This window comes from Phragmites australis, chromosome 9 (genome assembly GCF_958298935.1).
Source record: "Phragmites australis chromosome 9, lpPhrAust1.1, whole genome shotgun sequence".
NCBI lineage: Eukaryota > Viridiplantae > Streptophyta > Magnoliopsida > Poales > Poaceae > Phragmites > Phragmites australis.
Window position 1 is genome coordinate 3,728,324 of NC_084929.1, and position 139,232 is coordinate 3,867,555.

Consider the following 139,232-nt stretch of genomic DNA (forward strand, 5'->3'; position numbering starts at 1 on the left):
TCTGAAAATTAAAACTAAAACAGCGGATTAAATCTGCCGGATACTCCGGTGAAGGTCGGATACTCCGGTCTGGTCCGGAGTCTCTAGTCTATACAGGAAATCTAGAACAACTACAAATTAAAGCAAGTAGCTAGAATCTAAGGTTGAAGCTAGGTCTACTGGATATCACAGAGCTAAAATAACACTTAACACTAGCAAGATGATCACTAGAGCAATTTGTATGAAGAATCACAAATTCACACGATAAAGCAAATTGCACGAATACGAACGCAAGAGATTATCCTGGAGTTCGGCCACCTCACAAAGAAGTGTCTACGTCTCCGTTGAGGAGCTCACAAAGAGCCGGGTCTTTTCCAACCCTACCTTCTTCTAGCGACCACCAAGATCAAGCTAGAATTTCTTACTCAATTCGAAGATGTTTACAAACTTCCCGTGGCACTCCACAAGTTTGGGTGCTCTACGGGCGACGTCTTGCCGTCTAGAAGCACGAAGCTTCAAGAGAAATGATCGCAGCGAATGCTCGAGGAAGAACTCAATACGGTAGGCGTATGCATTTGATCCATAACCAAGCATTTAGCCTCTCATTCTCCTTTTGTAACGCTTGCAAGGATTCAATATTAGTTGTACAAGCATTTATATCAAAGTTGGAACAACGAGAGCATCCATTGCTAGTAGATGTACTAGATAGTAAATTTGTTTCACTAGAGTTGGATGAGCCTCTCTTAAGGATATCAATTTGTGTTTCAAGAGTTTTATAATTTTCATCTAAACAAGATAATTTCTCTTGAAGCAAGAAATTGTTACTCTTAAGGTCGGCAATTGAGGAATTGGCTAAATCATAATCATTAGACAATTTTTCAACTTTTTCCTTCTCTTTAGCAAAGAGCTCCTCGAGTTCAAAGTTTCTCTCATTTTCAAGGATGAACAAGTCCTCTTGTCTCTCGAGGGTCTCTTCATGACTATCTATTGTATCCATTAGCTCCTTTATTTTAGCCATAACATTTTTATTCAAACCTTTGAATAAGTTATCACAATCACTATCATATTCACTATCACTATCTAAAAGCTTGGATTGAGATTTTACCTTGCGGCTTTTAGCCATGAAGTACTTTGGGGAGTCGTCATCATCATCACTCATTAAGAGTGATTTTCTTGATGTAGGCTCATGAATGGCAATGGTGGCGACTCCTTTATCATCGGAGTTGGAGTCGGAGTTTGAATCTCACTCTTCTCCAATGTGTGCTTGGCCCGAATACTTTTTCTTGTACATCTTGTTCTTGTCCTTCTTGTATGGCTTGATTTTGTTGTCTTCTTTGTCCTTTCCTTTCTTCTTGTTCGGACAATCGGCTATGAAGTGACCAACTTCGTCACATTCATAGCATGCCCTCCTTGATGTTCTCTTCTTGGGCATGTCTCTCTTGTATTTTGAATAGCCTGCTTTTCTCATGAATTTTTTGAACCTTTTCACAAAGAAGGCCATTTCTTTATTTTCGGAGCTTTCATCTTCACTTGTACTTGATTCTTGGACTTGCTTGCTTTTGCTTGTCTTGAATGCAACCTCCTTTTTCTTTGAGGTTGAGCTTTGTTTTGCATGAATCTTCACTTCATTTGCTTCTTCTTACATGAGCTCATGAGCAAGGATCCTTCCAAGCACATCGCTTAGTGTAAGCCTCTTGTAGTCCCTTCTCTTTCGGAGGAGCGTCACCAAAGTGGGATTTCTAGGAGCAAATGCTCTAAGCAATCTCTTCACCACTTTGTGATCATCAATGTCCTCGCTTCCGAGCCCTCTTAGCTTGTTCACAAGCACCATCATCCGATCATACATGGCTTGAGGAGTTTCATGATCTTCCATCACAAATCTTCCTAGCTTTCCCTCGAGCAGCTCTATTTTGGATTCTCTCACACTTGTAGTCCCTTCATGAGCAACTTGAAGTATATCCCAAATTTTCTTGGTTTCTTCAAGTCCATCCACTTTATTGAATTCTTCCGGACTCAAAGCACTAAGCAACACACTTGTGGCCTGAGCATTGCGATGCATATTTTGTTCTTCACTTGAGGTGAGTTCTTGATCTTCCTCCGGCAACTCTAATCCTGTGCAAACAATCTTTCAAATACTTGGATGAAGAGAGATTAAATGCATTTTCATTTTATGCCTCCAAGCGGCATAATGTGTACCATCGAAGAATGGTGCACACTCGGAAGGCACGAAAATATAGTTGCTTGAAGAATTTAAACGATCATAATTGAAAGGAATTTCACTTCCCTTTCCTTTACCATTACCGTCGTCACTCCTTGATGGATCATCTTAAAAACCCCTCGGACTTCCGAATGTCGACATTATAATTTCCTCCAAGCGGTGAAGCCTTGTAGGAGGTTAGGCTCTGATACCAATTTTAAGTGCCTAGAGGGGGGGGGGGTGAATAGGCTTTTCTGAAAATTAAAACTAAAACAGCGGATTAAATCTGCCGGATACTCCGGTGAAGGTCGGATACTCCGGTCTGGTCCGGAGTATCCGGTCTAGTCCGGAGTCTCCGGTCTATACAAGAAATCTAGAACAACTACGAATTAAAGCAAGTAGCTAGAATCTAAGGTTGAAGCTAGGTCTACTGGATATCACAGAGCTAAAATAACACTTAATACTAGCAAGATGATCACTAGAGCAATTTGTATGAAGAATCACAAATTCACACGATAAAGCAAATTGCACGAATACGAACGCAAGAGATTATCTTGGAGTTCGGCCACCTTACAAAGAAGTGCCTACGTCTCCGTTGAGGAGCTCATAAAGAGCCGGGTCTTTTCCAACCCTATCCTCTTTTAGCGACCACCAAGATCAAGCTAGAATTTCTTACTCAATTCGAAGATGTTTACAAACTTCCCGTGGCACTCCACAAGTTTGGGTGCTCTACAGGCGACGTCTTGCCGTCTAGAAGCACGAAGCTTCAAGATAAATGATCGCAGCGAATGCTCGAGGAAGAACTCAATGCTCAAGTGGATCAAACCCTCTCCAAATACAAACTCTCTAAATTTTTGCAAACTTTGCACTAGAGGTGGTTGGAGGGTCTTTGAATGCTCTTAAAGTGCTCAAGAGGTCTAAAGTTCACCAGCAACAGCAAGCCTTAAATGCCATGGGGTGTGGAAGTATTTATAGCCATTTCTCAAAAACTAGCCGTTACTGTTCTGTCAGAACTGACCGGAGTATCCGGCTCTAAATCCAAAAACGGCGTCAGAACGGTCACAGAATGTGTCAGAACTAGCCGTTACAATTCTGTTAAGTTACCGGAGTCTCCGGTGAACACCGGAGTCTCCGGTCCTGACAGGGCTTTCAAAAAGACTAAGTCCGGAGACTAGTCGGACCCTCCGGCCTCTCTAGGTACCGGAGTATCCGGTGAACACCGGAGACTCCGGTCTTTTTATCAAAAAGATTAAAAGCTAACCGAGACACCCCTGCCGGAGTCTCTCTCGGAGACTCCGGTTAAAACTTGACCTCTTACCGGAGTATCCTGTGAATATCGGAAACTCCGGTCTTTTTCAATTAAAATAAAGACTTAACCGAGACTCTCTGGCGGAGTCTCCCTCGGAGACTCTGGTCTAATAACCCATAAATTACCGGAGTATCCGGTGAACACCGGAGACTCCGGTCTTTTTCCAATAAAAAATAAACTGGAACCGAGACTCTCTGCAGGAGTCTACCTCGGAGACTAAACACTGAGTACCGGAGTATCCGGTGAGAGATATTTTAAGCATTGAGACACTAACCAAGCAATCAAAAGTAACCCTCTTAATAGAGCGGCTATCCTAGACTCAATTTCAAAAATAAAAGAATTTAAATCCTATTGAGTACTCTTCGTTGATTCTCTATTTGTTTTGACGGGCGTCAAACGTCACTTGTCTTTTCAACTAATACTTAAACCTGTTCATAACTTATATAAACATATTAGTTCGTTAATCGTTTTGTCATCAATAAGCCAAAACCTACTTAGGGGGTCTAGATGCACTTTCACCGATCTTTAGTGTTAATAAACGAAGGTAACACTCAAAACTGATTGCGACTAGGTGCAGTGGATGTTTGCCTAGAGAATAGCACGTAACGATAAAAATACTAGCAGGAGTACTAACTAGTCTACTTGTAGGTCCAACTGATCACCAGCTGATACTACTAATGAATAGAGTATATCTAATTGCTGCACAATAAATGAGTGCATGCACTTACCTTGTGCGTGGAGGTTCGCATGAGTTTTACCTTTTCTTTTGCTCTCATATGGGTTAGCCTTCGCTCGAGGCTGGAGGGGCATGGGAAGCCATACTCGTACATGCTTTTCCTCTGGACAGTCTCGGGAGCGGCTCGCAGCACACCACAATCATCGTTCATGCTCGCCCGGGCCGATGCAAGTGCGGGCTCTTCACTCGTGAGATGCCAATGGGGTCATGCTTACGGAGTGGCACTCGCAGCCACACCCCCTTTATCCCAGATGTGTTTAGAGGGGCCCAAGAGGCCCTCACATTCTTCCCGGAGGGTGGACGAGGGCGTACTTCGGCTCATAGTTGTAGGTGTAGCCAAGTACGGGCTGGCGTGCACGTACGCACGCAGTTTTGGCCATAGCTCGCTCGCACAGAGGGTGTGGTCGCTACGCATGCATCAAACCGCGCTTGCTCACGCAGCGACGACACACCCAGGCCGAAGGTAGCCTGCACGCCGATGTCTTGCTCACGACGCTTGGTGCTTTCTCTCGCTTTCTCCTTCCGACAAGACTCTTTGTTCGCATCCCCACGGACGACATACTGTTAGGGCACGGGAGGCGAGCCCCAACAAATACGGCGAGAGCCCCACTCATAAGAAGAGGCTCAAGCTTGGAGATGGAGCCTGTGCATGAAAAGGAGAGAGCGAGAGAAATATCATTTGTATAATGAAAAAAGACCACTGGGGTCCTCTGGTCTAGTGGCCAAAGGTCTGTATTTATAGTTTCATTCGGGTATAAACGTACAAGTTTGCCCCTACAGAAATAACAGTACAAGTTACCGCCATACCGCAGGACCCAGGACCGGTCGAACTTACACTGTTTGAGCCTTGGTAAAAATACTTTTACCCCTACCTACAAGATATTATCTATTATAGCGAATACAGTGGTGCAAGAACCCATAAGGGTGCGATGCTGAGCCGATCGTCAATTGCGGTAAAGTGTCGCACTGTCTTAGGTGCCAGGATAGCCTCCACTTGTACTGGCATTAAATGACGATCATATTGTGTCAATGATTATAGGGGGTATCCTTTCTTTGCTGATATTTCATTCGGAGGCTAGCTGTCTCCCCTGCTTGGAGAAAGAGTGGCCTGATGAGTCCTTACAGCCTCCAGAGGTTGTAATCTTGGCGGGGAGCCCGGAGCCTTTAGGGCTCTGAAGTGGCACCCGCTGGTGACTTTCTGGTAATACTTGTGGGCCGAAGCATTTTCCAAAACACTTGTCGCTCAAACTATTTCAATTTACGCAATCAAACCCCTAAAAGAAACCCAATATTTGCCATCTGGTGACGAGGTGAAGAACTATCATACCCCTCATCGTTTCTTCATTTTTTCTTAAATATCATTGCTTCCTTAACTCGATTGTAGCATTGAGTTTCTTAATTCTATCAAGATGGCAATTAAATTCTCTGAACCTGGTTGGGTTTTAATCCCCAGTACCCAATTGCTGTCTATTTTTGGAACCCTTCTAACGCACGCTACTGCATTTGTAAAAGACAAAACATGACTTCTTGACTAAATATAATATAAGCGATAACACTTAAAAATAGAATAAACTGAAATATGCATACTTATGTATACTTTACAATTAAACTTCTCATTACATTCCCCTGATTAAAATTGTGTAAACATCTAGCAAAATTAAATCGTAAATTCATAGTTCATATTTATACTGCACCTTGCATTTCGTTCGGATTAAATGCAATCCATACCCATCCCTCAAAATTACATAATGACACCATATTTTCGCATACATGACTTATACTTCATATAAATTGCATCTACCATGTAATTTACCAAATAAGCTCTCGAGAAATTCATAGATTGTGCAGAATTAACATAAGTTCAAAAATAATTCAAATGTAATACATGCCCAATCTACATAGAGCCGCATGGCGGAGACAATTGTCAAGACCAACAACAATGAACCATGGTCATCACAGATTATAAGATCTAGCAAACAAAAGATTCATTCCATATATTTTATTTTTTATTTCAGTATGTACAGTGCTAAAGAGATTGCATCTTACTGTATAACCATAATGTTAATGTGCTTCACAACACATTTTCCCCACAATTTTTAGTTCTGCTTTTACCGTTGTCATCGAAATTAAAACTTACGTCAACATTTGTTTATACTATTTGTTAACAATAAAATAATCAAACAGGAACATTAAAAAAACTAGCAAAAACATGAGAAACGCGGCAAGGCCACACATTGTTTCTAGTTCTATCTAAAGAAAAAGCAAACAAAACAACTGCGGACCTATTTGTTTTTATTCTTATTACGGATTCTAGTCCTAAAAGCAAAAACAAAAGCAAACGGTCTCAATCTAAAAGTTAATTCTCACAGTCTACAAATAAGTTGTTGTACGAAATCTTACAATCCATAATTTGATAGAAAGAGATTTCTTCATAAAATTTAACTTGCAAAAATTCATAGAAAAAATAAATAGGACCTATATCTACTCATGGAGACTTGAGAGAGATACCTCTTTCATATCATGCCGTCACCTATGACTTTTTTTTTTCACGTAGTATTTTCTTGCCCACAGGTATATGCATGTTAACAACAATGGAAAAAAAATAGAAACATACCCATCTTCTGCGGGCACCCATCGCCAATTCCATCTAAAGAAAAACCAAACAAAACAACCGCAACCCCATTTGTTTTTATTTTGATTACGGATTCTAGTCCCAAAAGCAAAATCAAAAGTAAAAATAAATGGTCTCAAGCTGATTCTCATAATCCATAAATCAAGTTATACTACGAAATTACATAATCCAAAATTTAATAGAAAAAGACTTTACTATAAAATTTAAATTATGATAATTCATCGTAAAAATAAATAGGACCTACATCTCACGCCGTCACGCACCCCGCACGTGCCTCTCCCTAACTGAAGAGATACCTCTCATCTCACGCCGTCACGCGCCCCGCACGTGCCTCTCCCCAACTGAAGAGAAGAGAGGATAAGGAGCTCGCCTCTCCTTCGGAGGGGGAGGGAAACGCCCTGATCAAAACCGCGCGGAGGTCGCAAGCATCATCAACAGCATCAATGGCGTGCGTCGCCGCGCTCCTGGCCTCCCCCCCGGCGCTCCTCCCCTTCCCATCCGCCACCTCGTCCGCGGCATTGGCCTCCTGCTCGTGCCGCCTCCGCTCCGCCGTCGTCGCCCGCGCGCTCCGGCGCTTCGACGAGGTGCGCCGCGTCGCGTGTCAGTCGGTTCCCGCTTTTCTCGCGGGATGGGGATGCTTGGGGGAGGCGCGGCGCTGACTTGAATGTTTGCTTTGTTGGGTGCGGGGTGCGCGCAGGTGGAGGGGGTGTCGAAGAAGCGGCGAGGCATTGGAGGCGGCGCAGGAGGGTCGCAGGCGTCGTCGTCGCGCAAGGACAGGGGGCTCGCCGTTGACTTCAAGGAGCCGCAGGTGCGAGGAATGCCGACTTTATTGTGTTTGGTTGTACCCTGGTGCAGAGTATATGCTTGAGTGTGAAGTGTAGTTGCAATTCCATTAGAATGAGGAGTCCAGTTAGCCTCGAAGAGGCATATTTATTTGGTGTTGGGTTAGGCTCCACTTCATTGCTGGTTCAATATCGATCAATATGCATAGTGGTGTTTGGCTGTGTGCCTTGGATTACCATTTCGTAGGGTATGTCTGTTCAAAGTTCAAACTATTAATCTGAATTGCTCTGTTCTAGATTTGAGTCAGTCTGTACATTTTTTTAAAGTTCGCCATCTCAGAAATAGGTCATGCTCTTACTTTAGCACGAATAGCTCATGATGGTGCCTCCATACTGTTTCATCATCTAATTCTTGTGCATATGAGCTGTGATCACTAATCAGCACACCGATGTCTTCCTATCCATGTATATTTATGTTTTTTTATTTTTTCTGAGTAATGACTTCAATCCAGGAGGACATTCGATTCAGTGTTGTTCACCAAATCTTACAGATTCTGTCTTCTGCTAACTATGCTATTATGTCAGGTTGCTGATTTTGATGATCTCGAGGAGGACAAATTCCTTAATGCTGTTGTCAAGGTAGGCTTCAAGAATACACGTCCCTGGCTATTGATGATGCTTCTTTTGCTTACTCTTTTGTATTATAGTTAAAACTATATTTTATCAAGACAAATTTATGTGTGTGCTAAGTACTACTTCTAATATTCATGTTACAAATGCCTTCTTGGTGTAGTATGTCAAACATAGTGCTCTAATTTACTCAAAGATCTTGTTATATTGAGTGTGACACTGTGACTTTGCTTTATTTAATAATTATTCATGTCCTTTTCACCTGAATTATTTTCTCTCTTGTTAGGTCTATTGCACTCATATTGCACCCGATTATGGTCTTCCTTGGCAGAAGCAAAGGCAACATGCAAGCAGTGGGAGGTAAGTATTGATCTAGTAACATATCTGATTGAATTGTTGCTTGTACTTCTTCCAGATCCAATTTCATCTGTCTGTGCGTTTCTAGGCAGGTGGGGAAAAGTGTGCGGGCATAGAATATAAACTATCATGCTGCAATTAGTCATTTCATGATGTTGAAGAGATTAAGTTACAATTTCTCCTTCCTTGTAATGATTAGACATCTTAAAAACTATTGTTGTAAAAAATGGTGTTTGTTTTATTCTGATTGTCATCCTGCTTAAGTCACCAACAAGCTAGTGCTTATATGATCACATTCCTTGAATTTAATACCTCTATGCTTGTCTTGCGAGACACAGTCCATATCTTACATGTTTTGAACTTTATGCATATCTTTTGGATGAGGTCACTCATTTTAAATGGTTATGAATCACATATCTTGAATTTGGAACCTCTTTGCATATTTTACAAGACATGTCCTTTTACAGTGCTTTTATGATCGGTGATGGGAAACTCTTGACAAATGCACATTGCGTTGAGCATGACACCCAGGTGATTATTGATTAGATAGTTTTATATCTTTGCATTTTTATTTGACATTGGTTTCTCACTATTTTTCTGTTGGACTGTTTTGGTTTAGACTTTTGAATTAGTAGTAGTCGTTATCAGATGAATTATTTCAAATTTCTGCTGATATTGATGCACCATTGGTTTTTTATGCATAAGAGTTTACGTATGTCAGTTATGTTGTTAAGGCAAGGCTGCTTTTCAACACAGGTCAAAGTAAAGAGAAGAGGAGATGACAAAAAGTATATTGCCAAGGTTAATCCCCTGTAACAATGCTGCTTTCAAGAGATTTTAATCAAAATATTTATTTAATGACTATTGTAGCTTTCCTTGAAGTAAGATCGGTAACTATTTGGTTTAATCTGACATGATCTGAATTATCTTAACACAGATATATGCTTATGAGTTCTACACTCCCTGACTCCTGACTGAACCTTTTGCTCATTTTCTGACTATTAATATCGATTGCAAACCAACTTAGCTTTTCAACTTTTGCTTATTGACTACATTCCATTGTACCGGTGGGATTGGAGGCTCTACCTTTGGGACTTGGGAATGCTTTAAAATCAAATAAAGGGGAAATTCGATTTATGTTCATGTACCAGTCACTTATCATAATTATGATTATTTTCCTAAATTCTAACATTAAAAGAGTTTTTTTTGCAGACTAAAGTTAAAAAGTTTGTAATACATAAAGTTGCCCCCAACTGTAACAGTTGTATCTTGGAAACTTTCGAAACAGACAAATCATTATAACCATATTGTAGGTACCACATATAGTGCTTAATATCTTTTAAGTGAGGCAATTGACCCTTTGAAATAAGACTTGTTATAGTTAGTTACTACTTTATTTAAATGTTATAAAACTTTACTTGGTAAGATGTCAGCTGATAAAGTGATTTACAGGTTTTAGCTAGGGGCATCGAATGTGACCTTGCATTGCTCTCTGTTGAGAATGAAGAGTTCTGGAAAGGAACAGAGCCACTTCACTTTGATCGTTTGCCATGCCTGCAGGTAATTATCTTCATGATGTGTTTATTGGATCTTTTATCGTCATACTAATATGGATCAGGAATTGTTTTTTCTCACTAGTCATTACAGTTATAGCTTGCAAAAAATTTGGCCAACTTTTTTGCAACTTGCAACTCTAATAATGGTGCATGTAACATGTACTTGTTAAGAGCACATCAATGCCCTAAAAATTTCTGGCAGAGATGTTGTTCTTCACTCCTGCAAATGAGATAGACATTTATCATACTGTTTCTAGTTATATATGAAAAAGTCCTTCACACTTGATGCTGTATGGCATTGTTCTTATGGTTGAAACTTATCACAGGATTCAGTAACTGTTGTGGGATATCCTCTTGGTGGAGACACAATATCTGTAACAAAAGGCGTTGTATCACGCATTGAGGTGCTATCTCTTGGATCCTTCAGTTCTCTGCATCTGGCTTTTTCAATGCATTTTTTCCCACTCCTTCGGCCCCAACAAGGAGAAAAGCGAGGATATGCTATGCATAAAATAACTGTCCCATTTCTCAAAATGTTATAAACCCTCCGAAGATTCTATGTTGCTATTCCCTGATCCCATGCTCTTTCTTTTGTCCAGTGCATGTTGGTAGGATTAGGAACAAATTAGAATGTGCTTCATTGCTTCCTGACTCTCTGTAATCAGTTTGTTATGTGTGGGATCACATACCATAGGAAGAAAGGAAAGGGTGCACACGAAGAGGAGGCAGAGGCGGCAGATTGAGGAGATATTCGGTTTAGATGAGTTTGGAAAGAAATAAAATAGAGTTAGAAGTCAGGTCCAGATTAAGATAAGTAGGCAATTCGGATTAGGTCAGATTGGAAAGAGTTAGAGTCAGTTTAGGTAAGATTGGAAAGAGTTATATTTGGTTTTGGGAAGAGAGATAGAGTTGGATTCGGTTCAGATTAGCTGAGATTGTTAGGGCCAGGCTCTATATATAAAGAGCAGTCGACATCCTTTTTGAATTAAGAAATACATCAATCTATTCCTAATCTCCTATTCTCTGTCTCTCACCTCCCTGCTGTTGCCGACACCATAGCCGCCGCCATCCCGGTGTCACCACCACCACGGCCAGGAAACCGGCCAAGGAACATCCGGTGACCTTCCACTCCTATCCAATCCGGTCACTTCCCCACGGACGTGACACAGTTCTGAACACATTTGTATGGAATACTGGTGCAACGTTTTTCTCCCCTAGCTATAAGCTGCCCTCATCTTCTAGTGCTGTTTAGGTGCAGCCATAGTTATCATTACCTTGGTATTCAGTATTCATGTAGTTACTAGTTATCAAATGACTTCATTTTTTTTTTTCTGCATTGAGCTTCTATACAGAAACATGCACCAAATACAACATTGCTTGGCCTGTTTGGATGTCAAAGTATTTGAAAACCACAGTATTTGAAGTACCATGTACGAAATACTACAGTATATCAATACCACAGTTTATTGCAGTATTAAGAAAACCATGGTGTGTTTGACAATTGCAGTATTTCATGGAGTACTTTTTGTCTTTGAAAAATGGTTGCTAGGCTAATTACCCATCATTGAGGAGACAATACACATGTTAGGTGCATAAATGGAATTCTTGACCTATATATTTACCTGACACATTGTCATGTATGGTCACGATTAAATGTTATCTAGGCAAGCCCATGCACGCCAGATATATGTGTGCCTGCATACCTGTCATGCACGGATAAGAACACAACAACACAGACTCGAATTCACAACACCACTGACTCGAATTCTGTTGTAGCACTGCTATGCGAGAGTGGCCAGCATTCTCGGTTTTTAAAAAAGAGGCGGGGAGCAGATTTTCTAAAACTCCAAAAATACCGTGGTATTTGTAATACTACGGTCTGTAATACATTGATTTTTGTTTCATCCAAACATGTCAAAGTTTTTTATACTACAATTTTTTGAGAAACCATGGTATTCGTCAGAAACTCCAAAAATACTTTGCATCCGAACAGGGCCTAAGACAGTGAAGCATGGTTTTGAAAATGTTTCTATAATAATGATCTTATTTGATACATATTTAATTGAATAGTTGAACTTACACTGTTTCCTTTGGAATAGCCCAGGTCACTCCATATGCACATGGGACATCAGATCTTCTTGGCATTCAAATTGATGCAGCCATAAATCCTGGTCTGTCTTTTGTATCCGCCTTTGAATAAAAGACTTCCCTCACTATTCTGTTATTTGCTATATGATGATATTCAGAGCATTTACCTATCTTTGCTATATGATGATATTCAGAGCATTTACCTATCTTGCTTAGGCCTTAATTATCGAGTATTTCTGAAAATGATGAGCTGACTTTTATTGTCTTGGTCTTTTGTCCAGGAAACAGTGGTGGACCAGCCTTTAATGACCAAGGGGGGTGCATTGGAGTGGCATTTCAGGTACTTTTACTTGGTGACATCATTGGTACCTAGAAAGCTTATGTGTGGATTTAATTGATGTACAACCTAGTGTACTAGAAAAGATTGAAGACAGATTTAGGTAGTTGTCAGTTTCAAACCAAATCGCAATTCAGCTTTTTAAAACAGGCTTAGTTTTGCAATTTTTGTGAACATCAAATAGGTAGAGTTAAATGAAAGAGGATAGTATCGATTTTTTTTTTTTTTTTTTTTTTTGTAAACTATGCTAACCCATATGTATCCCCTGCAATTACTCTACAAATTGTAGAAAATGTATAAGGAGTAGGAAGCTGAGTTGGGTACATTTTGTGAGAGGAATAGTTGTGCTTGCACAATAAATGAACGCATATATTCTACATTATATTTTGAAACATTTGATGTAAGTCAGCAGAATCTATGAATTTATTGCACTGTTGATAATGTCCAAGTAAAACACGGGAGTAATTTTATCTCTATTTTTTTCCTATTCCCTTTTTCATTATGTATTTTGTTTAGGTGTACAGGTCAGATGAAGCTGAAAATATTGGATATGTTATTCCAACTACAGTTGTATCCCATTTCTTGAATGACTATCAGAAAAATGGCAAGTACACAGGTAAAATACTTTTTTGTTTTGAAAAATAAGCAAACTTGCTTGGGACTGAAAGGCTTTGTTGTTGTTGAAAAATAAGCAAACTAAAACCATGTCTATGTACTTAGGTAGATATAGACTTATTACCAAGTATTCATATATGTGCTTGCATAAATTGGTTTCTAGGTTCAACTAGACATTTCAACTAGATGCTATCTTTGCACTATATAGAGTCAGAAGTAGTAGGTTTCCTTAAAGATTTTTTAATCCTTTAAATATGTTTATATTATTTCCTAATTGTGTGCATATAGAGTATTTGTTACTTAGTAAAACTGTATTATAACACTCTGGTTTTGTGAGTCGTGTAACTGTAGTCTGTTGAAATTGTGCTCAATGTTTTCAAACATCATGTAGGATTTCCTTGCTTGGGTGTCTTACTTCAGAAATTGGAAAATCCGGCGTTGCGTGAAAGCTTAAAAGTACCTTCAAGTGAGGTATGCTATCTATATTTGATTAACTTCACCTTGTGAAGATTGAAGTATATATATTTGCAAGTGGACTATGATGCATACATGAGCACACAATTCTAGATGGTTTAGCCAGCCTTTCCCTTCTGAGATCTATATAATTAGTGGTTGCACTGAGCATCTTACTTACTGTGTAAGTGCTCCTGTGCATCTATATTTGATTAGCAAGTTTTTGTTGAGAATGGTTTCAGTTATCACACACTATGAGATATCTTAATTGGCAAAATAAAATCCAAAACAAAAACATGATCAAGAGATAAAATTTGCTAGAATGCTGGTCCATATTCAGAATGTTGACTGACTGACTGTAGATAACTCCTGGTTTTTGTGTATAGTACACCCTTTATCTCTTGCACTGCACAATACTTCTGTGGTTTTGTCTTTATTATTTGGAGCTGAGCTGGCCTTAGATTAGTCTAATAATATTTGAGGAAGATTTGCTATCATCTTTGAATCGTTCATCCCGGTGGCAGATCCCTTGATGGACTAAATCAAGGCTGCCTCAGTCAACACTTAAATGTGCCTTTTTGTTGTAGCAATTTAGTTGCATAAGGTGGGGTTGTTACTTGTTAGTGTCGTTTCTGGTGGAGAGTACCTTGCATATCCTTACAATATTATTAAAGTAGTCAGTTAAGATTGTTTTAAAATAATTTAGAAAAATGTCTTCTGAATACTGCTCTTTGGTCCTTGGCCTTGAGCACAGCTAAAACAATATTATCATTCGTTCTTCTCTGACATGCCATTTTACTTTGCTCTTGAAGGGTGTTCTAGTTCGTCGGGTTGAGCCTACTGCTCCAGCAAGCAGTGTTCTGCAAAAGGTAACATGCCCCAATTAGATCCACTTCACATATTTGAATGCCTTTTGTTTTTTTTATGTTATGAATCTTTCTGGATTAATGATTGTCCAAACTGTTTCCTTCAAAAAATGGTTGCCCAAACTGTATTTGCTAGATTTGCTTCATCTGTTTGAGTTGATCAGGTTGTTGTTTGTCCAGGGAGATGTAATAGTAAGCTTTGATGGTATCGCAGTAGGATGTGAAGCAACAGTACCATTTAGGTCCACGGAGCGAATTGCCTTCCGCTACCTCACAAGCCAAAAGTAAGTTACGTAGCTTATTCCTGATAAATTTTATTCTTTTCCTAACTTTGCTAATTTCTTTATGTTCTCTTCTGAAAAAAAAAAACAATGTTTTTCTATATTTCTTTAAAACTTGTAATTTGCAGCAGAACTTTCCAATAGTACCAAATTTTTGTTGTCCAAAATTGTGTATTTCACTATAATTCATCTTTCATTAACAATAATGAGTGGATCTTGTGTCAACATGTGAGTAGATGTTACATATGTTAGAGATATATTGCATCTGTGTAATATCCCCTTGTTATAAGGAGTTCTTTGTATATTGCTCACCTATACATGTATATATACTGGCCTATGGCCTCTAGAGAATACAAGTTGCTATTCCTAACATGGTATTAGAGTTAGGTTTTCTTTTGGTGACGCAACAACTCGTTCCGATCTAGTCTACCCGCCGCCAGTTTCTCTCTTCCCACCGGCTTCTCTCTCTCTCTCTACTATCACCGGTCTGCTTTCTCTCTGCCAGACGTCGTGCACCGGTCCCGACGCGCATTGCCTGTTCGCTGTCCATCTACCGAGCACATTGCCACCGGTCTATCCGTGATCTGCACCACTCGAATTAGACCGAACCGCTGCCGTCGGCCTCCGGATCCACCTCCAGATCTGTTGGCCTATTGTCTCCTGCCCCCCCTGTCTGGACCGTCGCCGTTCGCACCTGTAACCCATATGACCACAGTTCACACTCTTTTGGTTGTGGTCTCTGTGCGTCAATAGTCTATCTCTCAGCTTGATGTCAAGAATGTATTTTTTAATGGTGAGCTACGCAATGAGGTATACATGCATCCACCGCCATGGTATTCCATTCCTGAGGGCATGGTTTGTCGTCTATGTCGCTCTCTTTATGCCTTAAGCAAGTTCCTCGTACTTGGTTTGAGCGTTTTTCTTTTGTGATCATACTACTAGTTTTTCTTCTAGTGCTCATGATCATGTGCTCTTTGTCCACACTTCGTCTTGTGGTCGGACGTTCTTCTCTTGTATGTTGATGATATGATCATTACATGAGATGATTATGAGTATATTTCCTTTGTGAAGGCTTGCCTCAATGGGCAATTTCTTATGTCCGAGCTTGTCAGTGTATCAGGAACCAGGGGTCCCCGAATCCCGAGGCCAGGCCAGCCATCCGCCACATGGCGCCATCCCGCGGAGTCTCTCCCACAAGGTGAGAAAGATCGAGTCCCGGGAGAGGGCGCTCGGAGCCGCAGTCGGTGGCCCCCGAGTACCCCAGTTTCCCGATGATCCACGAAATCTAAGTACCGGGAAGAAAGTGTTTGGGAAGGTGTACGGTGGCCCCCGAGCACCCTAGTCCCCCGACGACCAGGAGAGCTAAGTACTGGGAGAAACGTGCCCGGGGCCGCCGGCGGTGGCCCCTGGGCACCCAAGTATCCCGAGGACCCACCGAAGGAAGTTCCGGGAGAGAGTGCTCGGGGCTGCGTGCAGCAGCCCCCGAGCACTCGGTTCCCCGAGGATCCGTACAAGTGTGCCCGGGAGAGAGTGCTCGGAGAGGTGAATAGTACCCCGAGCACTCGGTTCCCCGAGGACAAGAAGGGGCATTCTCGGGAGAGAGTGCTCGGGGAGGTGAACAGTACCCCGAGCACTCGGTACCCCGACGACCCAGAAAGCCCCCTGGTGGAGGCCCCCGAGGGGCCCACCGATGAGGTGTCAGCCGGTCAAAGGCCCGAGGCCGCATTTAAAGCGCGTGCGTGGCCGGTCACCTCCAACTGCTCCCGTCGCGCTCAGCGTCAGTTCCTGCCACGTTCTGGCAGAGAGGCGTGGGGTTATTAATTGCACAGGTCCTGTCCCGTGCCATCCGGCCCGTCTCAGGATAACGTCGTAAGGACCGAGGCGTTCCGTCTGCCGCGCTGCTGTGGCAGGGGAACAAGACAGGGCGGGCACGCCGGGCCGCTCTACGGTTGCCCGGTGGGCCCTCTCCACGGCGCCGTTTGCTAGGCCATTTATGGTGACGGATGACCGGGCGTGTGCCGCATTTTCCACCCCCGGTCACTTCGCCCAGAGGAAATGATGACTCCCTTTCCATTTATGGTGTCTCGGAACTCGTGCCCCCTCCCTCCCGTTCGGGGCACGTTGCTGCCGGCGGGTATTTAGAGCAGCCGGCGGCACAGAAGAAAGAAGCGGAATGCATCCTGGAAAGGTATGGTAAAAAGAGAGGACACACAAGCATAGACAAGAACACAGCACAAGAGAAACACGGCTGAGAAGTGAGCAGTACGAGACAGGCCGAAGAACAAAGAGCCCAAGGCTCTAAGATAGACCAACATTCTTGTAACCAGCAACATCCTTGAGGGACTTCCTCAGGGCATTTATAGTATCCATATAGGAGTAGGGTGTTACGCCCCTATGCGGTCCGAACCTGTCTAAATTCCGGTGCATTTACTTCTTTTTGCACTAGGTCATTCCACCACCACCGGCAGTTGCATTCATTCCTATTTATTTCTCCGACGAACATACTCAGGATCATCCCCCGGCCGAATCTCTAAAAAGGGGTCTTTCGGGATCCTTGCGACTGGAGTTAATCCTCCGACAGAGCTGGATCCTCTTCATTACTTTTTGTGGATTGAGATTTCTTCTACATCATAGGGTTTCTTTGGGTCCCAAAAGAAGTATATTTAAGATTTTCTTGATCGTGTTTCTCTCATCTCCGGTCCATTGATGGTGAGCCTCTTGCAGATCTCACATGCTACTGTCATCTTGTTGGGAGTCTTCTTTACCTCGGTGTCACTCGTCCAGACATTTCTCATGCAGTGCACATTCTCAGTCAGTTCGTCTCTGCTCCCACTAAGCTCCACTATAATCATCTTCTTCGTGTTTTGCGCTATCTTCGTGGAATTATCTCTCATCGTCTTTTCTTTCCATGTTCTAGCTCCTTACAGTTTCGTACAATGCTACTTGGGCTAGTAATCCCTCTGATCGTCATTCTCTTTCTGCCTACTGTGTGTTCCTTGATAGTTCCCTCATTTCTTAGAAGACTAAAAAGCAGATCACAATTTCTCGTTCCATCGCAGAGTCTGAGTTGCGAGCCATGGCTTTGTTGACAGTGGAGCTCTGTTGGTTACGGTGTTTACTTGAGGATTTTGGTGTTTCATCTTCTGCACCTACTCCTCTTTTCTTCAACGGTATATGTGCTATATGTATTGCTCAAGATCCGGTGAAACATGAGCTCACCAAGCATATTAGTGTTGATGCTTCTTATACACGGACATAGGTACATGATGAGGTTATTGATCTTCAGTATGTTCTTTCAGAACTTCAATTAGTTGATTTCTTCACGAAGGCACAAAGTACAGCTCAACACATGTTATATCTCTCCAAACTCAATGTGATTGATCCCCCATGAGTTTGGAGGGGGGGAGGGGGGTGGAGTTAGAAATATATTGCATCTGTGTAATATCCTTGTGTTATAAAAGGTTCTTTGCATATTCCTCACCTGTACATATATATATACTGGCCTATGGCCTCCAAGGAATACAAGTTGCTATTCCTAACAATATGCATATCATGTGCTTTGTCGTTTGGGTATGGATGGGTAAAAGTTTTCGTTCAATCACTTACTGTGTATCTATTAAATGTTGCCCCGCTAAACCTCTGTTAGTGGGTTCTGTAGTGCAGAATCACAGAGCTCGATAGTCTTTGATTATCTAAGTAACTGTCTTTATCTTTCTGATTCCCTTCTGTGTAACCCCTTTTTACATTAAAAGCCTCTTCTGGATATGAATACAAAGTTACAAATTGGACCCATCTACTGCATCCTCTTTTTGTTTCTAAACGTAATGTGTATGTCTGATATATCTTATAAACTTGATATTCTGGTGCATCCTTATTTTACTTCTATGGAACTAAAATTTTCCTACACGAGAGCGCAAGTTGCAGTAAAATTTCATGTCTTCATTATTCAGGTATGCAGGTGATATTGCTCAGCTAGGAATCATTCGGAATGGCAATTCCATGAAAGTCCAAACTGTTTTGCAGCCAAGAAGACATTTAGTGAGATACTAAAGACCTTCATCCTTTCTTGAACCAAAAACTAGAGATGTAAATTTCACCAATATGCACTATTGACAAGATTCTTCATTCTTAAATAAGGTGCCGTTTCATGTCGAAGGGGGCCAACCTTCTTATCTCATAGTTGCTGGCCTTGTCTTCACACCTTTAACAGAACCATTTATAGTGTAAGTAACCAGTGGACCTCCCCTTTTAAGCCCTTGTTGGTAGCATAAAGCTTGTAGTTACTTAATTCATAAATTTCTGTTCATGTGCAGGGAGGAGTGCGAAGATACACTAGGGGTAATTTTACCATCAACATGATCATCTTACTTGCAGCTTACTTTTTTCCTTGAAGATTTGTAACTCTTATTGTTAGCATTGTCATCTTTTCTTCTTGTACAGTTGAAATTGTTGGCAAAAGCACGTTACTCTCTAGCGACCTTTGAGGGGGAGCAAATTGTTATAGTATCACAGGTATTTTTCATTCCGTGGTTAGTTTGATTGACTAGTTCTTTTGGTTCACTATGTCATTATGTCCTTGATTCATTGCCTCCGTCTAGGTTTTGGCACACGAGGTCAACATTGGTTATGAGCACATGGGCAATCAACAAGTAAACGTCTCCAACTTCTTGTTGTCTTATGCTTATGAATTGTGTCTCACGAGTTTCACCTAACCAATATTGTTATCAGGTCATGAAACTAAATGGAACTGTGATAAAGAATATCCATCACCTTGTTCATCTTGTGGACAGTAAGTACTGATTGCCTCATGTTGAGTAACTTTATAACATCTTGGCCTTTCGTTCCTGCTCATCGTATCATGTTGTTACGTTAATATATAGCCTGTAAAGACAAGTTCTTGACGTTCGAGTTCGAAGACGACTTCCTGGTTGTTTTGCACCGGGAAGAAGCGGCTGCTGCATCTTCAGATATTCTCAAGGAACATGCGATTCCTTTTGTACGGTCATCTGATCTATCAGAGCCGTATGTCGATACAAAGGACGAAATCCAAAAAACAAGCGAAGATTTTGGTGAAAGCCCTGTCACAAACTTCGAAATGGGAATTGACTGTCTCTTGTGGGCATAAATCCAAAAAACAAGCGAAGATTTTGGTGAAAGCCCTGTCACAAACTTCGAAATGGGAATTGACTGTCTCTTGTGGGCATGAACAACTTGTTTTTTTAATGGACGAGCAACTGAGAATGAAGTTTCAGTTGAAGCAGCAATAAGGCTGGTGAAATGCAAGCATCTGCCGGCATTCAACGGCAGCAAGAGCATACCCCCATTGTGAGGGCATACCGCATACACACTCCGTTGCGGCAAAGCCGAGCCATGTTGTATGTTAGTATAGACAGAATTCAGATTTATGTTGTGCACTAGGAACCATAGAATGATTTATTCACCTTCATTTTTTAAGGGGCCGGGAGTCGAGAAAGGATTGTACAATTTGGCCGTGAGCAATCCTGTAAATCTTCGGGCATGCAACAAATCGTCCAGAAATTTTGTTGGTTTACTCTTTGGTTTGTACTACTCCCTGATTGATCTTGCAGAACAAAGCATAGCTGCAGGATGCCATGTTTCGTTTCGTTTCGTTTCTGTAATGATGCTGGAGGCGCAATAGCCTGATGTGAGGAGTCGGTGGATCCATCGTTCCGAGGGTAAAATGACTATGCATTGCAGTTACCTTTTACATATTTTCCTCTGAAGCAATTGTAAGACATGACTATGCATTGCAGTAAAATGTTTGCCTTCAGAACTGCAATTTGAAATATGAATCCACTCATCCTCCCTTGACATGATTTTGGAGCCAAGATTGATCTCTCATCCCACATCAGTCATGCTTTGAAGTGTTCTCTTTTTTAAGTTGTGTGATTCGTGTTGGTTGTGTTTTTTTTCACTTGGGACAATTGCAAAGAAACCACTATTTCTGTGTTATTGTAAGCTTGCAATTAAAAAATTCTAAAAATATCATTAAAACTATCATTCGAGTGGTATTCTTGTAAAAAATAAAAAATCAGAGAGGTATTTGCAAATGCCCCTTTCCTTTTTAGGATGTGTGCATTTTAGTTATATAGAGACAGAGAACACTCTTGTGTTGTTGTATTACTTTAATGTGCCGATAAAAGATATTCTCTCTATTTCAAAATATATGATGTATAAGGACTCAGAAAAGTTAAACTTGTAAATTTTGACTAATAATTAGTCAAATTATATGCATATTTAGTGTAAAAAAATATCAATATATTTGTATTTTACATACCTTTTAATAAGATATTGGTTTATAGTAATTAATAATATATTATAAGATAAATTAATGATCAAAGTATATTTTGAAAGACTGTCTCAAATCCTAATACGCATATAAAAAGAAATGGAGGGAGTAATAAAACTTCTTTTATCGAAAAATCAGTCCTTATATAAAGGATGAAGAAATTGTAATTGTTCACCAGCAGCTGCTCGGTTCACCAGCAGCTTCGCCTGCTCGCTGGTCCCCGCTCCTCAACTACACCCACCTCAGCGGCCTCCTCGCCTGCTGCGGCCGCGCCGCGGACCTCCGCCTCGGCGCCGCGCTCCACGCCTTCGTCGCTAAGAATCCCGCCCACTTCCGCTCTGCCCGCGCCGCTCCTGCCTCCGCCACGCGCTCGTCGCCGTGTAAGCCCGCTTCGGCCGCCGCGGCGCCGCCCGGTGTTCGACGAAATGCCGTCCGGGACTCCATGTCCTGGAACTCGCTCCTCGCCTCCTCCTCCTCCTCGGCCTCGGACGCGCTCGCGCTGCTCAGGCGGATGCTGCGCTCGGCTCCGGGCGCGGGCGCGTGCGACCACGCCACGCTCACGACGGTCCTGTCATCGTGCGCGCGTGACGGCGCCGCGTCGCTGCCCGCGTGCACCGCGGTGCACGGGCTCGGCGCGGGGGTGTCCGTCGGGAACGCGCTGGTGACCGCCTACTTCGAGTACGGCTCCCCGGGCTCGGCGGAACGGGTGTTCGACGCGACGGCGGAGAGGAATGTCATCACGTGGACGGCCATGGTCTCCGGGATGGCTCGGGCGGAGCGGTGCAAGGAGAGACCTTGCTCTGTTCCGCCAGATGAGGCGAGCGGTGGACGCCAACAGTGCGACGTACTCGAGCTCCCTGTTGGCTTGCGCCGGATCACTTGCAACCATGGAAGGCCAGCAGATTCATGGGCTTGTCGTGAAGGCTGGATTGGATACCGACCTCCATGTCGAGAGTGGGCTCATGGATGTGTATTCCAAATGTGGATTGATGGAGGATGCCCTGAGGGTGTTCCGCTCTTGTCGGAATCCTGATGAAGTTTTCTTGACAATAATTCTTGTTGGGTTTGCTCAAAACGGACTGGAGGAGAAGGCGTTCGAATTGTTCAGTGAGATGGTTGGCACAGGAATTGACATTGACGCAAGCATGGTTTCTGCAGTTCTTGGGGCTTTCGGTGCTTCTACTCCATTTGCTCTCGGGAAGCAAATCCACGCACTGGTCGTCAGGAAATGCTTTGGAGGGAACACATATGTCTGCAACAGCCTGATCAACATGTATTCGAAATGCGGTGAACTACGCGAGTCTGTTCAAGTGTTTGATGGAATGCCAACTAGGAACTCGATTTCCTGGAACTCCATCATTGCAGCCTTCGCTCGACATGGTCACGGTTCGGAGATTTTTCGACTGTTTGAGTCCATGAAAGCCGATGGTGCAAAGCCCACTGATGTCACATTCTTATCGCTGCTCCATGAATGCAGCCATGCTGGATCAGCCAAGAAGGGACTGGAGATCTTGAATTCCATGTCATCACAATATGGAGTCCTTCCAAGGGTGGAGCATTATGCATGTGTGGTTGACATGCTTGGCCGGGCTGGTCTGTTAGCGTGCGTTGGGTTCACTGGACGGAGCGTCTTGGAGATGGCGGTCCATTTTTCCTAGCGTTTGGTTGCTCGGACGGGGTGGACGGGGCGGCCAGGACGAGCGCATGTTCGCTGAGATGCTGGACGGCTCCGTTCGGGTGAAATCGGCCAGACCGGGCCATCCCAGTTCGCCTCGTCGGTGATGGTGCGTGCTCCTCCCGTCGTTAGTGATCTTTTTATTTAACTCTCGATTTTATTTGAAGTATAAAAATGATCAAATTTTTTAAATGTTTTTACGTGTAAATTAGAACTCATTAGTAATCTGTTTTAATTGGTTTGATCCAAAAAGCATGAGCCAGTGTTTAATTAAAATTCTCTAAAGAAGCAACTTCTAGCAATTTTTAGTACTCAAATAAATTTCCAAAAAACTGAAAAAATTTACTAATATTCTTCTCATGTGATATACTAATTTAAAAAATAAGTTTATTTGTAATGCTTTATTTATATACATTTTTATAATTTCATTTGATATTCTATTTTTAATTTAATTTATATTTAAATAAATTCAAATATGTATAAATTCATCAAAACGCTTATGAAATACATATAAATACGAATAGATAATCCTATCCACTGTAATCCCACCAACCAAACAAAAAAACTGATTCATCTCATTCACTTTAATCCCGTCAACCAAACAAAAAACTGATTTATCCTATCCATTCTAACCAAACATAAAAATGAATCATCTTATAAAAAAAACACGAATGATCATATCCCATCCAACCTCGCCCTCCAACCAAACACACCTCATAAAAGAACTCAAAAGTGGGGAAATCTGCAGCAGAGAAGTTGCACCTCCTGGAACCTGACTGCACTGATGCTTATGTCTTGCTATCAAACATCTGCTCACCCGAGGGCAGATGGGATGACAGATCGAGGGTCATGAGGAGGATGAGGGAGATGGGGTTGGCGAAGGATACTGGCAAGAGCTGGATTGAGCTCGAAAAGGAGGTCCGTGTTTTCGTCGTTGGGCCGACGTCTCACCTGAGTCTGCTGCTGGTGATGACGTAACTCCCTATATCTTTATTTGACTATCTACTTATAAAATTCTCTTTTCATATTTCTACTCATTTCAACAGACTAACTAAATCTTACTCTTTTTATATCTTATGTAGCTCTATTTTATTCGTATCCAATTTATTTGTAACAACTATTTTTTTTGGCAATAGTTATAATTTCAACTGTTATAGTGCAAATAGTAGCAGTACACGTTAAATATTAAAATTTTCTATGTAACTTAGGGTTATCAATAATTTTAGAAATTAGTACATTAGTTTAGATGAATATTCATAATTTTTTTTCTGATTTTTGGGAATTAAATTTATGCCCTAAAAATTTGAGGAATTTTTATTTAAAATTTGTAAGAGATTTTTAGTTGGAACCAGTTAAAATAGGTTACAAGTTATTTATTCCACGAGCATAAAAATCAGTGTGATTTTAGAAGCTTCAGAAATTTACTTTTTGAATTTATAAAAGAGGGGAAAAGGAATAAATTTTTGAAGCATTTGGCAACTTGCTGATTCTCTCCTCCCACCGACGTGCCCAGGAGCGGATAGCTTATCGTTAGATAGTGACTCCACAGTGATGGCGATCCGTTTGGATACTCTATTGAAGCCATGTTTTATAGGACAGCAGGCAAAAGTAGCGGTGGCGAGCAGAATACCGTCTCCGCTGGAGATGCTCTAATGCAGTTGTCTGCAGTTTTCAGTGATCAAGAAGATCTGGTGGAGAGCAATGGTTTGTGAGATGTCATCAGAAATTCACATTCATCATTTTAGTGTCCTGCGGATGATGGATACATGAGAAACACAAGGGCAGAAGCACAGTTTCTTTACCAACAAAACCTCCAACCTGGAAAACTGCAGACCAGCACATAAGCTGAGGCTAATAACTTCCCCCATGGTTCCATCTCAAAATTTCTTCAGAGAAAGTGAAACAGCACTAAGGCCACTAATACCAACTGATAGATCATTTCTCAAACTTTGATCAGAATATGTATAAAAAGTTAAAAACAACAGGAGTACCAAAAGGAGGGACCAAACGAAGTGATACATAAATCGTCACATTAAAAAAAGAAAAGAAAAAACAAACTGGGCAGGAGCTCTGATGATCTTATCAGTAGGACGAAAATAAGTTTTTACCAGAGATCTGACGATCTCAAAATTTCATCCTTATGCCTGCCTGGCACTAGAGGTGGCCAGCCAAGACGATGAACAAATATAATTATATGAGCACAATAATTAGATGAGCAGTATGAAGTGATACAAAAATCGGCACAATATAATTATACAAGCAGTATGAAGCTTCTGCCAAGCTTCAGTTATACACACTAAACACAACATTTCAGGGGGACATTATACTCTCGGGAGTACTAGAGCAACAACAGAGACAATTTTAGAAAACATTTTACCAACCCAGAAAGTGAATATAGGATGCGATGCCAAAACTTGTAAGCACAACTAGAGCAGTTGAGCAGCCCACAAGAATTCATCTGGACAACCAAGTTTCTTCCTTTTCCATCATGGCCGCTGCCAAAACATCTTACTCATCATCGTGCGCTGGAGCTTAGCGTCACATTCCTATATCAAATTCACAAAAATCAGTTATACCAGAAGATGTTGCCTAAGAGACTAACAATGGAGGTTTTTAAGCGTACAAAGCTAGCAACATTTTCTTTATAAAATCTAAAGTTTTAATCCTTTTTAAGTAACTAAAAAGTAATAGAAAGTTTGAGTGAAACACTTGGTTGACATTGTGATGTTTAAGCAGATCATTAATCAGAGTTACATGAGGCACCCACCACTAGCTAGTTCCCGTTTCATCAAGCACCTTGTCCAGCAGGATTCAAGAAAAAAGGCGGCCACGCGATCGTGTAAGGATAGATCAGCGCCTCTGAGCAATCATTATTGGATAATATCCTGAGCTTCATAGTTTCCAAATCAATGGAGAGAATAGATGATCCCACTGCCGCAAGAACACGACGCCGGCAGCCACCCAGGCGACATCCAACTCATGCTGGTACGACTCCACCGAGGGCTTGAACATCTCCATCACGAGCTTGTGAAACCTCACCGACTTCTCCACCCGCCTCCACGCCATCCCACCGTCACCGTCCCCCGTGCCGGCCCACACCTCGATGCAGAAGCCTCTCATGGTAAGCAGGTGGAGCACATTGCCTTCTTCCTCCCCCTTCTCCACAACGTCGAAGCTGAGCCGCCGCAAAGATGGTGGGAGCTGCAGCAGTGAGAATTCCATGGTCGCTGTGCTGAGCACCACCATGCGCTCCCTGCCCTCGAGCCTCCAGAACAGCGATCGGTTTGCTTGCATCGGCCGGGAACCAACGAGATTGGGGTGGCACGCGGGGTCGCCGACGTCGAACCAGGAGAGCTCGCCGGAGGATAGGACCAGTGCGTGCAGGTCGCGCGAGGCGGCGTCTCGCGAAACGTAGACCACCTAGAACGCCAACGAGTCACCGCCGTCGGCGACGAGGCCGTACCCGACTGCACGCTCGGCGGGACAGGGAGACGTAGCGGTGGGCCACCGGGTCCGCGACAGCGAGTTGTTGGGATCCCATGTTCTTGAGGAGGATGCGGCCGTTGCGGTAGTCCAGGAGCTGCCACGTGGCGTCGCCCAGACAACCACGAGGCGGATGAAGACCTCGCGGAGGAGGCCCTCGCCAAGCACGACGGTGATGGCAGCCGCCGGAGCCATGTGGAGGGAGAAATTAACTTTTTGTCATCCTTAAAAACGGACACTCTTTAAATATCATCAACTTAGTTATCTTTACGTCTTTGTCATCGGAGAGAAAATTTCTTAGAGCAACTTCCAAAAATTAACTATCCCATCCTCTATCAGTCGAGCCGAGGTGGCTCCTGATGACTGTCCTCAGGTGGGAGACCTAGGTTTGATCCCTAGCTCTCACCCCCGGAGCGCCTCTCAGTACTTTTGTGACTGAGGTGTGTGGGCTCCCTTTGTGAAAAAAAAAAATCTTAGTCGTTAGCTAAAATGATAAAAAATCTTACTCTATCAGAGCATCATCGTCCACACCATTTTAGCTCAAACGTCATCTCCTCCTCCTGCACGCCACATACGTTTCCGCCACTAGCGTCTCTCTCCCATTCGGCATCCTTCAACCGCCCGCTCGCCCCCATACGTTCCCACCACTATTCGGCCTCCGCGGCTCCTCTGCTCCTCGTGCTCCTCCAACGACGCCCATCCCCACTGCCTCAGCCACCAGTAGACCTCCACGGCTCTGCCCGAGACACTGACGCTTCTCCAGCGAGGATGAAGAGTCCATCCCCGTCCCTAGAGCCACCGCCAAAGAGCTCGCCTTGGCCTGCCACGCCCCGTCCTCTTCGCTCGACATCAAGCCGCGCCTACTCGCCAGTGCTGATGTGAAGCCGTTGTTGCTCCTCTCGCCGCTCCACCACCCCCCAGGTTGCTCCTCCCATTGCTCCCCGTTGATCTGGTCCCTGCGGATCCCACCGCCACTGCTCCTCCTTCGCCGGGCGCCATCCGCTCGAACCCTAGTGGATTCGGCCACCCTGCGGATCCCGTCGATGGGATCCGGTCTTTCTGCGCCGTTGTTGCTCCACTTGTGCCACCGGCCGGCCAGCCGCTCAGCCGGAGAAACCACCGTCGTCGAGCTCTGTCTTCCCTGACCAGCTCTCACTCCCCTCCGGTCTCCCTCTCTCTCAGCCTACAAACAAATATAATATTAGTTATAGAATATTATTAAAAAATAAGAGAGAATATGGAGGATGAAATATAGATGTGCTATTGAAGTGATGAAGTAATATGAAGAAAGAATCTTTAATGAAGATATGAATAGTGAATTATAAAGGGTATGTTAGAGTTGCTCCTACTCGTGTGCTATTTTGAGCTCTTTTCACCGCCACATGGCCGTTCGGACGTGGCACGTGACGGGAATTGACCCCTTGCCCCTGGTCGCCAGCTTGCTCAAGTGCTGACCTCTCACCATTGTTCTTCCTCCTTCGTGCTGACCTCTCACCATTGTTCTTCCTCCTTCGTGCTGACCTCGACGCTGTTAGACTTAATCTTGTTGTACGTGTTGCTTTATGTTCAGTGCATCGTTGAGTTCAAGTTAGTAGTGTTCGTGTCTGTCGTGCAGCATGGCGTAGTGGCCAGGACCTGCAAGTGCAAGCAGATCGGCAGCCATGACGTGAGTGTGAGTATGTGTTGTGGTGTGCGGCCAGGTGCCTGGTCAAGACATGGCGAGTGCTTAGGAGAAAATCAGCTCATGCATGTAGTCGTTAGTGGTGATCTGCATGTAGAGAGATGTGCCTTGCATGTAGGAAGGTGATTAGTGGCCACGGGAGAGTTTGGCCGGGTCGTGCGGCCAGACATGGCTCAACCAGTGTGTGCGTGCGTGTTTATTTAAGTCGTTGTAATCACCGCGTTCATGATGCTGTGGTGAAGAGAATAGAAGTGCTGTGGGCGCTGGTGTGCAGTGCCGTGAAAAAGAGACTTCTCGTGCGTGCCTCTGCTTGTGAAAGTGTACGTGTTTACCATACACCTGAGCGATCATAGAGTTTCGTGAGTTCGTGAGGAGACTGATCGATTTGGTCATTTCCAACAAGTGGTATTCAGAGCCTTGTTCGAGAGATGGCGAAGATCGGTGACGGCAGCAAGGCTGTTGCCGCCGGCGGCGACGACGACAACGAGAAGCTGGTGGTGCAGCAAGTGAAGGAGGCGGGGGTGACACTACGTTACCCCATGCTGTTGGAGAACAACTACGGCGTGTGGGCAGTGAAGATGAAGATCTTCATGCGCGCACAAGGTGTGTGGGCGGCTGTGGAGAGCAAAGGTCCGGTTGATGAGAAGATGAACCAAATGGCTCTCGCCGCCATTGTCCAAGCTGTGCTGGAGGCCGTGGTGATGGCCATTTCTGAGGAGGAGACGGCGAAGAAGGCGTGGCAAGCTCTCGAGGAGATGCACGTCGGTGAAGAGCGCGTCAAGAAGGCCCGAGTACAAACCCTCAAGAGGGAGCTTGCTGGTATGTACATGGGCGATTCTGAGAAAATTAATGATTTTGCTTTGAAGGTCACCACAATCGTGAACGAGATTCGCTCTCTCGGCACGAAAGTGGAGGAGATCACAGTCGTCGAGAAGCTCCTGCATTCTATCCCCGACAAGTTTCGACCCCTCATTAGCACCATTGAGCAATGGGGGGATGTGGAGGAGATGTCGGTGACGGAGACGATTGGGCGCTTGAGGGCGTTCGAGGAGTCCTCAAAGGGGCGGCATCGTGATAAGGAGGTGGAGCAGCAGCTGTTGGCCGCGTGTGCTGAGCCACGGCTGACGCGTGCGGAGTGGGAGGCCAAGGTCGCTCAAGAGAAAATGAGCAACGATTGCTCCAGCAACAACGGCAACAAGACCGGTGAGAAGAAGTACCGCGGCAAGTTCGACAAGTCCAAGATCGACTGCCGCAACTGTGGTGAGTTCGGACACTTCGCCGATGAGTGTCCTGTGGAGAAGAAAGTGCTGAAGGGTGTGGCGTAACTCGCTATGGCAGATGCTGACGATGAGCCCACGCTGCTGTGAAGGCTAGAGGACGTCAGCCAACAAGATTAGGGGGTGATTGTTAGACTTAATCTTGTTGTACGTGTTGCTTTATGTTCAGTGCATCGTTGAGTTCAAGTTAGTAGTGTTCGTGTCTGTCGTACAGCATGGCGTAGTGGCCAGGACCTGCAAGTGCAAGCAGATCGGCAGCCATGACGTGAGTGTGAGTATGTGTTGTGGTGTGCGGCCAGGTGCCTGGTCAAGACATGGCGAGTGCTTAGGAGAAAATCAGCTCATGCATGTAGTCGTTAGTGGTGATCTGCATGTAGAGAGATGTGCCTTGCATGTAGGAAGGTGATTAGTGGCCACGGGAGAGTTTGGCCGGGTCGTGCGGCCAGACATGGCTCAACCAGTGTGTGCGTGCGTGTTTATTTAAGTCGTTGTAATCACCGCGTTCATGATGCTGTGGTGAAGAGAATAGAAGTGTTGTGGGCGCTGGTGTGCAGTGCCGTGAAAAAGAGACTTCTCATGCGTGCCTCTGTTTGTGAAAGTGTACGTGTTTACCATACACCTGAGCGATCATAGAGTTTCGTGAGTTCGTGAGGAGACTGATCGATTTGGTCATTTCCAACAGACGCTATCTCCGCGCTCCTTCTGCGTCTCCTCTCTATGGCCACATCCCCACTGCCGTCCACCTCCTCTCCATTGCGCTCATCCTACAAGGCGGCGGCGAAGCCCTCCCCTTTCTATGGAGCAGAGCGGTGGAGAGATCGCCGCCAAGCGCGCGAAGCCCTCCGAAGATGACGCCGGTGTGGACCGCCTCAGCGAGTTCCCCGAGGACGTCCTGGTCCTCATCCTCCTCCGCATCGACACCGCCGCCGCCGGTCGAACCAGCGTCCTCTCCTGCCGCTAGCTCCGCCTTTGGGCGTTTGTCCTGGAGCTCCGCTTCCCCCTCTCCCCACCTCATTGCCTCCACACTCGCCGCCCATGAAGCAGCCCTCCACTATGCTATCTCTTCGTGTGGACCCTGGACGTCGCCCCCAAGTCCGTGGCGGCCTGGCTCCGCATCGCCGTGCGGCGCCTCTCCGACCGCCTGATCTTTGAGAACCGGGCGCCATGAAGAAATGCCAATGACAACGGCGAAGAGGAGGTCGGGGAAATAGGCACCTTTGAGCTGCCCTGCCTCGAGCGCGCTGCCGTCGTCTCGCTCGACCTAGGTTTTCTTGGCCTCGCCGTGCAGCCCGCCGGCGTGTTCGCTCGGCTCACCGAGCTCTTCCTAAGCCGCGTCTGGTTCCACGGACAATGCGAACTCGTCGACGTCGTCTCCTCGCCGCGGTGCCCAAGCTTGCAGAAGCTCAGCGTCCGTGACGCCCATGGGCTGGTCAATCTTGCCATCCACTCGGAGTCTCGCGCTGCGAAAGCCGTGTGGGGGCACGCGAAGGAGGCTGGGGCGCGCACGTGAGGCTGAGCATAGAGAGCACGGAGGACACCGGTAGAGGAGCTCCAGGAGTGCTTCGACCATGGAGTGAAGTGCGGTGCACACGAGCGGGGAGGTGGCAAAACCAAGGAAGAAGAAGACTAAGGCTCGTTTGGCAGGGCTCCAGATTCTCCCAGAAACGTTTCGGTTTCAGATTCTCCCTGGAAACGTTTCTCTGGTGAATCACCTTCAATTTTCTGAAAACGTTTGGCAGGGATTCTGGATTCAGATTCTTGAAGAAAAATGACCTGAGTGATTCTCGAAACGGGTGAAACACCATTTTGGGTGATTCTCCTCGTAGTGTTAAAAATGAGAAACGTTTCAGGTGATTCAAGGTGAAACGTTTCACGTTTTGGTGCGTTTGGCAGGGATTCTAGAGAATCACCAGAGAATCTGAAACGTTTCTTGCAACCAAACGGGACCTAAGGAGGAAGAAAGAGAAATCGGCTTTAGCTAGGGGCAAACAGGTCATTTCGCATCTCCCTTAACGTCGGCATGGCTAGGTGGCACCACAGGGTGAGCAAAATGGCACGCGAGTAAAAACTTTCTCCGATGGTAAAAACTACAACGAGGTCGATGGCATTTGAAAAGTGGGCGTTCTTATGAATGATAAAAAGTTAATTTTCTCAATGTGGTGGCACATTTGGAACGGGATTAGAATGGCTAGATCCTAGTCTCTTGCTCAAATTTGACCCAGAATAGGGGAAATGTTTCTTTTTTTTTTTCTCCCGCTCAATCTATGATATGACAAGAAGAAATAATCTTTGTCAAAATTTGAAAAAAAATTAGCAGCTAAATGAACCTCTAAATCTTTGTAAAAGTTAGTTTTTGCACAAGACAAATACTTGCATAGCATACAGATATCCTGATAATATATATGTAGAGGAGATGTGACAAAACAAACATATATTTTTTCGAGGATGCTGATCAAAAACACATGAATTACGATCACAGTTATAAAAAATTGTAGTTTATTTTTTATGCACTTAGTCTTATGCTTTCCATTCCTAAGGACACGTACAATGCTGAACCTCAGCCGTTTTATAGGTCATCATGTGCATCGCTATGTAGAATTTTAGATGTCGTGAAGAAGATAGAAAGATATCGTTGTCTCGTGAAATAACTGTGAGATTTAGCTATAAGACAACTCATGTGCTATTATACCGTATGTTGTTTACGATAGACATGTTCTCTTACCTTCCATCCACTATAAATTAACAGGGTGTGAAGCTACTATGAGACGCCTAAAAAGATGATTTGTATAAGAAATTATGTGTTAAATCATCTAAAATTATATAGAAACTATAAAGTAGCCTATAAGACGATACCATTATACATTGTTCTTGCCCTGAAGCTTTTGATGAATAGCGAAAACCGATTCGTCCTATCCTTGCAGCATAATATGGTGAGTAGCTCTTTTTCGTTATTGTTCCTCTCCGTTCGATGACTCTCATGGCTTCATCATGCTCTGATATGGCGGTATAAAGTTTGTGATAAAATGCCACTAGATAAAAGGGAAAAAAACAGGGGCAATTGAAACTAACTAGTTACATGCCCGTACGTTGTAACGGGAGTAAAAAAATTCACGAGATAAAATAGTTGACAGGTAAAACACATACATTACAATAAAACAACAATCTATTTGACAATGAGCGTGGTAAAGGTCTCCATCTCGCGCTGCCATACAAATAGCAAAAGGATATACTTTTTTCGAAACGAAATAGCAAAATGATATATTACTTGACTCGAAGTTGTATATATGGTGAATGGTGTTTGCGAATCTGCTATCGAAACGAAATAGCAAAAGGATATATTTTTTACCTTTTGAGGTATAGTGTCATCTTCATTGACAAAATATTGCCCGGTAATAATAAGAAAAAATGTTCCAGCTCTACATATTGCGAAGCAACTCATGCATAGAGATAACCCAAAAGAATTGAAAGCATTTAAACAATATATAAGCAAGACAAGCCGTGCTTGACAGTTGAATAGGCCGGATGATCTTGTAACAGGTTAGGATAAGTCTGCCAACAAGAATAAAATAGCAAACAATTAGCTCAATCATCAAAATTTCACTCTATGAAGTGAACTCGGTTCAGCAAACTTCAGTCAAAACAGACAAATATTTTCCATATAGTAGCTCGCCCTTATTTTTATCAAAATATAGTATCCCACCTTTTACCACATGCTTCCATGATTCGGCTGACAAGTAGTAACTGGTTTTTGGAAGGGAGCAGAAACAAGCCAATAGAAATACCTTGCTTCCTCTAGTGATCTCCATTCTACCCGCTGAATTCTCCCATCTAACGAATATGACAATGAATCCATTTAATACCCACAACTTTAACTTGTTTCTGCTCCCTTCCAAATACCACCTCATACTTGCGGGAAAAAGAATTCATAGAGGCCTGGTACAACATAGCAAGTTAATATTGACAAACCCGCTGCACATCTCTCCAACTGTGAGATTAAAAATAGCTGGCCCGCTTTCCTTAAGTGTACACTGGAGATCACCATCAGTGAAGGTCCCAATCAAATGATGCCCGCCATCAACCACAAGTAGACACCCACAACCTTTACTGGTGAGCTCAGTGAGTTGATCCATTATCATATCTCCCTCCTTGCACAGAGGAAGCTCGTTCTGTTTCTTCATAACATCCTTAACCTGCAGGGTGTTTTTGTAAGAACAAATAGTCTAAAAGACACCTCACCCATAGAAAAAGAAAATGTTAGCATGTCAAATAAACAATAACACCCATAGAAATCCAGATGGTTGAAGAAACAAGATCTAGGCTTGTTTTCACATTCTTTAACTTCCATTTTCCCCCAGTTTTGCACATGAACAAGGCATTCATTGAAATGTATCATGCCATGCATACCCGGGCTCACTCGTCAATGGGAGCTACGGAATTGTAGCTAACTGGACAATTAAAACATCAAACAATTGACATAATAATAAGTGTCCACATAATAATAAGTGTCCACATGCTTCCATAATAATACGGATAACTTCAGAAAAACAGCAAGCTCTATAAGGGGACTGATCTTTACAACAAAGAAAAAAAAAACTAATTGAGTAGTTTGGAGTTATCAGTGTCCACATAATAATTTAGAAGAACTCCCAAGAGCACCACCAGGTAATTCAAAATGAACTTGTTTCTGTCATTGTTTCATACAGGTACGCAATCGCTAAAAAATAATTCCTTTAATATTTAGGTACATTATTTTGAAGTTTTGACTCTTTAGGCATTGAGAAAGCTACAGGTGAAAAAAGTTTGCAGTTATGAGCTTAATAAATGCACATAAATGTTTTACAACACACCCACTGCATTGTCTAAACCTCAGTGCACAGGACAAACATGCAAACGAACTGGGCATTTGAAAAATGGAAAAGATGCGATACAATCACTATCATACCTCTAACAGGAGCACCATCCATCAACTCAAACTTTGCAAGAGTCTCAGTTTCAACATATGTGTTAGAGCCTGATCCTGTTGATTCCCGACGACGAATCTCCAGATCCATGTTTTGTATCTTTATTCTGACAAGAAGAAAATATATCTTCCCAATAATCACATCATTGAGATGGTACTGAACAATATGGGAAAATATGAACAATACTGCAGGTTTCCAAAGTGAGAAACTTATCAGAACAGACAAACAGACAGGCATACGATCTTACATGCTTTTGCTGTATTCAAACTCAATATGTAAGCAATCTTCAATTCCTACTTCCATCTGAAAAGGAACATTGAGTAGCATGAATTGCATAATGAAATACACAATCATCTTTTTTTTTTTGTCAGATCATTCTTACTTTAATGGTTTAACCACATCAAATAGCAAAAGTCATGCAATTAAAGATATCGCTGAATAGAGCGATAGGGAAACACATTATTTAATTTCTCTCTTTGGGATATTTTAAAAAAAGTGTCAAGTAACTATAATCAATTCCATCATACCAGAGCTGTTTAATCTGTATATTTTGGTGCAATCAGCATATTAAATTAAAACCATCAACACAACATTCTTTTCGCAAGAACCTTATTGCTCATTTGAATTATAACAACCCTCAGAATGGACAGCCGTATTTGGAATATTAGGATCTCAGAATGGCAGGGAGGGTCCGGACCGATAATAGCATATCAGATAACTTCATTTCTGAGGAGATCAGGTGCATTGTTCACTTTCCAAAAAACCATAAGGTCAGCACTCAGCAGTGAACCAGTGTTCTGACTCAGAGTTCAAGAGCTGTGTTTTCCACACACACAAAAAGGACATGTGTGGTTAATGACAAGCAGCTAATTTATCTCTTTTCTTGTTTTCAAACTTTCAAAACTGATATCTTCGAGATTTGATACCTGGATCATGTCCAAGTAAAAATGTATTCATTCTTTAAAAGATGGGGATAAAATGGTGTCTATAAGGCCATGAACCAACCCATTTTATGGAAACCAGACTGTCCAGTTTTTTTTCGGTTTTCAGCAAAAAAAAAAAATTATCAGGCTTCACAGGTTTCTAGAACCTGGTGTGACCACACGGGTAAGCTAACATGAACTGCGGGAGAGAAATTTAGTAAACATTGTGAAGGCCTCAAACACACAAATGTTAATTTGAGAGACTGTACCAGTTTATTACAACACTGTCAAGTTCTATGCTAGGTTGCTAACATATCTTACAAGCATCAAATGAAAAGCTTCCGTTAATAAGAACTCACCTTAATGCTGTTGTTGATTGTAGGGACAAGAGTGTAGTTTCTTACCTGCCAAAAGACAGGAAGATAAGTCATTAAATATTCTGAAAAAACTCTGCAATTCGCTAGAACACATTAAAATTAAGAAATGTTTTGTCTTGAATGTGCTAGTTCATATCAATGAAGGCAAAATAGAATGGAGCATTTATGTTGCAGAGTCATAAACATACCCAAAATCTGGTGTGATTGTTCCAAAATAACAGAAATAAACTCTATGGTTGTATGACTTTCAAGTAGGCAGTATAAATTAAATGTATTGGTGGTTATCAACTTACACAGAAATCCCGGTATTCCACAATATTCCCAACATAGTTTCTGCCAATTGTCACCTTCAAAATGTACCTGTGAGCACATCAAGCGTACTTTGGTCTTTAGAGGTGTTTCAGTGCTTCACTAAATCCTTCTCTCCAGCACTTGAACAATTCTGGGGGCACAAAATGACAGCAAGCTATACTCACCAGATGCTGTTGCACCGTGACCCAGCTCGCTCCGGTTCCTCGTCTCCTAGCTCGGCACCGACTCCTCTGTAACCGCTCCTCGCCCGGGCCCCCTTCCCGACCAGTACTGCATGTAGGAGAAAAAAACTGAGGAGCAAAGAGAGCTCGCACCTTGATACATCAATCAGTCATCTGGAACACGTGAAATATGCATTCTAAGACAGCTCGCACCTTGATCTCAGCGCATGCTGTCAACACACTCACCATAGTGAATCCATCCGGCTTGAAGTCGACATCCAACATCTCCCGGAAGACGGTGAGCACCTCGTTTGGGCGGCCATTGGCCGCGAACCCGTTGAGCATCGAGTTCCAGGAGACGAGATTGCGCTCGCGCACGGGTATTTCGTCGAACACCCTGTGCGCGCTCTCGAACAGGCCGCACACGCCGTCGAGGTGGACGAGCGAATTCTTGACGTAGACGAGCGCAGCGAGCCCGTTCTTGGCGGCTTCGGCGTGGAGGCGCTCCCCGTCGCGGAGCGCGAGGAGGCGCGCACACGTGGAGCAGCGGCGGGTAGGTGTGCGTGTCGGGCGGCGCGAGGCCGCGGCGGTGGAGCGCGAGCGCAAGGCGCGAGCGGGGCGAGGACGCGGCGATGCGGAGGATGGTGTTGAGGGAGAAGGGGTCCGGGTTGGGGAGGATGCGGGATAGGACGGCGACGGCGTAGCGGAGCGGCGGGGCGCGGAGGGAGTCGAGGTGGAAGAGGAGGTGCTTGCCAAGCAGCGGGTGGGCGGGCGGCACCCCGGCGCCGAGCGCGCGCCGTGGATCTGCTTGGCCGCGGGGAGGGAGGGCGACGCGAGGTGGAGGCGGAGGAGGGCCGGAAGCGCCGGAAACCAGTGGTGCGGCTAGTGGTGGTTCTTGGAGGAGGAGGCGGCGGCGGCGAAGTGGAGGAGGAGGTCGGGTATCGGCGGCGTCCACTCGCGATGGAGGGGAGACGGGGCTGGCTAGCGGCGGAGGGAAGACGCGGGGATGGGGGAGGGGGGTGGCTGGGCCGGATCTGAGAGGGGGGCGGCGGCTCGTGGCTGGGTCTGAGAGGGGAGCTGCGGGAATGGGATTGCACGGACGGGGACGGTGGGAGCGGAACGGGAATCGGGAGCGAAACGGGAATGCGAGCGGAACAGGACGCTGAGCGTATTTTTTAAGTAGTACAGATTCACAGCACATGTGTTTTTTAAATGGAGCACATGTGGTTTTTTGAAACCAATTCTTGTGTGAAATACAGCAAAAAGAAAAAAAAAAGAGCCGATCAGATTTAGCTCAAGTATCTCTTCGGGCGATCTGGGCCGTCGGTCCGTCAGATCGCGAGCCATCCCACCGAGAGCGAGAGAGAGAGAGAGAGAGATGAGCGCGGCGGCGGGCGGGCTGCGGCGGCTGCTGGCGGCGGCGGGCGCGGCGGGCGCGGCGGAGGGGCGGGCGGCCATCTTCGGCCACGCGGTGAACCCGACGGGGAAGCGCGCGGCGACGAAGCTGCTGCGGAGGAAGCTGGTCGGGGAGCAGGTCGCGCAGTGGTACCCCTACGACATCAAGCGCGACGACCCGCTCGTCATGGCCCGGGAGGAGAAGGAGTAAGTGGCCGCCGCCGCCTCCCCCCCCCCCCCCCCCCCCGAGTCAGAAAGGCATCTCGGTGACGCCCGGGAACGTGTTCGTTGATACGCCTCACTGATGCCAAGTTGATGGGTTCACAGGCGTTTGTAGTAGTTCTTGATTGTTGCAATCAGGGGTTCAGGTTGCCCAGTGCCATTTGGAGCGTGGTGTTCCTTGGCACGGAAATGCGTATGTTTTTCTTGTTGGTTATGTGTGGTCATGCACTTAGGGAACTATGGCATGGCACTACTTTAGCTTGTCTAGATAGACTGGTTCTGTGATATGCAGATTTGGTCATTTGGTGTCACATAGGATACCTTGATTGGTGTCATCCCAAGAATGTGTTTATTAATGCACCAGGTTTTACACACCTTACTAGCTGTGTACACATTTTACTAGATATGACAACTAACACGTACCTGTATTCATCCAAACCTTTTGCTTGGATGATTTATAGTAAATCAGGACATGGATCATTCAACATTTGGTCATGTTGAAGTTAGTTCTCCTAATCAATTAATTGGGTGGATCATGCAATTGAGCTTTTTTTTTCACTCACCAGTATTGAAATACCAGTTTCCACTGTCTTTTTTTTTTTTTTTTTTTTTGCATTGTCGTGTGATGTAACCATGACTACAAAAATATTTGGAAACATATTTGGAAAAATACGCAAGAACTGGATCCTTTATTCTGGGTTTCAGTTGAAACCAGAAAAAACTGGCCAATTCCCAGTTGAGTTTTGTTAGATACTTGGGTTTGCATCTCAGGTCTATTCAGTACTGATTACCAGGAAACTAGGCTGGGAGTGGTTACAACACTTGTTTAGTGGTATCCTTCGACAAGAATAAATATTAACAAATGCAAAAGCTACATGTGTAACCTGACTTGTTTTACGTCTTCTGAAAGCCAAAGCCTTCAATTTTACAGTATCTTATTTGTGATTCTGGGTGTAAAAAAAAAGCTTGTGGTGCTGTTCATCTAAATTACATGTCTATGCTTCTAGTATTGTGCAGGGTCAACCAGACAAAGAACTGCAGATTTCACAATGAACATGTGGAGTCTGCTCAAATTAAAATGCTTATAGAAGTAACAGGCTGGTGTCTGAGGTTTGAGGTTTCTGCCTGGAGACAGAAACCTCCTGGGGGCTGAACTGCAAGCTAAAGCATAGGCACGATTGTCATGAATCAAGCATGATAGTTATATTAGTGTTCCATTCTGAAGTGCAGATCTAAATACATCATATTGTTTCATGTTTTGGCTAACTAGATTATCGTGAGTCAAGCATATTGTGAGATGGAACTTCTCTCTGCAAGATCATACTATGAGCGGTTATCTTATCTACATCTCTCCTTTCTACAGGCGCCTGTCCAAGCTGGAAATGTTGAAGCGTCGTGGCAAGGGTCCGCCAAAGAAGGGCCAGGGAAGGCGTGCGGTCAAGAGAAGCAAATAATTGCCTTACTATTGCCTACTTCTGTTTATGGCATTTGCGTTGTTCGAATGCTGTATCTTATTTGATGATATATGAATAAACACTCCGTGCTTGTTTGACGAAGTTTCGTTTCCGACTTATTTGCAATGGATTTGCCTTCCTCATTTGAAGAATTGCATATGCAGAAATTTATAAATAATACTTCCAGTTGAGTGCTTGATGCAAAGGCCTAATTAGCGACTGCGTCAGTGATGGAATCTTGTTTTGGCCAAGTATGTGAGCCTTGATGATGCAGAGTTACTGGCTCACTGCAGTCTTCTAGATGAAAATCTGAAAAAAAAAAAGCATTTGTCACTAAGAATGCAAGAGTTACAACATGTACTATCTCCAAGTGTGTGTTTTTTTTTGAGACGATACTATCTGCAAATGTTTGATTGTGTTTAGTTCCAATTCCAGGTACAACACGGAGACGCTTGGGAACTTATGCACGCGCCACGTGTATATGGTTCTGTGAGATCAGGTCTTCTCGGGCTCTCACTCTTGTCCAGAAAGTTGTTCAAATGCCACATGAACACTTATGAACGGAAGCTGGTGCAATGTGTCGTAGAATATTGTGTAGAGTATGAACTCGAGAATTGATTCAAAATCAGATTGTATTACTGCACTGTTGATCCTATATATATACATGTTGAATGTGTGTCTCTAATGGACATGATAAACGTTAATTGAAAATGACAGTTACTAATGCTAATCACATTTTGTGTCAAACACTTCCCCTTGATCAGCTTTGTCATTTATATATAGCGCAATGAAAACTTCTCTAAAAATTATGTGAAAAAAATATAAGGAGAAATATAATCGTAATATGTCATAAAAAACTCTTTAAAATCCCAGTAGAAAAAATATTATGAAAAAATAAAATAAACTGAATATACTCCTTTATCACTATGAGTATACTTATATACTCATTCTAAGATACTCTGATGTGAACTACATGAAAAAATTGAAAAAAAAAGTCCATCAATTTTAATAGATTTTGATAATACCTTTATATTTGTATATAAAATATAATATACTAAAAAAATGTGCAAACCACCTAAAAAGATATACATACTACTGAGATGATCTTATAAATACATGTTGAATGGGTGTCTCTAATGAACACGATAACCGCTAATTGAAAATGACGGTTACTAATGTTGATCACATTTTGAGTCAAACACAATGCATGATCGATCCCACGCGTGCACGTCACGTGAAATGAATCCAGGGCCCGCTGTTAGCTTCTAAGCTCAGGATCGATCAAGAAAGCTAACACACGTTTGGGGAAAACTTTTTTCTGGTTGTATACTCTGCTTCTTTATTTACAATACAGAGGAGAAGACTCTAATATGCATATATAATGCTAATAAAATAACTAGCTTAGCCAGCTCGAGAAACATACGTGCTACATCTACAGGCTTCTTCCTATTACACATGTCTTACACAACACAAGGTCACGTGGACCAATATGCTTAGTACACAAAACATACCTATCAGGATTAATATCTACATTCTCCCCTCTAATCCTGACATTGTCTAGTTGTATTTTTCACTCCCAACAGATCACGCATCTTGCAGAACTTAATTCTTGGAAGTGCTTTTGTGAGGATGTCAGCTCTCTGGTCTTCAGTACAAACATGCTTGACAATAATCAGTCCTTTCTCAACACATTCACGGATGAAATGGAAATGAGTATCAATATGTTTGCTTCTTCCATGAAATACTGGATTTTTCATCAATTCAATAGCTGACTTGTTATCGACGTATAGTGTGATTGGCTTTGATGTTTCTCCAGTCAACTCAACTAACAACCTTCTGAGCCAAATGCCTTAACATGCTGCTCCAGTAGCTGCCATGAATTCTGCTTCACATGATGACAAAGCGACACTTCTTTGCTTCTGTGAAGCCCATGCTACAATATTTCCAAGGAAGTAAAACACTTTCCCGCTAGTGCTCTTCCTGTCAACTATATCACCAGCAAGATTGCTATCACTATACCCGGTTAACACCTCTTTTGCTGCTACTTTTGCATACATCAAACCAAAGTCGATTCTGCCTTTCACATACCTAAGGATTTGCTTTATAGCTTGTAGATGTAAACTTGTTGGTCTTTGCATAAATCTGCTTACCACTGCAACCGAATAAGCGAGATCTAGTCGTGTATTTGTCAAGTATCTTAGGCTTCCAACTATGCGCCTATATTCTATGGCATTCACTGGTTTGCCTTCTTCATCCTTGCCGAGTTTCAGATTTGCATCCATGGGGTAACTAGTGGGATTGCACTCCTCCATGTCTATTTGTTGCAAAATCTTTCTAGCATATGACGACTGCTTGAGTTTGATCCCATATTCTGATTGCTCCACCTCAATGCCAACATAGTAAGAGAGCAGACCTAAGTCACTCATTTCGAACTCTTTCATCATCTGCAGCTTAAATTCTATGATTTCTTTGCTGCTTGTTCCGCTGACTAGCAGATCATCTACATAAACACCAACAATCAGAGTTTCTACACCATGGCTTCTCTTATACACGGCTTGCTCTTGAGGACACTTCACAAAACCCATATTTTTCAAACTCTTGTCAAGGCAAACATTCCATGCTCTAGGTGCCTGACGCAATCCATAGAGTGCCTTCGACAGTTTGTATACCTTGTCCTCGTGTCCCTTTTTCACAAACCCTTCTGGTTGTTGGACATATACTTCTTCTTGCAGGTCGCCATTCAAGAAAGGCGATTTGACATCAAGATGATGCACTTTTCATCCGCGTTGTGCCGAGAGAGCAAGTAAGAGTCTCGCTGTTTCAATCTTTGTTACTGGAGCGAAGACCTCCTCATAATCAATCCCTTTTTGCTGCACATAACCCTTTGCCACGAGCCTTGCTTTATGTTTAATTGCTTTACCATCAGGATCCTTCTTCAATCTGTAGACCCACTTTACATCAACGGGTTTATGTCCAGGTGGTAATTCAATCAACTTCCAGGTCTTGTTCTTTTCTATAGCGTCAAATTCTTGTTTCATGGCATCTTGCCACTTTTCTTCACGTGCAGCTTCTTGATATGATATTGGTTCCTCAGTTGCCAATAGAGATAATTCATCATAGTTTCTACTTCTTGAGTTCTTGCATAAATTTTAGTAAGGGAGCCAAATTTTGTTGGTTATTCATCTTCAGGATAACTTGATGAGGGAGTAGATACTGTTGTCGATGTAGTCGCTGAACTTGTTGGAGATACTGAGCTCACCACACCTTGTGATTTTGGTGAGGCCTCAGTGAAAGTCATATGTTCAGGTTCTAGAACCCCAGCACCATCTGAGTTGTTTTCCACATTTATATCACCTGCATCTTCAATAATAGAAAATTCTACATAATAGTCAATGTTAGCTACATTCAGTTTATTCCAATCCTATTGTCTTCCTTCTTCAAATACCACATCCATGCTAATATGGATTTTATGATTTTGAGGATCATAAAGACGATACGCCTTGCTCCCTGGTTCTACTCCAAGATATATCATAGCAATGCTCCGGTCATCAAGTTTCTTGGTGTATACGCTAGGAATTTTAACATGCGCTACACAGCCGAATACCCTCAAATGCCCCACATGTGGCTTCCTTCCTGCCCATGCTTCAAAAGGTGTCATACCAGTGAGAGCTTTAGTTGACACACGGTTAAGGATATACACAACATGTCTTACTACCTCGCCCCACATTTTTCCTGGAATCTTCATAGTTTTGAGCAAGGTTCTTTCCATCTCCAATACAGACCGATTTCTTCTTCCACAACACCATTTTGTTGTGGTGTGTATGGAGCTGTGAGGTGTCGCTGAATTCCCTCTTTCTCACAAATTTTTGTGAACTGATATGATAAGAACTCCCCTCCACGATCAGTTCTCAGCACCTTGATCTTGTGGTCACATTCATTTTCAGCTAGAACTTTAAATTTCTTGAAGGCCTCAAATGCATCACTTTTTGCCTTGATAACATACACCCACATCATACGAGTAAAGTCATCAACTAGAAGTAAGAAATACTTGTTACCAGCTAATGTGCTCGGAGTGATCGGACCACAAATATCAGCATGTACCAATTCAAGCTTCCTCTGAGATCTGAAACTTGCAAATGAAGGGAATGGAGTTCTAGCATGCTTTGCGACCAATGGGATGATCTATTCTTGGTAGGCTAGAGATCAATCCTTTCTCAGACATGAACTTAAGTGCATGAAAATTCACATGTCCGAGCCGCGCATGCCATAGCCACGCCAGATCATTCAAGCTTGCCATTAAACAGATAGGATCACAAGTATGCAGCAGTAATTTATACAGCCGGTTGGCAGACCGTCTGACTTTCATCAAGAGGTTTTCGTTTTTATCATATACTCTAAAAAACAATCCTTCTAACACTATCCTACTGCCTTGTTCAGTCAACTGTCCAAGACTAATAATATTGTTGCACAAGCTTGGTATATAATACACATCATGAAGTAAGCGATGCTCACCATTCTTACATTCGAACAGGATGGAGCCCTTTCCTTTGATCTGCACTACTGAACCATCACCAAAACGCACTTGGTCGCAAATTCCATCATCAAACTCCTTGAACTTGGTTCGTTATCCTGTCATATGATTGCTTGCGCCATTGTTGAGGTACCATACCTCAGGCTAAATCTGAACATCTTCTTCTTCAGTGTGGAGCTTTGGAACCAACTTTTCCTCATTTAACATTACCATCTTTGGTGCTTGCACCTCGTACACAAACAACAGCAATGCTGGTTCATCCTCTTGGGCATGCATGAGATTAGACTCCTCGTAGCGACGCTTACTGCGGCAATCTTTAGCATGGTGCCCCAATTTTCCGCAGTTATAACAATGATCCTTGCTTCTATCTCTGTTAACACCAAATCCATGCGAGGTGTTACTTTCTTGGTTTAGTGTAATGCTGGTTCCATGACCTCCTTGGCCACGCCCGCGACCTCTGCCACGATAGTTGCTGCGACCACGGCTACTAAAGCCTTCACGCGACTTTGAACCAAAAGAAGAATCACCACCACCTTTCTTCATCCGAGACTGCCACTCAGCCTTGGTGAGCAAAAGGTGTTCATCATCCCCATCATCGCCATTCCACAAGCGCTCCTCATACGTGCGGACACGACCAATTAATTCTTCCACCGACATGACCTTCAGATCAGCGAATTGCTCGATTGTAGTCACGATGGGGAGAAATTTATTTGGTAGTGAACGTAGCATCCTTGTCACCACATAATCATCCTTCATTGCTTCACCCAACTCTCTGATTCTTGTTGCCAGAGTACACATCTTCCCAGCAAATTCATCCACGTTATCTGAACTCTTCATACACAGCGCTTCTAGTTCATCTTTCAGCGTCTGAATTCGAGCTTGCTTGATGTGGTCAGCTCCAAGGAACATGGTTTTAAGGGCCTCCCAAACTTCTTTTGCAGTCTTCTTCTCTGCAACAAGAAAAAGGGTGTCTTCAGGGATAGCTTGAAAGATGACAGCCCTAGCCATCTTGTCCTTCCGTTGATCAACAGCTCCTTTCAAATCAACGGGCTCTGTAGCATCCCAAAGGCCCTGTGCATCCATGAATGCCTCCATCTTGATGCTCCATGCTGAGAAGTTGCTCTTCGTCAGCATCGGGTACTGAAGCATGACGGAGCTCTCCTTCCCTGCCGAACCGTCAAACATATTGCCTGCCGCTGGTTGATACTTGGACATGCAACGCTAGTCGCCGCCTCTTTACCAAGCTCTGAATACCACTTGTTAGCTTCTAAGCTCAGGATCGATCAAGCAAGCTACTAACACACGCTTGGGGAAAATCTTTTTCTGGTTGTATACTCTGCTTCTTCAGTTACAGTACAGAGGAGAAGACTCTAGTATACATATATAATGCTAATAAAATAACTAGCTTAGCCAGCTCGGTAAACATACATGCCCCTTCTACAGACTTCTTCCTAGGCCTGGCAACGGGTCGGGTCGGGTCGGGGCCGGGTGCAACCAGAACGAACCCGACCCGAAACCCGAATTAAAAAACCCGACCCGAACCCGAACCACTTTGCGGGTGCAAAATTGAACCCGACCCCGAACCCCGCGGGGACCCGAAACCCGACGGGGACCCGTGGGGACCCGAACCCCGACGGGGACCCGTGGGCACCCGCGGGGACCCGAACATGCAATAGTAGCAGATGCACCGAATAATGAAATCAACCATGAACCATGCATTCACACATGTACAAAAGTATAGAACTTAGAAACAACTAAACAACAAACATACAGAAGTACAAAACATAGTTTTATCAGCATCCTTACATAATAGCAAACCATCTCATGGTTTTATCCTCACATATCCACACATTGAACTATTGAAGACAATTCATAAATACCACTTTCACACTTGACACTTGACAGTAAGCAAGTAGCCAAAGCAACAAGCTACACAAGCCAACAACAAAATAAATAGTACATTACTAGTTATTACAACACGTCTTGCTCAGTGATCAAATAAAAGTTAACAATAATAGATGAAGATAAGTATGGAGTCACAACAAATTGTAGAGCTTCAATTCTTCCTCTAATTCTTCGTTCAATCAATAATAGCTGAATCAAGTTCCTCCTAAATATAGAGAGCATCATTAGCACAATCATATGTTAAATGATAGATAAGGATAACAATTTAAAAAAAATGATAGAATGATATTACCATTTCTTCCTCTTCATCCTCAAGACAAGTCCTCAATGCGCCTGAAAAAGTGGATTGATACCCTAATAACATAATGTTCACAAGTTAGTGCATGCACATGTTAGTTACACATAAGTATTGAAATATAGAAATGCATAAGTATTGTTACCTAACATATCAGCTCGAGACCAAGCTTGCATACACATAAGTGCTTCTACCATTTGTGGAGCAAGACTACTTCGAGATGGACTAATTATCCTCCCACCGGTACTAAATAGTGACTCGGATGCTACTGTTGTCACGGGAATTGCCATAACATCTCGAGCAATCTTTCGCAAAGTAGGATATTTGAGCCCTGCATATTGCCACCAGTGTATGATATCCAAATCTTGTGTTCTAGGTAGCAGTGGCTCCTCCAAGTACAAATCCAGCTCTGTACGCACATAAGAAGACGTCGCAGCTGGTTGCTTTGCTATGTATTCATCGAATGTGTCAATCCAGTCATCATCATCTTTGGTCTGAGCAACAACACTAGCTCTAGTATCGGAACCATCTGTTGTTGCAATACCCTCCATGGTATCTTGGTATTGCAACACCAAGCTGTACAACAAGTCTCTAACCTTTTCAACGTGTTCCCTAGCTGCACTTTCTGTCCCATTAATTTTGAGAAAAAGAGCATTCAACAATTGCAGTTTGTACCTAGGATCTAGGACAGCAGCAACAGCCATCAAACCATGAACATCTGACCAATATTTATTAAATTTCTCTTTCATCAACTTTGCCATTTCTTCTACCTTAGAGTTGCTGCTAGCTTGCCATTTCCTAATAGCCAAATAAATATTGCATATTTTGGGAAAGAAAAGATTTGCCGTTACATATCTGGTGCCTGACAATAACTCAGTAACATCATAGAACATCTTCAATCTATCACAAAGTTCTTTAGCAAAATTCTAATCATCTTTAGTTGGAGAACAAGGAGTAAACAATTTATCACGTTGAGCAAGGCGTTCAAAGACCTCTTGGTACCCTATTGCAGTGCTAAGCATTAGATAAGTTGAATTCCATCTAGTTTTACAATCAAGAGCAATTCTTTTTTCATATGAAATGTTCATTTGGGAAGTCATTTTTTGAAACCTCTCATGCCTTTTAGGTGTGGCTGTCCAAAATCCAACACTATCTCGAACCCTTTCAATCCCCTTCTCCAAGACAGACATTCCATCTTTCACAATTAGATTTAATATGTGTGCAGCACAACGCATATGTATCAATTTACCCTGCAACATACAAGTGGAAAGTGGCAACTTATCTGTCATTCTCTCTATGAGATTATCGTTGGTGCTGCAATTATCAAGGGTTATAGTGGACAGTTTCCTCTCAATGTTCCAATCCATAATAACTTCATGAAGAACATCAGTTATTACTTCGGCAGTATGAGGGGCTGGAACATAAATGAACCTACACATTACAACATAGGAAACTTTAGTAGTGAATGAGGGACTGTAACATAAAATTGAACCAATATAGAGAAGAAAGAACAAAATCAATATTACCTCACAATGAAACTTTTCAACCTCCACTCATCATCAAGGTGATGTGCTGTCACTGCCATGTAGCCTTTCCTTTGATGATTTGCTGTCCACATGTCCGTGGTGATGGCAACACGAGATTGACATTGATGAAAGTACTTGACCATAGAATGCTTTTGCACTTCATACATATCCAGTATGTCCTTCCTAATTGTGTTTCTAGACATCACTTTGAATGCAGGTTGCAATGCACCACAAAACTTTCTAAAGCCAACATGGTCCACAATAGATAGAGGGTACTCATGGATACATATCATAAGTGCAAGTTCTTTCCTAGCCACATCTTGATCAAACACATGTTTCTCTAAGGTAATTGTCCCGTCTTGTGGGTTTGTTGTTAACTTAAGACTAGACTGTTTTAAGCCCTTTCTAACTGCTCGATCTGGACAAATCTCAAGGTGCCCATGCAAGTGTTTGGTACCATTTCTTGTCTCTCCTCCTAGAAGTTTCTTACACCATGTGCATTTAGCTTTCCATGCATTATTTATTTTAATTCTATCAAACTCTTGCCAGACAGAAGATTTTAGTTTCCTCTTACTACCAACAGTAACATCATCCTCTACCTCAAACACATCATCAGTACGAGTACCTTGAGATTCCAATTGTGCTGCTGAGCTAGATGGTTGTGCAACAGCATGACCACCAGTTGCCCCACCAGCACAAGATCCACTAGTACTAGGATTTGACATGTTCTGCATACCTGGAAAAAATATATAAGCTGATCAAAGACCATGACAACTAACAGGTCACTGAGAACCAACGTACGCAATATGAATAGTAATGAATTATCATATTTACTCTTTCCATCATCAATCAAATATTATCTTTCAAGCACAAGTGTAACCTAGAGATAAGATATCAGAATGTACTGGTACATGCTACAGAACTAAGATGACATCCATTCATCCCCAATTTTGCAAATACCTGAACAATAAATTACAGCATAACAGCACTATGACAATTTGTACAACTTCTATCAATGCACAAGGAGGTAACAGATCACTGGATTATACAATTTATGACTTTATGTGCAAGAAATTTCAGGATATCAATTGTTGTATAGTCATCTATAACATCTAGTCATCTACATCGCTACACAACATGTAACCATATACAAAATAATATCGCTACACAACATGTAACCATATACAAAATAATATCTTTCTCAGATCAGACCGTCGGTTTCTATTTGAAATTCTCGCTTTGTACTTTTGTAGCCTTAGTCCTCTCTCTCACTGGCACTGCAAGAAGATAAAAAGGCAACTGGAACTGGTATGGCAAACTTGAGAGAAGTCGAACCTCACTACCTCAGTCAGGCGAAGGCACTCGGGAACTTGAGAGAATGCAGAGGCAAGCAGGCCGCAGGCACTCGGGCGGTGAGGGCAGAGGAGGCGACGAATGGACGAAGAGGCCAGGACGCGGTCACGCGGGAGGGAGAGGAAAAGGACGCTGCACGGGCGGCCGCCGTCTCCCAGCTATTGGATCCGAACCAGCCCGAGGCAGGCAGCACACCACCACCGCTGGCCCGCTGCAGGTCGACTGGTCGAGCTCCGGCGGCCGGCGGGATCCTGGTGGCTGGCGGCAGCTAGCGCGGACGGGCGGACGGCTCGGCGGGACGGGCGGACGGCTCGGCGGGACGGGCGGACGGCTCGGCGGGACGGGCGGACGGCTCGGCGGGACGGGCTACGGGCAGGGGCAGGCGCAGCCGGGCAGGAGTCAGGACGGCATGGAGGTGCGGGCGCCTGGGGGCTGCGACGCCGGCGGGCGGCGGTCTGGACTCTGGCGGTGGCGGCTGGGGATTGCGGATTGGGGAATTGCTGGCTTGCTGCTGTGCTGCAACTGCAATGCGGACGGAACGGATGGCCGGATGGGGTCACGGGCGGACGGGCCGGCTAGGGTTACGAGTGGTGCCTTCGTGGGCTACTGAGCTGAGCGTCTGAGCGCTACGGGAGTGCGGGCTGCGGCTTGCGGGCTGCCTGGCGGCTGCGGGGTGCGGGCCCCCGTGGATACCCCACGGGTGAACTTGTCTCCCCGAACCCGACCCGACCCGCTGCGGGGACCCGACCCGCGACCCCCGCGGGTACACTTTCGCACCCACCCCCGCACCCACCGGGTCTAAAACCCGCGGGGCCCCGACCCGACCCGACCCGTTGCCAGGCCTACTTCTTCCTATTACACATGTCTTACACAATACAAGATCACGTGGACCAATATACTTAGTACACAAAACATAGCTGTCAAGATTAATATCTACACACGCAGCCCAACTGAACAAGCAATCCCATTCTCAACGCATATATGCTCTACTAGCTGCAGCCACCGACCAGCGGCGACGTCTAGATCTCGCCGCGGATGGCGTCGACGCAACTGCCGCCGTCGAACACCTCGGCCGTGCCGGTAACAGCGCCTCCGTCGATCTTGGACGGCGCGGGAGGCTCAGCACGCACGCGAAGTCGCTCTCCGCGCCGTCCTGCGCGGCGCGCACGGCTACCTTGACGCTGATCCACCCCTCGGCCCGCTCCCGCGCGAGCGCCACGACCACCGCGCGCGCGCGACGGCCGGGTGGCACGCGCTGCACGCCGGCCCACGCCACCGGCAGCGCCGCGGCGGTGCCGAGCTCTTGACAGGCGTAGAACGGCGCGGCCCTGATCCCTGTGTACCGGCGCTCGTACAGGCCCGGCGGGCCGTCGAACCTGAGGACGGCGGAGAGGTTGTACTTGACGGCGGAGGGCGCGGCTTCGAAGGACAGGACGCGGAGCTCGGCTGAGGCGACGTAGGGAACGACGTGGTGAGGCCGGAGGAGCAACCGCGGGAGGAGGGTCGGCGCGAGGACGAGCACCGCCAGGAACACGGCCAGCGGTGCGAGGCACGCTGCTGTGGAAGCCGCCACCGCGGCCGCACACTGACGTCGCCGCTGCGCGCTGCGAGGGCTCGCCGGCGACGGCGGAGGAGGCTCCGTGGACATGGCACGCAAGGTGTGGGGAGTGCAAGTGCAGGGTGGTGTCAGTTTGACCAGACTCGAGGTGCTGGGGTGGTCGGAAGGAAATCCTATCGGAATATATTTCATAAAAAGATTTTTTTTATGCCACGTGTTTCCTCTTTTTTTATTTTCTCTGTTTTTTAATACGGATCAATTTTGATTATTTTATTTGTTTTCAAATACTTGTCACTTCACGTTTTTAAGATGTAGTTTTCAATTTTATTCTTATAAAATATCTATTTACAGTAGGTTCTAGAATATTTGGACTAATTTTTAAGAGTATTTTTGTCATTTTTCATTTAAAATTAGTATTATCCTTAGTACGTATTACTATGCGTGTTTGATCAAAAGTGATAAGTATTGAAAAATGAAGAGAGTAATTACATATGCTAACCTTTGAATTAAAGAAGAACGGTATAGATCAGAATTTTATAGAGCTTTCTATAAAGAGTACTGTAGAGTTTCCTTTTTCTATTAGAATTTCCTTCTAGTGGTCACCTTCACCCAGGAAGCCTGCTTCGCTACGTGATGCTCCTTGAAAGAATAAACCACCATTGCCAAAAGAGAAAGGAGATCAAACAATTTATAATTCTTGTCGCAGTAGAGTAACCTGATGGAAAGCATAGCATCTCGATGACTCCATGATTGACCCATTTTGCTTTCACAGATAAATAAACATTAACATATAGCAGTAAATATAAAAGGAAGGTTTAGTGGATAATTTGACCAAAATTTTTACATGAAGATACCAAAGTACCGTAAACAGGAAAGGAATATCAGGTGGGCCTCTGACGGCACAAAATCGGCACTAGGCCTCGCTCCATCTCATGCATTGCTAAATTTGTTTGCTAGACTTCTGATCCAGTTGGGCTCCCGTGATTGCTGAAATCATCGTCGATAGCTCTCCTCGTCGCGTCCCACAGCTGAGACTCGATTCCCAGCTTCTTCAGTTCGTGGAGCCCTCTCTCAACTTTTTACATGATTGCAGGGGGAAAAAACAATCAAGAATTATTTCATTGTGACTTTAAAATTTAAATTCAGCAAAGCATCAGATAGAGAGAACGTGCATTTAACTAAAATGATTGATCTAGTTACGAGTCGAAGATAGCAAGAGCATGGTTTTAGTTAACGTTTCACCAGTGCAAAGGATGACCACTGATGAATTCAGATAACATGATCTACCTTCTATGACATCGCTCGTAGTAATCGGGTGATTGCTTTGTTCTATCCAAAACTGTAGCCGCTCGTCAGCAATATCTTCTTCTGTGTCGTGAGTTTTGGCCCGCCTCCAGAAATAGGTCAACCACGCCTGTCGTGCATTTGTATTATCAGTTCTTCGATGCAACACTTACTAGAAGTCGAAAGAAAGGACACTAAACATGAAGTTTACCAGATAATAAAAAGCAAAATTATGAGGTGTTTACACATGATATTTATTTTACACTTCTCTTTATTAACTTAGTCGAGTTTGTTGAGCACATAATGCAACACTTATCTGGAATTAGGAGGTTGAATTAGTGATTAGAGATGAACTTCTAATGATGCTGTGTTTTTAACATTTAAGAAGCATGGAACGTAAAAAAAAAAAGGATTAATGCTAGACATACAGAAAATGGTCAGCTCAAAATAAACTTTGAGCAGCATCACATAGGTGGCATGTTGCCTTTTACCTGCTTGAACCGTACGTCTTCTCGCTCTTCTTCACTTAATTCTAGGACCAGAAACATGTCAGGCACACGATTAGGAAAGGGAATTGATAGTGTTCCACACATGTCATGGATGTAAAATAGAAGTAGCGAGAGTGGATAACTAACTAACCTAATGACTCGGAAGGGCTCTGACCCTCGGCAGCAAAAGCTGGACCTGTTATTGGAAGCTCCATTTTCATAAAAAAGGTAAAAGATACCCATCGAATGACATTAAGTCATATAGTAACACTATCTATTTTCTGAAGTACAGGTGAACTATGCAGGATGATTCTAGAAAATAGCTCTAAAAACAACAAAGAAAGTTAAATGATTCCTGCAATTCTTCAGGACTTGAACCGAAATGCTTGAAATATACATCTTCAGTACTGTTTAATTTTGATCCGATATTTTCTTCTGAAGTAATACTTTTAACTTTGCCAGCCTCTCCATTACCACATCTAAAAAATGGGCTGACAAAAAGACTATAAATGCCTAAAAAATTCCCTACAAAACCCTCCTAATTAAACAAAGCACTCCATTTTCTTTTCTAACAAACTAATGCCACCTCAACTACTTATTAACCTAACAACAAAATCTTCTATAATCTATCTCTTAGTTTTCCAACGCCTCCTCATCTCTAATTTTAAGGATATACATAAGTTTCCAAACTATGCGGGCACAAATCGATTCTTCATGCTGTTGGGAATCGGAATGGCTCTATATGTGTATGCCACAACAACATCTCGAGCACTCAGTTGGTTCTTCTGAAGTGATATTCATGTGTTAAACTTATATTAAGTGAGTTCTCTCCGAGCGACTATGTTGTTCCTAGTGTTTTATGCATTGTCAACTTGGCAGTTCACATCAGGAATCTGGTTAGAGCAAAAGGCAGCACTCAAACTGCACAAGTTATGCGGTGTGTCACACATGAAAACATTTTTTTTTTTTGAAAGAGGGGACACATGAAAACGTTGGCATCCTCTTATGGTGTCCAAGATCTATTCCTTATGTACTTTTTATGGAGAAAAATGAGAAATCAAGATTGTTACTTTCACGAGATGATCTTCATAGACTCTAAGAATTTGTAACGTTTATCTATCGGCACTAGTGGGAAATATGATACATAAAGTATTGTTAAGACAAAAGAATAAGAAATGAGTACATTTTCGAGAAGCCACCTGAGAGAGGTCTGATATGTCGATGTTCTGCCAAAGCAAGCATGATTGCATCCTCTACCTTCAAAGGGAATATTAAATTATTGATACTGCACAGAAGCAGAAATATAATAATTTCCTTTTTCTGAGAATATGAAATGCAAATTCAATCACACTTATATTGCATTTACTATATATTTTACAAAGATGCACTAATCACTCTAATAGTACAATAGGATTCTGAAGTTGCATAATCCACTTTCTACTTCACTACATAGATACCAGTGTAACACATTGCATGGGAACTTTCCCATATCACCCGATGAAATTCAAACAAAACTGAAATATTCTGAACAATGAACTAGAATAGAACATGTTGGCAGACGATTATTTTCACACTCTACGGACATATGTACATCAATCAATACACCCGAAGGGAATGAAAGATGAACAGGAACAAAATTTGTATTCTGTGCACTATGGATCTCAGTAAAACTGATAATGTTGATAGGCCATTGAAAGTATAATGTTGAGACACACACATCATACTACTAAGTATTGCGAAAAACCTTGAGTGAAGCTAATTCACGCAGTCCTTTCTCAACTGAAAGCATACTCTCAATATTTCCATCACCAGCCATGTCATTTACATCAGACATTTTGCTTTTGGTGTCGGCGTTGTCAGCATTATCTGCCACCACATGAAATGGTAAGCAAAAGAGTGTGTTATGTGACTAAGGTCGTATATATGAGCTCTGTACACTTGAAAATAATCCTTCATCCATCGACACCATTCTAAAAAGCAGAACTAAGAGGAAAAAAAAGCCCTTCAGGTGAGATCTTTACTACATACAGCCAAAATAGACTCAACTTTGAGCAACTCAAGCACATTATGTAGATTAATCGAAGTCGTTTCCAGATTTATGGCATGTAGAAATTGACCATGTTGCTTCATTTTGTTCCAATGAAGTCACTATATACTATAAAAAGAGAATCCTACAGAATTTTTTTGAATTGTTATAGGTCATATCGTGTCATGGCCTGTAGGGATCTGGGTCTCACCTCCATGTTTCACAGTGTAGCTAACAGAAATAATGATGTACTTGTATACTAAGTTGAACATGGTATTGTTGTATCAACGACTTCATAGATGTAAAAGATCAACAGCTTCATAGAAGTAAAAGTTCACGTCAAAAAAAAGAAAAGATAGCTTTTGAAAGGGAATATCACCTGATAAAGTTCCATCTCTTGCTTTTTGCCCAATTGATAGGGCAGCTTCAAGTGAAAGTGGTGCAAACGAGGACCAGTATTCTTGTTTTTCTTCAGCAATATCAGAATATATCCCTAAGGAAGAAAGACAAAAAAAATAACCATTAGCCAAAAACCAGCCATTCTAAAAATTTGAATATTACATTTTGTTAAGACAATTGTCTGCTGGCTTATGGATGATGCACATTTTTTTGTCACGAAACATATCAAATTTGAGACTTTCAAGTCTTTGATGAAATGTGATACACCAGAAAGAGTTATTAAGCTTCTCATAAATATATAATAGCCAAGTAATGACGAATGACTGCATGAATAACTCAACAAAGTATTTACGAAACACCAGATAGACCTAGTGATTAAATGACAAATTAAGTGAAGCATTAGCGGCAATCTTTGGATTGTGAATTCAAAAGGCACAGAAAGGGGCAGACAGTTATGCATCCTAGACCCTTAGCTAAGGCTATGCCAGCAGTTTAGAATGATGCCAAGTGCTGTTTACAGATTTGTTAATTTACTTGCTTCCTTTTGCCTTTGCAATTGTAATTGTAGAACATCAAGAGACATTTGAGAAATTGATTAGAATTTGGCGCACAGGGAATACTCCCTCATCGTAAAGCAGTATAAACAGTGTGAAGATGATCTTAGTACCAAGTTTAAAACATAACGTCCAGTAGCGAGCTAGCCAACATCTCTTTAGTATCACCTCCTCCTGATTAAGGATTTTCATGAACAATTGTAATGACAAAAAAGTGCCAATATATGAATACATAACCAAATGAACACACCATTTCTTCTTGTGACAGGATCATTCTGTTGGCTGTTGCCTGAAGAGATCTCAGTTCTGATCCTGCACTTTTTACTCTCCGCGATACAGATGTGACCATGTCACTAGCAACCTAGACAACAGTGTAAATAAAAGTTTTTTATTCCAAAAACATGACTCCGAAGTCTGTAAAGTTCATTCAGTAATAGATAGCCAAATTTGAGGAAAGATCCACCTTTGCTTCTGACCGAAGGGCCGCAATCTCATCATAGCTTGCACTGTTAGACCTTCTTGAAGCAATTCTCAGAGCAATCTAAGAGCAAAACAGATCTCAAGTTTGGACAGAATTAGTAGAAAAATTGATCAGAAATAACTTTAGAGCATCTAGCACCTAAAGCTCCACATTAGAGTGCATACAATATTAATCAAAATGTAACTCGAATCAAAGCAAACTTCTATTAATAGTGTTCTCTCAAAATGTAAGCTTGGTATGGAAACATACCTTTCTTTGTTCTAATGCAGCATCCTTTCTGAGAGTCAAGTTGGAAATATGGTTTAAATATGAAGCAGTATGTAGATAATTAGTACATTTTAGTAAATAACATACCTGTTAATCAAATTCGCCTCTGTTTCTACGGCATCACCAATAACAGAAGCCTACAATTGGAAACACATATTGGTAAATACAAAGCATGAACATAACGCAATGGTTGTATTCTTAAAGAAAATAAACAAGGGTGACAAAGATAAGCCAGTGAAAAAAAAAAACCCATCCAAAAAAATAATCTGTATTTAGTTACAAATGTGCATATTAAGAGGAGATCCAAACACAAATTGTCCCATAGAATCCAAACAGATCATACTAGCATAGATCAAACCTTTGAGGTAAAAACTAAAAAGAAAAGTACAGTATAATTCAATCAAGTAGTATCAGAAGACAATATTTAAAATTTCAGCATTTCTTATCACAAAATAGACCTGTCTCTCCATGTGCATGGATTTGTCATCTCCTTCGGACCTTTCCTCTGCAAGGTTAAGCTGGGAAGATGAAAGTCAGATAAAAACGAGGTTGGTTGCTTCCAACATGTTAAAGTACAAAAATAAAATAGAACCGTAATATCTCACTTTGTCATACATGCTCTCATTTTCCAGTTGAAGAGTGTTAATCTGCAAAGGAGGGACATAAGAATCACAGTGGCGGCTTGGTGCCCCAGGTTAAAAAAAAAAGGATCATTAGGTGAATGAATGACAGCTGTTTTGATAGTGTCCATAACATTGGTCAGACAAGGACTGTAGCATGGAGAGTGAACTCATACTACAGGCTAACCTTACAAATAGCAAACATAATGTTCTGCAAATCCTAGCATTAAGATTAAATACACAAATTACATTCATGAAAGGAATTACCTCATCACGAAGAGAAGATGTGCGCCGGGCTCTCAATGAACTTCCAAGATCAACTGATCTCCTAAGAATGATGTATCCTATATTACTTACCAAGTGATCATAGAGAAATAAGATTTGAAAGGCAACAGATATTAAATGGTTCTTCTCAAGAAAAAAACTAATACTTAATGAGTTACTTGTGTTAACTAACACTGTTAGAAGACTTCTGAAAGGAATGCCACAAAAGTAAGAGCATGCTTGCTATGTAGCTGGAGATTAGATCTGAATTAGGCTTGACTGAATTTTCTAAAAAAAAATGTCTAAAGTTAAGTGTAATTCAATCAATTAGTTTATCCAATAATGTGCCATGTCCATTGCAAAGGTTTGCTAGCTAATCGTTCTAGACAGTCTGTCTCAGAGAACCCCAGGTTTGAATTTTCCGCTTATCTTTTTTTAGCATTGCTCCAATCAGTTTAGTTCAAAACAAATCATGTTGGTGCATTTCATCCACCGTCTCCATATAAAGAAATGTGTCTGCTTAGGTTCATATTCTAGGAGGTTGCCCTTAAGGACCTTCCGGTAAGTTCCAAAAGCAATACATGTTAAGCCGAAATGGTGAATTGTGATATCTATTACAAAGCCCATGGTAATATGGCACTACCATCTGAAAATTAGCAACAAAACTACTCCATTCATGAAATTGATGTGTCCCTAATTAACTAAATTAAATGAACACACTAACTCTATCACTTTGACATTTAGCACAATTTATGCGTTGAGGAAGCTATGACATGCTACATAAATCGTATTAGGAAGATAAGCTGTAGCCTAAAGCAAACTAATAACTAAAAAGCATGGGAAAACTAATCAATTGCATCAGACAGTAAGTTAGACTATGACATCCTACTGAACCCAGACATGCTGAATTGAATTAGCATAAATCCTGCACAGGTGGGAAACTCCATACAGGCCTACACTGCAGAGGTTCCACCAAAATCTATTCACAAATTGCACCATGAAATCTGTCATGCATGCACGATGCACAATACTTCAGAGCAGGACAATCCTTACCTCTCCTCCCTTCGGTTCACCACGGTGGACTCTGACCCGGTACCACTCGTCGCCGGCCGCTTGATCGACGGTATCATTGGGACCGACTTCCCGGACATGTAACGGTTCGTCAGCGACGGCGGCCGGCTCACCGGTGCCTGATCCGCAAGGTAACGGCCTATCTAAAATGCACACGATTGCACGGCAGCTCTTAGCACATCACACAGATAATCAGAACAGATAAGCATTGTAGATTACTGCAAAATCACATGCAAAATCAAATGCCACCGGATTGACATGCAAGGTAGCATCGAAATGACATGTCCCCACATGTCAGAGACAGAGAGGGGGTGAGAGTGGGAATGGTTACCGAGGGGGAAGGGGAGCGTGTGGAGGTGCGACGCGGGGTGGAGGAGAGCTCGATGGGGGCCCCAGAGAGCTCGTAGTCGTCGTCGTCGCTCCCGCTCCCTCCGTCCCCGCCCGCGCCACCTCCAACATCGGAGGACGACGCCATGACCCGCGCGAGGCGCTGCGCGGCGGCGCGCGCGGCGGTGTTGTGCGCGCGGGAGCCGGCGACCCCGCGGCGGCCGGCGGCGGACGCGGCCCCCGCACCGCCGAGCGACCCGGACCGCGCGTGGCGGTGGACCGGGGACGACGCCGTGGGGGACCCCCCCGGCGACGTCTGCGCGCTGCCGGCGTAGTGGTGCTGCGCTGCCTGCGCGTAGAGGCCCCGCCGCGACGCGTACCCCAGCCCGCCGCCGCCCGGGCTCGCCGGCCGCGACAGGCGATCCATCGGATCCGATTCGTGGGGTTCGGCGTAGGGAGGGAGAGATGAATGGGTGGTTCGCTGGCTCGTCTTCCGTCCGAAGGCAGGGGAGGGGGGGGGGGCGTAACGGTCTCGGCGCTCGAATTGGTTGTGGCGAGGGGGACGGGGGATCCCATGCGCGTGGGGCGCCTGTGGCTACTGTGTGTGAGGATTTTTTTTTTCCCTGAATCTTTTCTCTCTCTCTACCCTAAACTGCCTATATTTGTCTTCACATTCTAATGCAAGGTTTGACATCTTCATCTTTATCTTTTTAAGATTATGAGACCGTTGATGGTATCATGGTTTAGCTGGGGCAAATGGATGCTTGTCTCTTTTCTTTTATATTGGAAATTAGATTTGACATTCGATGATGATACGAGGCCACACATTGGCAAATGGTGATGTTGGATAGGTAGATGGAGTTCGCTCTTCTAGATATTACATGCAGCTACTAATTGCTATTGCATTTGGTTGATACTTCTGCATGTAGTATCTAGAGAACGAACTCCTTTCATTTCTAATATGTTGCTAACCAAATTCTGATGCTAATTCCTTGGTGAATTTAAGCTAGTGTTTTGAAGTTTGATTTGGCAATAAAGATTAATTATATTGCATTTGTATCTAACTAGGATGAAGTATTTTTGCTCTCTTGAACAGATAATATAAAAAAGCACCTTTAGTTACATTTCTTAGTTGGAAATTGCTAGGGGTAGCACCTCCAACTACACGTCATATGCGGACTCCACAACATCCAAAAGACGCCTTCAACCAGAGCCAGTGTTGTATGGAGATATAACCTCCGACCAGAGAGGTAGCCCGAGCGGCTAGCTCAACATAAACCAACCTGGCGACATTGACATCGGTGGGGAATTCATTAATAGATGAACGCATTTGTTGATGTATGATTGACAAATATTCTAATTTTCAATAATTTTATGTTTCCCTTGTGTGAAGATTGTTGATCCTTCAGAGGGTCTGACGATCAATGAACTGAGGTGGCCTAAGGGTCAAGATCCAAACAAGAAGTCTAAGGGTCGATATGTCAGCATGGAGCTCTCACCAACTGAGATGCTTATTGCATCACTAGGAGCAGTGGTGTTGTACAAGACATGTTGTGGGTACATCGCTAAGGATCGAGAGCCCATTGCCTATTAGAGTTGGGTTGGCAATCGAGCAGACTCGACCATGGTCCTCGAGGACCTCAAGAACGACATGTGGGATGAGCTAAAAGTGGTAGTCCAGTTTCCTGAAGGGTTCGGACTACTTGCGAAGAAAGATGCGATATCCATCATAGGCATCTCGTTTAAGAATTGGAAGACCAAACTGAATGCCGAGTTCGTGAAGAAGGGTCTAAAGCCAAACTTTGACACGTACCCAAAATTGCGACCGTATTTTATAGAGTACAAGATGTCGGAGGAAGCTAGGAAGTCAAGTCAGGTAAACAAGGCCGAATGGGTACTTGAAGAAGATACTGCTATGGGAGAGGCAAGAAGAAGAACTAACTAATAGTAGTGTTATACCCATTACAGTCGAGTGGGCCCCGTGATCGAAGCATTGGTTGTTTTGGAGGAGGGCTACTCTCTCGATTGATGGCAACTTATGCTTCAAAAGCCCTCGAGAAGAAGTGGCCTAAAAGCTTGCAGATGGCCATATCCAGTCTTCTCAAGGTTCTTTTAAGTCATATAGGGAGAATAATGAATGAACATTAGCCATGGGAACCTATGAGCATTCTAGTTGTACACAAGGCATTGGTATGGTTCCTTGGCTCCACTCATTCCCAAAGCATGTAAGGACTTATAAGAGTCGAAAAAGAAGAAAAGTCGAACAAGAAGAAATGATGAGCTATTTGGATGTCCACGTAGACCAAATGGTACAAGAAATACAACAAGTGGTACAGCTAGCCCTAAGCCAAGCACAAACCAACAATAGTTCATCAGGACTAGTAGCATGCGATGGTAAAGGGGTTGGCTTCTCTTGAGCTCACTAGCACATGTGATCTTGGTCCTCTTCCCCCCACGTGTTCTTCCCATCACATGCAAGTGTGTCTATAAGTTAAGACCCGTTCTAATGGTTCTCTTGAGTGCTATAAGATCCATCTTGTCACCTTTGGTTTTAGCAGGATCATGGTCGTGACTATGATGAGACTTTTGACCTGTAGCTTACATGACCACAATTCATACTTTTCTTGTTGTGGCATCTGTGTTTCAATGGTCTATTTATCAGCTTGATGTCAAGAATACCTTTTTAATAGTGAGTTGTATGAGGAGGTATACATGCACCCACCACTAGGGTATTTTATTTCTGAGGGCACAATTTGTCATCTCTATCACTCTCTTTATGGCCTTAAGCTAGCTCCCCTTGCCTGGTTTGAGCATTTTTTCTTTGTGATCATTATTATTGGTTTTTCTACTAGTGCTCATGATCTTGCGCTCTTTGTCCACACTTTGTCTCGTGGTCGAACTCTTCTTCTCTTGTTTGTTGATTATATGATCATTACGGGAGATGATTCTAAGTATATTGCTTTTGTGAAGACTCGTCTCAATGAGTAGTTTCTTATGTTCGATCTAGGTCATCTTCGTTACTTTCTTTGTATTAAGATTCCTTCTACATATGAGGGTTTCTTTCTATCCCACGAGAAGTACATTTAAGATCTTCTTGATCGTGCTTCTCTCACTGATGAGCACACTGTTAAGACTCCTATAGAGCTTAACCTTCATCTTCAGTCCACTGATGGTGAGCCGCTTGCGGATCCCACCCGCTACTGTCATCTTGTTGGGAGTCTTGTTTATTTTGGTGTCACTCGTCCTAATATTTTTCATGCAGTGCACATCCTCAGTCAATTTGTTACTACTCCAACTCAACTCCACTATAGTCATTTTTCTGCGTGTTTTGTGCTATCTTCGTGAGACTATCTCTCGTTGTCTATTCTTTCTATGTTCCAGCTCTTTACAACTCCATGCATATTCTGTTACTATTTGGGCTAGTATTATTTCTTATTGTCGATCTCTTTCTATATACTGTGTTTTCTTTGGTGGTTCTCTCATTGCTTTGAAGACTAAAAAATAGGCCGCATTTTCTCGTTCCAGTGCAGAGGCTGAATTGCGAGCCATGGCGTTGCTGACAGCGAAGCTCAATTGGTTACGGTGGTTACTTAAGGATTTTGGTGTTTCATCTCCTGCACCTACTCCTCGTTACTCGTATTGCTCGAGATTCGATGAAGCATGAGCTCACCAAGCATATTGATGTTGATGCTTTTTACACACGGACACAGATACATGATGAGGTTATTGATCTTCAGTATGTTCTTTCAGAGCTTCAGTTGGCTAATTTCTTCACGAAGGCACAAAGTATAGCTCAACATAGGTTTTATCTCTCCAAACTCAATGTGATTGATCCCTCATGAGTTTGATGATGTGTTAGAGATATTTATTGTTATATATTATGCCTATGTAGTATTCTCGTGCTATAAAGGGATTTCTGCATATTGCTCATCCGTACATGGCATACAGCCTTCATAGAATACAAGTTGTTATTTCTAACAATATTTTTCCCATGTATGCTAAATTTGGAAAGACCAAATCTTAAGTAATTCAAGTGAATTTGACAATGTAGCGCATTGCTTAGATGGAAGTACACCAAACATTCTCACTGAGGAGTCAAGCTCCAAGAACAACTTTCATTCAGAAAAAAAAAAGAGAGAAACTTTCTACAAATCCAATACAAAACATGCCGATATCCCAGCATGTAATTATTCTCTTTGAACAACATTATATTTTACAGATGAATGAATTGCGGTATTGTACAGTTGTAGTGGCACCAGAAGACTATACCAGCTTAAGTAGCTCTATCAGAAACTATCTGTGTAAGATACAGGAACAATAGATGTCCAAAAGGAGTGGTATCTGTCTGAACATTTACAAAAAAATTCTACATCTTCTATGCCTCAACTCAACTACGTTCTGCCTCAGTTGCCTCAGTCACAGTGCCCAGGTGAGATTCAGGGACGCTCCGCTCCACCGGCGAACCAGGCACAAAGGGAACGAAGCCTCGCCCACCGAACACTGGGCGCATGAAACGATCATCAAACTTGCGCCACAGGCGATGGACAGAGCGAGTTGGCGCGGTGAGAATATACTGGAGGTTGTACTGCGGCGGGATCTGACCCACGTCGAAGTCAGACCCCATCAAGCTTCCAAGAAGTGGGTCTAGAATTGACTGGCTTGAGAGCTCGGATATGTTCAGGCCAGTCCTTGGTGGGATGAGGAGACTAAGCAGTGGCTTAGTCAGCAAACCGAAAACCTGAATGAAAAGATGTCATTTAAATTAGCATAATGGTACTCCTTTCATTTCCCTGATGAAAGCAAAGTTGTATGATCGATGTAGCTGTATTGTCTATGAACCTTTCATCTGATCTGCAGATTATGGTACCGTATAAAGAAACAAACATAAAAAGTACCGCACAAGGTGTTCGTTATGCTCATTGTTGAGCATATAATCTATTATCTCCAAATAAAGCACATAACATATATCAAGAATAGCTGAAAAGTATGTAGGCTGATGGGAAAATAGCATTTTGAGACAATGATGATCACAAGACATAGTGGTATTACCATTGTGCTGAACAGAACAACAATGACTGTGCTGGTGATCATGATAGCATTAACTCGCACCTCAGTATGACCAGACGCTGTAAACTGCAAAGGTTTACAAGGACTGTTATAAATCAAAAACTTACATGCTCAAATATAGCTCGGAGAACATCTGGTAGTGGGTCCAAAGCACTTCCTTATATATAAGTATTCAGTTAAAACATCACCTTGTTATAGGCAAGTGCAATTGATACTGCTCCTCTCATGAGACCAGCCCACCATATGATTACCTAAAAGAAAATACCACAAAAGATTAGCTCCCCCCAGTTTCTGAAGGAAAATATAATGGCAGAAGCATTGGGGAAAAAAACTCAAGTACTAACCTGTTGCCTGAAGGAGATCTTTGGACGTGACTCTTTTTTACTTAGGTTGGATAGGAAAGACAAAGGGAATACAAATGCTGCTCGTCCAACCATAACCAGGCCCACTATAATTGCACTTAAAGCAATTGGTTTTTTAGGACTGCATCATAGGAGAAACGAACAAAAATTAATAAGAGAAAATGTCATGTTTAGAAAACCAATGACAAGGCATCCAAGGTAGCTGCTGCTATGGGCCCTAGTCAAAGGTGTCCCCTTGATAAACAACAACTAAAATCTGAAGGATCTGTTTCTCCAATAGTTTTCAAGAAAAAAAAAATCTAAAAAAATGATTACAGGTTTCTCTCATCAACAACCGATCCAAGTTAACAAGAATATTTTAGTTCAAGACTGACACCATCATCAGCCTAAATGGAAGCAAAACCAAGTGCAGATACATGTAGTTCGTTGAAAATAACTGGTAACACCGTGAAGCTCTGTAGAAACTTTCTTACTAGTATGTTATGTATGTCGATATATCTAGTCCTTAAAATCTCATCATTATTTATTGACAGCAAAAGGTACCTGCTACTAGCTAATTTCCATTTTTCAATGTCCAATGCATCCATCCCAACATAGAGAAAGAGAAAAATTTCTGCAATGAATGATAAAGTTGCAAATGTATGCCTGCAGCATGGAAAAAAGAAAATCAGCAAGGTAGTATACATAATATTCTTCATAGAAAAGGAACCATAATGGTTGTCAGTAAAGCTGGTTACCAGACAATACATACTTGGTAGTAATCCTAGAGCTTTCTGTCACATTATGCCAAGTGTAATGTGACATTACTATTCCACAGAAAAAGACAGTGAGAATGCCACTCAGATCCAGCAGCTGAAATAGAAAAGCAATGATCAGGAAAACTCTTGATATCATGTAGTTTGGAAATTGGAAGAGGCTAACATGAAACTGAGATCATCGCATGCTGCTGAAAAATCAGAACAAAGGTGGCAAATCGACAGAAATAGGTAATTAAAGTTTAACTATAATTTTGTATCAATATCATAAGATATTTGACTAGCAAGAGTTGCTTATTTTTAAAACTCGTAACTTTATATTCAGAAACTCACCATCGATAGCATGTACGAAAGGTATGCCATGAGCATCATGATAGCAACTTCTCTATCAGTTGAATGTCTGCACATCACCGCAAGCATGCAACAATAAGTTTCAAATCTCTGTTAATTATCAGTGCAAAGTAATCTGAAAAAAACTACTTTGTGGAACCGGATAGCTCTGTTCAGACCTTGCAAAACAAAGCTTCTTAATAATGTAGGCACTAAGCAACCCAGCCTGCCAAAAGAGAGTACTGCATGTCAGTCCAAAGAGGCGTGCTCAAATCATCAGGGTAGATGCTAGTGCACGGAAAGTTTCTGCTGCATGAGGGCCAATTCTACAAGACATCAGGACAGTGGCAGTAGGAGATTACTTACAGCTACTCCAAGAACGGTGCTGGTAAAGAATAGGTAGAGGAATTTCCCAATGAAGTTTAATAGAACAAGAGCATCAAAATGACCAATATCAATGTTTTCAATCGCATTGAAGAGCACAACAGATGTAGCGTCATTAACAACACCTTCACCAAAAACTAGACTATAGAGTAGGGGAGTTTCATCCTGATTAAGCACCTGCAAGTAACAAATTTACAAATTAAATGGCTTGCTTTATCATTTTATAAGACAATAATGGAACATTGTTCAACAAGAAACCTGTAAGGTGCAAACAGAATCTGTTGCAGAGAAAATAGCACCAATTGCTGCGCATATGGGTTAAACAAAAGGATAATTAGCCAACTGAAAGTTAATATTGACAATGGTATCCAAAGTCTAATCAGCCAGTAAATGTCAAAGAATAAAGTATCCAACCAAGATAATCCCCAAGCTCGAGTGGGCCAACATCAAGTTTCCTGAACAATCCCATAGCACCTGATATGTCCATGACAAAAAAATCTTAGCAGCCTGAGCAAGACAAATGCAAGATTTGAGCAAATCATGCTTGTAGATTGTTTCCTGTATGAAGATGGCCTTCATAAATTCGTGAACATAAAATTATAGTTTTTCAATAGGTTTCAAGAACAATTACCAATCATTAATCATATGATTGCCAATTATCAAGAAGCATAGTGTATTTTAGCATGTAACTTAACTTTCTCATTTACTTCACAAAAATATTTAATATGCATAGGCAAGGCCATATCCCAGTCCTTTTTAATTTACAACTGGCTTCTGATCACTGTCCATTACTCTGTCAGCATGTCCTAGGCTACAAATACTAGTTACACTTTTGATAATGGTCATTTATACTAAGAGTCACTCTCATACAGGTCTCAGAATACTTCTGTTAGTTTGAAAGGAGAGCCAATCCCTGTAGGACATCTATACATTTGACTCTCCATGTCGATTCAAATTTTAAAAGCTCTTTTGGTTTAGCCCTATATTGTGGCGCTTTTTGAGCAATTATTACTACTGTACTATCACACATGCTGCACCACAGAACTAACAAGCTGGAAAATCTTTTACTCTACTATTATGAGTGGAAAAAGGAAATCGGGCTGGCTTCTTAGTAATGTACTGTGAATGTTTTATGCACAACCTAACCTTGCCATCATTGCTGCATGTAGGAGTAATGGGCAGCCATTACCAATATATGAGTTCATTTGTTCTATTAACCTATGATTTTCTTATCCAATTCTACAAGGTATCAGTAAATAATCAATTCAAGGAAAATTTGCCATCTATTGCACGCAGAAATGGCGTTCCCGAAAAAAAATCACTTGTTGTGGCACTACAAGTCAGATATAGGTCCAGAACTGAAGTCTGTGCAATAGAGATATTTTTTCAAAGCTAAGACCTAGTGCTTTGAATGAGATTTCCTTTAATAAAGGGAACATTGCAAAATCTCACTTGCACCTTTGAGGGTTTGTCAAAAAAAAAAAAACTACAACTTCCTTTTCTCCGGTCTCCCAAAGTCCCACCGCAACTATTCTATGATGTCAAATACCCCCCTATGACCATTGGCCGCACAATGGGGTGCCTATGTGACTTCCTATGGTGGCGTAGTGATATCTAGCGTCGCTTCCAACATCTCAGGGACCATTTAAACCGAACTAGCAATTCATTATTTGAGCTCCCTATTTACATACTTTTGAATACTCATCCTATTTAAGTGTGCAAAATCAGAGTGATGGATTTAATTTAACGGTTCAGGAGACTAAAACCCATTCTAGAAGCAATAGTGCCATTCTGGAAGTCACATAAGCATCATATCTGTGGTCAAACAGTGCTAGGTGGTATTTCGGTATTTGGCATCAAATAGGAGTTACAGAGGTTTGACCGACAAAAAACAAGTTGTATGGGGTTTCTTTAACAAACCCCCAAAGTTGTAGGTAGGTTTTTGCAATTTTCCCTATAATAAATACCGTGATCATGCTTCTGCATGCCAATTACTGATTCAACTATTCTTTGCGGGAAAAAATGTTATGTACAGAGATATTATAACCATGTATGTGAAATAAAAGTAAGACCATGTAAACTGCACAATTGGTTTAGCAACTTACCGAGAGAGATTATTACAAAGGATATCAATGTCCCAACAGCACCAAATAAAGTAATTGTCATAAAGTTGCGGAAGAATTGCTTTTTCTTTACTTGAAACCTGATAATGTGGAGAAATATTTACAATGGTATACTTCGTTCAAAGGTTCACTTGTGTTAAATGTAACTTTTGGGTTTGGACTAACAGTGCAACTTTAGAATTAAATGTGCTAGCAAGTTCAACACGTAGTCTTGCGCAGTTGCCTAAATGACTGAAACAGATTACCCAGCTTCGGCAAAAATGACTAAACAATTGTTCTTCACTCATGATTTGAATCATTTAAGGGTTGGAAGTTGACTATATTAGTATATTGTTTATGCACTCCAAAGAATTTACTGTTTTGCCTCTCACATTACATGTCTTTGAGACATTCAGAAGAAAAAAAGTACATTCTATAAAGAAAGCCATGATTCTGTCAACACGAATTCGTTGAGAGGGTCATGTTACATTGCAAATCATTTGCATGATAAAGTGATCAGAATCTAAACCACGACACAGCATTCGGCTCCAAAATGAAACCATCATGACACTCAGCATGCTCACCCAGCATTGAAAATGATCGGAGGAAGCAAGTAGATGAAAAACAGGTCCTCGCTGAACACAAGAATCCTTGAATTCGTCCCATTAGTGACGAGCATAATCACGCCTCCAGTGATGAGCCCCTACAGGCAACAAAGGCACAAAGCAAACTCAAACCAGTGCCCACAGAAGCAAAACCACAAACACCTGGACTGCAAGAGCAGAGAACCCACCATGACAAGCGCAGTGCTGGACTCGTTCACCCATCTGTTCCCTTCCAGCAGATGCCCGAGCACAATGCAGCTGCAGAGCAGCGCAATGAAGATGTTGATCGAAACGACCGAGTCGTAGTCCGAGACCGAGAGGCCGCCGGATTTGAGAAGAGCTCCCAAATCCAGCTCCATGTCGCCACCTCAGCAGATCCACAGCCCCCAGCAACCTGCCAACAACGACAGCATCGGCGGCAATGAATTGGCAATGTTGGATTGGATCCTGTGATTCTCGGCGAGAAGCAGCTCATTGGAAGAAGCAAGCTGCTCGAACCTGCTCATGTGGCTTTCTTGCAAGCAGATATCTCAATTATTGTTTGGACAGTGTAGCTTCTACAAGTCTAAACTAGGAACAGTTCGAGCTTAGTGACCAAGAAACCAGGTGAAAAAATTCGGAACTACGGAAGCAGCAGATTCAAGCTAAGTGGCACCTCAATTGGCAAAAAGGAAAGCATCTCCAAGCCAATTCAGCGACTCTTTTTTTGCAGAAAGCAACTAAAAACCCAACCATGGAATGAACCAGTACCAGCTCAGGAACGAGAAAAAGAAAGACGAAATCTTTCCGCACGCACCTCGGCGCCGCTGTGCAGGTTCTGCGAGTTGGCGAGTCGATCCGGTGATCTGAATCGCGGGGGGAAAGATCTGGGCGCCGGTTTCCCGTGGGTTCGGTGGAAGATCCTGAGAGAGACGTGGTGAGGGAGGGGAGGAGGAGGTGGTGGTGGTGGTGGTGGAGGTGGAGTCCCGCACTCCCGCCTGGCCATGAGGCTCGACTGAAAGCGAGGTGGAGTCGCCCCGGCGGTCAAACGCCCAGCCCCGCGCCGGGACGTGCCCGAGTAGAGACGCGTTACCATGACAGGTGGGTCGCGAGAGTAGAGGCCCACCTGTCAGCTTCAATGGCTGGGACAAGCCGAGGAGGCCGACGTTGGATGGACGACGATGGACCACACTGCTAGCGCCACCTCAGCAAGAAATGGATGAGGGCTGATTGTTTGTGCTGCTGGCTGAAGAACGATGGTGATTGGAGAGGGGGTGTCTAATTCACCGTGCGATATCAGGCCTTTTGTGCTCCTCTTTTTTCTCTAACATGCTCGCCCCCTCCCCGCCCTCCTCTATCGTCTCCAGTGGCTCTCTACTATTGGATCTGCCATCACCGTCTGCTGTCACGCTAACCTGTCATTGCCGGGCAGTTATTTTACCGCCCCTATTGTCGACATCGCCCATCAGTGGTCCTCCACCGTCCAACCAGCGACGCCCTCGCCACCCGGCATCAGCCACCCCCTGGCCCGCCTCCTGCGTCTCACCAGCCACTGCCCCGGACCATGGATTCCTTGCAAGCGTCGCGGCCATGGAAGACGAGTTCAATGGTGGAGAGGAGTTGTCACCTGCAAGTAGTTGCCAGCTGGGGTACGGTCGCCGGATCAGGCACCGGTAGCGCCGGAGTAATCCTCCTCCGCATCCTGGCTCCTCCCGTTCCACCACTGTCGGAGGGTTAAATCATGTCGCAGGGATCCTGAGGGACCCCTTTTTAGAGATTCGGCCGGGGGATGATCCTGAATATGTTCGACGGAGAAATAAATGGGTATAAATGCGATGGCCGGTGGGGTGGAACGATCTAGTATGGAATAAAGTAAATGCGCTGGTGTTTAGACAGGTTCGGGCCGCACGGAGGCGTAACACCTTACTCCTGTATGGATACTATAAATGCTCTGAGAATGTCCCTTAAGGATGTTGCTGGTTACAAGAATGTTTGTCTATCCTAGAGCCTGAGGCTCCTTGTTCTTCGGTCTGCGTGTATCTGTTGGCTTTGGGTGCTCTCGATCTTCTCTTCTCTTCGCTACTTACTTCCTCTGGGATTTTCCAACCTCTGAGAGATTGTCTCACTTGTTGAGCTTGCTTAGAGATTTCAAAGCTTGTCTTTGTCCGTGCTGCCGGCTGCTTTAAATACCCGCCGGTAGCAGCGTGCCCCGAACGGGAGGGCACGAGTTCCAAGGTACCATAAATGGAAAGGGCATCATCATAGCCTCTGTGCGAAGTGACTGGGGGTGAAAAATGCGCCCCGCGCCCGGTCATCCGTCACCATAAATACACTGGCAATAGGCGTCGTGGAGAGGGCCCACCGGGCAGCCGCAGAGCGGCCCGGCGTGCCCGTCCTGTCTTGTTCTCCTGCCACAGCAGTGCGGCAGACGGAACGCCTCGGTCCTTACGACGTTATCGCGAGACGGGCCGGATGGCACGGGATGGGACCCGTGCATTTAATGACCCCATGCCCTTTTGCCGGAATGTGACAGGAACTGACACCGAGCGTGACGGGAGCAGTTGGAGGTGACAGGCCACACGCGCTCTTTAAATGCGGCCTTGGGCCTTTGACAGGCTGACACCTCATCAGTGGGCCCCTGCGGGGGCCACTGTCAAGGGGCTTTCTGAGTCGTCGGGGAACCGAGTGCTCGGGGGTCACTGTTCACCTTCCCCGAGCACTCTCTCCCGAGAATGCCCTTCCTTGGCCCTCAGGGAACCAAGTGCTCGGGGGCTACTGTTCACCTCCCCGAGCACTCTCTCCCGGGCACGCTTGTACGGACCTTCGGGGGACCAAGTGCTCGGGGGCCGCTGCACGCAGCCCCGAGCACTCTCTCCCGGAACTTCCTTCAGTGGATCCTCGGGGTACTTGGGTGCCCAGGGGGGCACCGCTCGCGGCCCCGGGCACACTTCTCCCGGTACTTAGCTTTCCTGATCGTCGAGGGACTCGGGTGCTCGGGGGTCACCGTATACCTCCCAGAGCACTTTCTTCCTGGCACTTAGACTTCGCAGATCATCGGGGAACTTGGGTACTTGGGGACCACTGACTGTGGCCCCGAACGCCCTCTCCCGGGACTTAATCTTTTTTACCTTGCGGAGGAGACTCCGCAGGATGGCGCCACGTGGCAGATTGCTGGCCTGGCCTCGGGGTTCGGGGACCCCCGGTTCCTGATTCACCGACAACCGCCTGTTCGTCGAGAGGGGCGACGTCCCGCCGCTTGTTGTTCATGAGGGGCGAGGGCGAGGCACAAGCTGCGGGAGGGGCGTCGCTCGAGAAAATCCAAGAACAAAATAATCGCTTCCCACCACAAGTTTCTTCCCTCCCCCGACACCGAGTTGCAGCTCGGATGGCTAGCGGTGGCAGTGGATAGGCAGCCCACGCAGGCTCGATCTTAGGTTATCATTCTTCTAGGTAAAATTATGGTTATATCTCATCACATATTAGGTACCGGTGTTCGAGATCATCTCTACAAAGCAGACGCGTAAGTGTGAGTATAGGCTGTAGGTCTTAGCTTGCGCATAGAGAATATGTGGGTGAATATGTGCATGTGGTGTGAGTATATGCGTAAGTTTAGATACTGCAACTTGTATTTCGAAGACGAAGCCTTCTAAAAAAGGTTTCCTCCCTCCCCCGATAGCCCTTCCCAGCTCAATAATAGGATCTATTTTGAGCCCAACCAAACATCTTTCTTAGGCTATAGCTTTTTCTCTTCCTAGGAATTGAAAATCCTATTAGATGGCCGGGATCCTAGGCTTCCAAACAAGCCCTTAGGGGGTTGTGATTCCAAAAAAATTAATCTACTTTGATTCTACTATACCTTCATCCAATTGGCATATCTAGAGTAAGTCAATAGCGATGCATGCTCATCTTAAGACAACATATTTTGTTAAGACTTAGGAACAACCACTACAGAGTTCCAGATGTCTTTAGTCTGATCCTCCTGTTGAATATTAGCCTGAGACAAAAAAATAGAAACAAAAATAAAAAAAAACTAGGAAATGCATTGTGAAATCATCGTATTCATGAGGAACATTTCCAAAGCAGGGCTGCATTATTATTTTGATCAATTTACTCCCTTGATACTAAAATTTAGACAAATCTCTCGGAGATAATTGAGCCCCAATCCCTCCAACATAGTGGTCCCCTCCTTTACTCAGGGTCGCTCCATTGGAGAAAATGGGGTTCAATCTTCCAAGAGATTTGTCCAGTTTTTGGTATCAAGGGGGAACAAATCAAAAGAATATTGTGTCGTTGCTGTTGAAAGTTTCCTATTGAGGACATGCATGTAAATTACACAAAGTCTGTCTAGTTTCGATTTCCATTTCCAAAAATGTTCCCTCAGTGATACGTCTGAACAAGAAGTTTATGATGAGGAACCATGTAGTGGTTGTTCTTAGGTCTTGGCAAAAATATTTCCAAAGCATGGACGTGTTATTATTTTGATCTATTTACTTCATTCACACTAAGGTTTTGATAAATCTCTCGGATACTATTGAGCTCCAATCCCTCTAATAGAGTGGCCCCTTTCTTTACTATTTCTATATATTGAAGGGATTGGGGACCACTCCATTGGAGAAATTGGGGTTCAATTGTCCGAGATATTTGTCCGCATTTTGGTATCAAGGCGGAACAAATCAAAAGAATATTGTGATGTCGCTTTCGAAAGTTTCTTGTTGATGACATGTAAATTTCACAATGTCATTTTGATTTTCATTTCTAAAAATATTCTCTTTGTGATAATTCTCAATAGGAGATTAATGCCGACAAATCGTGTAGCGGCTGTCCTTAGGTCATGGCAAAAACTAGGAAATATACTGTGAAATCGTCCTCACGAGGAACATTTCCAGAGTGTCGACACATTATTTTTTTGATCAGTTTACTCTCTTGATACTAAAATCTTAGACAAATCTCTCGAAGACAATTAATCCCCAATCCCTCCAACATAGTGGTCCCCTCCTTACTCTTTTTACAGGTTGGAGGGATTGGGGACCACTCCATTGGAGAAATTGGGGTTCAATCGTCCGAGAGATTTTTCCACATTTTGGTATCTAAGGGAGAAACAAATCAAAAGAATAGTATGTTATTGCTTTTGAATGGTTCCTGTTGAGGACATGTAAATTTCACAATGTCGTTCTAGTTTTGATTTTCATTTATAAAAACATTCTCTCAGTGATAATTCTCAATGAGATGTTCATGCTCAGGGACCATGTAGTGGTTGTTCTTAGGTCTTGGTGAAAACATTTCCAAAGCGTCGTCGTATTATTATTTTGATATTTTTACTCCCTTGATAGTAATACTAAAATTTTGACAAATCTCTTGGATACCATTTAGCCCCAATCCCCACAACAGAGTGGCCCCCTCCTTTACTCTTTCTATAGATTGGAGGGAATGGGGGCACTTCATTGGAGAAATTGGGTTCAATTGTCCGAGAGATTTATCCACATTTTAGTATCAAGAGGGAAACAAATCAAAAGAATGATGCATTGTCGCTTTGGAAAGGTTCCTGTTAAGGACATGTAAATTTCACATTGTCTTTCTAGTTTTGATTTCCATTTATAAAATGTTCTCTCAGTGGTAATTCTCAATGGGAGTTTCATCTCAGGAACATGTAGTGTTTGTTCTTAGGTCTTAGCAAAAACTAGGAAATACACTATGAAATCATCTTCATTAAGAACATTTCCAAACCGTCAACACATTATTATTTTGATCAGTTGATTCCTTTGGTACTTAAATTTTAGACAAATCTCTTGGAGACGAATGAGCCCCGATCCCTCTAATAGAGTGGTCCCCACTTTACTCTTTCTACAGGTTGAAGGGATTGGGAACAACTCCATTGGAGAAATTGGGGTTCATTATAAGCAACCAGATTCATGCTTTTCCCTCGGTAGCATAGCACATATTCAGATATCTCTAAAAATCTTAACCCCCCCCCCCCGTTTGGATCTCAGAGTTGGGGCCGGAATTATGGAATTGGAATTGAGCTTGTTTCAATTCGGATGTGTAGTTGCTTACAAGCTGTGGAATCGAATTAACCTACCAATTCCATAGAATCCAGGACAACTAAAACGCCTCCTCCTCGATTCCGCTCGTGACCCCTCTGAAATCAATGGAATTTGCACTGTAACACTTGTGAGCTCTTGCGACTACCCACCCCTGTGCTCGACCCCCGCAGATCTGGTGTCACGTCCCAAATTCTTAATCACGTAATTAAGCATAATAATGCTTTTTAAGTATTATGTTTAATTTTGCGTAATTGTAATTCGGAATACTAATACACTTCGTTAAAAATCAACTGGATGAGATAAACTAATCCGAGAGAGAAAAGAATAGAAATCGCATTGAAAATACCTCTTTTCTCTAGCACGTGGGGCCCACATATGGGCCAACCACCCATCACTAACTCCACTTGGGTAACAGCCCCACCTGCTCCCTCACTCCCACTCCTGTGCCTCTCTCCTTTCCCAACCGACCTAAGCAAGGAGAGCAAGAGCTCTCACTCCCCTCTTAAGCTCTCTCCCCCTTTCTTCCAAAATCCAATCTCAAGAGGAGGAATTAAGGTATGTATGTGGTACTCACATGATCCTTAGCTCATAAGCTTCTTATCCCTTCAATTTCTTTGCTCTTTCCCGAAATATTCGAATCAGATTTGATGTCTTTTAGTGTTTTTGGTTGAAGCACAAGGAACACCGGAGTTCTTCGATTTCCCTCCGTTTCCTCCATTCCCCGATGTTCACCCAACTCCATAAGCATCTTGGGTAAGTCCTTTAGGTTTCTCATGGCATTAATTTGTGATTTGGGTGGTCGATTTTGAATTGGAGCAAAGTTCATGAGTTTTGAAGTTTTTGGATAAAAATGAGGATTTAGATGAGTTTTGAGTTAGAAATCGAGTTGCTAGGTTGATGAGTGAATTCTAGACTTCATAAACCACCTCAATCATTTTCCCCTTTGGATCGGAGAGGATTGCAAATTGATTTGGCAAAGTTTTTCCACAAAATAGAGCTTTTCTGAAAGTTCGGAAGTTCCGCACAATTTTCTGGAATTCGCAGATCTTCCGCAAAAATGCGGAACTTCCACAAAAATTTGCGAATCTTCCGCAAAAATCTGCGGAACTTCCGCAGTTACTATTCATCATGATGTCCGAAAGTTGTAAAATTCATAATAAATTCTCCGTAGCTCCAAAAATTATGAAACCAATTTTTCTGGTTTAGTAATAACGTAATCTACCTATTAAAAATGTCCCTAGACATGAAAGAGTTAATTAACTTTCTGAGATAAATTAATTATGTTAAGGCTTCATTAATTCACCGTTGGTTCTTTACGAGTCCAAAATTGATGAATCCAATTTTGCTAGTTTTCTTATGACCTGTTCTATTTAGGAAAAATGTTTTCAGCCATTTTATACTATTGTGATATATATTTGCACTTTATTCATACTCATAGCATTGCACGTGTTGATCCTTTTTAGAGAACGCCGATCCGTCTATCCCGGAGGCCGAGGGCGATCTCGACGCGCCCCACCTATTTGAGTCAGTGCATTAAGATAAGAAACTAAGCATATTGATCAATCTTGTGTAATTGGATAAGTCTAAAATTAATGAAATATGCTTATGTATTTATGCATGTTTAGTGAGTCAGTGTTGAGTACCAATGGGTAGAACCTATGGCACTTGCATTCTTCTGCCTTGAATACTTGTATATTTATATTCCTTGTAGCCTTGAGATGTTTTCAATGTCTAGGTATGAGTTTGACTTATATATTTAGCCATGCTTAGGTCATTCGGTAGAAGTCGAACGACGGCTCATTCCGTTGTTTGCGAGTATAGGACCTTCTTATGATTACATACACTTGTTGAGGTTGAGATAGTTGTATGAGTGGTAAATATGAGACGAGGTGTGGGCGGCGCTAGGAGGTGTTTTGTCTTGCCCGGATGTGGAGTTCCCCTGGGTAGGTCAGTAGAGGAAACCGGACACCGTAGATCGCTTGCGCCGGTTAAGCACTGATCGTCGGTGTTATTGGTTTTAGCACTTACCTTACTCACCACATGCAGATCTAATGGTAAGGTGAGCCGAATACCTTCGCAACTGTGGCTTTTTGGGCTTAGACATCGACGGTGTGAGCGGACAGGCTTGTAGCGGTACTAGTTTGCTCCTGGAGTAGTTCTAGTACCGCCACGTCGAGCGATGCATGATCTAAACAGTTGGGTGGGTTGGAAAAGGTTGTCACGAGTACCCACTTGTGTGCACTTTGATCGGTGGCACAAGCCGTATGGTCCTCGTGTCGTGTGGGTCTAGGAGTATCCCCTGCAGGGTGTATAAACAGTTCGAGCTACCGCACTCTCGGTCATGAGCATGCTTCTGTCCATCTGCATCGGTCGTAGAGTTCCGAGTATGGTTTGTGGTTCAGTATGTGGGAGTTGGTGATGCTGGTACTTGTTACTTATTGATATACATGTTGCTTACAGTTACTGTTGTTCAGTTATTAGTTGCAGGGTAGTTTTCGTATGTTTTGGTTAAGTTTCAGTCGCTCACACATATGTCTAGGATGCTTAGTGCTTATGTTTTACTTTACCGGTGGTTCATCCTTGCTAATGATCAATGCATAATCCTTGGAGTCGAGCTATGTATATGTGCTCTATATGGTTTAAGTCTTGCGAGTACCTTCGTACTCATGTCTGCGCTTTCAGGTACTCCTGTTGCTGGAGAAGAGGTTGTTTTTTGCTACTTCTTGCTTGCCGATCAGGGTGGCGGACAAGAGTAGTGCATTCTACTTTGAAGGTGGCGTTTTTGAGACGATGCCTAAGGGCATGCGGCGCCGTTCTTTTTTGTTGTTTATAAGTTTAACTTTTCGCTGCGTAGTTCTTTTATGGTTAGGAGTTGAGGGGTTTTGTCTCCTCCTAGCTCGTTTTTGTTGTAAATTGTTAAAATCAGTTGCATGCTTAATACTTGTAATATAAATGTTTATTACTCGCTCTTTATTAAGCTATGTTATGATGTACATGTTGGAAGGCATGTGTTTCGATCCTTAGGCACAAAACACATGCCACGACTACCGGGATGATATTCTGATTAATCATCAGGGTTGTGATTATGAATAATAATCCTCCTGATGATTAATTAGAATATTATTTAGACGGTTCCTCACATCTGGCACCGCTGCCGCTCCAACCTCTCCACCGCCGCCACCACCTCGCTCGTCGTCCCCCTCCACCGTCTCCCGTCCTCCACCCTGCCCCCACCGTAGATCCGGCGGCGCTGCCGCCCGTCCTCCACCACTGCCACTGCAGGTAATTCATTTCTGCCCATGCTTCATTGACGTGGTTGCAGATCTTCTAGGAGTGCGTATGTTTGTCAGTGTACAGCAGCAGCAGCAACGCACAGGGGCCGGCTTGCTTGTCTTGTGCAGTTTTTACCAGCTACTCTAGTTACTGCATGCTGATGGTTTTCTTCGTGTTGTTGATGATTATTACTCGGAATTCATTGAAGTGTCAGAAGTTTTCAAGAGAAATATATCGATGTGATTAAGGTTTCAGAGGCCTTTGCCTGTAAAATTCTGAAGATGAGCATATAATAGATTATACCATGCTCCCAGGACACATTTAGACTTGTCCTTGACTTCGGTGGATATGTGCTTCTTAGATATGCAGTTCAGACTCCTGTTCTACAAGAAGGAAATATCCATCTGCTCTTGCCAATCAGATACTTAGAGTTCGATAGCTGCCACAACTACAGAAATGCTTAGTTGCAGGGCGCCATTGAAGTGAAATCTTCGGTTTGCTGCGTAATTTACACAGGCTTATTCCATCTTTTGCTTGAACTTCAGCTGCATTATATGGTCTGGAGTTATTTATCTCTAACTGCAGCAAAATGCTCATTTGAAGTGGCTATCTGCATTTAGTATGGTCATTTTGTAGAGCTGCAGATTAAGAATTACATGTTTGTATAGTTGAACTAAACATTGAGGTATTAAAAAATGAGAAACTAAGTTAAGATGTATCTTGGTTTACTTATGATGAGTGATTGATATTGGTATTTATTTGGTTTAATAATCTTCGGTTTTGCGTGAGCTTTGATGTGAGATTTTATTGAGCATATTGATTATGATCTAACTGGAATTAGAGTTGGAGATATGTGTTTGCTTATCTCATGGTGTGTAGGTGATAGATGCAACTTGGCGGTCGACGGCGGGATGATCAGGGCCAAGCGCAATGTTTGGTGCCGGACGATCAAGGAGGCCGGGTGGAGTCAATGTTGATTCTAGCTAAACATGTGGAGGTTAAGCAAAGCATGGAAGGTAGATAGAGACGGCGTGTTAAAAAAGTCAAGCGAAGTGGATGCCGGTGTAAGTGACAAGGCGGCCCGAGTGATCGGGAGCGGGAGAGATTTGCCGGCGGTCAGGATTGCATGACGGAGTACACACGTTGACTTCGAAGCGCTTTCTTAAGGTGTAAGCAAGGCGGCAAGTCACGTTTTGAGAAGCGTGCAGGTGGTTTTGTGGTTTGGCCTCAAAATCGTGGGAGGACTTGAGGAGTATGTGGCATCATCGCAAAGCTTGCGTCGAGGTGAAGCTATGTTGTGAAGGCGTCGCAGCCGACTGATGAATATAGAAAAAAATGGACCAAAATATCTTCGGTGGTAGGTAGGAGTGTACTACAATAGAGGAGTATTTTGGGAAAAAACTATGAAACTTAAGAGTCAGATTTTCTAGCCCTATAAATAGAGGGGTAGGGCTATGAGAGAGTTGAAACCAGCCACTTGACCCCCTTATACCACCCATTTAAGAGCTTAGAGTTAGAGTTTTAGAGGAGAGAAGGATGAATGCTTAGCCTATGTAATATGTGAGAGTTTTGAGAGATAAATCTTTGTAATCCGTCTAAAATAAGGCTGATCTCTTTGAGTAATGAAGTTTATGTTTTTGCATATACTTGAATTTCCCTCCTTCTAGTTTCTTTCTATTGGTTACATTGCGAGTTTACAAGTTTTTTGGTTTCTAGTTTTAATTTTCGTTTTGGTTTTTTGGCTGAAATTTCAGCACCTTGTGAGGTCATTCTTCTTATTGCTAAAGGCATAAAATTCGCATATGCTTATGTGATGAGGTCTTGAATTCCTTTGCCTCTAGACGATCAACTTGGAGAGTTTCGTTTCTCAGTGTTTATCTTTTCGTGTTTCTTTGCAAGTTGTTATCTTTCGAGTGCTAAGACACATGAATTGATCTTAAATGGAACCTATAGTTCATATAACATCCGTGGAGTCGTATTGCCTCAATTTTCTCTTGTTAAAATTTCTCTCTATTTTTGCTTCCGTTTGATTTTTGAGATGCGTTGGATGATCCAAATAGGAAAAGGTTATCGATTTCGCAAGAAAATTGTTAAAGCACCTATTCACCCCTCTCTAATTGTCAATCTTGTTCCTACGAAAACAATATCTAACATTGCATTATGGATACATTCTTAAGAATGTGTATTTTTCTTACTTGTACACCATATGTTTTTGTATATCGATTTTGATGGATTTCTCATGGGAAATGCTGGAACAGGTACTCCCCTTTGGCGAAATGGACCACCAGATAAGCCAGTGCTCTGTAATACATGTGGCTCGAGATGGAGAACGAAGGGTTTATTGACAAACTATATTCCAATGCATGTCGGGATGATATTGATGATGAGGAACCTAGAGTTAGCAAGCTGAAGCCACGTACATCAAAGTCAAAGGCACAGAAGGACCTCACGTGATGTTTTCGAACAATTTATATGTCATGCATGTTGTTGTTGTTCTAAAAAGGTGCTTGTGTCTATATGTTGATGTGCATGTGTCTGGTTGAGTCATGCAAATCATAATAGAGGCCTGTCGAGAGTTTGTATTTATTTTGAATTATTGTCAGTTTACATGTTAAGTGATGTCTGTTGATGCTAGAGAATTCAATAGAGGAAAAAGACAATTCCAAAAAAGGCAGATCTAAACATGTTTAAGGAATTGAATTGCATTTAGATTCCATCATGAGAATTTAGGTTGTAACCAAACAACAGAATTAAAATTATACTACGATTCCAATTTCACAGGAAATAAAATTGGTTCTCCGATTCTAGGAAACCAATTCAATTTTAGAACCAAAGAGAGCAAACGAAATTGCTCAGTACTATCAGAAAGATTACAGGAGTTGGATAATACCATCGGCATGTCATTAACAATTGGGCCTAGGCCCACTTATCATCTTCACATGGATAGTATTTTTTAACTCATATATCTTTATTTTTCTTTTTTTCTCTTTATTTTTCTCTTCCATACAAAAAATTGTAGGAGAGGTTCCCCGGTGATCCGCCCATGGTCAACGGTAGAGGCAACTCAGGAACTGGTGATGAATCTTGTGCATAGTTCGGTTTATGATCGGTGCATTTGCTACGTACGCAAGCAATGACATCACGAAGAGAAGCTTATTAGTCTTCGCGACGAAGCATCCATCCATGTCTCCATGTCTCCATGTCTACTGCATAAATAGCAGCAGCAAGCAGGGCTCTTCACACATCGATTCACACGCTACTAGCTAGCTAGCACTCGCGAGAGCAGCCATGGCTAAGCCGGTGAAGGTGTACGGGTGGGCGATCTCGCCATTCGTGTCGCGCGCGCTGCTGTGCCTGGAGGAGGCCGGCGTCGACTACGAGCTCGTCCCCATGAGCCGCGACGCCGGCGACCACCGCCGCCCAGACCACCTCGCCAGGAACGTACGTACCTCTCATCAGATCCCCTCATCTTCTCTCTCCACCGTGAATATATAATTGACACTTGATAAAAAAAAAAGTGTGCGACTAAATAATTAACGAGCTATCCTGCGCCTGCTGCAGCCGTTTGGGCAGGTGCCGGTTCTTGAGGACGGAGACCTGACGCTCTTCGGTGAGTTCATCACTCCATTTCGCTTCGCTTTGATCACTTGGAGGCGTCATTTTGTCTGTCTTTTCTAAGCTACCCGATTTAATTTCTCTCAAGTCCCTTTAATGAATTGAGACTAGCTCAGTTTGTTGACATCTGGCACCTAGGCCTTTGACCTCTGGGTTTCGGGTTGTTTGGTTCGTCGCCTCGGCGAGCCAAAGCTAAAATTTGACTATGGTCATAATCAAGATAGTGTCAAAATCAGAATTTTATAAGTGGCGTTTGATTTGAAATCAAATTAAAATTTTGGCCGGTTAAAATTGAGATGACTGTTTTGGACATTCGAATTTTACTAAAAACGTTATAGAAAAATTTTAACCGACTAAATTTTTTTTAACAGCCTTTTTGGGCCTGTTTGCTTTGCTACCCAAAGGTGAATAGGTTTTTATTTTTTGCGAGGACAAAGGTGAATAAGTTGATTAAAAAATAGTAGCCTTGACCAAGTATGGCTGCGCCGTCTATACCAACGCCAAAATTATATCTTGTTTGGCAGCTCTCTTGTTTGACTACTTTATATTTTTATGCTACAGTTGACTAAACCCTTGCTAGGTAGTCGAATTGACGGTCCTAATTTTTATGACTAAAATGCGTAGTTTGTTTATTGCTGACAAATTAAATTAGTACTAAGATTATTGTTGTACGTTTGATAGGACATCAATGGAATGGCTAAAAAAACAATAAATTTATGTTTCAGAGAATTCAGAAAAACAATTGACCACCATAAGATTCTCAATATACAGTACAATCTTATATTGTTACCAGAATCCCGCGCAATTGCAAGGCATGTTCTTCGCAAGCACAAGCCGGAGCTCCTGGGGGAGGCAACCTGGAGGAGGCCGCCATGGTGGACGTGTGGCTGGAGGTGGAGGCCCACCAGCTCCACCCGGTGGCCGGCGCCATCACGGTCGAGTGCACCTTTGCGCCGCTTTTGGGCCGCGCGCGCGACCAGACCATCGTCGACGAGAACGTCGAGAAGCTCTCGAAGATGCTCGAGGTGTACGAGGCACGGCTGAGCCAGTGCAAGTACCTAGCCGGGGACTTCGTCAGTCTCGCGGACTTGAGCCACTTCACGCTGATGCACCACTTCATGGCCACGGAGTACACCGCGCTGGTGGAGGCGATGCCGCGCGTGAAGGCCTGGTGGGAGGAGCTCGCCGCGCGGCCGGCGGCGAGGAAAGTAGCGGAGCTTATGAACGCTGGGTTTCGGGCTTTCCAAGAAAGAGCGAAGCAGCAGTGACTGACAGACTCGCGCTCCGAACTTGTTATCATCAGTGTAATAATGCTTTGAGTTTTGAGTGGCTTCTGTGGCATTTTCAACCAGAATAACAAGATGTTCACGAACAAAAAAGAAAAAAAAATGCCGCTCTTGTTTCGGTACATTTGGCGTCTGTTTGGTAAAGGTTTCGTTAATCCATATTCTTTGAGTAAGTGATTTTTTTAAAAAAGTAATTTTGTAGCTGAAAGTGATTCTGGAGTGATTCTCTGATAAAAATAATTGCTCCCAAAGCTTAATAGAAGATATTAGACGTCAATACACAACCAACGCGAAAAGAATTAGGTCAATCAGATGTGTAGATCTAAAGATATAAAATTCGCAAGCAAACTGTTCTACACAATGACGTAAAAACATGAATTCATTAAACCCTAATCTATTATTAATCAAGAATTACAAATTTTCAACCAATCAAAACTTTCAAGGACTTACCAAGATACTCTAGGATGACTTTAGATGGATTCTTACCATGTTGGAGTAGAAGATCTACGAAATCTAAAAGTGGTGGCGAAACACTAACGAAGAGTGGCGATCAAAATCAAAATTTCAACTCATCACCTTACCGAATATTATCTTCATTATGTAACTGAGTTTACAAGGCGCATACACAACATCTTTACAAGAATTTTCACGATATCACAAATCTCTCCTTTTGACAAAAAGACACAATGTCACAATCCCTCCATGTTTGACAATGGGTTCATAAAGAATTCAAAAACTTTTTTTAAAACTCTATTTTGTTTTTTTTGTTTTTTATAATAAACATCATAAATCATCCATATATGAAACAAATATTCGATCAAGCCATACTATCAAGAATAATTGTGCCAACCCGTTTACACATGTAAAAATATAGTGTAAGCATAACTCATCAAGTATGATTAACAATTTATTAAAGAAAAAAAGTGAACCAGTTAGCTTGTTACTCTTGGTGGTTAGCAACACCTAGCCAGTTGTAGAGATTGGAGGTGTTTTCGGTGAGCTTTTGGAGGTCTTGTAGAAGCCCCAAGAAACTCGTGTACTTGGTTTAATATCCGTCAATCTGAAGATGGAGAAGTAGCAATTACTAGTGAGAACTTAAGTTTTTTGACTTGAAGGAGGTGCGACATCCTTGTATGGATGCTCCAACGAGAATTAGTGAAGAGTGACAGCTCATTGATACCTCGAGAAAAACTCGGTATCCCCTTTCTCTACTCTGGTTACATTCCGTATTTTGTTTTTAGTATTTTCTTCATGCAAGTTTCAATTTCATATTTTACTCATGTTCTATATACTTATATATTTTTACTTATCATTCTAGCTTGTCTGTTCATCTAGTTGCTTTTATTTATTCTAGTCTAAGGTTACTTTTTTTAAAAAAATCGATAGTTAATTTAGTGTTTTGATTAGTGTACTATTCATCACTCTAAAATCATTAGATCCTTTCAGCCGCGGACCAACCCCACAGTGGCCGCTGGGCACCCATGACGGCAGCCACCGACAGAGGGCGAAGTGGCGGTGGCTATGGCGCCAGGATGCAGACGCCCCTGAGTCATGCCACGCAAGCGACGTGAGGGCCCCGTCCCTTCGTGACCTGTTTTCAGTACTCTGATTGTTGACTGTCCCACTTGTTTTTACACAAACAATATTAGACTATTTCAATCCGGTGTGACGTCGTTGCTTGCGTACCTAGCAAATGCACCGAGCATAACTTCGTTGAAATAGTCTAATATTGTTTGTGTAAAAACAAGTGGGACAATCATGGCTAAGCCGGTGAAGGTGTACGGGTGGGCGATCTCGCCGTTCGTGTCACGTGCGCTGCTGTGCCTGGAAGAGGCCGGTGTCGACTACGAGCTCGTCCCCATGAGCAGCAACTCCGGCGACCCCCGCCGCAGCCCGGACTCATCATCGGATTCCCGCATCTTCTCTCTCCACCGTGAATATATAATTGGCACTTGATAAAAAAAGTGTGTGACTAAATAATTAACGAGCTGTCCTCCGGATTTTATTTACCGGCGGTAGGAATTTATCGGGACACTGATAAATGAAATTCTATCGCCGATCGGTAAATTTTTCGATCAAAATTTAAAAAAGAATAACTTAATTTTTCTGAAAAATAACACCTTATATCTCTAAACCATTTAACGTAAAAAAAAGAAATAAGAGAGTATCATAGATTAAAGATACAATAATAGTAATATACTGATGTACCATTAGTTAGAAATTTTAAAAAATAAAAACTACAGATGATAAAAAAAATTTATTGGACCCAACCCATAAAACAGAAATATCATAATTCTATCAACTATGGCCGATAATTTTTTCACTGGCTGTCCTGCGCCTGCTGCAGCCGTTTGGGCAGTGCCGGCTCTGGAGGACGGAGACCTGGCGCTCTTCGGTGAGTTCAGTTCATCATTCGATTTCGCTTCGCTTTCATCACTTCGAGGCGTGATTTCGGTGAGTAACAATCTTATATTGTTATCAGAATCCCGCGCAATTGCAAGGCATGTTCTTCGCAAGCACAAGAACCTGGAGGAGGCTGCCATGGTGGACGTGTGGCTGGAGATGGAGGCCCGCCAGCTCAGCCCGGTGGCCACCGCCATCACGGATTCACGGTGGAGTGCGTCTTCGCGCCGCTTAATTAACCTTAGAAGTAACAAATATAGTTATAATCCAAACATACTCTAAAATCTTGAGAACGTAATCGACATTATGTTGTTCCTTAACAATTCACGGCCTTATGGTGACCTTTGTACTTCCACCGTTGGCGCTACAAGCTAGCACTCCCCGAGTGGGCAAGACCCAAAACATTGCTTCATGATAGGTCCCAATCTTGATCTGTTATGCTGGTGAGACTATCGCCACAACGGCTTGCCTTATAGCGTGCCTACAAGAAACGAAAGTAAGCGACGTACAGCCGGCCACTGCTTTCGCGTACCAACCAGCTGCCACGGTGACGAGCCGGATGGGGAATTTTGCTCTTCGAAAAGAAGGAAATTTTATAAGACATAATCTTTTAAAAGATCTATTTTTTTTTGACACGTGTTTTCTGTTCTCTCTTGCATATACGTCAACTATTGAATCAGAGGAGAGACGGTGTAGGTTAGGATCTCGCGGGAGGGAATCTTTCACGTGAGGGTCTTATAAAATTTTCTTCTTTTTTAAAATACCATCGCGGTACGGCTGAATAATATTTTGTCTTCCACATCTCCGCAGATGTGACAATCGGAGAATGTTCAACCTCTTTTCGCCCCGCCTCGGATTATGGTCCAACTAGAGACAACAGACACCTGGCATTCGTCAATGAGATAAAAAGTATAAAGCTTTCACCCGGACAAAAATGGTTTATTCTTGAGTATTTCAACCAAATCTACAAAGCTAGTGACAGAAATAACAGGAATTTAAACTACAATTTAATGGGGTAATTTTGTGAGGTGCTAAACGATCTAACATTGGTTCCCTAGATAAAGTGTTCTGTAATTTCGACTGGAATATTGCCTTCGACAAACATGTGCTACACGGACTCGCATTCTCTGATATCATTAAGCAATGTCACCGAAATAAACAGTGAGTAATTTTAATTTGAATTCTACACAGTATTTTTAGATTAATTCAGTTAAAATGGATTGATTATGAATTATAGAGTGTGCACAAAAATCGACATATTTTTTTTGACTTTTTTAGCTCTCGTGTATAGTTAATAATGAGCTGAACGAGTCCAGCAAAGGGCAGTCTCGGAATTCTTTAAAAATCAGTCGAGCCGATGACAGATAAGGAACCGAATCATTTATTCGATAGTATAGAAGTAAACAGAATTTATTTAATGACAAATCGTAGAATCGGTGGATATTTGATAGTGAATGGTAGAATTTCTCTTAATCAAATGTTAGATGTACCTAGAAGTTAACAATAACCTTGACACGCGCCGAGGCCTCATCACCGAAGGAATTTTTTTTAGCCTTTTTAAAATTAATATTTTAATAATAGCCCGTCGGGACATATTTTCAGAAACTGACTCATTTTGTCACACCACAGGCTTTGGCGTGACTCACCACTTGGTCACGCCAAAGAGCCTGGCGTGACTCCGGTGCCACGTCGGCGGGCGGTCCTCCCCGTGCCACGTGGGCGTGCCGACATGGCAGCCTGAGTCGCGCCAGAACGCGTGGCGCGACTGGAGTCGCGCCAGGCTCCATGTTGCGACAGAGGCTCCATGTCCCTCTGTCACGCCAAGGATGCTGGCGCGACTCCAGTCATGCCAACCCCTTTGGCGTGACAGAGGAGTATACAGGCCGGGCGCCGGCTCTCTCTCTCGCACGCAGCAGAGGTAGAAGCACGCAGCAAGAACCCCAAAACCCCGCTGGTGCATCCTCTCTACATTCCCACCGATTTGGTGCCCGAATAGAAAGGGATTTGAGCGGGAAGAGTCAAAGAAAGATATCTCATCCAATCCCTCTATTTTTTTCAGTTAAATCGGTTTGCATTGCAAGTTTTTGGGTTGTTAGGGTTTAAAACTTGATTCGGTTGATCTACGAAATTTGAACATTTCGGTCTAGATAGGTGGTCATATATCGTGCTATGTACGTATACCAACGCATATCTATCGTGTGAAATTTGTTGCATGCAATCAGTTGAGCGTAGGAAATTGAAATTCGTATATATATACTAAATGTATATGAGCAACGCAAGTTTTTGCATTTGTGAGATGATTTTTAGTCGAATTAAAATGTATAATGAGTAGCTTCGGTATTCATGCAGTTTATCGGTATGACGTCGAATTTATGGCGCAAGCAAAAGTGGGCACATATCGGTAAGAAGTATCCCGATGTCAGTTGCAAAGATGCTCCCGTTCCCCCCGCCCTCCCCGTCCCGACTTGTGACTGTGGTAAGCGAGCCGTGGTTCTTCAGTCGCTACACGAAAATACTGCTGGTCGGGCTTACTACCTGTGCTCGGATTATCGTGTGAGTGTATTTTTGTTAAAGATTATGGTACAAGCAAATGGCAATACTTTTGCAGACGTGATATTTTAATAATTTGTAGGAGTGAGAGATGTGCTATTTCTTCCAATGGATTGATGGGCCCGAAATGCATGATCAGAGGATTCTGAAGGTGAAACGGTTTAGTCAGTATCTGAAGCCATTTGACAAGTTTGTTCGTTGGGTCCCCCCACCACCAAATCCGCCAAAATTGACGGATAAAGAGAAGTGTCAATTGAAGAGTATACGTGTTGCGGATCCTCCGTTGTGCAATTGCAGAAAGCGAAGCGTACTCTGTGAACCTTCCGGGGAGTCACCTTACTTCCGTTGCGAAGGGATGACAAGGGTAAGAAATGTGCAGGAGTCGTTGTTTACGATATGAGTACGGAAGAGTATTGTATTATGTAACATGTATATCAAACTGTAATGCAGCGACATGGTGTAACATGTGGCTTCCGGGACCCATTGTATGGTCCTGATGGTCAATGGAAAGATGAGGAAAAAGATGAAGTGAAGGGGAAAAGAGTTATAGAACCATGTGCCCCAAGAAAGTGCCCTTGTGGTGTGAATGCGAATCACGGGATAGTGCCATCGGAACTTGGAGTGAGGTACTACTGCGGACATGTGGTCGGCAATGATATGGTTGGTTAATGCGTAATATTTATATTCAATGTTGCGCTATCGTATTGTTAATTGTTGTGCATATCTATTTTCTTAAATAGAGAACGCGAAAATGTTCATGGAAGGAGTACCTCGATAAAGGAGCGGTTGATCATGAGATTGCATGGCGGAGTAAGCGTCCTCCAAACGTGCTGTCAAGCTATTTGGAGAACAGGAAGAAAAAACTCGTGATTACTACCGTGCTTTGTATCCCCCCATGAGAAGTACTACCATGGAGGGTAAAGATGTTTCGGCTACGGAGGTGGAAATAGAGACAATGAAGGCGCTTGTTGGTAATTTACCCGTGGTTATCCCGGACAACGATGACAACAAGGTGTTATATGATGGGCTAGACAATTAGACCTAGCGGCATAAATTGTCTTATGTTAGCTACTTATGAACGTGATATGTAATCATCGTCAACGAGCAATGAATATTTGTAAGTCGGACTTAAATTTAATATGGCAACAACGTTGCTCATTTTCAGGTCACATGTGGTAATGGATTTTGTAGTATTAGTTTCCATGCTACTGTCCTGATGTTGCGATAAAATGTAGATTAATTCACAAAGTTTGTTTCATAGGAGGGGCATCTGCAGATGCCCTGCGCTCTCTGTCTCGCATAACTTCATGTTTGGATGCCACGTCCTTCTAGTTTTTTCTTGTAAACTTTGGTTGTTGGCAGTCCATATCTTCTCTGACTTTGGTTCACATGTGGTAATGGATTCGCAAAGTTTTTTTTGTTAGGAGTGGCATGTGTACTATACTGACACGGACTCTGTGGTGATGGGTAATCCACTCCCTGAGGAATTAATATCCAAAGATGAGTTGGGTAAGTTGAAATTCGAATATAAAGTGAGGGAGGGAATTTTCAACGCACCCAAAAGCTATTGGTTGGATGCGGAGGGCGAAAAGGATGTCTTGGTGCAGTTAAGAGCCATGTTGGCAAAGAATGGTTTCTCCAACAATATGAGGATAAATCTCTTACAAAAATGGTAGTGGTCACAAACCCCTTCCGCCCTGCGCTCTCTGTCACGCCAGGGACTCGCTGGGCCTTGACATTTTGCAGTACCCCCTGGGATCGTGTGGGGGGGGGGGGGAGTGCCTGGCATGACTCTGTACTGTGTCACGCCAAGGCCTCTGGTGTGGCTCAGTACAGTGTCACACCAAACACTACAGCGCGACTCAGCACGCTGTCGCGCCTTTGGTCTAGAAAATCTAGAACCACCAAGTCCTCAGGAGTTACGCCAACGTCCCTGGCATGACTCATTACTCAGTCGCGCCAACAACCTTCAAATTGCAGAACATGACCTTCTCCGGGGTGGGAGGGCGGACCTCGGCGTGACTGACTGCTCTGGCACGCCAGACCCTATGGTGCGACTCAGCATTGAGTCACGCTAGTGAGCTCGGTGGGACAAACTGGGCAGCACAACAACAGAATTGCTAGAATTGCTATGTGATGTGCTAAGGCTATTGTGCTATTACATAACAGCTAAGCAGTAATTAAAATGTGGAAATGAACTATGACCAAAACAAAAGAGTTGCTACAATGGGTTTTGCCAAATTTCTATACTTTTTTGTCCGAGTTGAATGCAAGAAACGAGATATCACCTATCTTACGAAATTCATATACTTTTGTCCGAGTTAAATTCAAGAAGATAGCTACTATGTACCAACCTTTCTCCATTCACGTGATCGACCATGTACGAAGCATTGTGTACCAACCACGGCGCAAATACGAGACATCTAGGTAATTGCAAAATAAGAGACTAGTTATTGAATGGGACTTGGTAAATTCAGAGTTTAACAGTACATGTTGTCCTTGCAAACACAAACACACACACGCAACTCGCCGAGCCAACAATGTAGTTGGTCACATCCCAGGGGTGTAGGGCTTCTTCTTCCTCCTTTCGCGGGCCGTGTTGGACGGAAGGACATTGCCACTAGCAATGTCTGCCCTGTCTCGGCGACGGCGTGGGGGCTGTGAAGGCTGGGTAGCTGGAGGGGCACCTGCGAGCTGCGAGGTCCCCATCACATCCGCGTCGTACGATGGGTCTCCATCGTCCGAGCTCTGATCCTCGCTCTCTTCGATTTGCTCCTGTGGGGCCTTGCCTCGTGCAGCCGTCCCAACGGAAGTAGAGGCGGCTCCAGTCATGCTGCGCGACTGTGTCTGAGCCACACTACTGTTGCGCGTGCGAGTCCGGGTGCCGTAATGCACCGGCGTTTGCTGCTGTGTTGAAGCACCCGTGTGGCCAACAGATGGCGCCGAAGAAGGCCCACCATGTGCAAACTCCACATCAGGGGTCGTCATGCAGCTCATCTTGTAAGCAAGGCGTCGGTAGCTCCTACGAACCCTCTGCAAAGAATTAGGTCAAAATTTCTGAGTGCGTGCACAAGTAGGAAACAATTTGAACAGTTATAACTTAGACAACTATTACCTCTACAAAAGCATGAAGTTGGCCAACCTCTTCCGCTGACCCGGGAGGGACAAGCAAAGCTTGCCCAGCCTCATTAGCAAGGCGCCCGAGCTGCTGTCCCTACAAAGTCGACGCAATCCATAAATTACGGTACAAACCATGAAGGAATACACGATGTGGCAAAATACGAATACCATGTAGTTGTGAAGTGGAGCACGCTCGGGCTGACGGCTATGCCTCGTGATCTGGTTGTACTCATCTACGAGGTCGTCCTCGTCATCAGAGTCCGGCAAATTCTCCGCTGCAACTGCAACTCGTGGCGGCTTGATTGCCAACCTGGAGGAGTCGTGCAACCACCTCAGGTACTCGCGGTACGGACCCGAGCGGTGGGTGACTCCACCGTGAACGATTGTCTGCGCCCGGTTGCTCCATTGCACCAAGTAGTTGTGGTGCACGTCACGCCAATCTCGAGCGCCGCGTTGTTTCCTCCTATCAATTCTGCAAGATGGCGGAACCAAGGACACATATAAGCACAACATAAAAGAGAACTTCAACCATGCAAGACGTATTAGTACTCACTTGTGCAGAGCCACGGACGTGGGTGTCGTGTCCGGAGGTGTCCGCTATAACCTCCCGAACTGTCTCATCACACGGTTTGGACATTGCATCTCAACAATGTAAAAGCAAATTAGCGGGAGAATAGACCGCCAATACTCCATGTCTCGTGTGCACAAAGGGCTTAGACCCATCGAAAGGATCTCGTGCCGGTCGTATGGCTCCCATGTCACTGAAAATTAACGAAAATGTCAATTGGCATATGCAAGTGTGTGATATATGTAATTCATAACCAATCGCACTCACGTGGCTCTGCATGATGCAGTCTAGCTCGTTAGTGTAGAAGAGGTAGCGCCTTCCTGCATTTCCAGTCACTGCCCGGACGTTCCTCCAAAGGAAAGCAACGGTCGGGAGCGAGCCCTCATCCTCGAACTGCCAAACCTGCAGTGAAACACGCATCATATGACATTTTGAAATATCCGCAAAGAATACAAATTGAAACAAAACTTAAAAACGTACCCCAGGGGAGAAATGATCGGGTCTACCAACCGGCAGGCGCTCCCACATCCACACCTGTAGGACGTACGCGCATCCACCAAGGTTGGTATGGTCCCCACTACGCTGGCAAGCATCACATAACTGTCGGTACAGCTATGCGAGCGTGGCTGATCCCCAACTATAAAGGCCGACGTTCTCCTATTCCTCTCCTAGTAGCGGCAAGTACATCCACAATACTGTGTTCCCACTCCCGTCTAGGAACAAGTAGCCTCCAACAAGATGCCACAACCAAGTGCGGGCGTACCTCTCGACGACGTGCTCCGCTGCATCGTGAGGATATTCTGTAAAATTCTGAGCCAACCAGGCGGAGCTGACGCCTGAAGGTTTCTTGTCCTTCGCGTCTTGCGCAGGCTCTGGTGGCCTAGTGCTAACAATCAGCTCGACCATGTCTCTCCAGCCTGCGGGTTGCACATTCCCACAAACAGGCTGGCCGTCCACTGGAAGCCCGAGTATCATGGCCACATCCTGGAGAGTGACCGTGAGCTCACCGCAAGGGAGATGGAAGGTGTGTGTCTCGGGCCTCCAGCGGTCGACTAGCACCATCAAAGCTGCGTTATCGAACATCAGCAACCCGGTCGTGACCAACCGAGCCAACGGTAGGAATCTTGCACGCCCAATGTATGGGGCGTACCTTTCATCCCACCTGAGAGGGCTGTGAGTGCGAATCCGAAGTGGTGATAGCACCTGAAAGAATCATTGTAATTTGAAAATGTAAGTGACACATGCATCTTACGTAGCACTTAGAAGTAATAAGCAAGCATAAATCGTACCTCGCCGTCGTCAACCATAAGGTGCGCTCGGTGCTCCTTGTCATAAAACGTCTCAAGGAGCGGGTAGTCGGGGTGTGCCATCGCCCTGCAATGTAAGTAGTGAGAGGGTTGTTACCGAAAATAATAATAATTTATGCCAAGTATAAAACATTACATATAGAACAACTAAACGATAGCGGGTAGTGCACCTCTACCTGTCTGCGATCTACTTCCCCGCTACTAGAATTCCTCCTTTTCCTACGATTAGGATTATTCTTCGGACCCGCCTTGTGTTGTTCCATCATGTGCCCCAACCGGTGGCATATGGAGCAACAAATTTTAATAGGTGCCTCGTCAAAGTCTCTTGCTCCGTACATGTCTTTACTGTAACCTTTGCTGCTATCATCCATCTCATTCCGAAGACGTTTCCTCTTCCTCCTTCCTGCCTTTTGTTTCAATAGCCCACAATCGGGCACATATTCATCGCCATTGTACTCCGACCACTGTGAAGCATCAAGTAAAGGCTCGAAGGTGGACTCCCAAGTCTTCAGAGCCATCCTTTTAGAGTACAATGGGGTCAAGTAGTCAGGACTTGTATGGTCAACTCTTCTCGCCCGGCATGCTGTGATAACATGGGAGCACGGGATATACAACAATTATGGGGTCCTGCACGTGCACTGCACTATGGTTAAGTCGACTTTGTAGATTCTGCCGCTGGAGCCCTCACCCCCCACGCATGTCCGAAATGCGCATCTCACGCTGTAAACATAGCTCCTTGGATCAAAGAGCTGAGCTTCCTGTGTAGCTAATATCTCCCCCTGCGACGTGAGGTACTTAGCAATGGTTTTTCCCCACACCTCACCAGCATCAATACCTGCGCGTGCTCTCTTCCACTGATCGACAAAGTAGTAGTTGCATTTATGAAAGGTGTACTCAACGATGGCAGAAACCGACATTGCACGGATGCCTTTAAGGACGTTGTTGAATACCTCAGAGATACTTGTTGTCATGATTCCGTACCTACATCCACCCGCATCAAAGGCCTGCGCCCATTTGGACTTGTTAGCTATTTCGCTCTTCAACCACTCTGTCGCAGGCTCGTTCAGTATCTTCTCCAATTCTACTAGCTTCTTTTCAAACTGTCTCTCTTCTTTAACCTTGCAAACTACTTTGAGTTTGGCAAGTACCTCCTTGCTCTTCTACCTTCTCCAAATGTTCGCAGCAAAATGACGCATGCACCACCGGTGCACGAGAGGAGGGTAACCTTTCATGTGTTCCCTTGCTGCATTAAGGAGACCTTGGTGCCGATCCGATATCATGCAGACTTGTCGGCCCGCTCCAATTACGTGACGGCAAACCAGGCACATAAACCAAGACCAGCTACTGTTCCGCTCTCCCTTCGTCAATGCAAATGCTAGGGGGATCAACTGATCCTCTGCATCGATGCCAACAGCAATCATTAGTGCGCCCTTGTACTTTCCCGTCAAGAATGTGGCGTCGACACTTATCACGGGCCGGCAATGTTTGAAGGCCTCTACGCATTGATTGAAGCACCAAAACACACGCTGCATGACCAATTTAATGATACCGCCATCGCTGACCATCATGCCACCGGTTGAGATGAACCACTTCGTCCCGGGATTGATGTGTACAATTGCATTCAAGATCCTAGGGACCCTCGCATATGCCTCCTTCCAATCTCCCCAAAGTAATGCCATGGTATGTTGCTTGGCTCTCCATGCCTTGCTGTACAATACCCGGTAATTTGTGAACCCAACTATAGACTCAATTAGAGAGACCACAGTCGTGTCCGGGTCCGCCCTAACGATTGGGGCGATGCGTCGACCAAGATAAGTAGCCGTGCACTGGGAGTGCACTTGTTCAGGCCTCGCAGACCCGCAAGTGTGAGGCTGTTTTACATTTGTGACCTTCCATCGTTGGCCGTCACCTGGGATACGCCGGACCCATACACCCCATCCACAACCTTTCTGGCACTTTAAAGTGTACCTCTCCTTCGCATTCGAACGAACCACATCGTACGGTCGGTGGTGCCGAACTGAGTAGTCCCTGAACCAAAACTTCACCTCTTCAAGACTATCAAATAACATCCCCTTCTTAACCAACTCCTTCTCATTGTCTTATTCCTCCTCCATCAACATTAAGCCATTATCACATAGAGCATTCTTCGTCAGCGAAATATCCTCGTAACCAGGCACCTCGGGCACATCCACATGTACCGCCTTGAGTGTCCTACCTCCTGCTTCGTGTAAATTCTATCCCACCAAATTGTCTCCTCATTCTCTCCCGCCTCTGCTCTCGCCTCAACACCACCGTGTCGTTGCCTAACATGTTCCACTTCTTCTGTCTCATCATCTTCGACATCATCCTCACTGTCCAAGGAAAATGTTTCAGTTTCCTCAACATTTTTCTGACCCTCCTCATCCTCAAAATAATCATCATCGAAATCATTACATACAACAGCCATGTCAAATTTATTTGAACCACCAGCATGTGGCTCCTCAACAGATGCCCGAGTTAACTCTGCAACTGTACCATCCGCGAGTATGGTGGTACCGGCACCCTCTGCAACAATACATGGAATTTCCTGGGTCAATTGCTCAACAGGCTCCACTTCCTGGCTAGTATTGCCCGGCACATCTTCAACCGATGGCATCGAGCTTCCGCCTACAGCCACATCAACTACCAACTCCGCACAACAGATTTGAGAACCATTCAAACAATCCTTATACAGCTTCCAATCATTTTCTGACACCAACTCCATAACAATATAGTGAGCCTTACCACCCCTGTCGGCATCCAACCTTCCCCGTACGGTAACATTATTTCCATCCGCATCAACATTCAAAACTTCCCTAACCCGAGCAACAATTTCATCAAAGCAAGGAGCGTTCCCAAATTTCAACACTTCCTCCCTCATCTTATCGACCACCCCATTTGTACTAACCGTGCCACCATAAAAAACACGAACAATACGTTCCATCTACACAAACCATCCAAACATTACACGTGTATCATCGCTATAGCACGTTAAAAACCTACACATTAAACATTTCAATTCGACTACATTACATCTCTACAATACAAAACATCCTCCGCAAGTGTACAAATGCAAAAACTTGCGTTGCTCATATACATTTAGTATATATATACGAATTTCAATTTCCTACGCTCAACCGATTGCATGCAACAAATTCCACACGATAAATATGCGTTGGTATACGTACATAGCACGATATATGACCACCGATCTAGACCGAAACGTTGAAATTTCGTAGATCAATCGAATCAAGTTCTAAACCATAACATTCCAAAAACTAGCAATTCAAACCGATTTAACCGGAAAAAATTGGGGGGATTGGAGGAGATACCTTCGTAGCACTCTTTTCCTTCAAATCCCCTTCGAATCGGGCTCAAATCAGTGGAGAATGGGGTGGAGGAGGGCGAGCCGGCGCTTGAGAACTCTCCTGCTCGCGGCCGGTTGAGGAAGAAACGGTTGCGTGCGGGAGAGAGGGCCGGCGCCCGGCCTGTATACTCCTCTATCACGCCAAAAGGGTTGAGGTGACTGGAGTCGCGCTAGTGTCCTTGGCGTGACAGAGGGACACACCCGGTGTGTCTGTATGGGCCTCTGTCGCGCCAGGCCCCATGGCGCGACTGGCGCTCTGACGCGACTCAGGCTGTCACGTCGGTACGTCCATGTGGCACGGGGCGAACCGCCTGCCAACGTGACACCGGAGTCACACCAGGCTCTTTGGCGTGACAAAGTAGTGAGTCACACCAAAATCTATAGCGTGACAAAAGGGACTAGTTTCTGAAAATATAAGTTTCGACGGGTTATTATTAAAATATTAATTTTAAAAAGGCTAAAAAAATTTCTCACCAAAGTTAGCCCACGCACCTTCCTCGAAACTTCTCGCCGGCTGCTAGTCACCACCAATCAAGCATAAATGGAGCAGAGCAGAGCTGCTTAATCACCACCACAAGAAGGCGAAGAGAGAGAGATATGGGGGGAGTTGTGAAGGTGTACGGCCTGGCGGCGTCGCCGTTCGTGGCGACGGTGCTGGTGTGCCTGGAGGAGGCCGGCGCCGCGTACGAGCTCGTCCCCGTCGACATGGCGGCGCGCGAGCACAGGACCCCGCACCACATCGCCCGCAACGTACGCGGAATCTCTCTCGCCACTCCTACTGATCCTCTCTAATCTCCGCTGATCATGGAGTGAGTGACCGATTGAGTTTGCACAATCTCTCGCAGCCGTTCGGCAAGATCCCTGTTTTGGAGGACGGAGAACTCACGCTCTTTGGTAAGCATCGATCATGTCACTCAAGTCACAGTTCTAAGTGTTGGTTGCTTTCAGGGATTTCAATTTCGTTTAATTTTGTTTTTCACCGGCGAAAAGACCGAAAGTTGTGAAACTTTATCGAAATTTCTATTAGTGAATTTTTTTTTGAAATTAGATATTTCACGAATAAATTACAGCGAAATTTTAATCCCTGATTGCTTTGACTTTTAATTTACGGTATCCACGTTAATCAAGGTTTTATCATTATAATATACTACTCCATCAGTTCTTTTATATGTTTAAAACTATCAAGACCTGCTGCACGAAAATTATATTACTAATGAATTTATCTTTAGGAATGCTTTAAAAATTACTATTTTATTAGTACATCTTGATAGAAGTTAACGTCTCGATGATAGTGAAAAGCCAATAACGAAAAATAGAAGAGAAAGGGGTGGTAAAGATAGTAAATCTAACACAATACAAATATATCTTTCGAATAAATCTTATGAGGCTATTTCAATGTACCCAACTTATGTAGATAATTTCTATATTGATGGCCGGATATTTATAAAAAAAAAATTAACTGCACATATCCAATCGATGGTAACCTACATTTAACGAAAAAGGAGTATTTTTATTTTTTGCTAGAATCACGCGCGATTTCGCGTTATGTGCTTCGCAAGTACAAGAATGGTGCCACCACAGACCTCCTACGGGAAGGCAACCTTGAGGAGTCCGCCATGGTGGATGTATGGCTGGAGGCGGAGGCCCACCACTACGAACCAGCAATATCCAACATTGTCCAGCAGTGCGTCATCCTGCCCATGATCGGTGGCACCCGCAACCAGCACATCGTCGATGAGAACGTCGAGAAGTTGAGGGAGGTGCTCCGGGTGTACGAGGCGCGGCTGGGCGAGCATGGCTACCTGGCAGGGGAGTTCATCAGCCTCGCAGACCTCGCCCACTTCGGGTTCATGCACTTGCTCATGCCCACGGAGTACGCGACGCTGATGGAGGAGTGCGCGAACGTCAAGGCGTGGTGGGAGGAGCTCGCAGCGCGGCCGGCGGCGAGGAAAGTGGCGGAGCTCATGGACACTGGGTTTGGGGCTGTCTAAGAAAGAGCAGAGCAGCAGTGACTGACGGACTCACCCTCTGAACTTATTATCATCAGTGTAATAATGACATCGCGGTACAGCTGAATAATATCTCATCTGGCGTCTTCCACATCTCCGCAGATGTGACAATCACAGAATGTTCAACCTCTTTTCGCGTCACCTTGGTTTATGGTCCAACTAGAGACAACATAAACCCAGCATTCGTTAATGAGATAAAAAGTATAAAGCCCTCACCAGGGCAAAAATGGTTTATTCTAGGGGACTTCGATCAAATCTACAAAGCCAGTGATAAAAATATCAGGAATCTAAAGTATAATTTAATGGGGGCAATTCCGTGAGTTGCTAAATGATCCAACATTGGTTGGTCCCTAAACAAAGTGTTCTGCAATTTCGATTGGGATATTGCCTTCGAAAAAGATGTGTTACACACTCTCCACTTCGGTCTTGGACCACTGCCCGCTGCTTCTATCGAACCAGAGCAGCCCCAGACGCCCTAGAACCTTCATTCAGGTTCAAGAATTTTTGGACCCGAATTCCAAGGTTCATGGAAGTTGTCACCTCTGCTTGGAATCTGCCCTCGATTCACTAAGATCCTTTTCGCATCCTTAACCAAAAGTTCAGGAACATGGCAAAGGAACTTCGAGAATGGAGTAAAAGCATTTTAGCAGACACTAAGATGTAGCTTTTCATGGCCCTAGACGTTATCCTTCGTCTGGACACCGTCCCGGAAAACATAATGCTTTCGGTCTAAGAACATTGGCTTGGTGTGAAACTACAGAAAAGAATAATAGGTCTTGCAGTTATCGAGATGACCCAAAAAAAGGCTGGCGTAGTGGATAGCTTACCTAAAGGAAGGGGATACCAATAACAGTTTTTTTTTTCTGCCGAAAGATTGCTACGAGAAGAAGAAAGGACGTCATCCAAAGGTCGCAAAAGAATCAAGGTTGGGAGTGGTTGTCGGCAAGGCCGGCGGTGAGGAAGGTGGCTGCTCTCATGCCCACGGTTGGGCCAAAGCCGTCTTCTGGTTAACCTATGCTATCAAGTCATTTGTATGCTAGCTAGTGACGGAGCTTAAGCTCGACCAACCTGGGCCATAGCCTCTCCAATGTTTTGGCCCAAAACAAATTAGCACCTAAGTATGCAGCCTATGCTGGTATACATAGTACTCTATTTTAGAGCTATTTTTATTATGATCTATTAATCTTATTTGAATATATATTTTGAATCTAAGTATAGGAATTGTCAATATACTGCTCTTTAATGGGTATAAATTGCACCGTATGTTAGTATTATGGTTTATCACTTGAATATTTTTGAATTTGCTTTGGTTTTTTGGCCCCTCCTGAAATTTTGGTCAAGCTCCGTCGCTGATGCTAGCAAATGCAAAAACAAGAAATGGAAAACATAAAACACGGGATTGATCACTGGTCACAATGCTGATGGTCTGAGATTGTCTTGCTTTGTCATTAGTTGAAATAACAAAATCAAGTAAGTAAACACTATTAAACGGCTAATACCAAGCAGGCATGTCACTTAGTAGCTAGCTAACCAGACACTTGTTTGGCCTCTCCATGTTTCATGCAAACCTCTCATGGTTTCATCGGATCTCTTGTCTATACAAATCCATGCATATATGCCTCATGCTTCCGATTGTCACAAAAGCAAAATTAATCAAAGCAAATATAAGAATAAGGATGAAGGCTTCTTTCTTCTCTCCTTTTGCCGTCGCTGTGGTGGTGCTCGCCGTCGTGGTGGCCTCCGGCTTGCGCGCGGCGGAGGCGACGATCGAGAGCACGTGCCACGCGGCGGCGGCGCGCGACCGGCGCGTGGACGTCCGGTTCTGCGCGCGGCAGTTCGCAGCGTACCACGGCGCGGCGGAGGCGGACGCGTGGGGGCTGGCCAAGACCGCCGCGCTCATCGGCGTCAACCTCAGCGACGACGCCGCGTACGATATCGGCAACGGCAAGATCCGGCCCCCGCCGGCCGGCGGCGCCAGGGCGAAGGGTGCCATGGCGGAGTGCGCCACGGCGTACGACGCCGTCGGCCTGGCCTTCGCGGAGGCCTCTGACGAGCTCGGCTCGCGGCGGTACGCGGCAGCGAGGGAGAAGCTGGCGCGCGTGGCCGCGCTCTCGCAGCGGTGCGACGGCGGGCTAGCGAGGGCCGGCATCGGGACGCCGCCGGCGCTGGCCAGGTACAGCGCCGACTGCCAGCAGATGGCCGTCATCGGCGTCGCCATTACCAACCTCATCAAGTGATCCGTCCATCCGGCATACGCCGGTCGAACACCTTTGGTGGTTCGTCCATCCGGCATACGCCGGTCGAACACCTTTGGTGGTTCAGTAGCTTAGGGCGTGTTTGGTTCGGCTGCTCCACTCATGTAGGACGCGCGTGTGCAGCCAGACGGAGAGAGACTGACGTTTGGATGGCTGCACCGGTGGGAAAAGCTGCACCCGCTGGTGCAAATGCATCCGCCCAGCCAGGCCGGCGGGAAACGCCGGATTCGGCCGTTTCTCCCGGGTCTGGCCGGCGGGATGCAGCAGATTAGCACTAATGACGAATAATTAGTGAATATTAGCTCATATTAATATTTTTTAAATTAGATTAAAGTTTAATATGATAAATTAATTATTATAGAGTGTATTTATGTTAAATAAACATCATATTAATACTTATTTTTTATTTCAATCTAATATAACATATACTCGTGCGGGCAACCAAACACAATCTCTTCTCAGCCAGACTGAACACATGCAGCTAACCAAACAGACCCTACTGTATCTCCTCAGCCTGTCTCAACTCAGCCTGCATGAGCCATACGAGCCAGGCTGAGGACGTTCGGGCAACCAAACACACTCTTAGTGTAGTAGCGTTGCATCTGACTGTTTAGAAGTGGATTATTACGGTATTGTCCTTTCGAAACTGATTAAATAAAGGCTAGATGTATATGTTTTTTGAGTAAATTGCCAATTTTCACCTCTAAATGATTGTACCCCCGAGTTTGGATCATGCTGGAGATTCAATTTTGGCAAGACCTCATTCAGCACACCGACATTTGGGTCATTTCTTTGCCAAATTACGCGAAAAACATTGGACATATCATGCCACTGCACCAACGCAATGAAATTCAAATATTCAATGGAACCCCATTCCGAATAAGAAATTGTTTGTGGTTCATTCATCACTCATCATCCTTCTGGATTAGCAAGTTTACAGATGAAGTGGAAAACACAGCATAATTTCTTGACCTTTCAGCAAAAGCTAACACAACGTGATTTCATTGCGGTAAACTACAGTAGTGGATAGATTGGCATTCATCTGACAGAAGATGGGAATAAAATTAATCAGAGACTGTCGTAAAAGTCATCCCGTTTTGATACACACGCTGGTTGCAGAGCATGAACATGTTCGAGCATATGGTTGCACAACTAAAATTTGGCTCGGTTTCTTTAGCCCTAACCAAACAGCCCCTGTAAGCTATTGCACGCGCCGAGGAAGCTATGGTTCTTGTGATATTAGGCTATCTCTAGTTGATACTTTAAAATTTTATTTTTTATAATATTATTATAATATCCTTTATTTTTAACATCTCTAGCAGTTATCCTATTTCATACTTTTTATTATTTTACTCCTCTTTTCGGACCCACAATCATACTCTGTGAACAGTGATACGAGATGGAAGAGGTCGACAAATTTGGAGTTGCACAATCACTGTAGCAACCCTCCTGTATCCGTGTAGCATGCGAAACCGGCTCTATTGGAGTGCGATGCGGGATGCTTGAGGCGGCAAATTCGTGCGCATAGTGATACGATGTGGGTTTAAAGGCTCTGCTAAAATTGGCCTTACGTACTATTTCTCGTCTCCTGTGTTGGAGAGAAAAAAGAAGGGTGGTTAGATGGTAAGTGACAGTTGTGGTCTTCGCGGGGGAAATTTCCGTCGTGAAGGGATTCCCGTTCCCTTCAGCGCTCCAACGGTTTCCTTTTACGGTTCCCTTCACGACGGGATTCTCAGGGTCATTCCTTTCAGGACGGGATTATCTCTCCATTTCTTTCGCGATTCCCCTCGAAGGGAAGCTGTTAGAGATGAGAGGAAATAAAAGGAATGGGAATGGGGAAGAGAATTGGGAAGGGAACGAAATGAAGGGAATATGGTTAGGGTAGTTGCAAAATTAGGATAGTTTTCAGGGATAGGATTATTGGTAAGGCCTTTCATGGCGGTTCTGGTAACAAATGGAAACTTCAAATGTGGTCTATAGTATTTCAGCAAATTTACAATATATGCCACACAATATTTTTGTAGTTTTAAACTCATGCCCAGTATACCTCCTGCTACGATCACATTTTCTACACGGAGCGATACCTATAAAGCTGCTCACCCACAAGTCACTCACTCTCCACGGGATTTTCTCTTTTAAGACTATGCTTAAGGGATTTTTGTTGTGGGTGAAAATTTCATTGTGAAGGAATTTTCGTTTCCTTCAGCGCTACAACGGTTCCTGTTACGAAGGGATTCTCAGAGTCATTTCATTCAGAACGGGATTATCTCTCCTTTCCCTTCACGATTCCTCTCGAAAGAAAACTGTTGGAGATAAGAGAAAATAGAGGAATAGAAACAGAAAAGAAAATCAGAAAGTGAATAAAATGAAGGGAATATGGTTGAAGATAATCTAACTATATTCCCATTATATTCCCTCCTTCCTTCCCTCTCCCAGCCCCAAATCCGTAAGTTTCGCTATCCTCCGAAACCCAAACAAAAACAAATTCACAAGTATGTACCACCAATATCTACGAAGATAAGGGGATGAAGGGATGTGAGGTGGGCGATTTAAGTTCGCGTACTAGTCTATACTTTTTCCATAAATTTATAATATATGTCACACAATATTTTGATAATTTTAAACTCATGTTCAACGGACCTCCTGCTATAATCACATTTTTTTTTACGCAGAGCGACGCCTATAAAATGGCTCACCCACGAGTCACACTCTATCCACACGTTTTTTCCCTCTCACACTATGATAGTATTTGGTTTAACATTTTGTAACGTAATCATATTACGAAGGGGACGTGATACTGTTACTTGTGTCTGGTTGAACGTGGCCTATAATAGCTTACTGTGTAATTGGTTACCAACTAGTTCACATCCGATTCCCCCCTCGCGGACTGGTATCGCATCGCGAATTCATAGTACAGCTTCGTCCATCCTCCAGCGTGCAAGCAGCTCGCCCCCTCCACCTTCCCTTCCGCAAGGAGCTCTGCCGGCGACCCGCATGCCGCCTCTTCGTTGGCTCTGTTCGAGGCATCGTCCCGAGGCTCGGGTGCGCATATGCATGTGCTCGACTTGGCGTGAGCGACACCCACGGCGTGACCGTCCCCTGAGTTGGGGAACCCACTTCGATGGGTGTTCGGCCCCGGCGGGAAGCAGAAGGGGTTGATGGCGAGGAGATACCACAGCATGGGTGGACTCAAGGAAGTGAGGGTGACCTTGGAGACACTGGTGGCGAGGCAAAATAGGCTCGGTGGAGGAGATCAAGGTGGGCGGGCGGCCGCGAGCTACGACCTACGTGGCGGCAAGATCTGACCATGGCCGGATGCTGCGATGACATGGCAAGCTGGAGAGTAAGATAGGTGCTTGTTCAATTTTCAGACTCGAACGAGGGATTTAGCTGTCTCCTGTTATCTCGACGGGAATGCCATTGCGGTGAAGTTCTTCCCGGGCAGGCACCTTATCGCGCTCTTCTCCATCGATATCCCATCGATGCCGGTGCAACAGATGCTTACCGGCGGCTTTGGATGCTACATGCTATGGAGGGTGCCGGTGTCTTCGATCTAAAGTGGAGCCGGTGTCTTTGATCTGAAGTGGGGCGGGAGCCTCGCATTACCGTTGCTCGTGCTGGTCGACGCCTGCGGCCGTCTTATACTCTAGCTCCCGAGTAGGACGACCACCCTGTAATCTAATAGCATTACATTATGAAACCAAACAAAAATTGAAATCACCCATTCCACCTCTTATATCCCTGTAATATGATTTCGTTTTCATTTGCATTACAAACATTGCCTATATTCCAAGTATGCCCCTCCTTCCTTCCCTCTCCCCGGCCCAGATCTCCAAATTTCCCCATCCGCCGAACCCCAAACCCAAATCAAGGCCCAGGACGAGCGGCCCTCCACCAAAATCTAGGGTTTCGATTCCCCTCCACAGGATGTCCGACCCCGCCGCCACCGGCACCCTCGTGCCCGCCGGAGACGGCGGCGCGTGGGCGAACGGCGGACCCCGCTTCGGCGACATGGTATGGGGCAAGGTGAAGTCCCACCCGTGGTGGCCTGGCCACATCTACAGCATCACCCTCACTGACGAAGAGGAGATTCACCGCGGCCACCGCGACGGGCTCATCCTCGTCGCCTTCTTCGGTGACTCGAGCTACGGCTGGTTCGAGCCCCACGACCTCGTCCCCTTCGAGGGCCACTTCGCCGAGAAGGCCGCGCAGGGCGGTAGCACCCGTAGTAACTTCGCCGCCGCCGTCGCGGAGGCCGTCGACGAGGTCGCCCGCCGGAGCGCACTCGCGCTGCTCTGCCCGTGCCGGAATCCCGAAGCCTTCCGCCCCCATCCCTACGACGCCAGGTTCCTCCAGGTGGATGTGCCCGGGTTCGACTCCAACGCCGACTACCACCCCGACCAGATCGCTGCTGCGCGGGACCGGTTCGTCCCGCCGAAGGCGCTGGACTACCTGCTGAACGCCGCCGTGACACAGCGGGACGCCGCGGAGGAGGCTGCGCGTACCGTCCCGGGGATCGAGATGGCCGGATTGTTAGCAGCCTACCGCCGCGCAAGGTTTGCTGAGCGCGACACCACCTACGCCGAGGCGTTCGGGGTGGATCCCGAGAAGGCGCTCGCTGCTGAGAAGAAAGCCGCGGCTGAGCGAGCTCAACGAGGTATCAACGCATACATGTTCAATCCTAGTAGTTGTACTATTGACTGTGTTGTTATTGTTGTCGCTGTGTACTTGAACTTGATGGCCAAACGGTGCTACTTTTACTGCTGGTATAGTTTTAGTAATAATTGTTTCGATGTGAATAGCAGAGTGGATCTGGTTCAAATAGTTTCCGTTCTCTTATTTTGAAATGTTTGCTGCATGATCATCGATTTGGTTCAAATAGTTTCTATTTCTCTTTGTTGAACTGCTTTGCATGAACGTTGTTGCATTGGGTATCTGTGTTTAACAGGAAGAGCGGCCATTAAATTTTTAGCAAACTTGGCTTGCAGAAAGTCATGTGCTAATCTTGTGAAAAGTTACTGGTGTTAAATATATGGTAACTTCTGTTGCTTCACGGGAAAGAATCCAACTTAAGTAGAATATGAGTTACACATATCCATGATTGTTCAGGATTTGTATCAGAAATATGTATATGCGTATATGACCCTATCCTATCTGATTTAGGTCTGTTTTTTCGTAGCTGTGTACATAGTTATTAAGGCGTCGCCTAATTGACACTCAGGCGTTGAGGCACTCGCCGGCGGTTGCTGCACCCATCGCCTTGCCTAATTCGAGTATGGCGTCCACCTCGGCATGTATGGCGTTGCCTAGTCGTCGCTTTAGCGCGCCAGGACGCCGGATGGCTTAAGGCGGACGCCGTGCGGACCAACTAGTAAGGGTAATCAGAGCGTGCACGGGGCAGAGGGAATCAGAGCGCGCGAGGGAAAAAGGCCAACCGGCTCGGGTGGGAAAAGGGAAAGCAGAGTGCGTGCGCACGAAGGAAAGCAGACCTGTAGGGTTCGCACCGTCTTTGGAAGACAACAAATCTCTGAAATCAGAGGACCGCCCATCGTCACCTGTTGCTCCCCGGTCCGCAACCGCCGACCTCCTCTGCTCAGTCCTTAGTGCTTCAGTCCGCTGCCGTCGCCCGTCCCCGTCCCTTGGCCCTTCTCTCCTCTGCTCAGTCACCGTCACCGTCATGTGCTCAGGCCTCAATGCCTCAGTCCACCGTCGCTCGTCCCCCTCCCTCCGCCCTTTGCCGGTCCATCGTCGTGGCGTCCGCACTCCTCATCATCGCCTCTGCTCAGGGCTCAGGCTCTGCAATCAGTTGGTCCCCACTCGCTGCGTCTGCACTCTGGCAGTCTGCTGTGCTGCTCAAGTGTGAGTACTAAGTACTGAACTCAGTGAACTGTCTAGTGTCTGTCTACTTGTGCTACTATTGTGTACTACTGCAGTACTGCTTGCCTTGCTAGTTGACTAGTTCCTCATCTTCTGTTCATGCTTGCTAGTACTGAACTGTGCTGTTTGCTAAGTATCAGTAGCTATTATGAACTGTTACAAATCATGCAGTCTGTCGACTGCGTGCTTGTAGCCTTGTATATTCATGTCAAGTGAGTAGTAGTCTCGTACATTTATGTGAAGTGAGTATGGCGTCGCCTCGCTATACTCGCATATAAGGTGTGAAGGTAGTCAAGCGCCTCGCCTCGCCTCGCCTTACCGCCGTAATAACTATGGCTGTGTACGATGAAAACTTTCTCATCGCTGACCATGTAGGAATGGCGATTTTTAAAGCTGCAACTAGTTTGCATTACACTTTCATCCATGATCTTGTAGTCATGAAATTTTTTATAACTGCTGTAGTTTGCATTACAATGTATTGGGTTGTGAAATCTGAAATGTTTTGCTTCTATCCATATATTTCCATGGCTTAGTTGCTTTTTTTTTCCTGTAGTTTCTTTTGGACCGTGCATCAACTCTCATGTATTTAGAATATGTAGTTCCTTCCTTTTCAAATAGTTGTGCTTGTGCATCATTTGTCTGTTCATTGCATCCATGCATTCAAGTCTCAGATCAAATTACAATTTGTGTTCACATATAGAAGCTTGCATGTCTGTTCTTTTGCTTGTCTAGGCGGATGCGTCATGCATGTAGTCAGTAAAGAGCAATTGAATTCATTCTTTGTAAAGAACTGCTATAAATAGTGTAACAACAGATTCTGAAAAGAAAGAGTGCCAGTGCACGTGATAAAATATATTGGTGACTCATTGAGATAACAATACACTTGGGGTTCCTGGAGATAACGTCGTTTGTTCTGGATGCACCATTCTCCTGTTCATCATGGGAAGCAGCCATTGAGGTAAGCTGGTTGAGTTCACATGTACATCGAGAAGGAAGGCACCAAGTTAAGCTACATGCGCGCCACAGTGCTCTGTTTTGCTGCTTGTAGCAATTATATTTATAAGCATGTATAAAATATACGGAGTTAATAGCAGTATAATTTAGGTTAGATATGTTAGTCCAAGCATTCAGAGTTACTAATTTGATAGGATTTTTACTATATAGTGGAAAAGACTCCCGTTTCTGATCGATAGACTCCCGTTTCTGGAGAAAAGACCAGATCTGTAGAATGAGATTATTTCATCTCACCTCTTCTCCAACTAAACACTACTAGTCAGAACTACATCACCGGGTTGGGTCCAGGCCAGGAGCAACGTGGTTCAGCCCAGGTCTAGAGCCGCTGCAACTTGGGTTTCCTTTTTTTTGATTTATATGGCACTGGACACCAATGTATATTTCGAAGCATTGACTTAGGAAGGAGATGGTGAAGTGCCTGATTCGTTCACTAGTAGATTACACGCTAACAAACTGCTCGTGCCTTTCCATGGTTTCTTCATTTGAGTGGAAGACACTATCTCGTCACGGTCATAAGCAGGGTAGCGAGTTCTGGAAGCAAATTCTATAAGATCATATTCAGAAAAATCTTCGTGAGATCTTATCTATGCTGTCTATCCTGTGAGCTAATGACTAGGTTGAAAAGAAAAGATAGCGAGTGGATATATATCATCATTGGGAACCGAGAAGAGGGTCTTTTATAAGACCAGATTTTATTGAATTTGCTTTCGCGAGCTCTTGGTTAGAGAAGCGTCACGCCTATTGCCTCAACGAGAGAGTATTTGCCCAGGGAATGGATGGATCAGCCACCGTGGCAGGGGGCCACAATTACTTAAGATCTAGTGCTGTTCTAAAGTCACCAAGGAGCAAATGAAGAGTTATCTGGCTAATCTGATTTCTGACCCCTATGGTATCTTTCACGTCTCCTTTTTATTTGACATGGACCAAGATCCAAACAGATCTGTCTTGATAGGAGACTGCCCAAGGGACACGTGTCAAACCCCGGACCAGACTGGAAAATCCTCTGGAAGCTGTCTTCTTTTGGATCAGCGGTCGCTATGCACAGACTAATGCTCCGATGTTAACAGTACTTTCGGAGCTAATGCTACTGCTTGTTTACACCTGAAGAAAAAACGTTCCTCTAGGAAGAGTGGGACGTGCAAGTCTGTTGCTGCAACCACACTCCATTGACTCCAAGCTCCCAGTGAGTCATGTCAGTCAGGACCCCACTTGGAAAGAGAACCCAAGCAAAGACTAAACTTGACCAGACCACGGTCACCTCCCCATAGCCACACCCCTCGTCTGGAGTTGGACCAGATAGCCCGTAGTCCTGATGCACTCTAATCTGTCTGCACTTTAACTTATTTGCTTTAGTTTCCACTGGTTCAATTTAATCACACTACTACTCTACTCTTTGCATACTCAATAGATCACATAATTATTTGTGTACATTATAGTACGGAAATAATTATACTAGTAGCTCTGTACATTATTTCTGGTTCAATTTATTTCTGTACATCATAAATCAGATAAGCATTGCTTTTTTTTTGAACGGAGATTAAGCATTGCATTGACTTCTTGTTGTACTAGTAGTTCCGTGTCTTTGTGTTGCATTGAGCCATTGACTGCCATGCTCTGACATGGGCTGCTGCGATGCCTTGCAGCTCGGCCGCTCCAGGGCCACAGGAAGACGCCGGAGCAGCCCACGGCCGGCCCGGGCCGCCGGAGGGGCGGCGCCGCCGGTGCAGCGGAGAGGCTCATGGAAAAGATTGTGCCCGGCGCCTCCGCCATGAGGGCCAAGGCCAGCAAGAAGGACCAGTACCTGCTCAAGCGCCGGGAGCCGCCGGAGCCGTCAAAACGGCCGGCGCCGCTCCCGGACGCGCCGCCCGCGCTGGACGACGGCCCGCCTGGCTTCTTGGGCAACCCGCCGACGCCGCCGCTGCCCGGGAGCACGGTTGACGAGGAGGAGTTCATGCTGCAGAGGCGCGCGCCGCCACTCGAGATTCTGCCCGCCGCACAGGCGAGCGAGGGCGCCACCGACGCCGCCGCAGACGCCGCGCCCAAGAAAGCGACCAAGCCCAAGAAGGCACGCAAGCGCGACCGGGAGGAACATGCCGACGCTGGCCCCCCCGCCGCCGCCGACGCGGCCGCGGCCGCGGCCGGCGAGCCCAAGAAGAAGAAAAAGAAGAAGCTTTCCGACTTCGACAGCGGCGCGGCCCCCATCGCTACCGCTGCCGCCGCTGCCGGCAGCGGCAAGCCCGCCGCTTTCCCGCCCTCCAAGGTGGTGGTGGACCTCGACGGTCTTAACCTGAAACAGGTAATATCGGACCTTCGGAACCTCCCGCTCGCTCCCTTCCACGGCGCCGACAGTCGCATCTCTGATACCTCTCGCTCCTTCGTCCTCGCGTTCCGCTCAAAATACTACAAGAAGAGCTACGAGAACGATCCACCCGAAGAGTCTAAGAAGGGCTTGGACAAGCCCATTGCCGCCGGCGACGACCAGCCGCCGAAGAAGAAGAAGCCAGTCGCGAGGCCCGGCGCCACCGGCGACCCTGCGAAAGCCGGCGTGAAGCGCGGGCCATCGGATCGGCAGGAGGATCTGGCCGTCAAGAAGAAAGCCAAGCTCGACAAGATTAAGTCACTGTCTAACGAGAAGAAGGCTGGAGGTCTGGAGCAGAAAGATACCGGCGCGGCCGCAGCGGGCGGAACGCTGGCTGGTGCTGCACGTGCTGGCATGAAAGAGAAGGCTGAGGCGGCTGCCAGGAAGAAGGAGCCGGCGCCGGCGCCCAGGATTAAGACGCCGACGGCGCTGATGATGAAGTTTCCGCAGAAGAGCACGCTGCCGTCGGTGGCCTCGCTGAAGGCGCGGTTCGCGCGGTTCGGGCCGCTCAACATCGACGGCATCCGCGTGTACTGGAAGTCCCACATGTGCCGGGTCATCTACAGGTTCAGGTCCGACGCCGAGGCCGCGCTCAAGTACGCCAGGAGCAACGCCATGTTCGGCCAGGTGGACGCCCAGTACTACCTCCGCGAGGTCGAGTTGTCGGGCGGCGAGCCGCCGGCGTCCGATGCTCCTCCGCCACGCTCCGACCTGCGGCTCATGGAGACTGCTCCGTTCAGGCCCGGGAGCTCCGGCAATGGTGCTCCGCTGGCGCTGTCCAGGGCTGTGCCGGCGCGCACGGCCGTGGGCCAGCAGCCCAAGTCGATCCTAAAGAAGAGCACGGATGATGGCACGGCAGCCGCAGCTAGCGCGATCAGGGAGGTCTCTCGTGTGAAGTTCATGCTGGACGGTGGGGACAGCAAACTCGAGCCGCCTGCACCTCCCACGAGCGGCGGCGGAAGCAATGGCGCGGACAGCGGCGCACCGGTCAGAGGCGCCAAGTCAGTCGGCTTTGCGCCACAGCCTCTGCAGCCACCCGCGCGCGCCCTGCAGCCGCCCATGCGCCCTGCGCAACAGCCACCGCAGTCTCCTCACGCCGCCGTCACCCATCCGCTCCCGCCACCTCCGCCGCTGCAGCAACACCTGCCATACCAACCTCGCATCAGCGAGGGCCTGCTGTCTACCCCCGGGCAGCCACCGTACCCACCTCGCCACACTGATGGGCCACTAGCCTTCTCCAGCCGGCCGTCACAGCCTCTGCCATACCCACCTCGTCACGGCGAGGGCCTGTCGGCGCTCCCTGGACAGCCACCGCTGCCGTACCAGCCTCGTTCCACCGGCTTCCCCGGCCAGCAACAGCTGTACCCGCCTCGCTCTGGCGACAGCTTGCCCCTCTTCCCCGGACAGCCGCAGCAGCACCCCCCTCCTCGGCCCAGCGATGCTGCCGCCGACATGCCGGTGTGGAAGAGGGGCGATAAGGAATTCAAGGAGGAGCTGATGAGGGTGATGACAGGGATCGCCAAGATGGTGGAACCATTGACCGACAAGAACGGCTTCTTCCCCTACCACCTCTTCCGAGCACCGTGAGCATGTAGTTTGCAGAACAGAGGTCGCAGCAGCTTCAGGGAATAGCTGCATTGTATCTGTTGGGCCGAAGAGAGGAGAAGAGGTGCCCTGTCCTGTCTCCTGTTGTGGTAGCGTATGCACTCCATCTAGACTCTAAATCTTAGACTCGTCTACTCGGAGATGGTTGTAGTGCTTGTTGGTGTTTTACATCCTCTTCGTCTTTGTCCTAAAAAAATTCCCTGCTTTTAGCAGTTTATTTGCTTTAACATTTCTGCGTATAATTCCTCGAGAAAAACATTTTCCGCGCAGGAGCAATGTGCGTTTATTTTCTTAGTTGTGATTTGGGGCCTCATGTAAGACTTCTACAAGCAGTAAACGATGCAATAGTATGCCTCTGGCCACACATCATCCACACCGAGTCCACCTTTTCACCGGGGATCCATATCTTGGTGTGTCAATCGGAGAGATATTTTTTTTTTCAATAGACTAGTTAAATGCCCGTGCGTTGCAACGGGAATCGAAAATTTTCACAAGATAATACAGATGACCGAAACATATTCCAAAATAACATAACGAAGTCCTTGTTCTTTTTGTCTGAATTCAGATGATTAAAAAATAAGTTTGATAGCTAAATACCTGTGTATTGCAACAGGAATAAAAAAAATCACAATAATACAGATGACCGAAACATATTCCAAAATAACATAACAATGTTCTTCTTCTTTTTGTCTGCATAGTTAGCTGCTCGTGCGTTGCCACAGACGCCAAAAATTTGCGAGCTGGTATTGTCTCGTCTAGTCATCAGACTAAGTACTCAAGGCATGCAAAACAAGCTGATACTTGCGCGCGGGGCCTGGTAATTTCTTCTCCTAGGAAATATGCATATTTTACAATTAACTTTTCAAAACAAATATGATAAATAATCATTTACTACAGTAGAGACAGGGTTTGTTATATTATTAGAACGTAACGCTTGAGGGAAGAAAAAGAACAAATAACAGGACATTTGATTGGCAAAAAAATTAAACCGAAAAAAGCAAATCACCAACACACTTGAGTAATTTATATGGAACTATCTAGTTATATAGCCACATGATAAATAACAAAATCGCTTTTAGATAGAACTTGCAACTTGGATTCCAAATACAACTATGACTCAACTTTGAATACAAATAAATAAGTCCATATAAATATATTTATTTTCACAACTATCTCTTTCAAATCGTGTTGCCCATGATGCAGCTAAGATATTCTCATACACCTGCACATATTACATATCGACGTGAATTCCCATCGTACGTTAATAGACTGATCAAGAAATACCTCCTCAGTGCTTGGCCATCATGCACATGCATCATATATAAATGTAAATATATCTCATATGTAAAATATAATATTGTAACTTGAAATGTACATACAATGGTGCAACAAAGTAATATGCTCACCATGTAGATTAACGTGTGTAGCTTTTTACCATTCCATGCGTACATGAATTGCAAAACGAAATAACCAGATAAATACCTACGGCAGAATGAATTGTAAATTGTGTTAGATAAACATACTTATTACTTATTGTTTCTAGTGACGTTCAAAGCAAGTTACCCATATATATTCGTTAGAGTACCAGTGTGGAGTATGTGCTGCCATCTATAAACATCGTCGTTCCAGCCAGGGTGTGATACTCTCATGGCAAACATATAGTACTTGGAAATATGAATTATTTTAGGTGTGTACTGCTTGTATGGCATATCTTTACATCAATGTGGAATAGGATTTGAGTCAAGTACGATCAGAGTTCTATCCTGATCGAACACAAAAAGCAAGAATATGTTAATTTGTGCAAATGACATAAGAATCTGCAAAAAGGTAGACATTAGGATAGCGAAAACAATGGCACCAATGGACAAAGGGAAGCATTCTTACAAATTTGCAACGTGAGACATCATAGTTCATAAAAGGCTAGCTTTCTAACGATATGGCCAACTCTTGAACATCGAGTTCTTTTCTATACTTTGGGTCTCGTCCAAAATCAGACGTTTGGGAGAAAACAAAGATAGTAAGGTGCCCGTGTATTGCTACGACATCCATATTTCGAACATGTACTCTATTATTACAATAGCATGAAAGTAGTCTTGGCTAAGCATCCGTGTTTTTAGTACAATCTTTTCTTCCTTCAATTTTGATGTAATAATATATGACCAAAATACACTCCATATAAGCAAGTCTTTATATTTGTATTACTCATCTATCATTATTAGAACCAGCATCCTAGATCCTCAAGCCTTGTCCTCTTTCGTCTTGACTTCTCTGACAGGTGAGGTAGTGTATATATCTTCCTAAACAGAAATTATAATTAGTCATTAGGCATTGAGTATGAATATTTTAGCTGATGGGTTGCATCTTCCAAAACAAAAATTATAATTAGTCATTAGGCATTGAGTATGAACATTTTAGCTGATGGGTTGCATCAAACAAACAATCAAACACTCTTTGCCTCATTTTTAACGATCTGGAACAATCAAGAAGTATCATATATGGTCTCTAACATCTACAAGACTCAACCCGGTCTCATTTCTCAAACCAACTCTCCTCATCTAAGTCCTAATGTAATGGCAGTCTTCTAGTTGGGATATAATTACAGAAGACACCAGGGCAACAGTGGGTAAGCACAACAAAATATAGTGCATTAACACTTAACAGGCAAGTCATCCAGTATAGGATGTGTCAAAAGTAATGCAATATCTAGCATATAAAACTAAGATGTGTACAGGAAGGTAGGACGCATTGTATATATGATGCAAAAGCACTACTTGTCTTAAGATATTATTGGTCCAGACCAATGATTCATTTCTCTGCCAAGTAGAAGAGGAAGGGAACTGAGCGTTACTTTTTTGTAATATATATATATATATATATCTGCATTTTATTTGTAGTACATGGCTTGCTGCTCGATGTGAGGCTACTCCGGATACAACTCTCATGACTGGTGGCTTCTTTCGATCACCAACGTTCGTGCTGCCATACATAGAGAAGGTGTTCAACAGAAATCTGAGCAAGGCACAGCCTCCAAAAGACTTGGAGCGTACAAACCTAGGTTCGTGCTCAGAATCAGTAATTTGTGTATGCCAGTTTATTATTCACTGTTCTTCAAAGAAAAAATAATTAGAAAAATGCCATCTAAAGGTAAAGCATCGCATCTGGGGATTATATCACTCAAAAGGAACTTCTGAATGCAAGGTTTCTTGCCAGTGTTTTCTCAAGTCAAGCATTAAAGGTGCTACTTGTAGATTAAGCTGAAGGCCATATGATAAAAAAGAAGAAAGAGGAAAGGTAACCATTAAAGTTCAGGATCTTGAGGTGTAAAGTTTAAAAATACTAAACAGAATAGGAAACAGACCTTATCTCATACGGCTTCCCATCAGGAGGTTTCTGAAGACGAATGTCATCCATAATTGAAAAATAGGAGTGGAAAAGCAAGTCTTTCACATCCGTGACTACAGTACAACTTCCAGTGATAGTACTCCATGTTCTATCCTGCAATTAGGAATAGCAAGCAATGTCTTCAAGAAATTCTAACAAACCAACATGGAGATAAACATATAACAAATAAATTGATCATCAAAAGAAAAATCTACCACAAAACAATGAACAAACAGCTTTTCTTTGCTTTCTCCAATTGCACTGAATGTGGCCATTATGGGCGCTAGAAAACCATATACTAATCCAGAAAGGACGCTTCCTGGGATGCCAACTATCAACCATAGGATCAAGATTGCAGTAGCAACAATAAGAAGCAGAAGCCTTACTACAGGTCCCACCAGCTTAGTTCTGCCTTCGAGAAAAGGAGGATGCAAAATGTGAGCACTTTGGTTAGTAATTTGATTAAATTGCCAAAAATAGAATGCAGAACATGCACACTGTACCTGATAATGCAGTAGTATGTCCAAATCAGATGCATGGGCCATAAGCCTAGAATTAGTGCAGATAATCCAATTGCCATGATAAGACATGCCCAAGGGCACAACAAAACACCTGGGATAGAAAATAATGTGAAATGAGGAGTGCATATCATGTCAGAGTTTAAAATGAATATATAGTTAGCTGACCATATAGCATTGCATTTTTGGAATCTACATATGTCAATATTCTGTGTCATTCCATCATTCATCTGCAAAACATTAATTCCATGGATCACAGCTATTTGCGATACTGGTTGTGGTAAATTAGTACATAACAAAATTTGCATTAATAAACCAGAACCAGGACATTGAACTAAAACCTAAGTTTGGGGAATTTGATAAATTCTTATAAAAAAGAGAAAATTACATATTCTGTGATTAGCCTTCAACAATGCCATGCCAGTTCTAAGCAAATCCAGCCCAGGATTTTCCAAGTCGAAAAATATACATAATTAGCCATTAAATCAACATAGTTAATTGAAAGCACGTTGACCATCGGTTCATCACCTAACTTCTTGTATTGCAAATTGATCATTCAAATCAAGTCGAAGCAGTTTGGTCCTAGCATAACTAAAATTAGGACAACACGCCAATTATTTAAACAGGTCCTAACTAAAATTCTCCCAAGAAAAGAGAGGAAATGATGAATCAATCATTCCCTCTACAAGCATAATAGGAAATCAAGAGAAGAAACCGCTTAAAAGCAAGAAAATGTCACAGTTGCACACATAACCCTCCCAGTTTAACACGCTTGTGCAGTGGGATGCTAAGCTGCCGCGCGAGCATACCCAGCGGGTTGGCGTGGATGCCGGTGATGACGCTGTCGCCGAGCTCGACGACGGCCTTGTCCTCGCCGAGGCGGGATGTGTAGACGCGGCCGCCGGGGTGCGAACGACCCTCGAAGACAAGCACGCGGAGGCCGAAGCGGAGGAGCTGGCGCGCGGCAGGGATCCCGGCGAAACCCGTGCCGCCGACGAGGACGAAGGCTGTTGCAGCGCCCTGAGGCGGGGTGTCCAGGGGCGGGGCGGTGGGGAAGGCGGCGGACACGCCGAAGTTGATGTGGCCCTCGCGGACGAGGAGCCCGTGGGCCGCGGCGACGAGGTGGTCGTAGGTGGCGGCCACGGTCTCGAGCACGCGCACGCGGGGGAGCGGCGCGCTCGGGTCGGCGCGCCAGGAGGCGAGGATGTGATTGCGGACGACAATGTAGTCGTTGGGCGCGTCGGCGATGGGGGCCGGGAGGAGGGGCCGCTCCTCTGGCCGAAGCTCGTCGATGGGGAACCCGAGAGATAGCACGATGAGCGCCTCCGTCTCCGTCTCCCACTGCCGTTCCTCGGCCGAGAGGCACCGCAGCCGGCGGATGCACCGCGACGGGAGAGAGTAGCGAGGGAGGTCGGGAGATGGGGGCCAAACGAGAGGAGTCAAGAGATGGCGGGCGAACGAACGACGCAGATGATTTATGCGATGGACGGCGACGCTTCGTGCGGGCTAGCGGGCGCGATCGGACGGGCGATGCTACGTCGGCCATCCGGCTGTGGCAGACGGACGAATTCATTTGGTTCTTTTTAAGTAGTAGAGATAGAGATAGAGATATAGCATTTATAGGTAACATTAATTGATCATATAATTTTTATTTTAAACACTCTCTCTTGATCAATTATTTTAGTTTAAAACTCTTTTAAAACCTTGTGAGAAAATATGAGAAAATAATATGTCAATATGTTGTATACCATTAAAACTCTTTTAAACCCCAATAGAAAAATCTGAGAAAATGATATGTCATATATTGGTTATTACCTCATTGTAAACTCATATGAGAAATCTAAATAGAAAAAACCCACTGGTGAGTTTAGAGAACAATAAATTATGATCTATGAATCATGTTAAAACTAAAAAAACTATTAGAAAAATAGGAGAAATAAGGTAGATATTGCCTCATTGAAAACCTTATATGAGAAACTATATAGGAAAAACTTATAAAGGAAAAGAGTGCAATATAATATAAAGATGTTATTATTCAGGGATCAACTCCTACTGAACTTTGCAAATCGTAGTCGTCGCATATCAACTCCATAAATACATTTGGGAATGTTGAAGTTGATAAGGACTTAGTGAATAAATCAATGGGATTATTTCATGACTTAGTTTGCAAGGTTTCTATGTTCCCATTATTTTGCAATTCATGATGATAGAATAATTTAGGGCAATATGTTTAGTTATATTGTTCTTTATGTAATATATTTGTATTTGAGTAATACATGCAGAATTATCTTTATAGATAATGATCGATGATTCAATCAAATTAATACCACATGATAGTTGTATATGGTTTATCATTTTACGAAACTATACACATGTATGTGATGTTTCAGAACGAAAGGTGGAAATAATCTCTGAAATCTGTTTTGATGACTCATATGAGAAGACTATATCACCATAAAATCAATTTGTGATCTGACGTTATAGGGATCAATTATAGTAGCAAGAATCTGGATATCCCACTATGATCATATCATGTAGAAAAATCTAGATCTTTTGTGCCATAAAGATATTTGTAGATGTCCTCTTTGACTCTCACCAAATGGCGTTATTGAAGTTGCCCTGTTTGATCTAGCAAGTTATTTGCAAATGCAATATCAGACATGTTACGATTTGCAAGATAAATGAGCGCTTTGATAGCACTAAGATATAGAATTTTAGGTTTAATATCTTTTCATCGTCATATCAAGGTATGAATAGATCTTGATTCATTTAGGGATTGAATAATCATAAGTATTTTGATGAATATGATTGTCCAGTATTATTTGGATATTGATGAACTGATGGATAAATATTTTTGAAGAAATGTGCTTAAGTTGTAGACTTAAGTGAAATTTGGTTTTACTTAAATCATTCATCTCAAATTTCATCTTAAGATGGTCACATACTTTATCATGTATGATTTGGAGATGATAAAAATCCAATTGGGATTTCATTATGAACACACATATGCAATCGTTGTAGTTGGAGTAACCCTTATGTAAAAAGAACTCATTTAGTCAATTGTACCACAATCAACATAACTACTTGAAGTCATGAAATGATTTAAGTTGTACATAATATATATTACGATTTATATTTAGATTCAGAATACGAAGTCCATTAGTGACTTGTATGTTCGAATCTATCCAATTCATTTGATTTGCCAATGATATTGAGTATGGAAATATAATTTCTAAATATACCATGAGGTATGTAGCATCGTAATTGAAACCGGGTCTCTACATGAACCCTTGTGCTACAAACCTCGCTATTTCACTGTCGCCACCACCTGGCCATTGGCCTTCGCACTAGTTGGCCTTTGGCTACCGCTAAGAGTGGTGCGGCCGGATGGGGGCTCTTCCGCCAAAGGGCGTAGCTGCCGTCAAAGAAGGTGTGGCAAAAGGCCGCCTGAGGGCAGTTGCGCTAGAGTGCGAATGGCGAAGAGGCCATCGGAGAGCAGAGGGGCGTGTTGGGCGCCGTCGATTGGTGGAGATGCGCCACGGGAGGGGTGCAACAATTGTGAAGGGGTAAGCGTCGCTGGATCTGGTTTTTGTCCACCATCGCTGCCTTGGTGAGGCTGGCTGTTGTCATATTCGTTCTAGCAGACGCCGCCGTTCGGGCGTGGTCGGAGGGCTGCCGCTGCTCGTCGATTGTTGGGCGGAGCGGATGGGAGCGGCCGCCAGGAGGAAGAGCCGTACAACCGTCGACCCTGCCACTCAAGTGGTAGTAGCGGGAGGGCGGGCGACAACCGAGGGCCAGCAGTCAGAAGGAGCAATGCTCGTTGCTTGGGCAGGTAGCAGTAGGGTAGGCTGGCTCTTGCCATTGGGCAGGCTCCTGCTGGACTGGTCAGCTCGGGAAACCATCGGATAGGCCGATGTGAGGCCAGTTGGCCTGCTGATCAGCCGCTGGTGGGCAGGCCGTGGACCTCCTTGAAGCAGTGCCGGACGGAACAGAGACCGCGCTGCCATGGTGTGCGATGCCGTTTGCATGCAAATCGCTACATCGCAATGAGGGCCGCCACTGGATGCCATCACCTACCAAAGAGTCGGTGACTACTGTCGAGATGGAGGCTGCGCTGCGATATGCGATGCCGATGAGGGTGCGTCACCACGTCGCGAGGGGTGCGTCACCCCCTCCACCTCTTGCACGTGGTAGGCGATGAAGAGTGTGGTGGCCACAGAAGCGCGCTAAAGTCGTGCGCGGAAGCGCGTGGTGGCCACGGAAGGGCGCGCGGAGGTCCGCATGGTAGCCATCAGAGGTGCATGCAGAGGCCCATGTCGTGTCCTTCGGCAAGTCCATCCGTCAGGGATGGATGCCATCTACGCTGCTTCGTGCACGAGAGAAGACTTAGTGTTTTTGTTCTTACCGTGGTGGATCGGTTGATGCTCGTGGAGGATGGCCACGACAGTGATGTTGCCGTAGTCATCTTGATACTTTTTGGGAGAGACCTTCGTGCCTCTGTGTCGTGGCCTATATTGATTCTGACTAGTGGAGAAAAATAGCGTGGCTGATAACATCTTACAAGTAGATAAATAGATCGAAGACAGAAAGTAGAGAGTGTGAATCTTGTATTCATTAATGAGAATGTTTACATATTTATGCATGTTGAATAGATATGATAAAAAGATATGTCTATTAAGGAGACATTCCTTCCCAATAAACATAATACTTGTAGTTAACACTAACTGATCACATAGGATTTATTCTCAACAGTGTGGTAGTAGAGACGTGATGTTACAACTTCACCCACCAAGATTTATATTCCGATATAGATATTTTTGGTTCAACTTTGCGGTATTGAAAGGGAGCTAGAACCTTTTTAGAGCGTATGGGCCAACCTGCCTTACGAAATTATGCCAACCACCGAGGAATCTTGTAACAACATTTTCTCATGAAGCAACGGTAAATTCACAATCAAGCTTAGCTTAGCCCATGCCTAGACAGACAGTGGCCTAACTCCACACCGATTAATAGGATGAGGTCAATGGTAGCGAGCTCTCCAACAGTCCGGTTGGGTGATGTGAAATAGGTGGTTGTTTGTAGTTTCATTTTCATGATCAAATATGTGTTGGAGATTCTATCCTAAAGGATGAGAAAATCGGACCGGACGTAGTAGAGGATTAGCGCACCCACAATGTTGGGGAAATAAAAGTATTAGGTCCTACATTCATGCTTGAAATTGACTTCAAACATTGCAACGAATTTTGAAGAGGGTCTTATGAGTTAAGCCTAGAGTCAACCTCTAGCTTGAGGATTGGTCTCCAGCAATAAAATATAGGGAAATGTTTGCCTACGAATGTCCGGAGCGATAGGATCCTATGTATTTGAATCCAAAAATATAATTTATTTGAGTTAATTTTTTGTCATCACATCTCTAATGTTTCAGACGTTCAAGTTTAATGTTTCAAATATTATGAAAATTTATTGCCATAGTTATTTTCGTATGTTGCATTCCGGAATCTCTTACGTACAGATTCGAACCAAAAAAATTATCCATTCGAGTTAATTCTTATATTTTTGCATATTTAATGTTTCAGACGTTCAAATTTAATATTTCAGATGTTATAAAAATTTGTTACCATAGTTATTTTGGTATGTTGCATCCCAAAATCACTTGTGTACAGATTCGGATCCGAAAAAATTATCCATTCGAGTTAATTTTTATATTTTTGTATCTTCAGTGTTTCAGAAGTTCTTCAAGAATATTTCACATATCGTCCAACGAAATTAACTCAAATGGATAATTTTTCGGGTCCGCTAATTACTTTTTCGGTGTATGTATTTTTGATGTTGCAAAAATTAATTTTCAATATTGCAGAAGTATCTTTTAGATGTTACAGAAGTTCTTTGACAATGTTATAAGAAACCGTCCGACACTGCGTTCAAATCGGACGTTCGGACGCTTGCAGCCCCGTAAAATATATAAACGAATGCGAAAGGAAATGGGTGAGAGGAAAATGTGAAAGGAGGAGAGGGCCGCAGAGTTGTTTTATTTATCCATTGTGATTTGGGTCCCATTTTAAGGCCTTCTACAAGCACTACCTCTAGCCACGTCATCCCACATTAAGATCTACTTTTTCATTGCGTATTGTGGATACTCTTATATTGAGAAATACTCTTTTTCTCTTTTTTAATGAGGATTATTTTTGTTCAGAACAAACAATTGCTCGATGCAATTTAATTTGTCGTTTGGTCCAAATCAATCGAATGGTCGCACCTTATAATACGAAATGATGGAATGCTATTATTTGCGGTCCATTGTTCACATACCCAGTATTCTAAAACTAGAAATGGGCACACCAAATATGTAAATATATACCACGCTTTCCTATAATAAATCAATGACTATGAACCACGTATATATAGTTGAAAAAATAATCACAGAAAACAAAGAATGTAACAGGATTTTTTTTGTTTGGGCTTTACGTTATGGAAAGCGGATTACTAGAAAGCAAATATCATAACTAGCTAGAATCATTTTAGAGTGTAGGAGCCGACCTGGCTCACGAAATAATGCCAAATTGCCAACTACCGAGGAATTTTGTAACAACATTTTCTGAAGTAGCAGAGGAATACAATTATTTGACATAAACAAGAATGGTACAATTCTTTCTATCAATATCATATTATGTGCAGCGCCGAAACTAGAATAAACATAACGGTGGTACACTGCACCTAGCAATATACATAACTTTATTGTTTAAAGGTAGTAATTTTAGGATTAAGGGAGGATTTTGTTTTTTGTTTTACCATGTTGCATGTGCACCACCACCTAGCACATATGTAGCTTCCCCAGTGATTATGCGTATAAAAGAACACAAGATATCGATATACGTGTATACTTAGTTTCATATGTATAATTTAATTCTATCAAAATACCAAGGAACAATTATTACAAGCTTGTTGGTCTCACTAGACACCACAACGCACCACTATAACACAGTGGAGAAGCAACTCAAATTCACACCCCAAATTAAACTTCTTTCTTCATGTTATTATATATAATTAACAAATAAACAATAATTGAATTATAATCTTCTTAATATTTAGTTTTAAGCAGCCGGAGATGACTTTGGCGCCTTGACGGCTTCGAACCTCGGCTCCTTCGCCTGAAACTTCTGCTTGGCGTACACGTCCATGTAATCGCCGAACAAGTACTTCGGGTACGCCTCGCCGCCGGCCACCGCCGGCGAGATGGTGGCCTCGACCGCCGGGTTGTAGAACGACGCGATGGAGCGGCAGTTGCCGTCGCGCATGGGCAGGACGCGGTGCCACGCGCTGCGGTACCGGCCGTTGCTGAGCACCTCCACCTGGTCGCCGGTGTTGACGACGATGGCTCCGGCGAGCGGCTGCACGTCGGTCCACTCGCCGTCCTTGAGCACCTGCAGGCCGCCGACCTGGTCGTCCTGGAACAGCAGGATGACGCCGGCGGCGTCCGTGTGCGCGCGCAGGCCCGTGATGAGGTCCGGGCGCGGGCACGGCGGGTAGTGGCTGACCTTGGTGCCAAAAAAGGGCTCGTGGCGCCCGTCGCCGGAGAAGGCGCCCTTGATGGTGCCCTTCCCCAGGCCGAGGTTCTCGTCCATGGCCTCCATGACCCGCTCGGCGAGCTTCCTGAGCTCGGCGCGGTACTCGCGCATGGTCTCCTTGAACTCTGGTGGGTTGGACGGCCACTGGCTGCGGTCGTGGATGAAGAAGATGTCCTCCCAGTCCATGTCGTCCACCGGCGCCACCGCCTCGCCGCGCCGCTCCGCCTCCACGAGTGCGTCCAGCGTGCGCACCGGCTCCGACGCCTTGAACCCCGCCTCCCGGAGGCGGTAGCACTCGGAGCACACCTTCTTCACGCGCTCAAGAAGCTCCAACGGGATGCCATGGTTCACCAGCTGCGATCAATTAATCAACAGCAACAACACAACACAAATCAGTCAGGCTCAATCCAACAGCAATGCAGTACATTCCATGCTCATCGCCGTTACAATTTCCATGAACATGACATGGCATCCATGTATCATGTTTAATTTGTACCTGAAAAAATCCCCACTCTTCGCATCCGTTTGCGATCTGCGCCATCGTCGCCGCCCTCTCGGCGCCATCGAGCTTGGAGAAGTCGATCACCGGAACCACCATGGCTGAAGAAGCGCTAGCTAGGCTTCAAGTCTCTGAAGAAATTATCTCAAGTGCTGCAAGTAAAGCAAGTTCGCATGCAGCTGATGGCTTGAGAGTGGAGGCCATGGATGTGTTTTTATAGGGCACCAGGTCCATCGGCCACTGCAGCAATGAACTTTTTGCATGTGCCAAAAGGGAAGAAGTTTCTGCGAGGGCTGCTAGGTCGCCCCCATTTGACTGGATTCTCATGCTCAATTGGACTCGGCAGCTAGGCCAGACTGATTGATATGAATAAAACAAAAAGCCAAGTACAAAAGCAAGTTACCAACCAAAAAAAAAACCCCAAAAAAGACCTAAACAGGTTATTCTAAAGAGACAAGCAATTGATACATTAAGTCTACGTGGAAAGCTTTTGCTCGATGAATAACCGGAGCAAATTCCTTCTTGAAGAAGTACCATACGATATGGATGGTAGAATCAGTCTCATTGAAGGCCCAATCATTCATGATCCACGGGATGCTCCAACACATTTGGGTAATGATCTCCATGGCAAAAGGACAGGGAGCTTTTTCCTGAAAATCCTGAAGTTCTGAATCAGAGTAACGTTAGAGATTAAACGAACATGAAGCAGAGCCCAGCAGTTCTTTGCAAAGTTGCAGGAAAAGAAAACATTATGGTCCTGTTTGACACAACTTATTACTAGCTTCTGCTTCTCAGAAATTATAAGCTGAAACAAATATATTGGCTTATTACTGATTTTTGAAAAGCTAAAAAGCTATCTTCTAATAAAATAAACTAAAAGCTGATAAGCTAGCTGAGAGTGGCTTTTCTAAAAAGCTGGTATACTGAGAACCTAAAAATTTATCATAAAAGCCAATAACTTTTGGCATAAGCTATAAGCAGCTTTCAGTAAAAAACCCATAAGTTTTAGTTGTGCCAAATAAGGCCATATGTATGTCTCCTCAATCTATAAAATACAAAGATCATAGGTATATGAAGGGAGATACATATTCTTGCATCGAAGGAGCTCCCTTTTATTAAGCATGTCTTTGAGTAGCAATCAAAAAAAGACTGTGTTTCATCTGATAACATGATTTCCAATTCCATTTAAAAATGGGATGAATTGGCCTATGGCCAATAAGAATTTTGTAAGTCTTGCTGGCTGAGAAGGAGGCACTTTTCTAAATATAATTCCAGGCATTATTCTGATTATCAAAAGCCAAAAGAGAGAGGTGCACTTGGAGAACTTGAAACTGATGAAAAGCTTGAACCGAGAGAGGAAGATTAAAGGCTTCAAAAAAAGTATTCAGATGCGAAACAGCTTGAAGAGTGATTCTATCATCTTTGGCAAAGGAAAACAATTCAGAAAAGGTTTGAAGAGGAACAAAACCAGACCATAGGTCCTCCTAAAGAAACACAGTGCTGCCATTTCCAACAAGAGGATAAGCAATACCTTTATAAGTTCAAGCAATTTAATAGTGTCCCTCCACCAAAACGAACCTCTTCTTGGAGTAGCATGCAAAGTGCTATTCTTATAATAGTTATCCGAAACAAGATGCACCCAAGGTAAATCTTTCTTGTTACAAAATTTGTGAAGATTCTTGAGTAGAAGGGCCCACTGTGACTTCTAAGCTTTATAACCTCAAGCCCACCTTCCTATCTTGATCTACAGATCATCTTCCAAGAAGCTAAGGCAGGTTTTTTACCATTAATATTTGAGTCTCTCCATAGGCAATGTCTCCTATAGTTATCAATTTGCTTTATTACTACCAAAGGAATTCTTAGAGTACACATGTAGAACGTTGGCAAAGAAGATAAAATAGTATTCACCATTTCAAGACGACCAACTTGAGACAATAAGGTGGAAGTACCTATCAACCTTGTTTTCGGCCCTTTTAATGAGAGGCACAAAGTCTTCCAATTTGAGTTTTGTAAGGCTCAAAGGTAACCCAAGGTAAGTGAAAGGGAGAGTCCCTTTTTAACAATTGAAGGTCCGGGAGAGAATCTCTATTTTATCATATGATACATTTATAGGCATCATGACTGATTTGCTATAATTTACCCTTAACCCCATAGAGTCAGCAAAGGTATTAAGGAGAGCTTTTAGAACAAGCAGCTGCCTTGGGCCACTGGGAAGTCCTGGCCTGCACCAACTTGAATAGGAAGATGAAGAAGTCTTAGCTCCTTGAAAGAAGGTCGGCAGCTAAAACAAAGAGTAGATGAGAGAGGGGATCCTTCCTTATATCTCTTTTACAATAGAATACTTTGCATGGGACTCCATTAAGAAAAACAGTTGAAGTGCCAGAGTGCAAAATATATGAAATCTAGGAAATCCACTGTTGTCCAAAACCCTTGTGGAGGAGGATATCCAAAAAAAAACCTGATGTTCAACCTCGTCAAAAGCTTTTTCAATATCCAAGTTTAACAGAACAATCTCTTTTTTTGAAGAATGGCATATATGCGCATATTTAAAAGACCAAACTATGGCAATCTTGAATGGACCTCTCTTTAATAAACCTATACTGATTTCTGTGAATTAATTGAAGAATAACCTTTTGAAGTCTGTCAGCCAAAATCGTTGATCAGAGAATTTAGCAAGGAGATGGGTCTATAATCTCCAACATGAGTTGGGTTATATTTCTTCGGCACAAGGGTAATGTAAGACCCATTAATACTTTGAACATTAATATTTCTATCACATAAATCATTACAAAGATCATAAAAGTCTTGAGCAATAGTAGACTAGCACTTTTTCAAGAAATCCCCATTGAAACCATCATGGCCACAAGACTTATTAGAGGCATGAATATGTGCCATCCAAATACTCTTCAATATGTGTCGTGCAATCAATATGTTCCGTCCAAATACTCTTTGCATGTTTCTTGCAATTTCTCATAGAAACCTTGTTGGTCATGAAGTTAAACTCAAACAATCCATTGCGGCATATGCCATAAGGTGGGTTAATAAGACTCCGTTTGGCATTGTGGTGTCTTTTGAAAGCACTTATTTCTTTTGGAATTGTGATGATGCAGCTAGTTGGGCATATTTTTTAAGCCCTGAAAAAACTTTACCGGTTTTAGTAGAGGAGTTCCATGGCGCGACATAGCACAACCACTACAAAGTGGCCAACCAACCTATTCAATCTTGTCCTGTGTAACTCTTGTTGCATGTTACATTGATACACAATGCGTGTTTTCACGCCCTCGGCTTAACTTATTGGCCTACAACTCAGCTTACAAAACTTGGAAGGTGCATTCACATATAGAGGCTAGCACTAAATGAAAATGAGATATGGGGGAAATAAGGGAATAAGTCAGTGACTCATTGTTTGAGGGAACTTGGGGAGTTTGCTAGAAAAGAAATTATCCCTTGTGAGTTCTTCTTTTGTATATTTATAAATTAAAGCAGTTATATCCAACTCCAATATAACAAAATAGGAGCAAATAGCCAAATACTATGTCAAAGCTAACATTAATTTCTTATTCTCCTAGAAAAAAGGCATCAGTTCCCCATGAAAAAGAATGTTTCCCGTTGTTCCCCCATTAAAACGCCAAGTAAATTGTACCGATGGAAGTATAGTAGTGTGTGTATACATACATACATACATGCATGCATACATACGTATGTACGTACGTATATGTGTGTGTGTGTGTGTGTGTGGCATAACATGTTACTTGGAACAAAGATTTGCACAACAATATATTGCATTTGGTCGATCATATATGTTGCACGATGCTGACTGCTGACCGTTGATCACTAGCTACCATGATGACAGATGCATGCCTGCATGTTTTGCTCAACAACAATGTGAGGAAATCCACGCCTGCTTGACTCTTAAACTGTTCTATGAAAGACTAGAATTCGGTTCATCATTGTGTTGCTTCTAAAAACAGGTTTGCCCTCTCCCAAATTTTCTGCATCCTAATCCATCCACATCTGACTGATTTTGTACCATTAATTTCTTTTCCGCCATTTGCTAATTCCTCAAACATATATACCAATGACCACTAGCCATAAACAGTGCCAACTAATTCAAGCATGATTTCTTCGTGCACAATTAGGTGGCCACATCTTATAAAAAGTTTGTCTATGATCACGTAGGTGAATGACTTGTTCAAAACACACGAGCATTCATGCATGCATCTTCATTGGTCATGCAATGGAGAGAAGAACAAGAGAAGTCCAAATGCACCTAGAGAAGATATATTATTTGGAAGGATAATATTTTTAATTTACTTTTACATATATGCATGTAGCAAAGCCTTGTCATTTTAGGATGTTGACGAATTGGTTAATTCTACATAATTTATAAATGCCTAGATCAACATGACCATCTATGCAGGTAAAGTTGATTGAGACATTTGCCAGCCTTTAACTTCCTGGTCCTCTTTGGCCCTCTTGCTTTTACAATATGTGGGATTTCCCTTTCTAGAGGACGTGATGCGATGACCAGATGTTGATTACAGAAGGGACATTGCAAACTTCAGAGTAAATAAAATCAATTTGGTTGCTACTAAGCTCTTTTTTTTCAGATAATGGAAAATCATTGCTACTACGTTCATAAATCCATACTAATATAATAGGCGCTAGTAAGGCCAAATTACATCATCTAAAAAAATAAGTAACGCCAAACTAAACCTAATGGAAGTAAATCTTAGGTATGGCCGTTTGTAACTTGGGAAATTTACAGGAAATAATTTGATTTCCGCAAGAATAAAAAAGTTCTCACGTTCCAAATAGAGCCTTACGTTCGATGTCGATTTGTATGTAGTTGTACATATCTGTAATGGAAACAAAAAATATATGGTGACTTTCATTTGGTATCCTCACATCACATGGCCGACCAATTCATTTGGTCCCCAGCTGCAGATGGATTATTTCACACACACTTGAAGAAAACACAGGAGGAAAGAAACATATATTCAGTCTACTCTGAATGGAATGGACTAGCCAGAGACGAAAGGAGAGGACAAATATAATCTGAATTCACAAGAACTCATGCACAGTTACACACATAAGACATGAATGAGGAATCCAATTCTGGCCTCACAAACTCCAGGGATTTTCCTCGCATTTTCCTTGAGCAAAAGAACCCAAGAACATGAAGAAACTCAGGACCATTCGTTTGGATAAGACGTAACAAAGTTTTTTTTTTCAGAGAAGTTTTCGGATCTTCCAAGGATCTTCTGTGGACAAATTGGTCATGGAGTGCGAACCTTCAAGGCAACGCCATGTTCAAGGCCACATTTTATTGATGGAAATTGGGCACAAAAGTTGCAAGTTTTCCATGGAACATTATTCCCTAAGGCGCCGGGAATATCCATGCTCCGAATTGATTTGTAGTCTTGGTTGGTTTTAGAGATTGTGATGTGTAATGTGAGGACACCCGTCCATAAGACCCTAATTTGTCATGCTAAACCTTGTAAGCAGGTAACCCCGCTCTATTTCTAATTTCTCCCTCTAGATAAAGCAAGGCCACAGTCTTTGGTCTAAAAGTTCGGATGGCGCACACTTTAATTTGTTCCTAGCCAGACACAGGCAGCATGTTTAAGAAATTGTAATTCACATGCTGCTAGAAAGTAATTCATTGTGGTGACGAGCACAGCAGCAGCAGAGAAATTTAGGTAAAGGAGTGTCGATAGCACACTCGGGTGTTTAGATATCGTAGTTTAATTTTAGATGGGATAAAAAAACTAAGAGAAGATTATCCGTTAATTTTTTCTATTAATTTATTTATTTTTTTTTATTAGTAAAATATGTCTTATATTCATAGCCGATAAGATACGAGTAAACTAGAGAAATAGGATGTATGATAAAAATGAATAAATTATTTAAATTTTAGAGGTTTTTATTATATGAGAAGATAGTAGGAGAAGAGGTGACGTGAGAACTAGCTAATGTTTTATATATTAAATATAAGGTGGCGTTTGGATGGGAGAATCCGATCAGCTGAATCGGTTGAATTCGTACCAAACAAGCATTTTGGCCTAGGATGAGAATCATCTCAAAAGGTGATTCACAGTGATTCTGGCCCTCAATGTGTAGATTTCCTCAAGTGAAATTGAATTCAGTCAGCTAGTCAAACTGTTTTCAGAATTGATTCTGATTCATACCAGATAATCATTTACAAAATGTTTTTTTTTAGAAAACAGGATGCCTATCAAATGGACCCTAATCCTAACTATTCCCGGTGCAATAAATTTCCATATCAAACAGGCTCTCGGTTGTAGGAACCCAATTACTATCGAAGTATCGGATTACTTAAAAAATGTCGTTAACTTAAGATATATGTAGCGGCTTTTGTATTGTGATCATCTCTCTCTCTCTCTCTCTCTCTCTCTCTCTCTCTCTGTGACTAGCTTTTGTATTCAAATCATCTTGCCTGATTACCTTTCTGCAGTTCTGCTTTCCTGAGTCAAGGCTTTGCTGCCAATGTGATTGATGTTAGTTCACAAGTCACATTGACTGGGACATGCCCTGGCATATTTGTTGGAAATTGGTGTTGCAAATATCAAGTTGCCACAAGCATCCAACATCTGCTACTGCCCTGAAGCTTCACCCCTAGACAGATGACAGGTCAGCTCCAACGCTTGTGTTGACCAAATTCTCAATCTATGGCTTGTGCACTATATATATGAGTCCATCCATGGCCTCTCCATCCCAAGCCATTGATCAGCTGCAAAACCTCAAAAGCCTACTACTGCTACTGCATACAACACTTCACAATCTACTCGTCTTCCCCTGACACACACAATTAACCATGGTGGTTCCGGTGATCGACTTCTCCAAGCTCGATGGCGCCGAGAGGGCGGCGACGATGGCGCAGATCGCAAACGGATGCGAAGAGTGGGGATTCTTTCAGGTACAAATTAAACATGATACATGGATGCCATGTCAAGTTCATGGAAATTGTAACGGCGATGAGCATGGAATGTATTGCATTGCTGTTGGATTAAGCCTGACTGATTTGTGTTGTGTTGTTGCTGTTGATTAATTGACCGCAGCTGGTGAACCATGGCATCCCGTTGGAGCTTCTTGAGCGCGTGAAGAAGGTGTGCTCCGAGTGCTACCGCCTCCGGGAGGCGGGGTTCAAGGCGTCGGAGCCGGTGCGCACGCTGGACGCACTCGTGGAGGCGGAGCGGCGCGGCGAGGCGGTGGCGCCGGTGGACGACATGGACTGGGAGGACATCTTCTTCATCCACGACCGCAGCCAGTGGCCGTCCAACCCACCAGAGTTCAAGGAGACCATGCGCGAGTACCGCGCCGAGCTCAGGAAGCTCGCCGAGCGGGTCATGGAGGCCATGGACGAGAACCTCGGCCTGGGGAAGGGCACCATCAAGGGCGCCTTCTCCGGCGACGGGCGCCACGAGCCCTTTTTTGGCACGAAGGTCAGCCACTACCCGCCGTGCCCGCGCCCGGACCTCATCACGGGCCTGCGCGCGCACACGGACGCCGGAGGCGTCATCCTGCTGTTCCAGGACGACCAGGTCGGCGGCCTGCAGGTGCTCAAGGACGGAGAGTGGACCGACGTGCAGCCGCTCGCCGGAGCCATCGTGGTCAACACCGGCGACCAGGTGGAGGTGCTCAGCAACGGCCGGTACCGCAGCGCGTGGCACCGCGTCCTGCCCATGCGCGATGGCAACCGCCGCTCCATCGCGTCGTTCTACAACCCGGCGGTCGAGGCCACCATCTCGCCGGCGGTGGCCGGCGGCGAGGCGTACCCGAAGTACTTGTTCGGCGATTACATGGACGTGTACGCCAAGCAGAAGTTTCAGGCGAAGGAGCCAAGGTTCGAAGCCGTCAAGGCGCCAAACTCGTCTGCGGCGGCTTAAAGCAAATTATTAAGGAGATTAAAACTAATTATTTATTTATTGGTTGGATTTAATAACCTTAAGAAAAAAGTTTAATGTGGGTTATTATTTGAATTGTTTCAATGTGTTATAGCGGTATGGTATGGTGCTATTATTGTGTTAGTAACAAATTTGTTGAAGTATTTGGTATAGGATAGAATTAAGCACATGCACATCCAACTCTTGGGTTTTTTCATGTACTTAATGTGATACAGATTGCAAGAGTTGTACCATTACTCTTCAAATCCAATAAAATGCAACCTTTGGTCCTATCAAAAAATTGGGGTTTGTCCTCTTACATCCGCTACCATCCATCAGCCTTAGAGATTCACACGTGAAGAGAGAAGTAGTGTCGTGCTCCTATTGTATTCCGGCTTTGAGGCATTTTTTTCGTCACCGGGCAAAATTACTTTTCGAGTGTAGGATATTGTTCTAGCTCCTAAGTGAGTGCCATGTCATCTATCCCTGTCAACTTTACATGGACCACCATTTGTGCGCATCCAAATCACTCCATGTGGCGACGGTGACTGATGCTCCTAATTCGTACGCGTGAGCTGGTAAACTCACCGCTCACTTCTGACAGCCTCTTTTTTTAGAATTTTTTCCCTCCGTATCTTTCTATATTCAGAATTTTTTGCCTATAATTTTTTTCCCCTACGACAATCCATCGTCCACAGAAACCTTTGTCAACGTCTGCCTACGATTGATTCAGATTCTTTTTGAAACAGTGGCAAGAGCGCTGCCATTCATTAAAGAAGAAACAAAATTTTTACAATAACAGAATAACTGCCAGTGAAAACGATAGGGAGCAACGGCTAAAACGAGAACAACTAAGGATGGCTACAAATAAAAAAAATTAACACCGAAGGAATGACATATAGATACAATATCGTAGAAGGCTTAGAGGTTTGGCGCCCTCTCTGCTTCCAGTTTTGCCATGACCTCATCTATTATCAGAGAAGAAACCTAAGCTAGCTACAAGCTTTTGTTCTAAAAAAAATCGCATGTTTCTTTCTTTCCAGATGTTCCAGCAAGTATAGATAAAGACTAAATTGGCCACTTTCCGTTCATTCTAGGGGATCGACGCTATCGTCTCTTCCCACCATGCTGCAACCAAGGCATGGTCATGCAGGAGCATCGCTCTGAATTTGTGTCTCTATGACCAACAAGTGACATGATCTCAAACCTCTTTTCAGAAAACGCATTGCAATCCAAGGTGTAAAGTTGATTCTTTGTTTGATCACAAAGTGGGCATAAGTTATTATGTGTCCAATTCTTTTGTGCTAGATTGTCTGACGTGTTTAGCTTTTTTTGAATCAACAACCAAAAAAAAAACTTACATTTGTTCTCCACCTTAGCCTTCCAAATTTGATTAGCTTTGAATGTGCAAAATGAACTGTGAAATTGTACGAGATATGCATATTTCACGCTATAAGCACCATCTGTTGTCCATTTCCAAACAATAGTATCTGGGGTGTCTAGCTGCAGAACAACACCTTGGATTTTCACCCAGAGATTGATGAACTCATGTAGCTGCACGGATGTCGTGATGCCTCTCCCCGAGTGGATCCAATTATTGTTCTACAAGTCATGCTCCACTATTCGGTTCTTCTTTGTAGCGATGATAAAGAGATTGGGAGCTACATCCTTTGGAGCCTGACCCTGCAATCATCTTGAATCCTATAATTTTTCTTTGCTACCATTGCCGATGGTGACAACAGTAGAGGCCGCAAATAGTTGTCGATTGGTTTCATCATAAGGAATAGTAACTCCAAGCCAAGGTCTTTCCGGTTGTTGCCATTCAAACCACAACCATCTTAACCGTAGTGCTCTCCCAAATGCTGTCAATTTTTTTGACTTGAGCCCACCAAGCTTCTTGGGGCGGCATACCCTTTTCTAATTTACTAAACAATGTCCTCCCTTCACTTGTTATGCTTCCTTCCACAAAAAAAACCCGTCTTATTCGATCTATGCCTTTTGTAGCCCACTTATTTAGCTAAAAGACGAGAGATGGTAGATGGGTTGTGATGATAGAACCGAATCGGTGAGTGTCAACCATCCAGTTCTTGTGAGAAGCTTGCCTTTCTAGACCAGGACCTTTCTCAATCACTGGGAATATTTGCTAAATTTCCTCTATATTGAGGCCATTGCAACTTATGGGATATATCTCAAATTTCTCCAGGTTTGTAACTAAGCCCGAGGTCTTTCCAAAGGTCTCTAGAATGCATTTAGCAGCCATCATGTCTTCTTTATTTGGTGCAATGAAAATAGCAGCATCATCGGCATAAAGTGAGATCTGCAACCGAGCTACTCTATTGTGGATTGGTTTAAGCAAACCTCTAGCCAAGGCCGATACAAATAATTTTTGCAGAGGGTCAATTGCTAGGATGAAAAGCATTGGCAAGAACGGATCACGTTGTCGAATGCCCCTCTTGTGGAAGAAGCGATCACCCGGCGTGCCATTCAACAAGACACGGGAGCTAGAAGTAGAGAAGAGCAATGCCATCCAATCACGCCATCGTTGACTGAATCCCAGATTCTGCAGAAGCTCTAGAAGATATTCCCAACTCACTGTGTCAAAAACCTTTGCAATATCTAGTTTGAGAAACAAGGCTGGTTCTTTCTTCCTATGTAAACTCTTCACCAAATTCCAAGTGTACATAAAATTATCTTGAATGCACCTCTTCTTTATAAAAGCACTTTGATTCACTGAAACCAAATCATTGAGATGAGGGGCTAGCCTATTTGCTAGCAATTTCGTGAAAATTTTAGCTATGATGTTTATTAGACTAATTGGCTTGTAGTCTTTAACATGCGACGCATCTAGTTTCGTTGGTAGAAGGAAAATGTTTGCGGTATTGATCAGATGAAGATGATCACCTCTGAGATTATATATTTGATGTATGGCCGCCACCATATCATCTTTGGCAATGTCCCAACATAGCTTGAAGAAAAGACCTATAAAACCATCCGGACCAACGCCTTTTCGGATGGCATGTCCAAAATGGTGTCCCTAATTTCCTGCTCATCAAAAGGCAATTCCAAATGAGAGATGTCTGATGCATGAACATCCAATGCCGCCCAATTTAGTGAAAGTTCCCTATACACTTTCCTTCCCATGTGTTTAGAAAAGTGCTTATGAAGTTCTTGGGCCTTTTCTTCATGTGAAAAGGCCAAACCAGATGGTGTACTCAGCTGCTTAATGTAATTCTTTTTTCTTCTCCCGATTGCTTTGAGGTGGAAGAGCTTGGTGTTAGCATCGCCCTCCCGTATGGAGAGTTGTCGTGCTCTTTAGCGCAATCTTGTTTTCTCCATGGTAGCCTGTCCAAGGCAACGTAAACATAATTTATTCTTGAGTTCTCTTTCAACCGAGGATAACTGTCTCATTTCCTGGATTCGTCATTGGACACGTACGTGCTATCAGCAACTTCGGTAATTTAAGGTTCACAAATAGTTGCATGGTTGTCACGCTCGCACAAGGTCGTTGAGCCGAGATGTTTCGTGAATTTTTAAGCTGTCTCGTTCGTCGTTCTGAAGCTATTGCATCCCGTTGAAAACCCTCCTGGACTCCTGGTTGAAGGACAGGAAATATCCACCTATTCGTTGGGCTGTCTAAAGAGCTCGAGGTTCATAAGCTACTCAAACTTGACTCATTAAAAGCTCAATTCGAGATAGATTTTAGTCTGGCTCGAAGCTTACGAGTCTCTTATCCTATTTAATAATTCAACAATTTATATATTTGATTGGAAATGGAAAAGAAAATTTATTAACAATTTATACGCTTGATTAGAAATAGAGAAGAAACTTTATAAATTTTATCTATTAACGACTCTACTCGAGTCGAGCTCGAGCCATGCCGAGCTTTAGTTGAGCCAAGCTCTAGCTTATCTCTAGGCTCAGTTGGCAACTCATGCTCGCTCAAGCTCGGCTCGAGTTTCTATCTAACTGGAGGTTGCTATGCCAAGTTTGCTGGAGCTCGGCTCATTGATAGCCCTACCTGTTCATATGATGGGGCAAGGATTCCACTTTTGCTAGCTCATGGTGTTGGCACTGTTCGGACATCAGGTCTTTCCATGGTGACTTGGTGGTAGGTGTTGCCTTTGCCTTGTGAAGCCGGAGGCCCAGAGAGGCTGAGTTGAGCCGTGCGTGGTTAGGTCTGGGCCCATTGGGCACCTCTCTTCCATGTTCCATCCGGTATAGACTCTTTATTAAACTTATCTCTTAAATAAGAAGCATCCTCTACCACTATATATGATATTATTAGTGACTGGTCCTAACAGTGACCTTTCACCAATGGTCTTCGGCAAAAACGTTAAAAGGATAACATCTTCGGTTTCCTTCAGAACACACGCGAGGGTGACGTGGTAAGAGCGCTACACGCGTGAGGCTAGGTCACGGGTTCGATTCAGTTGGAACACAAAGTATTAAACAGTGTGAAAAATCGTCTGTGACACGTGGCGAGTGGTGATGACTCTGTATTGAGATGACTCGGGTGAAAAAGATTTTTTTTATTTTTTTCGTATCAAAAATAGGAAAATCGTTCGTTAGTCATAAGTGAGGGATCACAACTGTGACCCGTCACTTATAACCTTAATAAGTGACGGGAACTATGACATGTCACTTATGATATTAATAAGTGACAGATCAAGTTATGATCTCATTGGTGATGAGTCCTTACATGTCACTTATGACTAGTTATTAGTGACGCGTTCAGGGTGACGGATATGGTATCCGTTAACTATTATGATTATAACCTGTAGCTTTTTTCACGTAGTGAGTCTTAAATCCCTGATTTTTTACCTGCTCCATTTCTTAAGAGCTTTGGCAGCCCGGGATAGCTTGATGTGTAATCGGCGTATTGCGTCTTGCTCATGAATTTGCTTATTCCAAGCCTCCGAGACCACCTGAGAAAAACCCTCAAGCTTTGTCCAGAAAATCTGAAACCGGAATATACTGGTCGGTTTGAATTGCATATCTCCAAGAAAGAGAGGGGAGTGATCTGATGCCTCTGAAGAAAGAGCATGCATCTGGCAGTTGGGGAAAAGAATATCCCAGTCAATTGTGCAAAAGACCCTGTCGATCCTTGTGTGTTCTTCATGCTGACTAGCCCATGAGTACTTTCTACCAAGGAGGTCAAGCTCTTTTAATTCCAGCTCATCCAAAGCGCTCCTAAATTCAGACATGAGCCTCCTATTAAGACGTGTCATGCTTTTATCAGCTGATTGATATATGAGATTGAAATCTCTAATTATTAGCCACGAATCAAGAGAGACAGGTTTGAGATCTTTTAGCTCTTCTAGAAAAGCTCTTGTTTCATCTTGAGGGCCATACACCGAGGTGATAGTCCAGCATACACCCTCACTCTTCATTTTCAGTTTGGCTGATATGGTGTAGTCGGTGAGGATTCAGATTTATCCACCACCGTTTCGCAAGCTACACTTCGGTAAAGAAGATGCACCACTGAACTCACGAGTCATAGCTAGGGGCAAATCTCAACGGTCACACACCGTCCAAAACAACGTTGTGAACGTCGCCCGCCCGACCATGCCAAAATGTCAGCAACCGTGCTGCGCCTGCACAGACGACCTACGCCCACGGCCTCAGGCCAGTTGCTGTCCCATTACACCGTTTCTAACCGTATTCTCTTTATTCCATTCCTTTCCTGATTCTCCTCCTCATTTCTATTCCTTTTATTTTTTTTCTTATCTTCAACAGTTTCCCTTCGAATAGATTCGTGAAAAAAAAAAGAAAATCTCATCTTAAAGAGAATAATCTTATAAATAACTTCGTAACAAAAATCATAAAGAGAAAACATTAAAACACTAAAAAAACAAAAATCCCTTCACAAAGAGATTCTAAACCTTAACAAAAATCGGTTAGAGATTCTAAACCTTAACAAAAATCGGTTAGAGATGATCTTACAGCAATACAGCCTCTAGTTATCTCACCTTTGCACACACTGGCGCCACGGCGGCAGTCCCTTCCAGAGCACGCCGTCCTATGCCACCAAGTGGCTAGCTACCAGGTAGCCCAGAAACCAAATTATGTATAGCTAAAACCAAAAAACGTTCATCCAGACCCAAACCTATGGTTCTCCAATTTACCATGACCATGAGTTTCATCCGAATTGAAACGAATATACTCAAGGTCATCAAAAGATTAGGCCATAAACAGCACAATACCCCAGTTACCACTATTTCATAGACCACAACATTTCAAAGTATCAATCATCCAAGTCAACTTGCGAGTGCTTAATATATGATTAAAGCATGCCATGATACGGCGCGAACAGCAGTTACAGAGTGACTCCGCTATCCTCGTAGCATATCCCTAATGTAGGCAACGATTCTACTATTTGACGACGAATGTACAAAATGAGTCCAGCCCATGCTGTGTCCGGAAGGATATGCAACAGCACGCATGGATAGCCCCAAAAGGCCCTGCAAATCATGGCATGGCAAAAGTTGTTGAAGCACCATTACATTGCAGTAGCTGCCACCCCATGGTAGTAGTACGCAAGTCTCGAAGCTGTTTTGACTTGGCAACGACGACCAATCAAGCCAGGTATTTGTACATATTCGCGTTGTCCTTGTCGCGCTCCAAGTAGTCCCTCGTGATGAGATCCTCAATTCTCTTCTTAATGGCTTTAAAATCAGGCTGCAGCATACACAAACCCAATAAGGAAATGGACAGATGCTAGTAGCAACACCAAAATATGAGATCTCAGTTTTAAAGCCATCAATGAATAGCTAGCTATGTTGATTGAGTGTGCTAGGTAGGGGGTCTGGGATCAATTGACTACTTCGAATGCAACATCAAGGAAAAGTGAACAAAAAATGCAACTGAAATTATTAACACAACAACCGCTAGCTATGTCGATTCAGTTTTACTAGGCAGGGGTCATAGCCAAGGTAACGTGAACAAAAAATTGCAACTGAAATTATTAACACAACAACTGCTAGCTATGCCGATTCAGTGTTACTAGGCAGGGGTCTGGGACATGTGACATTCATATGTAACAGCTACCTCAACATGGTAAGAAGCAACTTCAATCCAAAAGGGTAAATGGCTACTACTCATTTCAACAGGTATCAGGCAAAGTTCCGTAAACAAAACCTTGCAAGTGAAATTAATAACACATAACAATTGCAAGGATTAAATAACCATAGCAGGTGATCACAGAAACAAGAAGTCTCCGCATGTGAAATGTACGAAGGATTAAGCTAAGTATGAAGAATTTTTCATATGGGAGACGAGCTGGAGGTACCTTGAACATCCGGCTGAGCTGCTCGACACATTCCGCAACTAGCTGTTGATGACCCATAACTTTGCGGCTCTTCATAATGCGCACGATTGATGCATCAATTGCATACCTTCTGTCCTTGTCAACGTCTTCGACAACCTTTTTCTTCTCATCAACGGGAGGTAGAGGTATCTGGACAGGATGAAAAATGCGATGATTGCATTGGTAACACAGATGGTAAGCTCTGGTTATCAAGTCCAGCAATAAAAGAACATTAAAAAAATGGAAATACCTTAATTCTTCGCATCCTGTCAGTGAATTTTGAATTGAACTCAAAAACATCATTGGGCAAAATAGATCTGTTAGCTGGTTCTTTGTTAAGAATCTTGTACTTCGCACAAGAGAGTGAATGGAGCAAACGCACTACATCATCATCTGAAAGGTTTAGTTGTGTTACAATCTCAGAATAACTAAGCCTGTCAGACCCATTGAATAGCAGTAGCAATGCAGCCTGTCAAAAGGAGAGGCATGGAAAAAAAAAGGCATCAGACAGGTTAGTATACTACTACTGTTGATACTTCACAGTGATGATCTAAAATTACCTGATATGTCGTAACAATAAGCTCAATAGGTTTGGCCTCAAACTTTGCATTGATATTACAGGTTCCCAAGGAATATATCCAGGTAAGTTTCCTGTGCTTTGTTCTTGTTTGGTAAAACTCCTTGAAAACCTCTACACATTTAACCTGAAAAATATTGAGAAATATATAAATGTTCAGTTCAAATAAGAACATAGCGAAAATTTTGCATGGAAAAGAACACAAATATGAGCTAATATGTTCCAAAATCAGAATGTAGTGAATCTCTTGTAGAACCTCAAGGTGAAAATTTACCATCTCAGCAGGAAGGTTTATGTCAAAAGTTTTGTAGCTAGGCCAGAATCCTGTTGTCAAAACAGTGACAGCCAAGTCTATCCCAGGATTCAACTCCGGATGTGCAGCTACAAACTCTTCAAACTTAGTTTGATGATCTCTTGCAACGGTAAGGTCAGTAACCATGCCCTCCATTTTTGAAGTAAATTGCCCCCCACACTGTTGCTTGAGCTTTGTCAGGATGCTTCTCTCATGTTCATCATTAGCACTTTTGTCGAAAAGCAATCTTCTTGCAAGTTTCTTCCTGGAAGATAGCTCACACAAGACAAAACATGAATAACAATTCCACAGGGGCAAAAATATTTAATTCCTTAAATACGATAGCCAAGAGCATTGGAAATACCAAGTACAATATCAAGCACTAACCTGTAGAACTCAGCAAAGAGGTCTTTATCACTGATGTATGCAAGCAATCTTACCACCTGAAAAATAGTCAATAGCACATGTAAAAGTTCACATTCATAATTTAATAAAAGCAGCAAAAGAAAAAGACAAGATGTACCTTCTCAAGGGCATCTTCAATGGCTTCATCACTGAGCTTTTCACTGCAGCCTTTCTTCAGAATGTTATCACAGAAGGTAGCGAGCAATTCAGCACTTGAACTGCCAGAGACACCCTTGTTACAGAAGACCTCAAAGGCTTCTTTAAGTGCCTGTAGTGACAGATATCTGAGAATGAGGCATCATCTTTAAGTTTATGATAACAGCAAAATGAAATGTGGGCATATCAATTACCAGACCTTATGGAAGAGTGTATGGCCCTGGAAACATTCTGTCACGTATGCTACATACTTGTCATGCAGTTCGATGATTTTCCACACAAAAACCTAAAAGCAAGAATAAATGTAAGGTAACATTATAACATTGCGCACAATAAAAGCACCATGCAATTAAGATACACACCTGTTCTTGCATACC

The 139,232-nt window shown here is 43.9% G+C and overlaps 15 protein-coding genes and 3 pseudogenes across 19 annotated transcripts in view; 10 read left to right on the top strand and 8 right to left on the bottom strand.

Annotated features, from left to right (window-relative positions):
* The first annotated feature begins 7,165 nt into the window (after positions 1-7,165).
* LOC133928431 (protease Do-like 2, chloroplastic) lies at positions 7,166-20,441 on the top strand. The gene is made up of 21 exons (XM_062374762.1): positions 7,166-7,437; positions 7,551-7,661; positions 8,221-8,274; positions 8,552-8,625; positions 9,090-9,153; positions 9,379-9,423; positions 10,075-10,182; positions 10,505-10,582; positions 12,283-12,349; positions 12,548-12,606; positions 13,120-13,219; positions 13,610-13,689; positions 14,484-14,540; positions 14,718-14,821; positions 18,769-18,856; positions 18,956-19,041; positions 19,132-19,156; positions 19,259-19,330; positions 19,417-19,467; positions 19,547-19,607; positions 19,699-20,441. The coding sequence occupies exons 1-21, from the start codon at positions 7,297-7,299 to the stop codon at positions 19,941-19,943; spliced, it is 1,770 nt and encodes a 589-aa protein (XP_062230746.1). The 5' UTR covers positions 7,166-7,296; the 3' UTR covers positions 19,944-20,441.
* On the top strand, positions 20,189-24,645 carry LOC133929631 (pentatricopeptide repeat-containing protein At3g05340-like; annotated as a pseudogene).
* Positions 24,646-25,591: 946 nt separating this feature from the next.
* On the bottom strand, positions 25,592-27,784 carry LOC133929632 (uncharacterized; annotated as a pseudogene).
* Positions 27,785-29,991: 2,207 nt separating this feature from the next.
* Positions 29,992-30,754, top strand: LOC133929633 (uncharacterized). The gene is made up of 2 exons (XM_062376426.1): positions 29,992-30,200; positions 30,438-30,754. Exons 1-2 carry the CDS (start codon positions 30,041-30,043, stop codon positions 30,752-30,754), a joined length of 477 nt encoding a protein of 158 aa, XP_062232410.1. The 5' UTR covers positions 29,992-30,040.
* A 1,951-nt stretch (positions 30,755-32,705) lies between these two features.
* LOC133929634 (protein transport protein SEC31-like) lies at positions 32,706-37,179 on the bottom strand. Its single transcript, XM_062376428.1, has 7 exons — positions 36,225-37,179; positions 35,982-36,087; positions 35,799-35,865; positions 35,488-35,532; positions 34,453-34,508; positions 34,187-34,311; positions 32,706-33,434 (listed from the first exon to the last, which is right to left on the bottom strand). The coding sequence occupies exons 1-7, from the start codon at positions 37,177-37,179 to the stop codon at positions 33,430-33,432; spliced, it is 1,359 nt and encodes a 452-aa protein (XP_062232412.1). The 3' UTR covers positions 32,706-33,429.
* Positions 37,180-37,297: 118 nt separating this feature from the next.
* Positions 37,298-39,192, top strand: LOC133928434 (uncharacterized). The gene is made up of 2 exons (XM_062374763.1): positions 37,298-37,580; positions 38,959-39,192. The coding sequence occupies exons 1-2, from the start codon at positions 37,357-37,359 to the stop codon at positions 39,047-39,049; spliced, it is 315 nt and encodes a 104-aa protein (XP_062230747.1). The 5' UTR covers positions 37,298-37,356; the 3' UTR covers positions 39,050-39,192.
* Positions 39,193-43,724: 4,532 nt separating this feature from the next.
* LOC133929635 (uncharacterized) lies at positions 43,725-44,795 on the bottom strand. Its single transcript, XM_062376429.1, has one exon. It carries the CDS (start codon positions 44,793-44,795, stop codon positions 43,725-43,727), a length of 1,071 nt encoding a protein of 356 aa, XP_062232413.1.
* Positions 44,796-48,684: 3,889 nt separating this feature from the next.
* Positions 48,685-49,269, top strand: LOC133929636 (uncharacterized). Its single transcript, XM_062376430.1, has one exon. The coding sequence runs from the start codon at positions 48,685-48,687 to the stop codon at positions 49,267-49,269; it is 585 nt and encodes a 194-aa protein (XP_062232414.1).
* A 1,749-nt stretch (positions 49,270-51,018) lies between these two features.
* On the bottom strand, positions 51,019-58,513 carry LOC133928435 (coiled-coil domain-containing protein SCD2-like). Of its 4 annotated transcripts, XM_062374764.1 has the most exons (17): positions 58,003-58,509; positions 57,654-57,814; positions 56,604-56,664; positions 56,322-56,363; positions 56,175-56,234; positions 55,804-55,853; positions 55,699-55,726; positions 55,432-55,509; positions 55,219-55,329; positions 55,082-55,142; positions 54,395-54,508; positions 53,734-53,855; positions 53,189-53,246; positions 52,141-52,185; positions 51,993-52,033; positions 51,505-51,631; positions 51,019-51,292 (listed from the first exon to the last, which is right to left on the bottom strand). In XM_062374764.1, the coding sequence occupies exons 1-17, from the start codon at positions 58,423-58,425 to the stop codon at positions 51,171-51,173; spliced, it is 1,704 nt and encodes a 567-aa protein (XP_062230748.1). In that variant the 5' UTR covers positions 58,426-58,509; the 3' UTR covers positions 51,019-51,170. The 4 variants fall into 4 exon arrangements, 3 of the variants coding, with proteins under 3 accessions (XP_062230748.1, XP_062230749.1, XP_062230750.1); XR_009911447.1 differs by lacking the exon at positions 51,019-51,292 and having other exon boundaries at positions 51,930-52,033; positions 53,173-53,246; positions 58,003-58,513; XM_062374765.1 differs by lacking the exon at positions 51,019-51,292 and having other exon boundaries at positions 51,930-52,033; positions 58,003-58,513.
* A 3,580-nt stretch (positions 58,514-62,093) lies between these two features.
* LOC133928436 (sodium/hydrogen exchanger 1-like) lies at positions 62,094-68,566 on the bottom strand. Its single transcript, XM_062374768.1, has 15 exons — positions 68,400-68,566; positions 67,792-67,997; positions 67,583-67,701; positions 67,002-67,099; positions 65,311-65,370; positions 65,155-65,201; positions 64,879-65,073; positions 64,692-64,738; positions 64,516-64,582; positions 64,179-64,279; positions 63,971-64,072; positions 63,410-63,548; positions 63,254-63,316; positions 63,048-63,131; positions 62,094-62,736 (listed from the first exon to the last, which is right to left on the bottom strand). Exons 2-15 carry the CDS (start codon positions 67,960-67,962, stop codon positions 62,386-62,388), a joined length of 1,644 nt encoding a protein of 547 aa, XP_062230752.1. The 5' UTR covers positions 67,963-67,997; positions 68,400-68,566; the 3' UTR covers positions 62,094-62,385.
* Positions 68,567-80,140: 11,574 nt separating this feature from the next.
* LOC133929676 (glutathione S-transferase 4-like) lies at positions 80,141-81,922 on the top strand (annotated as a pseudogene).
* A 13,730-nt stretch (positions 81,923-95,652) lies between these two features.
* Positions 95,653-97,250, top strand: LOC133928438 (glutathione S-transferase 4-like). Its single transcript, XM_062374770.1, has 3 exons — positions 95,653-95,880; positions 95,976-96,024; positions 96,655-97,250. The coding sequence occupies exons 1-3, from the start codon at positions 95,728-95,730 to the stop codon at positions 97,119-97,121; spliced, it is 669 nt and encodes a 222-aa protein (XP_062230754.1). The 5' UTR covers positions 95,653-95,727; the 3' UTR covers positions 97,122-97,250.
* A 153-nt stretch (positions 97,251-97,403) lies between these two features.
* Positions 97,404-99,403, top strand: LOC133928437 (pectinesterase inhibitor 8-like). Its single transcript, XM_062374769.1, has one exon. It carries the CDS (start codon positions 98,693-98,695, stop codon positions 99,374-99,376), a length of 684 nt encoding a protein of 227 aa, XP_062230753.1. The 5' UTR covers positions 97,404-98,692; the 3' UTR covers positions 99,377-99,403.
* Positions 99,404-103,071: 3,668 nt separating this feature from the next.
* Positions 103,072-110,518, top strand: LOC133928440 (PWWP domain-containing protein 1-like). The gene is made up of 2 exons (XM_062374771.1): positions 103,072-104,051; positions 107,929-110,518. The coding sequence occupies exons 1-2, from the start codon at positions 103,190-103,192 to the stop codon at positions 110,229-110,231; spliced, it is 3,165 nt and encodes a 1,054-aa protein (XP_062230755.1). The 5' UTR covers positions 103,072-103,189; the 3' UTR covers positions 110,232-110,518.
* Positions 110,519-112,263: 1,745 nt separating this feature from the next.
* Positions 112,264-115,968, bottom strand: LOC133929637 (uncharacterized). Its single transcript, XM_062376431.1, has 6 exons — positions 115,964-115,968; positions 114,958-115,643; positions 114,134-114,242; positions 113,846-114,038; positions 113,608-113,744; positions 112,264-112,546 (listed from the first exon to the last, which is right to left on the bottom strand). Exons 1-6 carry the CDS (start codon positions 115,966-115,968, stop codon positions 112,465-112,467), a joined length of 1,212 nt encoding a protein of 403 aa, XP_062232415.1. The 3' UTR covers positions 112,264-112,464.
* A 5,050-nt stretch (positions 115,969-121,018) lies between these two features.
* On the bottom strand, positions 121,019-122,405 carry LOC133928441 (1-aminocyclopropane-1-carboxylate oxidase-like). The gene is made up of 2 exons (XM_062374772.1): positions 122,210-122,405; positions 121,019-122,067 (listed from the first exon to the last, which is right to left on the bottom strand). The coding sequence occupies exons 1-2, from the start codon at positions 122,309-122,311 to the stop codon at positions 121,240-121,242; spliced, it is 930 nt and encodes a 309-aa protein (XP_062230756.1). The 5' UTR covers positions 122,312-122,405; the 3' UTR covers positions 121,019-121,239.
* A 6,506-nt stretch (positions 122,406-128,911) lies between these two features.
* Positions 128,912-130,313, top strand: LOC133928442 (1-aminocyclopropane-1-carboxylate oxidase-like). The gene is made up of 2 exons (XM_062374773.1): positions 128,912-129,152; positions 129,295-130,313. The coding sequence occupies exons 1-2, from the start codon at positions 129,051-129,053 to the stop codon at positions 130,120-130,122; spliced, it is 930 nt and encodes a 309-aa protein (XP_062230757.1). The 5' UTR covers positions 128,912-129,050; the 3' UTR covers positions 130,123-130,313.
* A 5,994-nt stretch (positions 130,314-136,307) lies between these two features.
* The window catches only part of LOC133928443 (cullin-1-like), a 6,463-nt gene continuing 3,538 nt past the window's right edge, over positions 136,308-139,232 (bottom strand). For both annotated transcript variants that reach the window (XM_062374774.1, XM_062374775.1), the window contains 9 exons: positions 139,218-139,232; positions 139,055-139,141; positions 138,818-138,967; positions 138,682-138,737; positions 138,277-138,559; positions 137,986-138,129; positions 137,676-137,894; positions 137,408-137,575; positions 136,308-136,797 (listed from right to left, as the gene is read on the bottom strand). The exon at positions 139,218-139,232 is cut by the window's right edge and continues 21 nt beyond it. In XM_062374774.1, the coding sequence (XP_062230758.1) occupies positions 136,696-136,797; positions 137,408-137,575; positions 137,676-137,894; positions 137,986-138,129; positions 138,277-138,559; positions 138,682-138,737; positions 138,818-138,967; positions 139,055-139,141; positions 139,218-139,232 (1,224 nt within the window). In that variant the 3' untranslated portion in view covers positions 136,308-136,695. The remainder of the gene's footprint in view (positions 136,798-137,407; positions 137,576-137,675; positions 137,895-137,985; positions 138,130-138,276; positions 138,560-138,681; positions 138,738-138,817; positions 138,968-139,054; positions 139,142-139,217) is intronic.

What these genes read in the sequence shown, in the direction of transcription:
- LOC133929637 (XM_062376431.1), bottom strand. An exon ending in ACATACTACTGCATTATCAG is followed by an intron (nt 114,039 to 114,133) that starts GTACAGTGTGCA and finishes TCTCGAAGGCAG; the next exon opens with AACTAAGCTGGTGGGACCTG. An exon ending in TGTTTGTTCATTGTTTTGTG is followed by an intron (nt 113,745 to 113,845) that starts GTAGATTTTTCT and finishes TCCTAATTGCAG; the next exon opens with GATAGAACATGGAGTACTAT.
- LOC133928435 (XM_062374764.1), bottom strand. Translation starts at nt 58,425, where the DNA reads ATGGATCGCCTGTCGCGGCCGGCGAGCCCGGGCGGCGGCGGGCTGGGG. An exon ending in GTGAACCGAAGGGAGGAGAG is followed by an intron (nt 56,665 to 57,653) that starts GTAAGGATTGTC and finishes CATCATTCTTAG; the next exon opens with GAGATCAGTTGATCTTGGAA. An exon ending in ACATATCAGACCTCTCTCAG is followed by an intron (nt 52,186 to 53,188) that starts GTGGCTTCTCGA and finishes TTCCAATAACAG; the next exon opens with GTCCAGCTTTTGCTGCCGAG.
- LOC133928431 (XM_062374762.1), top strand. Translation starts at nt 7,297, where the DNA reads ATGGCGTGCGTCGCCGCGCTCCTGGCCTCCCCCCCGGCGCTCCTCCCC. An exon ending in TTGACTTCAAGGAGCCGCAG is followed by an intron (nt 7,662 to 8,220) that starts GTGCGAGGAATG and finishes CTATTATGTCAG; the next exon opens with GTTGCTGATTTTGATGATCT. An exon ending in ACAAAAAGTATATTGCCAAG is followed by an intron (nt 9,424 to 10,074) that starts GTTAATCCCCTG and finishes AGTGATTTACAG; the next exon opens with GTTTTAGCTAGGGGCATCGA.
- LOC133928436 (XM_062374768.1), bottom strand. Translation starts at nt 67,962, where the DNA reads ATGGAGCTGGATTTGGGAGCTCTTCTCAAATCCGGCGGCCTCTCGGTC. An exon ending in ATTCTGTTTGCACCTTACAG is followed by an intron (nt 65,074 to 65,154) that starts GTTTCTTGTTGA and finishes TGTTACTTGCAG; the next exon opens with GTGCTTAATCAGGATGAAAC. An exon ending in TGGAAATTAGCTAGTAGCAG is followed by an intron (nt 63,549 to 63,970) that starts GTACCTTTTGCT and finishes CCTATGATGCAG; the next exon opens with TCCTAAAAAACCAATTGCTT.
- LOC133929636 (XM_062376430.1), top strand. Translation starts at nt 48,685, where the DNA reads ATGCAGAGGCAAGCAGGCCGCAGGCACTCGGGCGGTGAGGGCAGAGGA.
- LOC133928437 (XM_062374769.1), top strand. Translation starts at nt 98,693, where the DNA reads ATGTTTCATGCAAACCTCTCATGGTTTCATCGGATCTCTTGTCTATAC.
- LOC133929634 (XM_062376428.1), bottom strand. Translation starts at nt 37,179, where the DNA reads ATGTGCTGTGAATCTGTACTACTTAAAAAATACGCTCAGCGTCCTGTT. An exon ending in TCACGGTGCAACAGCATCTG is followed by an intron (nt 35,866 to 35,981) that starts GTGAGTATAGCT and finishes ATGTGCTCACAG; the next exon opens with GTACATTTTGAAGGTGACAA. An exon ending in CAATCAACAACAGCATTAAG is followed by an intron (nt 34,509 to 35,487) that starts GTGAGTTCTTAT and finishes GTTCCTTTTCAG; the next exon opens with ATGGAAGTAGGAATTGAAGA.
- LOC133928438 (XM_062374770.1), top strand. Translation starts at nt 95,728, where the DNA reads ATGGGGGGAGTTGTGAAGGTGTACGGCCTGGCGGCGTCGCCGTTCGTG. An exon ending in CGCACCACATCGCCCGCAAC is followed by an intron (nt 95,881 to 95,975) that starts GTACGCGGAATC and finishes AATCTCTCGCAG; the next exon opens with CCGTTCGGCAAGATCCCTGT. An exon ending in CGGAGAACTCACGCTCTTTG is followed by an intron (nt 96,025 to 96,654) that starts GTAAGCATCGAT and finishes ATTTTTTGCTAG; the next exon opens with AATCACGCGCGATTTCGCGT.
- LOC133928442 (XM_062374773.1), top strand. Translation starts at nt 129,051, where the DNA reads ATGGTGGTTCCGGTGATCGACTTCTCCAAGCTCGATGGCGCCGAGAGG. An exon ending in AAGAGTGGGGATTCTTTCAG is followed by an intron (nt 129,153 to 129,294) that starts GTACAAATTAAA and finishes AATTGACCGCAG; the next exon opens with CTGGTGAACCATGGCATCCC.
- LOC133929635 (XM_062376429.1), bottom strand. Translation starts at nt 44,795, where the DNA reads ATGTCCAAGTATCAACCAGCGGCAGGCAATATGTTTGACGGTTCGGCA.
- LOC133928440 (XM_062374771.1), top strand. Translation starts at nt 103,190, where the DNA reads ATGCCCCTCCTTCCTTCCCTCTCCCCGGCCCAGATCTCCAAATTTCCC. An exon ending in GGCTGAGCGAGCTCAACGAG is followed by an intron (nt 104,052 to 107,928) that starts GTATCAACGCAT and finishes GATGCCTTGCAG; the next exon opens with CTCGGCCGCTCCAGGGCCAC.
- LOC133929633 (XM_062376426.1), top strand. Translation starts at nt 30,041, where the DNA reads ATGGAGCAGAGCGGTGGAGAGATCGCCGCCAAGCGCGCGAAGCCCTCC. An exon ending in AACCAGCGTCCTCTCCTGCC is followed by an intron (nt 30,201 to 30,437) that starts GCTAGCTCCGCC and finishes ACAACGGCGAAG; the next exon opens with AGGAGGTCGGGGAAATAGGC.
- LOC133928441 (XM_062374772.1), bottom strand. Translation starts at nt 122,311, where the DNA reads ATGGTGGTTCCGGTGATCGACTTCTCCAAGCTCGATGGCGCCGAGAGG. An exon ending in AAGAGTGGGGATTTTTTCAG is followed by an intron (nt 122,068 to 122,209) that starts GTACAAATTAAA and finishes AATTGATCGCAG; the next exon opens with CTGGTGAACCATGGCATCCC.
- LOC133928434 (XM_062374763.1), top strand. Translation starts at nt 37,357, where the DNA reads ATGAGCGCGGCGGCGGGCGGGCTGCGGCGGCTGCTGGCGGCGGCGGGC. An exon ending in ATGGCCCGGGAGGAGAAGGA is followed by an intron (nt 37,581 to 38,958) that starts GTAAGTGGCCGC and finishes TCCTTTCTACAG; the next exon opens with GCGCCTGTCCAAGCTGGAAA.